General features: G+C 40.3%; 3 protein-coding genes across 6 annotated transcripts in view; all 3 read right to left on the bottom strand.

The window, feature by feature from the left end:
* The window catches only part of LOC125243697 (CUB domain-containing protein 1-like), a 12,893-nt gene extending 3,824 nt beyond the window's left edge, over positions 1-9,069 (bottom strand). Inside the window, exons 1-4 of one of the 3 annotated variants that reach the window (XM_048153501.1) lie at positions 8,924-9,059; positions 849-995; positions 621-759; positions 42-395 (exon numbers count right to left, since the gene is read on the bottom strand). In XM_048153501.1, the coding sequence (XP_048009458.1) occupies positions 42-395; positions 621-759; positions 849-890 (535 nt within the window). In that variant the 5' untranslated portion in view covers positions 891-995; positions 8,924-9,059. Of the gene's footprint in view, positions 1-41; positions 396-620; positions 1,018-8,923 lie in introns of those variants that run through there. The other 2 variants (XM_048153500.1, XM_048153502.1) reach the window with 2 other exon arrangements.
* Positions 9,070-28,682: 19,613 nt separating this feature from the next.
* Positions 28,683-60,454, bottom strand: LOC125243652 (CUB domain-containing protein 1-like). The gene is made up of 5 exons (XM_048153438.1): positions 60,109-60,454; positions 43,497-43,712; positions 35,187-35,510; positions 34,730-35,092; positions 28,683-28,702 (listed from the first exon to the last, which is right to left on the bottom strand). Exons 1-5 carry the CDS (start codon positions 60,179-60,181, stop codon positions 28,683-28,685), a joined length of 996 nt encoding a protein of 331 aa, XP_048009395.1. The 5' UTR covers positions 60,182-60,454.
* A 14,501-nt stretch (positions 60,455-74,955) lies between these two features.
* Positions 74,956-143,421, bottom strand: LOC125243610 (CUB domain-containing protein 1-like). Of its 2 annotated transcripts, XM_048153386.1 has the most exons (10): positions 143,091-143,145; positions 102,406-102,462; positions 102,247-102,314; positions 100,849-101,172; positions 100,394-100,756; positions 84,414-84,611; positions 81,713-82,090; positions 81,149-81,502; positions 80,958-81,039; positions 74,956-76,251 (listed from the first exon to the last, which is right to left on the bottom strand). In XM_048153386.1, coding segments are annotated over exons 3-10 (2,085 nt in total). In that variant the 5' UTR covers positions 102,248-102,314; positions 102,406-102,462; positions 143,091-143,145; the 3' UTR covers positions 74,956-75,866. The 2 variants fall into 2 exon arrangements, with proteins under 2 accessions (XP_048009343.1, XP_048009342.1); XM_048153385.1 differs by having other exon boundaries at positions 102,247-102,462; positions 143,091-143,421.
* Positions 143,422-144,179: the final 758 nt, after the last annotated feature.

Below are 144,179 nucleotides of genomic sequence, written 5' to 3'. Positions count from 1 at the left end.
ATTCTATGCAAAGTGGACAGAAGAAAGTAAGGCTCTCTCACTTGTGTTATTCTGCAGTGTGATCTCCATCATTGCCCTGAAGCTTCCTGTCGGGGACTTACAGTTAGTCATGTTAAGGTAAAAACTTTCTAGGACCAGGATATTATTAATATTCCCATCCTTTTTAGCACTGTAGACTATCATTTGAGGCACAATGGTCTGCACTGCAATGTTTGTTTGCACCTCCATACACTCGGGTTGGCTGACATTCATGAACTTCAGATTGCTCTTAAGCTGTGGCTCCATGTTAATGATCCAGGACACACTGCTGGAGGGTTTCATCCCAGACGGCCAGGCTGGGGTCGCCAACACTGTAGGATTATCCAATTTTGGTGCAACAGTGAATATATAGTCCTCTGTATGAGAAAGGCAGAAGAGCAAGACTCAATAACTGTTTTGATTTTTGATATCAAGTCATTCACACTGAATATATTTGAGCAGGTGCACTACTATTGAATGGTTTGAGGTCGGTTAGATTTTTTTAATGTCTTCGAACTTGCACTCGCTATATAGTTTCCTCAACATAAAAAGCAGTTTCCATTTGCAGTAATGTATAACAAATACATAATGAAACACTTTACCTGATATATCTTGTGTAAATAAATAAGTTAGAAAGGGTTTAGTTGCCAAATTCCAGTCATTGAAACTTGCAACGGAGGCAGTTACTGCAATCTTGGATTCACGGATCTGGATTTTCTCAATGGTTCCACTTGGAAAAAACTGCCCAACAGTGATGCCAGGGTTATCATGGGACACATTAAGGAGGAGGTTGCTATTGCAATTTTCCTCAGGCAGACAGTAACGCAGACCTGTAGGGGACTGTAGCTCGACTGAACTGTTCTGTGGGCCATGAAGGTGCCATGTGATCGTCTTCAGAACTACTGGGATACAGATCTCCTTGTAATCGAAGGCTATAGAGAATGGAATGGATGCACAGTTTTTCCATTCCTTACATTCTGTTGATAAAGGAACAATGTAAGGGATGAATACAGGAATGTTTAACATTATAGGCCAATAACTGAAAGAGCGTAAAGGCCCATTCACACCAAGAATGATAACTTTAAAGATATTCTATAACAATAACTATATTAGCCTCCACATAAATGGATGATAACATCCTGTTTACTGTATTATAAGCACAAGCTGCAGGTATGTCGTCTGCTGCTTTAAATGCTTGAGCTCTTTATGTCGTTGGATTTTGACTGTCAATGTTTTGATAATTTTATTGGCTGGAAAAATTCTGAAAGTGATTCTAAAGATATCATACCCTCGTAGGGCTGTGCAAATAATCATATTTTCAATTTCTGCTTCCAACGATTATGAAAACAATATAATCGAGGTAAAACGATTACTGTACCGCTGCCGCATTTTGGCCAGCGCACCTTTCTTTCCTTCACAGCGGTGCGCTTTCATTCTTCCCTAACCCAAACTTAACATCTAAATCAGCCGAATAAAGGCCCTTTAACACTAAACAGAAATTCAGTGCGAAATTCAGAAAGAAATATAATTTCTTCCCCTCTGTATTATGTAATCACTAGGGATGCACCCATTTTTAAGGGCTGAGTACGAGTACCGATACTTTTTTCTAGTACTCGCCGATACCGATACCAATGCCTATACATTAATTTCTCTCTCTCTCTCTCTCTCTCTTTTTTTTTGATGTTGCAGTTTTCCAAGCACAATACAGTGAGACTAATGTAGGACAGCTTGTTTATAATTACTCTAATAAAAAAAGTAATAATTTTTATGTGCTTGTCACAAACTTAAAGAACAAAAATTTCACACTGTCCAATAACCTTCAAAGGGCATAATTATCAATATATATAATTGTTGTTGTATAAAGACATTTACAAACAAATTACAAACAATACAACAAATATTATAGAGATACAAATTAAATAACCTTGTTTTTCAGATACAGTAGGTTTATTTACCATGTATACATTTATTTAACATATTTTGTTGTTTTATTAACATTAATGACAAATATAGGCTATGGATCAAACAGGATCAAACAGATCATTAGTTGATTAGTAGATGATTAGTAGATGATTTATCATTTATTAGTTAATACATTATTTATCACTTATAAATCGTTTAATTATTTGTCAATTGTTTTAGTATCATTATCTCAATAAACAATTGTTAATCATGAACAAATCATGAACAAACCATTAATAAATGATCAGTATATGATTTATTGATGAAGTTGTAAACTGGTCAGTGTTCAAAAGCAAAAACATGCAGGTATGATAAAGTTTTTTAGAAGAGTAATTTATTTGTTTTGAAGTGAATATACATTTATAAATCCCTCACAGTCAGGTGATTCCAGTGGGTTATGTTAAATCCTTTCACTCATCAGCACAGACTTGTGTTCTGTATGGATTGTGTGGGATCTAGTGATAAAGTGAACCTCTGAACTGGTTTTACCTTTCACTGAAGCTCACATCAGGTTCACAGAGTTAAAGACTCCATGTGTGTCAGAGAAGACAGCTGTCAGTCAGCACTTACACTGCATTACACACTACAGTGTTCAACACCTGTTATAGATGATGTGTAAATGCATGAATAAATCATTTACAAAATACTTGGTAGCTTTCTGCATCCCCTAATCTAAAGTGTAAACTATTCATTGCTTGTAAATGTGTTACATATCATCACTTTAGCCAAGCCTGAACTACATATAAAAATATAAACATATAAAAATATAAAAATAAAAAAAATTAATACTCTGCCACCGTTTAATCAGCACTTAATCATTTCATTTTTATTTTGTTTTTATGGGACAGCTGCTCACCATAACATGAAAACACACCATAAACTGATCATAAACTTCAGTCCATTATTTTGTGCATTTTATTCCAAGTCTTCAGACGATACCACAGTATGAGGAAAACTTTTTTTATTCTGTAATATAATCATTAAACAAAAATACTTGTAAATATCTGCCAACTCATCTATTTAAACTTTCAAAATTGGCTTTTCAAACTAAGCGGCAACCTCCCCCAGTTTTTCTTGAAGCCAATACGGAAGTGACTTAAACTGCAATTCATCAACTTGCCACTAGGGACAGGCTCCAAAAGAGAGCAGAATCAATGAGAGTCCCATGATAAAATGGCCAAATTTACAGCAGAAAGAAAATTTTTTGTCTTTTCTTTATACTGCTTTTTGTAATGTTTTAAATAAAGTATTGTGATTACATTTATCTGTTACACTTTGTATCTTGTCAAAATGGTTATGCTTAAGGCTATAGGGTGGAGTAAGGAGCTTAAAATTATTCTTTTTATACAATAGTATATTAACTAAGATAAAAGTCACTGTAAATATATCTATATTGCAATTTTATTCATGTGTTTACACATCATCTATAACAGGTGTTGATCACTTTGTAGTGTGTAGTGCAGTGTAAGTGCTGACTGGTGAGGGTATAGACCAGTGGCGAGCAGTGACTTTTTTAACCGGGTATGCTGGGTGGTGCGTTATGTAATGTGGCCGATGCAGTTACGTTGAATGGTATTTTTAGCTTAATAATAGGGACATTCTAAAATGCTTAACGTAAAAAACACTTAACGTGGTTTAATGTACTAAGACAGTGATATTAACAGACCAAACTCAACACACATCATACTAATAAACCATACTATGTACAGCAAAGCAGATGATCCCAGAATATGAACGCAGTTCATTTAATTACACATTGTGTTTTCCTCCCATAGAAAAACGTTATAAATATGTAGCCTACTAAGTGATATTAAAAGATAAAATTCTGCACAAACCATTTTTTCTGTATACTATGCTTTATTAGTATAGTGTTTACTAAGTTTGGTCTTTTAAACTGTCTTAATAATAGCCTACATTAAGCCACGTTAAGCGTTTTCTTAATGGGAGGAAAATGTTTAATTAAACGTGTTGCGGTCATATTATGGGCTCATCTGCTTTTCTGTACATAGTAAGTTTGGTTTGTTAATAACACTGTCTTAGTAAATTAAGCCACGTTAAGCTTTTTAATGTTAATCGTTTTAGAATGTCTCAGTTTAGGGATAATATGCAAGACGCACGCGTTCTCTGTGTTAGTTTACTCATTTGCTTGCTCGTGACAAATAGTAACACAGCAAAAAGTCTTTCTAATATGTTGGACCTTTTACTGAGAGTAGCCTACATTTACTTGTTGAGATATGCCTTTACAAGCACCTGTAAGAGCTTTTGTGATGTTTGAGTCGATGGAGGTGCGATATGCGAAAGGTGCGTTTGCAAAATATGCTGTATTTTTGTAATCTGCTAGGTGCCGCTAGTGTCACAGAAACTACATACTTCACCTTTAAATGTTTAGGACACAGATCTATCAGTTTAGGACACAGATCTAAATCAGACACCACAAATAAAAAAACACCATGTCAATTTAAATGTAAGCCAGAAGTATTTTTTAAACTAATAATTAAAAATAAGTATAACATAAAGTATTAGCAGCCTATTATAAATAAAAAAAATAAAACGTAATTATAATAAGAAGGCTATATTAAATAAAAAATATCATTATTCTTTAAAAAATAAGTTGAAATTTTTCAAACTGACTTTTAACAAATGCATAGACTATCGATTAACATCCTCTGATAGACCTAGTTATAGTAGGACTGTCTTAAACAAGTTTTCATTAAAAAAAAATCTCTGGAGAAAATGAAATACTATGAAAATAGTTTTAGTTATGATTTGTTTCCCCATTTGGTTAAGTCTATTTAGATTTGTATCAAATAAAAAGTATTTTTGGTGATCGAGATCTGGCAGCAGCTCATTTTTCCTCTTGTTCAAGCTCTTAGCTCATAGCTTACCCTGCCCATGCAATTTGCCATAGACCAGCAAACCAATGAGAACGCGGGACAATGATGACGCTCCATAACAAAAGCACGAATGCGCAAAAGCTGCTGTAGATCAGCTTACCCGGAAGTCTCCGTAACTGGCAGATTTCAAGAAAATTACCGTCATTGGGCAAATAAATAAACTAAATTACGGACAGTTACATACACATTTCCAATCATGTTCCAATCATGTAGGCTTTATGGTACACCTCAAACAAAGGATTTAATAGTAATTTATAATGTTATTATTGGTTGCTGAGTCCATGAATAGCTTGGGTATGCGGAGCATTCGCAGCTTATATGGACCGCACGCCACTGGTATAGATAGCTGTCTTCTCTGACACACATGGGGCCCTATAATACACCCGGCGCAATGCGACGCAAGGCGCAGCGCAAGTGTGTTTGCTAGTTTGCGTCCGGTGCCGTTCGCGTTTTCCCATTCAGCGCCACGTCCTTAAATTAGTAAATGCATTTGCGCCAGTTAGTGCGCCCATGGGCGTGCTGGTCTAAAAAAGAGGTGTGTTCAGGGCATTGCCGGCGCATTGCTATTTTAAGGAGCTGAAAATAGACTGTGCCATAGACCAACTCAAACCTGGTCTAAAGTCTAAAGTCAATGGCGCAATATTTTTTTGTTAGAGAGCGTTGGTAGAAACTGCGCCTCTGGGCGCGTCCACAGTGCGCGTTGACTTTGGTTATTACACACAGGGATGCGCATCACACAAACATGCCAAATATTAAAAACAAAAGGATTACAGTGTAAAAGAATATTATTGTGTAGGCTACATAAATATAAAAACGTAATGATGAATAGTCATTGCGTGTATTAGAATTAGGCTACCTATTTTCAATTCAGCCTATTACTACTTATAATGATGAACGAAATTGGCTAATTAATTGAACAATCGTGTCAATACACACACACATATATATTAACTGACTTTAACTTCGCGCACGAGCAGATCGGTTTCTTTGCTTGAAAAGCGTTCCGCTTTTTCGCCAACAAATTCCGCCATGTAAATAGCAATCCGCCATGGTGCGAGTGCATCTCGCTCTTAAAGGGAATGGGAGATGACACTCTGATTGGTTTATTGAACGTTACGCCCATTACTCATTAAGAGAATAGGGACAACCCATTTCAAAAATGCGCCCCGGCGCACGGACCGTTTTTCCGTCATTAAAATAGCAAAAGTGGATTTGGACACGCCCTGAGTCCACCTGCACCGTGCGCTTTACACTTTGCGTTTAGATCGTTAAAATAGGGCCCATGGAGTCTTTAACTTTGTGCACCTGATGTGAGCTTCAGTGAAAGGTAAAACCAGTTCAGAGGTTCACTTTATCACTAGATCCCACACACTCCACACAGAACACAAGTCTGTGCTGATGAGTGAAAGGATTTAACATAACCCACTGGAATCGCCTGACTGAGGCATTTATAAATGTATATCCACTTCAAAACAAATAAATTACTCTTCTTAAAAACAGTGCTTTATCATACATGTATGTTTGTGCTTTTGAACACTGACCAGCTTACAACTTCATCAATAAATCATATACTGATCATTTACTAATTGTGTGTTCATGATTTGTTCATGATTAACAATTGTTTATTGAGATTATGATACTAAAACAATTTTGACAAATAAACGATTTATAAGTGATAAATAATGAACTAATAAATTATAAACCATCTACTAATGATCTGTTCATTTATCATCATTTATAAGATAACTTAAAACACATTTGTAAATCGTTAGCATACCACTTAATAATCATTTATGTACCTTTTGTCATGTTTTGTAAATGATTCGTTCATCATTAACTAATAATTTATAAGTGACTTATAACTGAACGTTATTATAAAGTGTTATCACAAATGCATTGTTAGTCAGCGCCACCTAGCATGCAGGCGTGAATTAGCAGAAGATGATCAGTCGTTTTGCGTTTGGTGTGAAGGGTCCATTCTTCTGCGATTCGCCTTGCATTTTGCGTCAGGTTCAGTGTGAAAGGGTTGTAAGAGAGTGACGTAAAATGCAGTCTACTGTTGCTAAACTGCGGGACGTGCTTGATATTAAACAGTGTTATTAAAAGCGCATTAAGCGATGAAAGAGATGCTGTTCCCTAGGTGGCCACCTGTGTGGCCAAGGCGGAACATGCATAAGCAAAGTATACTATGGGCTTCGGATACACGCCTAAACGGTCAAATAGCCTACATGCAAATATGTCAAAATGCTGTTTTGGTAAGTAACCCCATAAACATATATTTTTTTTTTTTTGTTTGTAATTAGTTTCTTTGTTATTATTTTATTGTTGACTGTTTACTTGTCTTCTGTAGCTGTTATGAGGACTTTTTATTGACATTAGTTAACCTAGTATTAGTTTTTGCTGAAGTATGGTTAATTGTGAAAGTTCACTGACATTTAAAATTACTCATATCATAAAATAAGACTTTGATCATATCACCCACCAATAATCATGTTAAATAATCGTGATTTCAATATTGACCAAAATAAACATGATTATGATTTTTGCCATAATCGAGCAGCTCTATTCCTACGTTAGCGATACAGTTGTGGTGTGGACTTAAGAGTGAATCTTCCTTGATGTGGTCAGACCTTAAAGGATTAGTTCACTTTCAAATTAAAATTAGCCCAAGCTTTACTCACCCTCAAGCCATCCTAGGTGTTTTTGACTTTCTTCTTTCTGACGAAGGCAATCAGAGTAATAAAGAAAGTGTCTCCATCCACATCCATCCATCATAAACATATTCCACGCAGCTCCAGAGGGTTAATAAAGAACTTTTGAAGCGAAACGATGCATTTGTGTAAAAATAATATCAGTTTGTAACAAGTTATGAAGTAAAATATTTAGCTTCCGCCAGACTGCCTTCTGTACTCTGTACTCATAAAAATAAATAAATAAATAAATAAATATATATATTATTATATATATTATTTTATTTAATGAGCTGTTAACTCAGACATGGGCCGTAACAGTCATATACACCTAGGATGGCTTGAGGGTGAGTAAAGCTTGGGGTAATTTTCATTTGAAAGTGAACTAATCTTTACCCCTATTGTTTTCATTAGTTTTTTTTTTTTTTTTCTTCTTGTGGCACTTCCATTTGAATGAAAGTTGTGACATTTGGCACACTGATTGAGGAGGGTCAAACAAGTACCTAAATTTAAGTAAAAAAAGTCAAACTCTATAGCACCACCATATGGTCAAAATTCACTTTTGTGTTTATCATGATTATTCTTAGGCCTTTGGGTCTTGGAACATATTTAAATTAATTTCCCTCTGGTTCTTTTGGTATTGAAGAGCATAATTAACCCTTATTATTATTATTTATATTTGGCTTAGATAATCTCCACACTAAGCCAAAAAAACAAACAAAAAAACAAAACAAAAAAAAACAGACTGAAACAAAAGTTTGCAGGGGTTTTCACCACCATGTTCTGAAGGTAGCTGACAAGTTTTAGGGAATTCCTACTGACAATATTTTCACCCAAAGTCATGTACCTGACCTGCTTAAATAACAGAAGTTAAGGTATATATAGTGTGGCAAGGGGGGCGTGGTTCAGCGAAGTCTGCAGCGGGAGAGAGAGGCAGGAGACGCGCGGTGAGTGAGTGGGTTAAGCGCAAATAACAAACACCTGTCTCTTGTTTCTGTAATTGGCGTGGAGAGAGTATAAAACGCCAGGAGAAGCAGTAGCGAGGGAGAGAGAGAAGGACTACTGGCTGCCACACTCCTGGATTTCTGTTGTGTTTGTTGGAGTGAATTTGATGTTGATTTTTGACCGTTTTGTGCCTGTCTGCACACCTCTTGTTTTGTGAAATAAATAAAAGCAGCCAGTAGTCAAAGCCGACCCTGTCATCTTCCTTCCTACATTACGAACTCTGTTACATATAGATTTTACCGGTGAACCTTCTGTTCTAATAGTGACCAGAACATTTTACACAGTGAAACAAAGCTCAAAACATTTAGGATATTGTCTTATTTAAGGCATGGATCATTCCACACAGTTGAGTACCTATGGTCTGGTTGACAGTCAACTCGAGTTCATCCTTGTTACAGTCAAGGGATTCAATGTCATAATACTCCCCTGAAGCTATGGTGACTGTGTCCATTATGACCGAATCCAGTTTCAACACACAGGCAGACTTGGGATCCTTTTTCATCACAATTCCTTTTGCACTGCTCTGCAACAGTGACAAGAATAAGAAAAAATAGATATCAAATAAACATTATATGAAATAAGTAAAGCATGATGAACAATGAGCCAGTCATTTTTGCAAAATAAAACATTTTGAGTGATCAAAAGATTTTATTATGAGAAAAGAGATGAAGTGTCAAGGAACTCTGAACTCATCCAGCCCTGACCGACCTGTCTGTGTGTTATCCCAATTAATACACATCCATTTAACACTCTGGAGTCGGCAGTAGCGCCGGCAATACCACCTTGTTTTTTTTCTTACCAGTGTGAAAGTGACTAAAAATACTCTGTCAATTTTTAACTTATCAATTAAGAGTTATATACCAGTCTAATCTGTGAAATGTCTTCTTTTATTTGTGTACACTCAGAGTAAAAACAAAATGTTGTGCTTTTTGCAAAATAAAGAAAACTAACATGATGCGTGATCTGTCGTCTCTCTCTAAATGAAGTCCAATCTGATACTCCCTCAGAAAATGAACTGTAACTTAGTGAATACTAATGACACAAAAATGAGACATATGTCTAAAGAAATGTTGAAATGTCAGGTTTTAAATCATGTTAGTCAAATCAAAAACAAATATTGTTTTCTACTGTTTATGTAAGTATGAAAATTGAGACATGTCAGTAGTTCATTATCCACTAATTTGTCCACGCCCACGGAGCGAGCGCTATTCAGATGCAAATTCTGAGGAGATACATGCAACAGAGTGAACGCCCACGTCAACTCGGAAAAACACATTAAGTTTAGTCAGTTTCATGTACTTTTCATTGTTTTGAGATGCGGTGAGGAATGATTTTAAAAGGATTTGCCTCAATGAAGAGTGTGACTGGTTTCACTTTCATTTTAAGGATCAACTAGATCAAGCTGATGATTGTGAAAGGTAAGTTGTTTTTTTATTCTTAAAGGGATAGTTCACCCAAAAATGAAAATGATATAATCATTTACTTACTCTCAAGTTGTTCTAAACCTGTATACATTTCTTTGTTCTTTGTTTCACAAAGAAAAATATTTTGAAGGAAGTTTGTAACCAGGCCGCTTTGGGGCACCGTTGACTTCCATAGTAGGGAAAAAAAATTCTATGGAAGTCAAAGGTTCCCCAGAACTGTTCAGTTTCCCACATTCTTTAAAACATCTTCCTTTGTGTTCAACATTACAAAAAAAAATTATACGAGTTTGGAACAACCTGAGGGTGAGTAAATGATGACAGAATTTTCATTTTTGGGTGAACTATCCCTTTAAGTTCTTTATTCTAATCGCAATATAGTGTCTATATTAAACCAAAAAAAAAAAATAATAATTATAAAAAATTACTATAAATAGTAATGTGTCCAATCTTTTGACTGGTTATGTAATTTTACATGTATGCCTATACAAACTTTTCTTCACATGATGTGCAAAAATACATACATGCATAACATCACAAAAATTGTGTTTTCTGTTAAGAGTGGACATTATATTAACAATAGCTGATATGATCCTGTTATCAGCATGCTCACTGAGGGATTTTTCTTTTATCTCACAGATTTGAGAATCATAGTGACAAGATATTTTGCCACACCAGACTTTCTGAATATGAATATAATGGTGAGATCACTGACTGGAAGCAGGAAAGTATTTATTTATTTTTTATTTTTTTCTCCAGTGCAGAAAAATCAAAGACCTTGGAATGCCAGGTAAGTGATGTTCACTTATATCTTTGAACAGGATTTATTTCCAGGTAAAACTCTATATTCAAAATGTCTCTCATTTATATTGTTAACTATATTCTGAATAAACTACCAAAAAAACTACTTTGATTTTTTTTTTAGTTTAGTTTCTCTCACATAGCCTACCTGACTGAAAGGGCTCATTATGCGGGTCATTACGCGGGTCTTTGTCTTCTCAGGTGTGAATCACAGCACTATGCATGAAGATTCACGCCACCCGCATACTGTCTTTCTTGACAAAAAGTGTCTTACAAAATTTAAATCAATGTTTTATACGAAGGAATAGGCAGGATAATTTTTACATAATTTTGAAGCAAAAATTCTAGTCTACAACCTCCAATCCCCAGAAGTCTTGTGAACACATATTTAGTATTTGTTTTGTGGCCGTATTTCAGTGACTTAAGTTTTTTGTTTTTTCAATAACCACGCAAAAAGGTTATTCTCTCAAAAATACATACATGTACATACATGTTCCTCACATATTATAGTAGCCTAGTTTGTGCTGAATACAGTGTAATGACACTTTTTCCATTAATATGTTTATAAGCAACTGAAAAAAGCACAAATGTCAGGGCATGTCAAAACTTCTCCAGGGCCCCAAAACAGCCTCAGCCTGCCAGAGGGTTAATAAATAGATAAATAACAGACATGAATTAATGTTTTAAGTTAAAATTATTTGTGGTTGACCAGCAACATTTTTGAATGGTAAATACTAATATCTAGAAGACTGGGTAGTTGCAAGGCGATTTATTGGTGATACGGTACAACAAAATTCAATGATAACAAACAAGGTACAAAAAAACAGCTAAATTTTACTTCAGTAAAATGCACTTAATTTAGATCCCCCCAGGAAACAAAACTAAATATCTTATATAATTTTTGTATATGCAAAATTCATCTTGATTTAATTTTTTTTAGTACGAAAAGCATTTTGCAGCATGAATGAATGAGTGAACTATTTAAACATCACTTGCACTTTAAAAAGGGGAAGGAGACCGAAAGAAACTCTAGGTTTACTGAAGAAAACCTGCTCCTGACCAGGTTAGATTAACAGAGTAAGTTTTCATGGTAACTGACTCTGAGTATAAGTTACCTCTCTTTCAGAAACAGGCTTGACTTAACCTACTTTCTCGGGTTTGACATACCTTCCATTCTGAAACAGAAAACCCAGAGTTTCCCTCATTTCAGGGTTAACCCTCTGGAGTCTGAGGCTGATTTGGGGCCTGGAGAAGTTTTGACATGCTCTGACATTTGTCTTTTTTCAGTTGTTCATAAACATATAAATAAAAGTGTCATTACACTGTATTCAGCACAAACTAGGCTACAATAATATGTGAGGAACATGTATGTACATGTTTGTGTTTTTGAAGGAATAATGTTTATGCGTGGTTACTGAAAAAACAAAAAACTTAAGTCACTGAAATAAGGCCAAAATAAGTATATTAAATCTGTGTTCACAAGACTTTTGGGTATTGGAGGTTGTAGACTAGAGTTTTTGCTTCAAAATTATGTAAAAAATATGCTGCCTACTCCTTCATATAAAACAATATATTGATTTAGTTTTTGTAAGACACTTTTTGCCAAGAAACACAGTATGCATGGAGGCGTGAATCACCACTGAAAAATGGGCCATTCTCACCTGAGAAGACAAAAGAATTGGATAGTAATGAGCTGAAATGACTTGCATATTAATGAGGCATTTCAGTCAGGTAGGCTGTGAAAAAAAACCTTCTGTGATGTCTCAAGCTCATCATGATATATGAAACATACAGAAAAATATTATTACAATATAAAGTAATGGTTTTATATTATACTTTAAAATATAATGTATTTCTGTGATGCAAAGAGTCTGAATATAGGCTTTTAGTATAAAAGCATGCACATTTGGAGAAATATTGGATTCTCATATGCTTATGTCAATTTTCTATACAGAGAAGTTATATTTATTTAATATTCATTGTCATTACTATGAGCGCTGGTGTTTTCAATTCATCCTTGAAGTCGGAGGGCGCTCTCTGTGCATTTTTAGTCCACAAATTCATCTAAAAGAAGAAGAGGCTATTCCATGAATGGAGTTTCCAATTCATACTGCAGCCGGAGGGCGCTAAAGAAACAAAAACTCATCTAAAATTCATCTGTAGAAGAAAAGAAAACAGGAACTAACTGCATGTCTTCTAGAGCTCCCTAACCATGACTTTTACATCCAGATAAACACTTTTCAAGACAATAAATACATGATTGAGACGATGAATGCATGTATTGCCTCTGAATTTGCGTCTGAATAGCGCTGGCTCCGTGGGCGTGGCCGCATTAGCAGATAATGAGCTGAATCACAGACTTCTGACATGGCTCTCTTTTCATACAGATTACATAAACACAGAAGGTTTGTTTTCGATTTGACTTAAATGATTTAAAACCTGACATCTTAACGTTTTTTTAGACATAAGTTTAACTTTTCTGTGATTAGTATTTACTAAGTTACAGTTCATTTTCTGAGAACTATCAGATTGGACTTCGTTCAGAGGGAGAGGAGAAATCACGCATCATGTTAGTTTTCTTTATTTTACAAAAAGCACAACATTGTGTTTTTACTCTGAGTGTATACAAATAAAAGAAGATATTCTATAGTTTCAATTGATATATTACTTATGTCTCTGACAAAAAATGACGGAGTATTTTAAGTCTGTTTTGCTGCAATGTGAAAAAAAACCTGCAAAATGCGCCTGCGCGTTTTCAGACCTCAGAGTGTTAACATACTCAGAGTTTTTACTTAACCTCCTTTCTGAAACAGGTCCCTGTTAACAGGCCAAAAGCGAACATTGTAATTGAACAATCCCAATAATGATTTTATCGGTTAATCAAAGTCAAGTCAAAGTTTATTTATAAAGCACTTTTTTAAAACAGCAAGTGTTAAAAGAAATAAAAGAAAGCAGCTCTCACCTAGCGTCAAATGCCATAATTTAAAAATAAGCTTTTAGGACAGATTTAAAAACAGCAAGTGTTTGAGCCTGTCTAATGTAGAGGGGCAAACTATTCTAAAGTTTCGGGGCCGCCGCTGCAAAGGCTCGGTCACCCCTGCTCTTCAGCTTTACCCATGGTACAGTTAAAAGCAAATGGTCAGCAGACCTAAGTGCTCTTAACTGTAATGGTTTGAGTTGTGTTTTGTTCTGTTTAGTTATATATGTCTAGAGTTTGTTTTTCTTTAGTCACATGTTCTCTTTGTTCTCAGTTTCCCACAACTTGTTTGTCTCCTTGGTTACAGATTGATTAGTGTTTGTGTTCAGGTGTGTCTAGTTAATTAGTTTTGTTTGGTCCTCTGTTCTCCTTGTACTTAAGCCCTGTGTTTGTTCAATTCCATTGTCAGTTCTCTGTTGCATATGTTCTGTTTGTTTTGAAGAGTGTTTTTGTTTTAGAGTTATTTGTAACACAGTTCGTAAATACGTGAAGAAGGAGGCGGGAACCGGCGAACGTTCAAACAAACTTTAATATAAAATAAACAAAGAACAAAACAAAAGTAATGCCGACAGACCCTCGCGGACGTCTGCCGGCCACACAAACATAAAATCCGCGCTCCCTCCTTGACGGCAGCCACCCCACCTTGTCCCAGGAGCACGGCATCGAGCTCTCCGTCCCACCTGTCACTAGGCTCCAGCACCACAGCCTCGGACAGCGCGGGAGTGAGGACCGCGAGAGGCTGCCCGAGGCGGTGGTGCTGGAACCTCCGCAGCACCGCGATCCCCCTCAGCAGCGAGGGCTCTTCGACAGCATGTCCCTCCTTCCTCCCGGGTTTCGACACCAATGTAACACAGTTTGTAAATATGGGAAGGAGGAGGCGGGAACCGGCGAATGTTCAAACAAACTTTAATATAAAATAAACAAAGAACAAAACGAAAGTAATGCCGACAGACCCTCGCGGACATCTGCCAGCCACACAAATATAATAAAACATAAAATAAAGTCCAGGCCTGGTCCTCTCTCGTCCTTCACTGTCGTCGCTCCTCCTTTTATGCATCCGGAGCTCCTCTGTGAGAGACTCAAGGCTGGTGCGCCTCGCAGGTGAAGCTCATTATCTCTCGCGTCACCGGCCTCGTGCCGTTCCCTCACGGCTCTCGCCTGCCCTGCTCGCCACATTATTGCTAATAAATGTCTGCTGCACCTAGATCCAGCATCCTCTACTATTTGATCTCAACCACGTGTTACAGAAGAACTGGCTGATAACATGGACCTAGCAGCAGTACAAATTCTCCTCCTCTCCCAGGGGATCTGTCCCTCGAGGTCCACACATAGAGGTATTTGGATTTTGTTCCTTTCGTGCACTATGATGACACCAGTCTCTGTGTGTTTTACCGGAAATGGGCCCCGGGGGAGCTTCTAGGATTTTGTTGAGTGGGTACTTGTCCACAACGGATCCCCCTTTACCACCGTGGAGAGTGAGGAGGAAACCAAAGCTCCAGCCCGTGACTATCATCGCAAGATGGCCGCCACTACAGAACCTTGTCGTAAGGTGGCTGCCGCCACGCCTGAGCCCTCGGTCAAGATGGCCACCGCCACAGCTCTCTATCTCTTCCTTACCCAGGATCCAGTCCCTGACCTCAGTCCCCCAAGTCCAGAGAGGGCTCCCGTCTCCACCCCAGCCCAGAGGGGGCTCCTGTCTCTGTCCAGAGTCCAGCCCAAAAGCCCATTCCAGAGACCGGAGTGGCCAAGCTAAGCCCCCGGGTGAAGGCCACAGAGGCAGCACTGCCATGGTCCCCTGAGCTGCCCGCGCAGCCATGGCCGCCTGAGCTGCCGGTGCCACTCTGACCCCCTGAACTGCCGGAGCTAGTGATAGGCAAAGCACTTAGGCTTTCCCCCCATTGTCTCGGGAAAAGATTCAAAGCATTGAGTGTCAAACAGCGCCATCTGGAGTTTAGTAAAAAATAAAGCAGCCAAAACCTTGTGAAAGAACGTCTAGGTTACTAGTGTAACCCCCGTTCCCAGAAGGAGGGAACGGAGACGTTACGTCGATACTGATGTAATGGGGTCTCGCTAGGGAGCCCAATCACCTCCAAGGATACAAAACAAGCCAATGGGAATTAGCCTGTGAGATTTACATGCCGGGCCCCTCCCCCGGCATCCGGGTATAAATAGGGCCGGCATACTCACCTTCATTCATATTTTTGCTGAGGAGCCGAGACAGATAGCTGGCCGCTCAGCGGTGACTCAAAGCTATGGCAGGGGAACGTAACGTCTCCGTTCCCTCCTTCTGGGAACGGGGGTTACACTAGTAACCTAGACGTTCCCATTCAGTCAGTCATGTTCGACGTTACGTCGATACTGACGTAATGGGGTCCCGTGGAAAGCGCCATAGCAACTGAACCACGTTACGAGTGTTAGGGAGGCAGGTGCTGGCAGGCTGAGGCGTGCCAAATGCAAATGCGGCCCATACTCGCAACCCTCCAGCGCCCAGAGCAAGCCCAGGAATGTCTTCCATACCGGTGGGATGGAGAGGACAGGGCGTTACCGTGGAGAAGTCGAAGCTGCTGTTCCTACCCCACGGGGAAGAGTGCTTCGGAACTCAATCCCTCGTTTTTCAGCAACGACAAAAACGCCAGGAAAGCGTTCCCCGAGGAGGGGAAAGCTACGGAGACCACACCCTGCCCGAAGGGAGGTAACGTGTGGAAGACACATATGGACTGGTCAGAGAACAGTAACGCATATGGAAGATCTCTGATGTAGGTCCTACCTTCCGGGAGGAACGACTAGCAATCAGAGACGGGGCAAAGCGAAGCCGCCCAGGGAAAGACACGGGTTTACCATCAGGGAAACCTTACCGTGGACAAACACATATGGGATTACCCGAGGGGAATCACAGCATATGGCCATCTAGCCCAGTACAAGGGCAGACCAACCGGGCATACACACGAGTACTGGACCTAGCGCCGGACGCCTCCGCCACGTCTGGCCGCCGCAGGATGCAGGAGGAACTCCACAGGGTTCACCGTTACGGGGAACTGAACTGAGGAGCGGGAAAAGTGCTCGCATTCCCTCTCCCGAGGGAAATGGCACAGCAAGCGAACACCCACGGCTATCTACGAGTAGAAAGCACACGGGTGGACACCGGTTCCACTCGGAGATTATAATACCTCGCGAATGTATTCGGTGTCGCCCAGCCTGCAGCTCTGCAAATGTCTGCAACAGAGGTGCCGTGCGCCAACGCCCAGGAAGAAGCAACACCCCAAGTGGAGTGAGCTCGCAACCCGAGGGGGCACGGCTCGCCTTGGGACTGGTACGCCAAGGCAATGGCATCCACTATCCAGTGGGCCAACCTCTGTTTGGAGACAGCCTTTCCCTTCTGCTGACCTCCAAAACAGACAAAGAGCTGCTCAGAGCTTCTGAAGCTCTGCGTGCGGTCCACGTAAACGCGCAGAGCACGAACGGGACACAGCAACGCAAGGGCTGGGTCTGCCTCCTCCGGGGGCAGTGCTTGCAGGTTCACCACCTGGTCCCTGAAGGGAGTGGTGGGAACCTTGGGCACATATCCAGGCCGGGGTCTCAAGATCACGTGAGAGTAGTCCGGCCCGAATTCCAGGCACGAATCGCTGACCGAAAATGCTTGCAGGTCCCCAACCCTCTTGAAGGAGGCGAGCGCGGTCAGGAGCACTGTCTTGAGAGACAGATGTTTCAGCTCGGCTGACTCAAGGGGCTCGAAGGGAGCTCTCTGGAGGCCCGAGAGGGCAACAGAGAGGTCCCAGGAGGGAATGAGGCGAGGCCTAGGAGGATTTAACCTCCTGGCGCCTCTGAGGAACCTGATGATCAGGTCGTGCTTTCCTAGTGACTTGCCATCAAGCACATCGTGATGCGCTGCGATGGCGGCCACATAGACCTTCAGGGTGGAAGGGGACAGCCTCCGTTCCAAACCCTCTTGAAGGAAGGAAAGCACAACACCGACCGGGCATTTCCGGGGGTCCTCCCGGCGGGAGAAACACCACTCAATGAACAGACTCCACTTCATGGCATAGGCGCGCCTCGTAGAGGGGGCTCTGGCCGAAGTGATGGTGTCGACTACCGCGGACGGTAGGCCACTCAAGTCTGCCGCGTCCCGTCCAGGAACCACACGTGGAGGTTCCACAGATCGGGACGCGGGTGCCATATGGTGCCCTGCCCCTGAGAAAGGAGGTCCTTCCTCAGGGGGATGCGCCAAGGATGGGCTGTCGCGAGGAGCATGAGTTCCGGGAACCAGGTCCGGTTGGGCCAGTATGGCGCAACTAGCAAGACCTGCTCCTCGTCCTCCCTGACCTTGCACAGTGTCTGTCTAGAAGTGTCTGTGCAAGGAGGCTCACTGGGGGAAACGCATATTTGCGTAGGCCCCGGGGCCAGCTGTGTGCCAGTGCATCCGTGCCGAGGGTCCCCTCGGTCAGCGAATAGAACAACTGGCAATGGGCGGATTCCCGAGAAGCGAACAGGTCCACCTGTGCTTCCCCGAACCGGCTCCATACCAGCTGGACTGCCTGGGGGTGGAGTCTCCATTCCCCTGGGAGCGTGAGCTGTCGTGAGAGCGCGTCGGCCGCACGATTGAGCTCGCCCGGGATGTAGGAGGCGCGCAGCGACCTGAGTCGGCGCTGACTCCACAGGAGGAGATGGCGGGCGAGTTGCGACATGCGACGGGAGCGTAGACCACCCTGGTGGTTGATGTACGCTACCGTCGATGTGTTGTCCGTCCGGACCAGTACATGCTTGCCCTGCAGCAGCGGTCGAAACCGGCGCAGCGCAAGGAGGGAACAGAAAGAAAACACAACACAGGATTCTCCCCTGGGCCCTCTCCCGGGAGAAGGAGCGGTGCGGTCACCGTCTCCCGAGCAGCTTCCAAAACCTCCGGGTCTCCCGTCTCAGGGCCGCTTCTTGGCCTTCTTCCTTTTCTTGGAAGGAGGCTTGGCGGGCTGGAAGGGTGGCGTGGCCTTCCTGCGGGTGGCTCGAGGAGGATGGGAAGATTCCGATCTCGCGGGAGCCTGAGCCACAGGAGGACGCCCTCGGCGAGGAGCAGATGGAGGCGCAGCCCGTGGCGGATGGGTGGCATCATCACGCCGGGGCAAGATGTGTTTGATGGCCTCCGTCTGCTTTTGCACTGCCGAGAACTGCTGAGCGAAGTCCTCGACAGTGTCGCCGAAGAGGCCGGCCTGGGAGATGGGGGCGTCAAGAAAGCGAGCTTTGTCGACATCCCTCATCTCAGCCAGGTCCAACCAAAGATGCCGTTCCTGGACCACCAGGGTGGACATCGTTTGACCCAGGGCGCGCGCCATGACCTTCGTCGCCCGGAGGGCGAGGTCGGTTGCCGTGCATAGCTCTTGCAGCAACCCTGGTTCAGCACTACCCTCGTGCAGCTCCTTCAGAGCTTTCGCCTGATGGACCTGCAAGATGGCCATGGCGTACAGGGCGGAAGCCGCCTGTCCAGCAGCGGAGTAAGCCTTGGCCGCGAGAGCGGCCGTGGTCTTACCCGCCTTGGACGGGAGACGCGGACGGTTCCGCCAGGTGGCCGCAGACTGCGGGCACAAGTGCACCGCAATCGCACGTTCCACCTGCCGGACGTCCACGTACCTCTTGGCGGCTCCCCCATCGAGGGTAGTGAGAGTGGAGGAGGCAGAAGACCGCAGTCTGGCAGTGTGAGGTGCCGACCAGGTCTTCTGGAGCTCCTCATGCACCTCCGGGAAGAATGGCACTGGGGCAGGACGCGGCTGGGAGCCGCGCCCCGACCCCAGAAACCAGTCATCCAACCGCGAGCGCTCGGGACACGGTGGAGGGTTCCACTCGAGACCGATGCCCGCGGCGGCCCGGGCAAGCATGGCTGTTAGTTCAGAGTCCGCCTCCGACTGAGCAGCCACCCCGGAGGGCGGGAGCTCAGAGTCGTCGTCGCTCCCTGAACCGTTCAGCCCACTCCCCGATGCTTCGATCGACATCCGATCCTCCTCCGGAGCGCCGAAAGTGACGTGGGGCACCCCCGAGGAGGGCCCCGCGACAGCAGGCGGCAGCTCGATGGCACATGGTGTTGTGGAGGAGTGGGAGGTTCGTGGGGACGGACCCGACGAAGTGGCTCCCACCGTGATCCTCAGATCTCCCAGAGCACTAACCGGACCGGCGGCCGCTACAGCTGCCGGCGCTGGGGTAGTGGCAGAGGGGACCCTCGCTTCTGTGTTAAAGAAGGAGAGTCGCGACCTCAACACCAACATGGACATGCCCTCGCAGTGAGGGCATGTACCATCCACGAGCGCTGACTCAGCGTGCGGTCTACCCAGACACGTGAGACAGTGGTCGTGGCCGTCAGAGGAGGTCAGGAAACGACCGAATCCAGAAACACACGGACGAAAAGACATCTTGAAAAAGACGCTGATCGCCCGTGCTTGCTCTTTCAGAAAACCTCACCAGCCGAAGCACCCAGGGATGGGCGTAGCACCGTCCTGTGGGCAGCGCGTCGTCACCCCCACCGCTGAACGTGCCTTCCCACCAGCTAGAGAGAGACTCGAGCAGGCCACCGGAATGAGCGAACAATAGCAATAAAAATAGCTGTTTGCAGGAGAAACCTGTAGCAATTATAATTGCTGTTGCTCTCTTTTAGAGAAATTCACTCTTTCTTTCCTTTTTCTTGAAGTGAAGGACGATCGATCTGATCGGCTCCGAAGCAAAAGTATGAATGAAGGTGAGTATGCCGGCCCTATTTATACCCGGATGCCGGGGGAGGGGCCCGGCATGTAAATCTCACAGGCCAATTCCCATTGGCTTGTTTTGTATCCTTGGAGGTGATTGGGCTCCCTAGCGAGACCCCATTACGTCAGTATCGACGTAACGTCGAACGTGACTGACTGAATGGGAAGCTGTGTTTGTTCAGCTCCATTGTCAGTTCTCTGTAATTTACTCTCTCTTTCTCTCTCTCTCTCTCTCTCTCTCTCACTGAGCAAATGTTGGAAGTAAGTGCGCAGAGTTAGTGTGTGTTAGTGGAAGAGAACGTCGTTGTATGAGTGTGTTTTCACATCGTCATCGCCGATGTAGTTTTCAGTCAGAACACTTTTCACACTGCAGGATTTTGAATCGCCGACAGGTCCAGATATTTAGCATGCCAAATATCTCACGGGCGTCGGCGACTCGTCGGTGATTCTCTCAGATCGCGTCTTTGCTCATTCACACTGCGTGATTATCACTCGCGTGAACGAGCACCGATTTGCCTGTGATTTCGGGCATTTGTCAGCGATTTCTCAAAACCTGTCGGCGAGCCAGAATCGGGGCTAAAATCGTGCAGTCTGAACTCGGCATTATCTGCTGAGGTTCACAGAAAGCAGAGAAGTTACGATGCAGTTCATCAAAAATTACGTGACAAGGGAATTAGTCGACACAGAATCATTTTCCCAGCTCGACTGTTGCTTATGCATGGAGACTGTACTGTGACACTAAATAGCCCAGAAGAAGTGGAAAATTACAGCTGAATTGCTTTCTAAGATCATAGATTGTCAATATCATAGTATTGTAAGTTCTGTCCATGCAGCAGTGTCATTAATATATACAGATACAAAATTGTCTAGGGACCCTCCAAAATGGTGGTTTCAACTCGGATGGTTGGGGGACCCAGAGTTTGTTGATTATTTAGGTAAACAAATTGATATATATTTTGAAACAAATTTACCCAAAACCTCTGCTGGGGTTCGATGGGAGGCATTTAAAGCTTTTCTACAGGGACAGATCATTAGTTTTTGTAGTTCAAAAAGCAAGCAAGAGTTGATAGCATTAGAGATGAAGATTAAGAAGCTGAAGAGTGAGATTTATCAGAATGATTCTGTGAGTAAAGATCTGCATAAGCAACGTTTGCTGCTTCGATCCAAGTATAACACACTGTGAGCAAATAAAATGGTGATGAAATTACTGAAATTGAAACAAATGATCAAGGAGAGAAGACAGGAAAGGTGTTTGCATGGCAGATAAAAAGTAGACAAGCTAAGATAGCTATTGCTTATATTAAAAATACTGATGGTAGTAGTTTTGTTGACCCACAGCAAATTAATGAATCATTCAGGTCTTATTATATGCATTTATATAGTTCAGAATGTTTACAAGGTTCTGATGTAAGTTTGCAAGAAGTAGTAGAAGTGATAAATGATAAAAGCAGGGAAAGCAGCGGGGCCAGATGCAGGCCCGGCGGCAGGTTGAAATGACTGAGGGGGCATGTGAAATTGTTAAGGGGGCTTAACTTTACACCAACAATACACACTGACTCGCGTTGGTACGACAGATTTTTAAATGCAGCGCTTCCTAAACCACTCCATATGCAACTGCACAGTTAACCAGAAAACTGACTAGCAAAGTTTAAACAGCATAATGATAATGATAGATCATGTCTTACTTTTTAGAAGAGCTGCAGTCTCCTTGTTTTGACACTGAATCTTCTCAGTAACCTGTCATGCCATTCTTTTTCTTTGAATTTTGCAGTTAGATCACGTTCAAATGCAAGTTGGATGAGTTGCGCTTTCCTCTGGTGTGACATGCTCCGTCTGTGCTGAGTGAACACATTAGTGAGGATGGAAAATGAGTTTTCACAGGTGGCAGTGGATGCCCCAAAAGTTATTCCGAGTCTAAGCGCATTGTAAACCGTTGGCATTGCAGATAGAACCCCAGAAAAACTTTGCAGTACATCCAGAGTGGTCCATTTATCCCTGTTAGAAAGAGTGATTTCAGTCCGTATAAACTGTCGAGCGACAGTGAATTCAGCATCCACAGTTTCGGTTTTGGTCAGGTCCAAAAGTGGTTTAACTGTTGAACTGTCCAGAAAGTCATTGCTTCCAGGGTCGAGAGAACACAGTGCTTTGACTAACTGACTGTTACGCTCACTGAAACGTGCTGACATTTCTCCGATGACAGTATCCAAAGTACTGAAGAAAAGTCTTTTGCATTCTGTTTCATCTGCTTCGTCACTCTGTCCAACGTTACTTTCTACTACAAACTGCTCCAGACCCTTAGTGATGTATTTTCGCCGTTTGGAAGAATTCGCTTGCCCACCATTGCATTGTGCCCACAATGCATCAAACTCACTGTCACACCTAAGATTCTTGATGCACTCGCACACACTATGCACAAGTTTTAGGCCAGTGTACAGATCGGTTTCTTTGGCCTGAAGTATCTTGTTAGCGGGGTCTAAGAGAAGGAGGATCTTGTGTACCATCAAAGCAATGAACTTGAAATCCGCTTCAGATACCGACTTCACCAGACCTGCAGCTTCCAGCTTTATGTCAGTGCTGTACGCTCTGCTTGCGCGTCGCAGGCCTATGTCAGACAAAAAATTCAAAATGTTGTCATAGCATCTTACAATGACAGACCCTGTTGCCAGGTGGCCTGTCCACCTTTGATCGAGAAGTCTTTTCAACATTTCGCCATCGTATTGGGCAGCCACTGTTGGTTTCTTCACAAATTTATACAGGTTGTCACACACATTAAAAAAATCCTCCAGTGCATTCTCCGATGACATTGCGCGCACCACCACCAAATGCAGCTGATGGTTAAAACAGTGAATGTATGGCACTTCTCTGTTTAGTTTATCCTGTAGAATCTTTTGCATCCCCCCTTTCTTTCCCGACATCACGCTCGCCCCATCATAGCACTGACTAAGAATTTTTTCAGTGCTCAGACCAGCACCTGTTACCTCTGTTAAGACGCGATTAGTTAACGACAATGCGTCAAATTGTTCAGTTGTTGCCACACACAACAGCCGCTCGAGAACTTCGTTTTTTTCGTTTAGGTAACGAATGACGATGTAAATGTTTTCACAGCCTTTGGCATCTTGGGTCCCATCTACTTTTAACGTGTACCATGAATCTCCTACATCTTTCACAATTTCCTCAGTTAAAAGTTCACTCATAAGTCCAATAATTTCATTTTGAATGTCATGCGATGTGTATCTGGCATTGGAAGGTATAGTGCTATACACTTCAGCAAGTTCTTTATCTTTTCGTAGAGGATAATCCATCATGGACAAAAAAAGGCCACTGCCCCCCTCTCCCATTGTGTCAAAAGCATCCAACGAACCCCTCAGAGGAAGCGTGTTTGAAACAAGAAACTCAATTATATCAACAATTGCAGAGAAATACTTGCCATTTCTTTCTAGTTGTCTCGAATAAACAAGAGTTGAAACCTCTGTTCCTGCAGCGCTGCGTGATTCCTTTTCCTTCCACATCGCCATGCATTTTAAGTGCTCTTTTACAGACGCATGCCTGGAAAATCCCTTTGAAGAATCCATTGCATGTCTCCAGTTAGAGTAGCCACTTAGCATGAAGGCCCTGTCAGCATTAGCTCCCGAACTGAACTTTCTACATGGAAAACAGAAGACTGAATCGGAGGAACGTGAATATTCCAGCCATTCCCTTCCTTTAAACCAACTACTGCAGAATGAACGTTTTCTGCCATTGAACACACAACCTGGGTACGACTGCAGGCAGACCTGGACCGGGCTCTCTGTTCCGAGGTCATCGGGGAGCAGGGGAGGGGGTTGGGCTTGAGACGGGGTTTGGGCCTGGCTGTTCAGGCCAACACTCGTGCTGGGTGTTGGCTCTGATTGTCGGCGCTCATCAAAAAATGCAGCTTCATTTTGATGGCTGTCATCTTCGTCACGCTTACTCTCAATCCCACTTTTAGTGTCCTCCTTCACGTCTGAAATACGCTGCATATACCTTCTTATGTCCATTGTCGAATATTGATGATTAGGGCTTTTCACATTTTAGCTGAAACTGATTAGCTGATATCATAACTGAATGATATGTGCGCGGCGGAAACGGTCGAATAAAACCAAGCCCCTTTAAATTTTACAGGCTGTGTATTTTTCACACGTGTTTTGTTCTCACCCACCCCGATAAATAAGAACGCAGACAGTTGACAAAAGAAAAACGTTATTTATTATACAAATATAGTAAACATTTTGTTTGTAACCATGAATACAAAAATTAAACTGAGGGGGCACAAATCAGATCTGAGGGGGCAATGCCCCCTTTTGCCCCCTCGTGGTGCCGGGCCTGGCCAGATGGCATCCCCATAGACATGTATAAAAAATTTAAAGATAAACTAATAAGACTTATTTTAGATATGTCATTGGAAGCCTTAGAGAAGAATATGCTGCCTGTCTCTATGAGCGAGGCTTTAATTACTTTGCTGCCTAAACCAGGAAAACCTAATAATAAATGTGAAATATGCGCCCTATAAGTCTACTAAATTCGGATACAAAAATTTTGTGTAAAATTTTGGCAGACGTGTACCAATCCAGTTGTCACACCTATCACAGCTGTTCATTTAAATCCCCATTCATTCTGCCTCTCTCTATTGCTTAGCTGCACGTTGCATTTAACTCCCTTCTCCATCCCCAACTCCACCTGTCTGGATTCTTTAACTCCCTCGGGTCGGCGGTCACGCCGGCGTGATCACCGCGGTTTTTTTCTTACCAGTGTGAAAGAGACTCAAAATACTCTGTCAATGTTGCACATACAATTAAGAGCTATACACCATTTTAATCTGTGGAATATCTTCTTTTATTTGTGTACACTCAGAGTAAAAACAAAATGTTGTGCTTTTTGTAAAATAAAGAAAACTAACATGATGCGTGATCTCTCGTCTCCCTCTGAATGAAGTCCAATCTGATAGTTCTCAGAAAATGAACTGTAACTTAGTGAATACTAATCACAAAAAAATGAGACTTCTGTCTAAAAAAAACGTTGAGATGTCAGGTTTTAAATCATGTAAGTCAAATCGAAAACAAACCTTCTGTGTTTATGTAATCTGTATGAAAAGAGAGCCATGTCTGAAGTCCGTGAGTCCAAGTCTTTTCAGGTCATTATTATGTGATTCTTTTGTCTTCTCAGGTGAGAATCATCCATTGTACATGATGATTCACGCCTCCACGCATACTGTGTTTCTTGACAAAAAGTGTCTTACAAAAACTAAATCAATATATTGTTTTATATGAAGGAGTAGGCAGAATAATTTTTACATTATTCTGAAGCAAAAACTCTAGTCTACAACCTCCAATACCCAGAAGTCTTGTGAACACAGATTTAATATATATTTTTTGGCTTTATTTCAGTGACTTAAGTTTTTTGTTTTTTCAATAACCACGCATAAACATTATTCCTTCAAAAACACAAACATGTACATACATGTTCCTCACATATTATGGTAGCCTAGTTTGTGCTGAATACAGTGTAATGACACTTTTGTCATTTATATGTTTATGAACAACTGAAAAAAGCACAAATGTCAGGGCATGTCAAAACTTCTCCAGGGCCCCAAAAATCCTCAGACCCCAGAGGGTTAATCTAATCTGTTGTCTATTTACGACTGTCTTTTGCATACAGTAATTTTATTTATCATCCTTCCCTGTGTATTTAGCTGTTTACAACACTAATGTAATTGTGACTGTAATTATGTATGTATGCATTTATGTATGATACTGGATCTGTTCCATACACTAAGGAGGGTTTGACTTGCTGCTCTCCCCGCTCTGTCCAAGCAGGGCTGCATGGACGACGTGTGGAGTTTGCCCAGAACAGATCCATACCACCAACACTAACTGTATGCATTTATCATTATAATAAATATACATTTGACGAAAGTGGCCTGACTGAAATGGGTTTATGTTGCATAGACAAGGATGCCATAACGTTAGAAGAGTACTGAATATTTTGCATGACCAGAGGAGAAGAATAGATACTGCTCTGCTATCACTAGATGCAGAGAAAGCTTTCGACAGAGTCGAATGGTATTTTCTGTTTGTGTTGAAACGTTATGGACTCGGAGAGAATTATTGTAAATGGGTTGGATTATTATACAAGAATTCCATAGCTGAGGTCCTGACTAATAATATGGTATCAAAGCCATTTAATATTTCTAGAGAGGATAAATATATTAAAAATGAATATATTGCCAAAACTTTTATATCTTTTTCAGAATATCCCTCTAGCACCTCCAAGCAACTTATTTTCTAGACTGAAGAGGATTGTTACTAAATTCATATGGAATAATAGAAGACCAAGACTTAGACTATCTCTTTTATATCTGCCTTATGATAGAGGTGGGCTTCAGTGCCCTAATTTCCAATGGTATTATCTGGCATTTCAATTAAGATTTATTATGTATTTTTCTCTCCTTCTCATGATCTACCAAAATGGCTAGAATTGGAAAAAAAAATTAAATTAAATCAGGACCTCTCCTCCTCCGCCGCCCCCGGTCTTCGAGGTCTCGACGCGGAACCGCTTCTCCCCTCTTCGCGAGGCGGAACGCGACGCCGTGGTCATCGGAGACTCCATCGTCCGCCACGTCCACGCTACCACAGCCAAAGGTAAGGTGCGCAGTCACTGTTTTCCTGGTGCTCGTGTTCTCGATGTCGCTGCGCAAGTTCCCGCGATCCTTAACGGTGCTGAGACCATCGGAGCTGTAGTGCTGCACGGGGGGGTGAACGACACCAGGCTGCGGCAGACGGAGGTGCTGAAGCAGGACTTCAGGAGCCTGATCGAGACGGTACGAGCCACATCGCCTGCGACGAGGATCATCGTGTCCGGACCGCTTCTGACGTACCGACGAGGACATGAAGGGTTCAGTAGATTATTTGCTTTAAATGAATGGTTGATGTCTTGGTGTAATGAACAGAAGGTGCTCTTTATAAATAACTGGAATCTTTTCTGGGAGCGTCCTAGGCTCTTCTGTGCTGATGGCCTGCACCCCAGCAGAATCGGAGCCGATCTTCTGTCGGAGAACATCTCCAAGATGCTTCGCACCGTATGACTAGTAAGTCAAACCTCAAATCACAGTCTGTGTTCTTCCCACTTAATTGATAGAAGTGTGAGTGTAGTACAGTCTATAGAAACTGTGTCTATTCGCCGAATAGTGAGGTTTAACAATAAAAATAAAGGATCTAGAAAAAATCTGATCGTGATCAAACCAGAAATTTGCAAAATTACTGAACAAAAACAATTTCTAAAGCTAGGGCTACTAAACATTAGATCACTGACACCTAAGGCGGTTATTATAAATGAAATGATCACAGATAATAGTCTTGATGTAATTTGCCTTACTGAAACCTTAATGATTATTTCGGTCTTAATGAGTCTTGTCCACCTGGCTACTGTTACAAAAATAAATGCCGTCCGATTGGCCGTGGCGGTGGTGTAGCAACAATCTATAGAGATAATCTTAACTCAGAAAACAAACTACAGGTTTAATTCATTTGAAATTCTTATGCTAAATGTTACACTCTCAGATATAAGTAAAAAGTCGCTACTATCTCTTGCTTTAGCTACCATTTATAGACCTCCAGGGCCTTATGCTGATTTCCTAAAAGAGTTTGCAGACTTTCTCTCAGATCTATTGGTCAACGTCGATAAAGCGCTGATTGTTGGAGATTTTAACATTCATGTAGACGATACAAATGATACGTTAGGGGCTGCGTTTACAGATTTACTAAACTCCTTTGGGGTCAAACAAAACGTCACTGGACCCACTCACCGTTTTAATCATACACTAGATTTAATTATATCACATGGAATCAATCCAACCGATATAGAAATTCTACCGCAAAGTGATGATGTCACTGATCACTACCTTGTAACTTGCGTACTGCATACTGATGATATTTGTCAAATTGTGCCGCGATATCGACTAGGCAGAACAATTCTCCCGACAACTATAGATAAATTCACAAATAAACTGCCTGATCTGTCTCAGCTGCTCATCATACCTAAACACGCAAATGATCTCGAGAAAATGACTAGCAGCATGTGTACCATTTTCACTAGTACATTAGATACTGTTGCACCGATGAGATTTAAAAAGGTTAAAGAGAAAAATACTGTACCATGGTACAACAGTACTACTCATGCTATCAAAAGAGAAACTCGTAATCTAGAACGCAAATGGAGACAAACTGTTTAGAGTGACATCACCAGAACAAAACATTTCATTACAGTTTAGTAGTGATGACTTTATGAATTGCTTTACTGAGAAAATCGAAAGTATCAGAAATACAATTGTAAATGTACAACCTTTGACAGAGTTTTATGATTCAGCCTCAATTATCGCCCCTCAAGAACAGTTGCAGTGCTTTACAACTATAGGACAGGAAGAGCTAAATAAACTTATCACTGCGTCTAAACCAACAACATGTTTATTAGATCCAATACCCACTAAACTACTGAAAGAATTGTTACCTGTAGCAGAAGAGCCTCTTCTCAATATTATCAACTCGTCTTTATCTCTAGGTCACGTCCCAAGACCGTTCAAGCTAGCAGTTATTAAGCCTCTCATTAAGAAACCACAATTAGATCCAAATGTATTAGCAAATTACAGACCCATTTCAAATCTTCCATTTATGTCTAAAATACTAGAAAAAGTGGTGTCTGCCCAATTTTGCTCCTTCTTGCAAAAAAACGCTATCTATAAAAAATTTCAGTCAGGATTCAGATCAAAACAATGGGGATATATCTGATGGGATGTTAGAAGATATTTAAGAATAGTATTGTTTTATATTGTATTAGGAGGCCTTAATTCTATTTTATTTATTTATTTATTTTTTTTTATTTTTTGGGGGGGGGGGTGTCTTGTGTATGTATTTGTGTGTGTAAATATGTGTATATATTGTTTTCCTTTATGTTGATTAATTGTATGTGAATATGTGAGTTTATGTCAAAGTTTGTGTTGTTATAACATGTTGTCTTTGTTTTGTAATCTAAGAAAAGCAATAAAAATATTTTAAAAAAATAAAAATAAATAAATAACCTGTTTATATTTTACCTACCTGTCTGCCCTCTTCTGTTGTGTGACAGACATATTAGACATAATAAGAAAATATTTCAAAATGGATGAAATTAAACTAAAGCAAAGTCATAATGCATTTAGAAAATAACCAAACATGTCTGTTGTGACTTTGTGCTCAGTGTCTGAATTCAGTCACTGTTGCTGCAGTTTGAATCAGTGACTGTTGCTCAATAGTTTCCCCACTCTAATCAAACAAGTAAAAAAAAAAGCAAGGTTGACTAAAAGAAGCTACAACTCATGTGAGGCCTGAGACTCTTCAAAATCTACTGAATAGAAAGAAAGCGCGCTTCTCACATCCTGTATCCATGAGTCATGACCTGGAACTGCTTTGGTTTATCATAATGACACAGCAGATCTTAGCCATGTGTAATCAAAGTAAATCAATAATGAAACAATCAATCCATAACAATAAAAGTGTCTTGAAAATTATCACAATGCACAGGATGAAGTCAAATATAGTGGCTTAATTTTTCTTTTCATTTTAGAGTATAATAATACCTGTTTACATGACATTCACTCTACTAGTGATAGAGAACACTACAGTAAAGAGATGGTTACACTATTATTCACCCAAACTACAGTTATACTCATATGTTCACATACCCCTTGTGTATATGCATTCAGTGGGTGTAAACTTTTTAAATTGGATAGTCTGAGTACTTATTTTCTCTTCAGGAAAACATGTAAATATCTCATGTAGTTTCTAAAAGGTAGAATAAAAACAAAATAAAGCCCTATTTAGATGGGATCATTATTATTATTATAATTTTCTTTCTTAGTCTTACTTTTTTAAATGTTCTTCCTATTCGTGTCATTTATGTATGTATGTATGTATGTACTCAGAGCTCATGAAAAACCAAAACAAATTCCTTGTGTTTGTGCAGGGATTCTGATTCTTTTGACTATTTTCCTCAATGATGTTTGAGTTACAATTCTTATCTTGAGGTCTGTGATTTCATGTACCGTTTCAAACAGGACTAACATCTCTGTGTTTATTACAGAGGTGGGAGTGTGCGTTTTCTAAATGTGGGTGTTACAGAAGTTTAAATTTATTATCAAAAACCCAGATGAAGTCAGCAAAAATAGGACAAATAATCATTTAGGTGTAGTGCTGTTTAAAAAAAAAAAATTGTGATAATGGTGGGTGGTCTTTAAATGTTGTAATACCAGTACTTAATTTGAATATCAACATTTGATTGGTCAAATGTAAATCATGTGGGTGTGGTACTATTCAAGTGCTGGAATGTCTATAATTTTCTGTTCTGATCTCAACAAGTCTGAGCAAACTACTGAGTGGGTTCCAGTCAGAGGTTGGATTTTTATGATGTCATCATGTAGACTTTTTACAAAGTATTTTACAGTACTTTAAAACTACAAAAATAAAGCCAATTTCTTCAACCCTATCAAAAACAAATTACAAAATACTATTTTATATTTGAAATACATGTATCAAAAATACTGCCCATCCCTGACTATAGGCAGAGATGGGGGAAAAAATGGAAAAAACATGTCAACCTAACAAAAGAGAAAGGGTATAATCAGTGGAGTAAAGAAAGAATGAAAGGGCTTCAATGAGTACAGGGGAAGAGTTGAGGCAGGACAAGAACCTATACTTTGTTTTTTGCCCAGGGCATGGAATGTTTCAAAATCCACCATTGAAAAAGAGTGAAAGGAGCGGTTGAGTGACAAAAATGGTTTTCTGCCTGAGGCATGACTACATCCAGAGTCATCTGAAAAAGAACTGGCAAAAATGTTAAAGCTTCTTTCGTAGAGATGTGCGAAATATAGCTTTTGAATATGCAAAAACTAATGGAATTAAAGGGTTTTCTGAAACAAACAAGAAAAGGAACCCAGAGCTGAACATGAAACATCATCAACACAATCCGCTAGTGCTTCTGTATTTATAAAGATATTCTTTTTCGTTTTGAAAAAAATCTTTATTTAAAAAAAAATAAATAAAAAAATTGGGGAAGGATTCCCATTTTACCAATTGCACTGTCCCAATTTACCCCGAAAAGGGCTGTAGAATAAAAATAGGTTATATCACTTTCTGTATATTTAAAAAAAAAAAAAAAAACACCCATACAAGAGACCTTGAGCATTTGTTTAAAATATTAATAATACAGGGTTAGCAAAAAAGTGCTTCATCCATCATCCATCATTGACTTTGTCAACTTCACGAGTTTGGCTGGATTTATTTGTTTTATACATGTTGTTTTTTTTATTAAAATGAAAGCTTGCCAAAGATTGGTATGAAAACGGTGGCTCAGGTAGGTCAAAAACACACGAGGAGAAGCGTTAGGTTAAAGGATTAGTTCACTTTCAAATAAAATTTTCCTGATAATTTACTCACCCCCATGTCATCCAAGATATCTATGTCCTTCTTTCTTCAGTCAAAAAGAAATTAAGGTTTTTGATGAAAACATTCCAGGATTATTCTCCTTACAGTGGACTTCAATGGACTTCACTGTTGAAGGTCAAAATTACAGTTTCAGTGCAGCTTCAAAGGGCTTTAAATGATACCAGATGAAGAAAAAGGGTCTTATCTAGAGGAACGATAAGATATGTAAATGTATATGCTTTATATAAACAAATGATCACCTTCCAAGTGCTTCTGCCAAAACCGTACTTTCGTATTCTTCAAAAAAAGCTTACGTTGTATGTCCTACGCCTTCCCTGTTCTACTTACGGAAAAAATGGAACTGGCGCTGCGTTCGTTCTGTAAGTAGAATAGGGAAGGTGTAGGACATGCAGCGTAAACTTTCTGAAGAATACAAAAGTGTGGTTTTGGCGGAAGTACTTGGAAGGCGATCATCAGTTTATATAAAGCATATACATTTACATTTTTTTTTAAATGACTGATGGTTTCTCTAGATAAGACCCTTATTCCTCGTCTGGTATCGTTTAAAGCCCTTTGAAGCTGCACTGAAACTGTCATTTTGACCTTCAACCGTTTGGAGGCCATTGAAGTCCACTATAAGGAGAATAATCCTGGAATGTTTTCATCAAAAACTTTAATTTCTTTTCGACTGAAGAAAGAAAGACATGAACATCTTGGATGACATGGGGGTGAGTAAATTATCAGGAAAATTTTATTTGAATGTGAACTAATCCTTTAATACAACATCAGCAATCACAGACATTCACATTCGGAGGGGAATTAATTTCTCAAAGGACCATTGAGCCAAAAAACAGTAGGACATTTGTGCTGGAATTTTCACAGAAGTTGTGTTGCGGTCTGGAGCATCATTGAATGTTTTCACCTTTTTAAAATAGTTGTGTATGAAAGTCCTGTTAGAAAGGGTTCAAAAATGCAGAAGATGCTGAAAAACCAAAGAATGTGTAGGATCTGGTGTATTTATTTTTTTTTTAAGAACAGTCAGCTGTTCAGGACAAACAAGAGACTCATGAACAACTATGACAAACAAAGCTAGTAGTTGATCACTTAGGGTGTACTCACACTTGACTTTTGCCATCATAATGATGACAGTAGCACACACAAAAGTAGTAGCTGTTCCATGCTCCGGCAAGGTTAGCGCTCACACTGCATGCGTACAGCACCTGAGCCCTACTGAACCGTGCTCTGGCCCACCTCCGGGCCAGGGACGGCTAAACAAACCATGCCGGGGCAAGGTACGGAGCGATCACACTAGTCAAACGAACTGGGCTTTGAGAGTCAAACACGCTCGGGCACGGTTCAGAGCACCTATTGTGAATACACCCTTAAAAACACCCTGTGGTGAAAATCAAGTTTTTAAAGTTGTTTATATGTCTAAAGGCCAACTCACACTGCACAGACAAACGTCAACTAACACGCCTGTTGGGTTTTGTTGGATCAGAGTGTTACTCCTGACGGCGTCTGTTGGCATTGGTCTGGGTTTTTTTCACCCAAGTGAACATGTTCAATCAGTGTTTGTTGATGTCTGTTCGGGCAGTGTGAACATGACAGTTATTTTAAATAAAATTATAAATACAACAAACAACTTGTATTTGGACTCAAAATGTGGACTCTAAGTAAACATCTGTTATGTAAAACAGCTTATTCAGGACAGACTATTTACTACATAAAAATAGCATGCAATTTTTATGATCCCTTTTATTTTGTTAAAGGTGCCCTAGAACTTTTTTATAAAAGATGTAATATAAGTCTAAGGTGTCCCCTGAATGTGTCTGTGAGGTTTCAGCTCAAAATACCCCATAGATTTTTTTTTAATTAATTTTTTTAACTGCCTATTTTGGGGCATAATTAGAAATGAGCTGATTCAGGGTGTGTGGCCCTTTAAATCTGGTGCTCCACGCCCCAAGAGCTCGCGCTTGCCTTAAACAACATAAAAAAAAGTTCAAACAGCTAATATAACCCTCAAAATGGATCTTTACAAAGTGTTCATCATGCAGCATGTCTAATCGCGTAAGTACAGTGTTTATTTTGATGTTTACATTGATTCTGAATGAGTTTGAGGCTATGCTCTGTGGCTAACGGCTAATGCTACACTGTTGGAGAGATTTATAAAGAATGAAGTTGTGTTTATGAATTATACAGACTGCAAGTGTTTAAAAATGAAAATAGCGACGGCTCTTGTCTCCGTGAATACAGTAAGAAACGATGGTAACTTTAACCACATTTAACAGTACATTAGCAACATGCTAACGAAACATTTAGAAAGACAATTTACAAATATCACTAAAAATATCATGTTATCATGGATCATGTCAGTTATTATTGCTCCATCTGCCATTTTTTGCTATTGTCCTTGCTTGCTTACCTAGTCTGATGATTCAGCTCTGCACAGATCCAGACGTTAACTGGCTGCCCTTGTCTAATGCCTTTCATAATGTTGGGAACATGGGCTGGCATATGCAAATATTGGGGGCGTACAGCTCGACTGTTACATAACAGTCTGTGTTATGTTGAGATTCGCCTGTTCTTCGGAGGTCTTTTAAACAAATGAGATTTATATAAGAAGGAGGAAACAATGGAGTTTGAGACTCACTGTATGTCATTTCCATGTACTGAACTATTGTTATTTAACTATGCCGAGGTAAATTCAATTTTTGAATCTAGGGCACCTTTAATATTATTTATTAACATCTTGCATAAAAAAAAATGTCACATACCGTGTGTTCTCTCCATGGCAGAGATTTGAAAGTGAACCATTAGGCCTTCTGATAGAGGATCTGTCTTGGACATTTCACAGTTCTTTAAGACGAGGGTAAAGAATCCAGTCTCCACCAATGGCTGGGTTTCATTCAGTGGTTTTAACAAAGATTTCTTGCCCACCCAATAGTAGCTCAGTTTTGGGATGTTTTCAGGTTGGAGGCATGTTGGAACAGTGTAGCTTATAATGCGCACATCTGTGTAGTATGCATGGGACATGTTGAAACGCCACGTTGTCCCTGCATTTTCAGGAAAAGGGTTTAGGGTAAAGAAATCCTGGGTTGAACTCATCTCTGGGAGAACAACTTCAAAAACAGCCACCGCTGTAAAACAGTGAAAGTTCAACAATTCACATATGACTATTTTTTTTTAAGACAATTTGTGCTTATATATGTAAGCCTTACCATTGCTACTTACCACCAATGGCACGTCCCAGTAATACATCAATATCTTTCATGTCCAGAGGTTGACCTCCAGACACTTCCAAAGACAGTTTTCCAACATTACGCACTTGGATTTCTGTAATGGCTCCATTCTGACAAAAACTCCCAACACTGACATTCTCCGATGAGATCGTGTAAACGTGTTTGTCTGGGCAGCTGTCTGTAGGCTGAATCTGCCGTAAACCAGTACTGAATTTAAAATAGGTTGTCCTTTCAGCCGGAGGATTCAGATTCCAGGTGAAGGTCCGACTGAACTTTTGAAAGACATGGTGTTCTTTGGGTTCAATGTTTGATTTTGCTGTTGAACAAATGTGTTATGTCAGAGAAAGACCCAGTAGATTTATTAAGTTAACAACAAGCACAGAGTGTTAATTTAACTCTCTGGTGCCCCTCATTTAGGGGTCACACTCATACTCCCCCTGGTCAAAAGTTCACCAAATCAGACTAAATCGTTCTAAATGATGTTTGGGAGGAACACATTCAAATGATCTAATCATCAGATCACTGTCAGCAATCAGAAATCAACATGTCTACCCAATCAGCATGAGTGGAGGCCTATATATATGAGCAGGGGCTCATTGCGTTCATTACTAAAAAAGTAGACTACCGTTGGATTTACTTTCCAAATTGACACTGGACAGTAGTGAAAATGTGAAAATTGTAGCATTTTATTTGAAGTGTAAGATAAAAACTCCCATATCATGGAGAGACATGATATAAAATCTTCAGTATAAATATAGTTATTAAGAATAGGCCTATCTATCTACCAGTGGCGTGCAGTGGTGTTCTGAAATGTGGAGGCACATTTTATATTTATTTGTGAATCAATGTAAATTCATATGCATTACTCTTAAGGTTGACACATCTTCCTTGTTAAATGAACATTACTTTACATTACATCAAAAAAGAAAAAAAGAAACCAAATACAATTCTATTTTGTATTTTTACATTAACAATGCATTGTAATAAATGTTCTATTTATAAAAACCAAGTCAATCTCATCAAGTTAGTGTTTTAAGCATTTCTACATTCATTCCAAAATAATAACTCAAAGCAATAATAATGTAAACAATATATTTTATTTGTGTATTGATGTTTTTCTTTTTAATTGTCAACTTAGGCTATTTTGGATCATCAGTCATGCTCCGTAAACACCGTCTGTCACAGACACGAAGATGTATTTTTAACTTCACCAAGCTGATTGCACTAAAATAAAAACCTGCAGTCATCATGATTTCAGTCCATTTCAAGTTTAATTTTGACGTGACATAAAGCGGTGATATCTGGGTGATCTGTTTACTTACTTTTCAATTAGTCTTCCCATTGACGCCATCATTTCTTCATTCAAACTGACGCGTGCACATCAACAAGGTGGGATTTATCACACAAACCAATCATATCCAATCATAACCAATTACATCCAATCATAGCGCGATGGAGACATTGCCTCCTCTCACGTGACTTTCCCCCATTTATTCTCAATTACCCCCCACAAAACCCACCGCATGCCGGGGGTCTAATGGTTTTCTATGAGAGCAAAGGGAGACATGACTCCTGCTGTAACTTTACCTGCGGGTGTCGCTGTTGGGCAGTGTTCCTTAAGAAATTAGAGTGACTTGCGCTCTTTTTAATGTCAAAATTTGTAATATTTTTTGAGGATATATGAGGAATATTTTATTTCCCTTGCCTCCTCAGAGGAAACGCCCCTGCTATCTACATATCTACAGTGCTGGTCAGAATTATCTGAACCACTTCTTTAGGACACGTGTGACATACTGAGAACCGATGAGCTGGAGATACTGAGCATGTGTGTCTTTTTTTCAGGTCAGGAGGACGAAATGTTTCTTAAGTATTTAGAAACATCAGAAGTATAACGAAATAAATCATATTGGAAATATGTTTATGTCTTATCACTGTATTTTTTTAAAGATTGGAAAAGCAATAAATGGTTTGTAAAACTGTCAAACTAAACAGTTATTTGTTTTATTCAATATTGCAGTATATTTTCAGGATCAGCTTGTTTAATTTCTAAATAAGTTGATATAAAGCTAAAAAAAAAAGGGGGGGCAAAGTAAATGTATTAAAAAAATAATTTAAAAAATCATACTGGAAACAGTTTTTTCTGTTTCCACTTTTGCACATCAGTGCCTGTATTAGGGTGCTTTATTTGCAAAACGTAATGTTATAAACCCAAGATGGTGATGATGATGATTATTTAACTTAAGTTATAATTACAAATAACTTTATTTGAATATGTCTGAGTGTATTTTCATCTACTGGGATGATAGAACTGACATAATTACGTGAGGACGTAAAGAACTGGTGAACCGTTTTTTTTTTTTTTTTTTCTACCTGTTCATTGAATTGAACTGTCAGAAAGAACCATTTTGCGGAAAAGAACCGGACTTCCCATCGTTACCTCAAATTAATTTTTTCCCCAGTTAAATCAATGCAATATATTTTGTTTCAATAATACTTTTTATTTGATATTTACTATTTTGAGGTAATCTTATGATGGTACTAAGTAGAGATCATCTTGTATATTGAATTATATTCTGCATTTTTTAATTTTTAAAAAAAAAAATTCTGTTTGGCTTATGTGTATTTTGACGTTGCTGAGAATGCCAGGACCTGAGAGGCCATTAACACAAGACCGTTTTCAACTAAAAATTTGGCCATTAATTTACATAACAGCATTTTGGTGGCCCGGTTTCAAAGTGCACATTTTTGAAAACGATACTATTATCTTCCATTAGTGATGGCCAGATCGAGGCTTTGTGAAACACTGAAGCAGTGAAGCAAATGTGCTGTAATGTGTGAAGGCTTCTAAAAAATCTGACACCCGTCTTCACGGTGAACCCTATGGTCAGAACAGTGTAAAGGCAACCAAACTCAGGCCAAACATGCATAAAAACACCTTTTACAAATGTATTGCAAAAGTTTTATTGAAAGTAAAATCTATCAAATGCAATTAATCATCTAATAAGAATAAATATAGAGTGTCTGTATAATATGTGTTCTTTTATCAATTTTCAGGGCTTGTTTTTCTTTGTTCTATGGCTCAAGCTAAACAGGAAAAATAATAGATTCATTATTAATTATTCTTTTATTAATGTTAATTATTCTAATGTCTAATTAAAACATCTACAAATGTATAAAACTGATCAGAGATCAGGTAAAACCATAGGGTAAAGCCCATAGACACTTACGGTGCATTCCAAACGGGATATATCGCCCTCTGAAGGGCCCTTCGGAGTGAAAACAATCATGGCCTCCATATTGAAGGGTCGTTCCAAACCGAAGTGCTCAAAACTAGCCACTTCAAAGGGCCCTTCGGAATGAAGGATTTCGAAGTTTACAACTGATGGACACTTCGGGACCCCATGATCCTTTGCACAGGGAAGTTGTTTGTTTGACACAGAATAGGTACAGGAGGTTAGAAGTTCGATTTTACCTATAAATGTATATATAGTATTTTTTAGGGGTGCAACGGTTCTCGGTAAAAAATCGAACCGTACGGTTCTCCACTTACGGTTCGGTACGCACTTGCACCGCGGTCCATCTCGAATGACGACGCATCTATTGGTTAATATGGTTTGTTTAAAATAGCAACGTGGAAAACAGACAGACAGAGTTCAGATAATGTATGTTTCAGTCGATGGATGCGCAAAACGTTACAACAAGGATAATCAAAAAGCGTGGACAAAACAGTCACTCTTTGTAAACTGTTAACTGCGAGTGCCGTATGCTCTGATGTCCAGTCATTTACGCCGTCATCACCCGGGTGTTGATAGCGCGCGAGTGCAGGTGAGACCTGAACAGCACACGTTGCCATCTGTGTTTAAACTAAACTCATTTAAGCCTTGCTGATTTAAACCTTCAAGAACAAGACGCGAAAGAGAACTCGCGCGCGCTGTGAGAAGATTTGTGTGCGCTAATCCGAAGCGCGCACACGCTTATTTCAGTCAGCGCGCAAATACTGAGTTCTCTTTCAAGTCTTGCGCTTCAGCGGACAAATTCATACAAAAGCTATGTCAACATGCCTTGGCGAGTATCCTAGCAAACATAGTCGGTTATGTCTTAAGTGAACGTATATTAGTCGAGAAAGACAGTGCATGTGTAACAGTACTGGATCGTGCATGTCTTAAAGTGAAAAAACTATTCCTGCTGCCTGTTTTTAATGTTAAATCAAACAACAAATAACAAAAAAATTACTCACTGCTCTTGACTGAATAGTTTTTGTAACTTCAATAATGATTAATCTTTATTTATTTTATACAGTAAAGATAATATGCAGTGATATTTTATATTTGATTACTTTATCCATTTTCTGTACGTGAAAACTTCTGTTAGATACCTGAAAAACCTGAAAAGCACTGTTTATTTTATTTGAATATTTGCTTTATTGTACTTATTTGTGATGTTGCTTGTAGTTTGATTGTTTGTTCTTATTTTCTTTATTTTTATTTGACAGTAGTCCTATTTTCCCTAAACATAGCACATACCGAACCGTACCGAAACCGTGACCCTAAAACCGTGATACGAACCGAACCGTGAGCAATTTGAACCGTTGCACCCCTAGTATTTTTCTATACTGCAATATTTATACGAGTTAAATTTAGTGCATTATTATGGTCAAAATACTTCAACAAAAATACTTTACAACTCCCTTTATCAGTCCATTCAAATGTTTCAAATACATAGACACAATATACATTTATAATATACATTATATTTAAGTAAAAGACTGGAAGTAGCTTATAATGTTATTACAGTAAATGAATGCGTATTAATACAAAGAGTAAACCAGGGAAAAAAGACGAAGGCACCTCCTTGACTGTCTCGTTAAGATGACGCTGAATGCCTTCCAAAAAAATAGCTTTTTTGACCCCTACACCCTTCATCCCTTCGAAGCTCTCACTCCGGAGGGTAAACCCTTTGAAGGGATTAGGGCATAGGGATGAGCCCTTCTGAATGGAACACAGGGTTAGTTCTCAGTGAATCTGCATGATTCATGGGTTCACGTTATCATCGCCCTCTACCGGTGAACCACTGAAATGTTGAACTGTTTCAAAACGTTTCGAAACAGGGATGACGTAACGAAGCCTCGTTTACTGAAATCACGTGACTTTGGCAGTTTGATACACGCTCTGAACCACTGATTCGAAACAAAAGATTCGTAAAGCTTCGGAGCTTCATGAAGCAGTGTTTTGAAATTGGCCATCACTATCTTCCATGTAAACTACAAATATGCAAATGTGTGAAAACGGTGACATCATGCACATGCCTATTAGGCATATGTCAACACCGGTAAGATCAGGGGCCCGTTTCAGAAAGGAGGTTAAGTGAAAACTCTGAGTATGTTAACCCTGAAATGAGGGAAACGCTGGGTTTTCCGTTTCAGAATGAGAGGTATGTCAAACCCGAGAAAGCAGGGTAAGTCAAGCCCGTTTCTGAAAGAGAGGTAACTTATACTCAGAGTCAGTTACCATGGTAACTTACTCTGTGAACCTAACCTGGTCAGGAGCAGGTTTTCTTTGGTAAACCCAGAGTTTCTTTCGGTCTCCTCCCTCTTTTTAAAGTGCAAGTGATGTTTAAATAGTTCATTCATTCGTTCACGCTCTAAAAATGTATGTATAGTATTTTTCATCCCATTTCAAGTCCCATCCCATCCCATATCTAAAAATTCTTAAATCAAGATGGAATTTGCATATAAGAAAATGATATAAGATATTTAGTCTAAATTAAGTGCATTTTACTTAAGTAAAATGATAAATATCTACCAGTGTGGTAATAAAAATAATCTTAATGCAAACGGAAAACAAGATTATTCAGAGTGTCTATTACCAAGTGCAAATTTACAGTAGCTCCACCCACCAATGTCACACAAGGTTAAAAAAACAGTATATCTGAATAATGACTGCAGTGGTGTAGGCAGTAGCGTGTTGGGTGCGGAAAATTACTTTGTGATGCGATTGACCGGGTTCGAATCCACCTTCTGCCGAGTTCTTTATTTTCCCTTTTCCCATCACATCAGAAAGGCATTTATTTTCAATAAAAATGAAGAAAATGTTCTAAAAGTGGAAGTAAATTGCCTAACGAGTGTTTAATAATGATAAAATCATTTACACTCTTATTATTGCATCCTGTTAATTTACAATACTGTGGTGCAAATAGTATGTATCTGCCAGTATAAAATATAAATAGCATCTAATTACTATTTACACTTATTGCAAAGAACTGCTACTTTTAGCCTACATGGTAAATAGAAAATTATTTGCACAATGATAAAAAAATGCACTTAAATTATTATTTTTTTCTTCTTTTTTTGCATGTGGGATACCATGAAAATGAATATTAGTTCAATAACTTACCATTCTGCCAGCTTTCACCTTTGATATTATAACAGTGATAAGAATTAAACATGCATTGACACAGAAGTATGTGGACGTCATTTTGTCACGTGCTGTTGCCATGGTGAATCGTAATATCGGAGCTCCATTGATGATGGCTTTTCATAGTCGTGGTGCATGCGCTTAACTCAGAGTCAACCTACTCAGAGTCGATTGAACTAACTCGATTCAGCTGTTCTGAAACTGAAAACTCAGAGTTTCCCATTTCAGGGTAAGTCAACTCAGAGTTCAACTTTGAACTCAGAGTTGGTTGAACCTCCTTACTGAAACGGGCCCAAGAACATTCACTGCTAAATTGAAACATGCTTTTGCGGTTTGGCTGTGGGGGCAGCACTCATCGCGTGTTATAGATCAACTGACATGATTTGACAATCAAATATTTGACAATAGGCGCCGATTTATGTTTCTGCCCACACTCCATAACCGAGCGTGCACACGTAATATATGAGCCAGAGTAGATCCTTGAGGACACTATATTTGAAAGCGTGCGAGTTTTGTGGAGAGATTCGTGCTGCACATTACACTGAAGTACTCTTGCGTTAATGTAAGACACTGATGCGCACTCGACATGCGTCGTTAAAAAATGCCTTAGTAACTGCCTCAAGTGAACTATCAAAATGAAAAGAATGTTGCGTCTTAAAGCTGCAGTCTTTTTTATTGGTTTAAAATGAATGGAAAATATCTTATATTTTTCCATGGGTGCTCAGCGCCTATATAGTCTAGTTCATGATAGACTATAGTTAAAGGATTAGTTCACTTTCAAATGAAAATTAGCCCAAGCTTTACTCCACATGGCTCCGGGGGGTTAATAAAGGCCTTCTGAAGCGAAGCGATGCGTTTGTCTAAACAAATAAGTAAAATAAGTAAAATATATAGCTTCTGCCAGACCGCCTTTTGTATTATTATACGTTTTAATATTACATTTATACGTTTAAATATGGATTTTTTTTACACTAATGCATCACTTCACTTCAGAAGGCCTTTATTAACCCCCATGAGCCGTGTGGAGAACATATTTATGATGTATGGATGTGGATGGAAGCACTTTCTTCAGCTCACACTCATTGATCCCATTCACTGCCACTATAAAGCTCGGATATGTCAAGGTATTAATATTTCTTTGATTGTGCTCATCAGAAAGAAGAAAGTCATATACACCTGGGATGTCTTGAGGGTGAGTAAAGCTTGGGCTAATTTTCATTTGAAAGTGAACTAATCCTTTAACAAGTTTGTGAATATTTTGAATAAAAAAGGAAAAACTAAATAAAAGTGATACTGTATATATCTGTCATAGAGCACTGTTGTGTCTGCACAACGCGCCGCCCCCCACATTAATAATAAATGTGCACATATTAATTAAAAAAAAAACAGTAACCTAGCTTTCTTGGTAGCCTTCAGTAAATTAAGTTCTCTACGAAAATGATTCATAAAACATCAGTTGACCATATGTTTACTTTCATATTTCTATATTGATATAGATAAATAAAGTTATAGTTCACCCCAAAATTAAAATTCAGTCATCATTTATCATCATTTACTCACCCTCATGGTCCAAAGGTTTGTGTAATAAAATCTCTGCTGAATCAAGTAAAATATTTCTTTCTGAATCTACTTTTTGTAATATCTGTTTGATGCTTTACACAATAATGACTTCATATTTTCTTTTGAGGATAATTCCTCAGTCAAATTTGATGTACAATAAATTTGCGATTAATCAGATTACCACATCGTTAGATCGCCACATTAGATTACAAAATTTAATCTCTTCCCAGCCCTAATTTAAACAAATCTTTGAATATTTTTTTTTTTTGTCTTAATGACCAGCGAAATATGATTGTCTAAATGAAAAATGTAAGGAGTAAAAGGATTACTTTTATCTGACAGCTCTCCAATATCTCTGATGATCTGCACGGTGAACACATCCTCTGGCTGTGAACAGCTGAAATTCAAACTCGTATCATTTCTGAGGATCACAGAAGATTGGCACACCTGACTTATACAAACTTCACACTGTGTGTTTATGCCAGCACTTGTGTTAATGTGGATGATTGTGCCCTCTTCAACAGTAATGTTGAGCTCTGCACCACCTGAAATGATAAAAAGACAAAAAAATTTTAAGCAAACATTAAGATTTTAGGTATAACAGGGAGAAAAAACAATATATATATATATATATATATATATACAAATGTGGACAAAAATTGTTGGTACCCTTGATAAATATGATCAAAGATGACTGTAAAAATAAATCTGCATTGTTTATCCTTTTGATCTTTAATTCATAAAATTAGCAAAAATCTAACCTTTCATTAAAGGAAAAAAGTGAGGAAAAAAGTGAGGAGGAGAGTTTGAGTGGCCAAAGACTCTCCAAGGATCACAGCTGGAGTATTGCAGAGATTAGTTGAGTCTTGAGTCTCAGAAAGTCTAAAAAAACGATCAAACAGCACCTGCATCACCACAAGATGTTCAGGAGGGTTTCAAGAAAAACCCTCTGCTCTCATCCAGAAACAATCTCCAGCATATTCAGTTGTCAGACAAGACTGGAACTCCGGCTTATATGGTCAGATGAAACTAAAAAAAAAAGAGCTTTTTGGCAGCAAACCCACCAGATGGGTTTGGTGCACACATGGATAAAAAGTACCCCACGTCCATGGTTAAATATACTGCTGGATCTTTAATGTTGTGGGCCTATTTTTCTGCTGGAAGTCCTGGACATCTTGTTCAGATACATGGTATCATGGATTCTATCAAATACCAACAGATGAAAAATCAAAACCTGACCGCTTCTGCTAGAAATGTTATAATGGGCCGTGGTTGGATCTTCCATCAGGACAATGATCCAAAACAAACATCAAAACCAACACAAAAATGTGTCACTGAGCACAAAATGAAGCTTCTGCCATGACCATCCCAGTCCCCTGACCTGAACCCTAAAGAAAATGAGTGGAGTGAACTGAAGAGAAGAAGCACCAACATGGAGCTGGAATCTGAAGGATCTGGAGAGAATCTGCATGAAGGAATGGTCTCTGATCTCTCCTCAGGTGTTCTCCAAACTCATCAGGCATTATAGGTGAAGACTCAGAGCTGTTATCTTGGCAAAAGGAGGTTGCAAAAAATATTGAATAAAAGGGTGCCAATAATTGTGGCCAATGTGTTTTGGAGAAAAACATTTATTTCATAATGTGATTTTCCCCCCACTTTCAATTATTTTCCTTCAATGAAAGGTTAGATGTGATGAGCAGGGGATAGCTATGAGGCAACGGCGCGAGGCCGCTGACGTGAGTGATAATGAGCATCAGCTACGCGTTGCACCGGTCTCGAATCTCTCACGGAGGAGCCCTGGAAGCATAAAAGGGGAGCGACGACAGTGAAGGACGAGAGAGGACCAGGCCTGGACTTTATTTTATGTTTTTTTTATGTTTGTGTTCCTCACGGACAACTGCTGGCATTTTACTTTCGTTTTGTATTTGTTTATTTTATATATTAAAGTTGGGTTTAATGTTCGCCGGTTCCCACCTCCTTCTTCCCCTACATACAAACTGTGTTACATTAGATTTTTGCTAATTTTATGAATTAAAGATCAAAAGGATAAACAATGCAGATTTATTTTTACAATCACCTTTGATCATATTTATCAAGGGTACCAACAATTTTATCCACGTCTGAATATACATATATATATATATATATATATGTTAGGGGTGTCGCAATATACCGGTATTGACGATAACCGTGATATTCAAATCATGAAATATCGATATCGTGTTAATTTAGGGTGTGACGATATACCGTAATGACGATAACCACAATATTTAAAATGAATAGGATGCTTATGATATCATGACATGTAAATTCTCCAGTGCCAGTACCTGGTTGAGCTCTCAGGTGGCAGTATTGCACCTTAACAGTGACGCCTGTCAAACAAGAAGAAGACGCAGCGCGCAGCTATTCTGAGCGGGAGAGTGAGAGGCTCTGTCTGCACCCGAAAAAAGTAAAGTAAGCTCGACAGTATGGGAGTTTTTCGGCTCCTTAGACAGCCCAATCCGCAGGATTTGCCTAGCTACAGTCAGCGCGAAGGGTGCCAACACCACCAACCTTTTTACCCACCTCCGTGTCCATCACCCTGCGGATTAACGTTACGCCATTTTACAGAGAGTAAATTGCGATTATTTTACTAGTCATGGAATGGGAAATGTTATATTTACCTGTTAACAGTGATTTTCAGTGTTCACGTATTTAAATAAAGGGTGATTATTTTAAGTACCGCGTTTTCTTTACTCGTCTTATTCACCGTGATGTAGCGATGCATAGTTATATGCCCTCAAAAATCAAGATACATGGGCATTTTTTGCCCCGACAAATTTTTTGTCATTATATCATATTATAAGATGTAGTTGTTTTACAATATCACACGACCAAAAGTGCCGTTTTCCCCAAATCAGCACAAATGGAATGTTCCTTCAACTTATTTTTAAATGAACAATGTGAGTTACATTTTAGACACAGTCACACAGTAATATTGTTTTTTTCTTTATTTCGCCAACAAAAATTTCAAAATGATGAACAGCAGAACAGAGTCCCCGTGCACCAGAAATGTTTTTGTTATACTGACTGAATCCGCGTTTAGAATCCGAGCTTCGTTCCTGAATGAATCAGTCATTTGAACAAATAGGTTGACTCACTCAATCATTAAGACAGTGACTTGCTGCCACCTACTGGCAGTTTAGTTTACTTTCATATTTAGGAGACATTTTAATTAAAAAGTTAAAATTAGAAAAATATATTTAAATATTTAAATATTGAATTAAATTTATGTAGACAAATTGTAAATGCTGTGTAAATATATTAATGCCACTTCTCATTCTGTGTCACGTCTGTATTGCAAAGATGGATTTTGTTGATAATGATTTAATTTGATTGATAACAGCCATAATGTATAGGCTACTATGCTAGTATTAATTTTTATTTCTTCAGGTCTTAAAAAGCCTTAAATTTGACTTTAAAAAAATGTGCAGCAACCCTGAAAGAGAAAAACTAAATAAACAAAGTAAAAATTATTTAGACTGATAAATCCCCCCCCCCCCAAGGATTCTATAAATATCGCGATATATCCATACCGTGATATTTTTTGGCCACAATAACCGTGGTGTGAAAAATCTAATATCGTGACAGCCCTTATATATATATATATATATATATATATATACACACAATATCTCACAGAAGTGAGTACACCCCTCACATTTTTGCAAATATTTTAATATATTTTTTCATGTGACAACACTGAGGAAATGACACTTTTCTACAATGTAAAGTAGTGAGTGTACAGCTTGTATAACAGTGTAAATTTGCTGTCCCCTCAAAATAACTCAACAAACAGCCATTAATGTCTAAACCGTTGGCAACAAAAGTGAGTACACCCCTAAGTGAAAATGTCCAAATTGGGCCCAAAGTGTCAATATTTTGTGTGGCCACCATTATTTTCCAGCACTGCCTTAACCCTCTTGGGCATCATGGAGTTCACCAGAGCTTCACAGGTTGCCACTGGAGTCCTCTTCCACTCCTCCATGACGACATCACGGAGCTGGTGGATGTTAGAGACCTTGCGGTCCTCCACCTTCCGTTAGAGGATGCCCCACAGATGCTCAATAGGGTTTAGGTCTGGAGACATGCTTGGCCAGTCCATCACCTTTACTCTCAGCTTCTTTAGCAAGGCAGTGGTCATCTTGGAGGTGTGTTTGGGGTCATTATCATGCTGGAATACTGCCCTGCAGCCCAGTCTCCGAAGGGAGGGGATCATGCCCTGCTCATTCATGGTTCCCTCAATGAACTGTAGCTCCCCAGTGCCGGCAGCACTCATGCAGCCCCAGACCATGACACTCCCACCACCATGCTTGACTGTAGGCAAGACACACTTGTCTTTGTACTCCTCACCTGGTCACCGCCACACATGCTTGAAATCATCTGAACCAAATAAGTTTATCTTGGTTCCAGTATTCCATGTCCTTAGTCTGCTTGTCTTCAGCAAACTGTTTGCGGGCTTTCTTGTGCATCATTTTTAGAAGAGGCTTCCTCCTGGGATGACAGCCATGCAGACCAATTTGATGCAGCGTGCTGCGTATGGTCTGAGCACTGACAGGCTGACCCCCCACCCCTTCAACCTCTGCAGCAATGCTGGCAGCACTCATACATCTATTTCCCAAACACAACCTCTGGATATGACGCTGAGCACTTGCACTCAACTTCTTTGGTCAACCATGGCAAGGCCTGTTCTGAGAGGAACCTGTCCTGTTAAACCGCTGTATGGTCTTTGCCACCGTGCTGCAGCTCAGTTTCAAGGTCTTGGCAATCTTCTTATAGCCTACGCCATCTTTATGTAGAGAAACATTTTTTTTTTCAGATCCTCAGAGAGTTCTTTGCCATGAGGTGCCATGAGGTGCCATGAGGTGCCATGTTGAACTTCCAGTGACCAGTATGAGAGAGTGAGAGCGATAACACCAAATTTAACACACCGGCTCCCCATTCACACCTGAGATCTTGTAACACTAACGAGTCACATGACACCGGGGAGAGAAAATGGCTAATTGGGCCTAATTTGGACATTTTCACTTAAGGATGTACTCACTTTTGTGGCCAGAGGTTTAGACTTTAATGGCTGTGTGTTGAGCAGAGATGGGCGTAAATACATGGAAATGTATTTGAAATACAAATACAAAATACTGTGTAGAAAAAAGTATTTAAATACAAATACAAAATACTGTGTGGAAAAATGTATTTAAATACAAATACAGTATTTTGTATTTTGAAAATACACAAAATACATGTGAAATTGAAGATTCAGTGCAGGTATCCCTATTAGGCTGAAATCTATCTGGGCCTATTCTGAATGCCAAAAAGCATTTAGATGTGTGCAACTACTTAAAAACTTTCGTTTTAATTTTATATACCTCTTCCCTTCCCCTGCCCAGTAGGAAATAAAAAACTACAAAAAAACTGAATGTTTAGACACTGAATGTTATATATAATTTGTTAAGCTAATTATAAATAGTCACAGTGAATTAAGAAACTACATAGGCCTACTGACTTTTAATTCCTTACCTCATTTCTGCACTCTCTGTCATTCTCTCTCTCTCTCTTTCTTAAGTGCTTGCTTCCTTGCTGGTAATTACAAATAAACTTATGTAGTGCAAAATAGCAGCCATTTATATACTTACTTCTGACAAGGTTACAATGTAGTCTATTACTTATGGTGAACACTATTAAAAAAAAACTGTAAAACTGTGGGAACCTTTTCTGCTATATAGCAAAGAATAGGGATGGGTGATATGACCAAAATCTTAATTTTACTTCACAGTAACAATATATGACATGGTTTCAAAATTATCAATATCAGTTTTGATACCACAGCAAAAACTGAATTTCAAACTCTTTTGATGCTTTTTTTTACGCAAGTAGTATAGTAACTTTTAAATTTATTTAATGTAAAGTTTATATGTTTCTATATACATAATTAGAAAATATAAAGTTTATCTAAAATAAAATACAAATTAAATTAATTGATGGAGACAGACAATGATTAACCTAATTATTTCGTCTCTACATAAACAAACATTTGCATAGATGGGTAAACACAATCACAATTTGGAAATGTGTCCAGTTACATTTTCATAAAGCACCATGTTTGTAAAATTTATAATGATTACATTTACAAAATGAGCCTGCATAGTCGAAATAATGAATAAAGTAATGGTTGGTGTTTAATACAATCGTTAATTGAAATAAAATAATTAATGAATTAAAAAACATATATAACAGTATTGATCAATTTAGTGTTATACATATGTTATCATATTAAAATGTTTTGTTCTAATGTCACAAGTCACAATTTCAAGTTTACTTGGTTTAACTTGATTATTTGGTTAGGGTTTAAGAAGTGTACTAAAAAACTTTTTCACGTGTCGTAGGGGTGTGACGAGACAAGACAAGATTTTTACACACTATTTTTAAGAAATCCTCAATGGTGAAATACATGACTAGGAAAAATATTCTGCAGGTGTATTTGAAATGTTTTAACTAATCATCTTGTAATGCATGTCATTTCAGTTCTTTCAGAGTATGAATCATCATATGCAGTAAAAGACAACAATACTCAAGCACTGTAAAAGGTTTTGCCACAAACTCAACTAACTTACTTCTCTTCTGTATGATTTCAGTCTCTTCAGACCTCAGAACTGTACATGATTTTTGAGCTTCTACAACTTTTGACCTCCTAACTGAACTCCTTTCCACACACTGATCATAGAAATAGAAAACAGTAAAAATAAAAATCGTAACACTTTACAATAAGGTCTCATTTATTAACATTAATGTATTAACCAACATCAACTAACAATGTGCAATATATTTGCTCCAGTATTTATTAATCTTTGTTTATGTTAGTTAATAAAAATAGTCATTCATTGTTAGTTGATGATAGTTCACAGTGCATTAACTAATGTTAACAAATGAAACTATTGTTTGTGCTTAATAAGATTAAGAGAAAACTGTTATTCACTTTTATAGTAACACTTTACAATAAGTGCAACCATAATCACACTCTCTCAATATTCAAAGTGCAAATAAGACCAAATTTTTCTTTGATACAGAGCTAAGAGATGGTTACAACTACACTGCCCAGCCTAAAATAGCTTTCATATTGGGAGATATTTTCATTCATCAGGGAGCAGCTTTCAAAATGCGGGGTATTGAAATCGCGTAACTCTGTGAATATGGAGCAGCGGCGACCGTTATCCAACTGAATTCAATGTTTTTTTATTTAAATACAAAGCAAAACGACAGTGGAGGCGTAATGTAAACGTAGCGGTGGCATATTCTTTCCTAATCATCCTAACACTCTGTCATGGCAACATCACGAGACTACTTTTTGCCTCGACGAGAAATCTCGTCACAGTTTAGTCTCGCGAGATCTCATCACACCCCTAATGTGTCGTCAAAATGACCCACAACCTAATCAGTTTACATGTGAAGAAATCCATTTATTCACCAACTTCTCACGAGACGAGTGTTTGACATAGTATAAGAGGTGTTTGACAAATTATTCGGCAAACTACTTCCTCTCATCGCTGCTTTTTGGTGGTTTGGAAAACAATTACTCAGAGTCGCCCTCTGTCGTTTCACAGAATTATACAACGGAGAGCACGTCAAGCATAAAAGCCTCGTAGGTTTATTGAGGAGCGTGCGCAGTAAGCAGGTTCATGGCGTAGAGCCATGCGAATTGCGAAAGTATAAACAAGGCTTCAACTGCACAAAGCTAAAGAGAAAGCGCAAAGTCCTATCTATGAAAATGATTTAGAAAAAGTTCCATTGAATAAACGAATAAACGATATTGTCATATGATATCACCCATCCCTAACATGCAGTAACGTTAATGCTTCAAACACATTTGACAAGCTACTTTAATCAACAAGTAGCACATCCTCACTATTCCAGAAAAGTTGCCGGCTCATGTGCATGAATGTTGGGGTTGGGGGGGAGAGGTGTGTCTGGTCTGAACTAGTTGATGCATGAAAACAACACCCTGATAAAGAGGTTGACTGTCGGTCTCAAAGTATTTTGAGTATTTTGAAAATACAAAAATACTCATCTTAAATGTATTTAAATACAAATTACATTTGATTTTTTCCAAAGGCTTTAAAATACAAAATACAAAATAGTATTTTGTATTTCAAATACGTATTTTAAATACATGTATCTGAAATACTGCCCATCCCTGGTGTTGAGTTATTTTGAGGCTGTACACTCACTACTTTACATTGTAGCAAAGTGTAATTTCTTTTGTGACAAAAGAAGGGGTGTACTCACTTCTGTGAGATACTGTATACACACACACACACACACACACACATATGTATATATATATATATATATATATATGTATATATATATATATATATATATATATATATATATATATATATATATATATATATATATATATATGTGTGTGTGTGTGTAAAAAGAAAAGTGCACACAAATGTTGTGTGTAACTTTAGAGACGGTCCCTAAATTTACGAATATGGACCATCCAATGTCAAGCCAACTTAATGCCAGTATTTCACTAGGAAACGCTTAGCATCAAACTGCACATTACATCCATAATTCTGAGTCAACCTGCTTGCCTGTAGCCTATATAGTATAGTATAGGTGTGAGTTTGGTGGACTTTTATATCACTGTATTTATTATATAAAGATAAGTTAAAGGTTCTATATGAATCCTAGAGTATGACGTATTGAGGGAAACCCCTGGACTGCAGCACAGCCGCAATATAAAGTTAAGGAAAGTTACATGTCTACCTCAGATTTACCGTTTGAACTGTACATCAGCATCGGGGAATAACGTTATAATCTTGTTCACTGTAGAGAAAGCTGCTTACATGTAGGCTGCACAGGGAAAGTAAGTGAAGACATTGAATTAAATGTAAAGACAACTTTTGTGTCTTTATCAGCTTTTCTGCATATATACTGTCCCTGATAATCATCACATGCACTTACAGCTTGCTCCGTTAATGTAAATCCGTTTTAAAGAATAAAGGCATTTGCACACTGAGTCTGAAATTCGCATGCGAAACTTTCGCACATTAAAAAATAAATTCGACCTCACGTTGTGTCAATCACGTTTACACACTGCCTCCGAAACTTTCGTCCGTCATAAAAATATTCGGATCAGGTTAAATTTTCTGCGTTTTTCGCATCCGTGGCAAGCATTTTGAGAGACGTTTTGACAATTCAGAGCCACCGTACAAGCGAATGCAAAAATCCAGAATGCCATCTGACAAGTTGATCCACTTCGTCTACAGCACAAAGCAGCAGCACTGTATGACAAACAAAGTGCAGAATACAAAGAGACAGAATATAAAGACAGATTGTGCCAGTAGCAAAGCATCAAACTGAGCCACTGACATCCTGAAGAAAACTTTGAAACACTCGGGCCTCGGGATAATCACACAGCTCCTTGAGGTAGAATTTTCCTTTCTCTCTATGCAATCTCGGGATTGGATGGACCCATTATTTCCTTTTTCTTTTTCTCCTTTTAAAAAATCGTGCTCACTGCTTGAAGACTTCATTTTGTATTGTTTTGCGATTTTTTTTTTTTTTTTTTTTTTTTTTTTTAGGATTACAAATACGAAAAAACGCATGCGAAAATTTCGGACTCAAGCCTTGTCCAAATACCCACACTTGCGGTCTTTGCATTTGACCACTTGTCTACTTACATAACGTATTTCCTGTATTTGGCCCAAGTGTGCGTGAAGACCACAAGTGTGTGTAGAACTTTTGATTGCCTGATGGGACACACTTATAGTCTTGCAAAAAAAATGCAAGCGTTAACAGCTTTTTTTATTATTATTATTATTATTTTCAATACTCTGCATTTTAAAATACACTTCTAAATGTCTGTTCAATGGTCGCTATGTAACTAACAGAAGACACTATTTTAAAATTGTGGTGCTTCTTTAAGTGATAAAAATCATTTGCAAATGTAGTACAAAATACACATAGCCCACTTATCTTTGCATCAATAAAATGTGCAACACTTTATATTTTACTACCAAATTATATGTAGGCCTATTGTATAATTAATTTAACTTACAGTCATATGTTTTGCTCTGAAGCGGTATTCAAGGCTAAGTGTATCCCATCATGCATTATGTTCGTGACCTCACATGCCCCGAAATTGCGAGATGTCAAGGAAAACATATGACTGTAAGTAAAAGTAGTGTGGGTTTAGTGTGCATTTAGTGTGCATTAAAGGTTCTCTAAGCGATCCTGGGTGGAGTAACTTTCTGTTGACGTTCGAAGTGTTGTCAAACAAAACAGAGGCTAGCTAGACCCTCCTTCCTCCTCCTCCTCCTCCTCCTCCTGCCCCTCCCCTCCGTGCTTCCTGAAACAGTCATGAACGCATATTTAAAATGTAAGTAGCTTGCGTATTGATGCTGCTTGTCGGTTATTGGCTGGAGCATGTTTATTATGTTTCGTGGTCCAGGCTGCACCAGTTTGTTTTTGTGTCCATTTTTGGAGCTTGTGGCGACTACAGAGACCGCATTTTTTTACAGTGTGTTCAGGGGACAGGCAGCTAGCGGATAGTGAGGAGATGTTTGCTGTATGTGACAAAAAATGTTTTGGCCTAAAAACGCGTGACTTCGCTTAGAGCACCTTTAAGGGCACTGCACTTGGGCATTTTTAAAGGTGCCCAAGAACACTATTTAACAAGATGTACTATAGGTCTAAGGTGCCCCTAGAATGGGTCTATGAAGTTTCAGCTCAAAATACTCCGTAGAGTTTTTAATATACAATGTTTTAACTGCCTATTTTGGGGCGTAATTAAATATGCGCAGATTCAGTGCGTGTCCCCTTTAAATGCTCGCGCTCCCCGCCCCCAAGCTCGCAACTACATAATACATTGTATAAACAATAGAATAAGTTCACACAGCTCTCTCAAAATGGATCTTTACAAAGTGTTCGTGATGCTGCATAAAAGATCACGTAAGTATGGTAATTATTTTTATGGATGTTTACATTTGATTCTGAATAAGTTTGATAATGCTGCGTGGCTAAAGCTACACTGTTGGAGAGATTTATAAAGAATGAAGATGCGTTTATACAGAATGCAAACGTTTAAAAATGAACATAACGACATGACTCTGATCTCCGTGAATACAGTAATAAACGATGGTAACTTTAACCACATTTAACAGTACATTAGCAACATGCTAATGAAATATTTAGAAAGACAACTTACAAATATAACTAAAAATATCATGATATCATGGATCATGCCAGTTATTATCAATCCATCTGCCATTTTCGCTATTGTCCTTGCTTGATTACCTGCAGAACGTCTGATGATTCGGCTGTGCAGCTCTAGACATTAATGCTGGCTTGTCTAATTGTGACACTGTCACATAAAATACATGTTTTACCGCTCTATTTATTAAGCTGCGTTCACACCAAACGCGAATAGAGCGTCAAATTCGCGTCTACCGCGTCTAGTTTGCCGCTTGAACATTTTGAATGCATTCGCGCGTCTAGAGCGAAATAGACGCGCGTAAAAAACAAGCGTTTGAAGCGAAATTGACGCGCGTCCGAGGCGAAATCCGCTTCTTGTGGGAGGGGCAAGTGCTAGGCGGTTGTCTGTTTGCAAGATGGCTGATGTTGATCGTGCGTTCATCGAGAGAGCTATCGCTTTGTATTTGCTCTGGAGAGCAGAACAGCGGCGTAGGGGTCAGCGTCGCGGGAAGGCCGCGGGTCGATAAACGTGTACGTGACTCAAAAGTAAAATGTGTATTTACAACTTACCAGGTAGCCCAATCTCCTCACCGACACTCTTCCAAACGAGGTCCTTTTATATTCCTGTCTGAAGTATGAACTTGTGTCATAAATCTCTGGGTGACTGCTCACTGATAATATCAGTCGTTCCTCCATTTTGAATGAGTGACTCCGGGCGGGCCTGCCGCCACAGCAGCAAGCAGGCTCCTGATTGGTTAACGCGGCGCGAATTTACGCCAAAGTTCAAATTTTTCAACTCGGGCGTCAGACGCGAATTCGCGTCAAACGCTAAATGCACAAAAAGCACCATTCGCGCGTAACGCGCGTATCGCGCGAAACGCTCAATTCGCGTCATTCGCGCGAACTAGACGCGCGAATGAGGCGAATTCGCGTCTTCCGCGCCGCGCTAAACGCCTCATTCGCGCCGCAAGACCTCCAGACGCGCGTAAACGCGTCTTTACATTGACTTAACATTGAAATCATTCGCGCCAGACGCTCTATTCGCGTTTGGTGTGAACACAGCATTACAATGATTTTATGTATAATAGATTTTTAATTGGTTTACATGTTTTTTAGTCCATTTTATTCCTCTCATCTATTTAATGTGTGTATGTCTTTAAATGTGTATGGGTCTGCCTGTCATGTGACTGATCACATGACAGGAACCAGGAAGTAAGCCAGCATAAAGGAGGCAGCATGGCAAACAATCAAACCCTCATTGCAAACACACTAGCTGGACTGTGGAGTTATTTTTATGGACTTGCCTTTCCAGCAAATCACATCACTTTCCGTGGACTTTGTATATACACCAGTGGACACTTTCACATTAGGACTTTCAGCACGCTACTAGGACTCTTAAGGACTGTTTTAGAGTATGGTGCAAATGGACTCCCTGCTTTTAAACGGCCTAAGTTTTTCTAGTTTTATTGTATTGTTTTAAGTTCCTTGTGATTATTGTAAATACACTTTATTTATTCATTTTTGTTGTCTGTCTCATCTTTTTAAACACTCATAACATCTCACACAGTTTAATCTGACCCCATTTTAATCCATGTAAAATCGACCTATTGGGCCGATCGTTACATAATGCCTTGAACATGAGCTGGCATATGCAAAAGTTGGGGGCGTACATATTAATAATCCCGACTGTTGCGTCACAGTCTGTGTTATGTTGAGAGTCGCCTGTTTTTCCGTGGTGTTTTTCACGCATTAGATTTACATAAGAAGGAGGAAATAATGGTGTTTGAAACTCACTGTATGTCATTTCCATGTACAGAACTCCAATTATTTAACTATGCCAAGGTAAATTCAATTTTCAATTCTAGGGCACCTTTAAGACATGGGACAGTCTTGTGCACTTACTTCCTGTCGTGTGCACGAGCTCTCAAGTGGCCAAGACCGCAAGTGTGGGTATTTGGACAAGGCATCAGTGTGCAAAGGCCTTAACTGTTGCTTTGTTCTTCTTCAACACACGCTTGCACCACCTGCTGGTGAGATCGACTAACAGCAGATGGAGATTATGCTCAGTACTCTACTGTTTTTCCTGCAGTTCCCGGATGTGAAATGTTGAAATTTGAACCTCTGACTTTGTGTACATGAAATAAAATGGACCGAAAATTGCTTGCTGAATATTATAGGTTGTATTTTTAAACAGAATGAATATTTTGGAAGTGAAATCTTAAAGGTGAATATGGATTATTGAATTTTTACCAATGAAAATGTGTGTGAACTGTTTTGAATTGAAATAATCACAGCTTAAATATACGACCATGTTGAATTTCAGCCCATAAAAATGCAAGCCCTAAAAATACAATGCATTAAATGTAAGTACGGTTAATGCAATGCATATGTTTAGTGCAAAGTAGTGCAATTCAACATGCTTTTTATTTTTTATTTTACTTCCATATAAATGCTTCAGATTAATGAGGTTTTGAGATGCAAATTATCTTTACATTCATTTGAAATTGTCCTGTGACATCCTGTGATGTGATTCAAAAGGAAAAGCTAAAATGCCGTATTGCAGCAACAGTCCAAAGTGGCCAATAGGGCGTCTATGTATTTATTATGTCTATGCATTCACAGACATTGCTGTGAGCATGTAAGACATGCTGCTGCTGCTGCTGCTGCTGCACATGTCACATACATTAAATAACACCCACAGCAGATCTTTACAGGTGGAGCTGGGGAAGGTGGAGGGTTTCTGAAAGCACGCTGCACTGCTAACATCAACACTACCAGAATTAGTTTGAATGTTGAGCCGCAGCTCATTTGCTGCTGACGAAACAACAACAAATCAGCTGTGCTATGTAGATAATGATGTGATCGCAACCAAATGAGTTAAAGACCTATCAGCCTGTAACTACTTTACAACTGTAAATCTGTATTAAATGATTACGGGATTTCCTTCAGTGTTTTCAGAATTGTAACTTTTTAAATAATTGTTTCTATACTTTTAAAATATATTTCTATATTAACATTTTAATGACAGAATATGTATTGAACAAAAAATTAATTATTTTCTTTATCAAAATAACAGAAAATAGTACAAACTTTGCTAAAGTGATTGTTTTGAACAAGTATTAAGTTATTAAAAACATTAATTTAGCTAAAGTACTTGTATCAATACTGTGTGTCTGTGGGGTATCCATTTCGATGCCCAGTAAGTCGGGGTTAATCTTTTCCTCTTCACACTTGTGTTCATCTCATGTATAAAATGTATAAAACTGTTTTTTATAAACTCGCCCTGACTACAGGTTTACACCGTTTTAAAGGGTCTGATGATCACATTTAAGTGGGTCTAGTTTTTACAGTGTGGTTTAGTCAGTTAGTATTTTGTTAATTTTTGGCCCACATTGCCAACTCAAACATTTATAAAATTTTTAAACAAAATAAACTACTTTTATGATTTATTTTCACACAAAATCTGTTGCTCCATAAATGTTCAATACAAACATATATTTTTTTCTGCAATTATACACTATGGGAGTTATGAAAAGCACATTTTATTCATTTATTCACTTCATATCTTAATTTGTGTCAACTCCATCAGACGCATTAAAAAACATATTTTTGCAAAGTCTTCAATTATTTAATATTAGTGTTCAGTAAAGGAGTTAAGTGAAAACAAATTAATTCTCTATTTTTTTTTCTTGGGTTACAGTTAGTATGAAGAATCCAGTTCCTACATTTCTTAATTCTCTAAACTCCTTTTAAATATTAAACATATATAACCAATTTCATGATTAACTGATATTTAAAACGTCATGGTTAATTAATCGTAAAGGCTCTGCTACACTGAGTGTTTCTGTTGCATGGAACACAAAATGAAAACAAAGTTATGTTCTCTACAATCTGAAGTCTGCCCTTCAGATAAACACTAAAGCTGAGGCTGACATCGGTCAATTTTTCACACATTTACTAGTTTGTACATGGTAAATGGTATGGCTGGGTATTGACACAATTTTCACAATTTGATTCGATTACTATTCACATGCTTTCGATTCGATTAGATATCTATTATTTTGGATGTAGTATTTCAGTTACAGTACATGGCAAATTTTCTAGAGGAAAAAAATCTCAACTAATGCTGTAAACTACACATTCGAGTCAGTTGGTACTACATTACTATAACATTGAAGGTAAAAATTTACTTATTTATATACAAACATTTAAATTACACTCAATGATGTTTTTATTATAAATAAAGTTTAGAATTACATAATCATATTTCTACTCCAATTCGTTTATTTTTTTATTTTTTTAAATATAATCATTTAAATCGCGGCTGTCATAACTGATTTATTCAAACATGCATTAAATATTGAAGAACATTAAAAATGATAATGAATATGTAATGGTGCATAGCTATATTTATCAGAATGCTGCTTTCTAGAGTTCACTTTTCTAGCTGACTAAGGAGTTTATGGTCACTGAACATGTTTTTTTGAGGTAAATGTGACGTTACGTGACATTGTTTACAAGCTGTTTTATTGACGTCTTTCTGAGGTTGAAACACTGATTGAGCGATTACACGAGACATGATACGGATTTTGGTAAGTTGTACTGTATATTTTAACATACCTTCAGATGTTCATGCATGTTTATTTCACGCTGTAACTGGTATTAAAGCGGAGGAGAGGATGTTCACATGAGCTTGTGCTGCCGCTTCTCTTTAACTGAGGCGCTAAAGCGATCTGTCACGTCACATTAAACAGCGCCAAAATGGTATTTATTTTTTGAATCTTGTAATAAGATGGACGTCATTTGAAATCTGAGACTTTGCTTCATATCAAAAGTAACAAAGCACAAAGATTATTGCGATTTATTGGACGGGAGACGCTACATATTCTGCTCATTCATCAACTTAAAACAGACTAGACTAATCGATTCTTGGGATTTAAGAATCGATATCGGTTCGTAAAAATGAGAATCAATTAAAATCGAGAAATCTATATTTTTTTCCCAGCCCAAGTGAATGGCACATAGTGCACTATATAGAGGATAGGGAACGAATGTAAATATGCTTTCCGTTGACGCGAATGAAGTCAGTTTTCGCGTTAGTGTCATGTGAACTGCCGCAGCGCGAGCTCAGTCTGCTCCAGTCCAGAGATACGAGGGCATTTTCTTTCTTTTCTTTCTTTTAAAGAAAGAAAGAAAAGGGAAAAAAAAATTGCTAGTCACCGCTTCTGGTCATTTTTACAAAAATTAAATGGTCCCCACAATATTTTGTTTTATGAATATCTGAATACCTATCATGCAATATATCAAAAGAAAGAACAGAGCCTCTGCTTTAAAAAAAAAAAAAAAAATCTGTTTTATTCTTTTATTCGTTTGTTCACGTGACAGCTTTCACATTAGCTTTTTTTCATGCGAACCGTGGCCCGTTTTGAACTAAACTGCACAATTAATGTGAATTTGAACAATGAATGTCCTGAGTATCCAGATTTCCTTTAGATGTACATTTTTAAGTATTATTATTTCGATTAATTCATTTACTTGTAACATAAAGACGGCTTTTGTGTGCAGGACATGTTTTGCCCCTTATCTCAAGTGTGAACAGATAAAGATTAACCCTGACTTAATGAGCATCGAAATGGATAGACTACTGTGTGTCTGTAAGTGTTGAATGTGTAGATTGAGTTTGTTTGGATGTGATGTTACCTGTGAGCTCCGAGAAAGACGACTGGAAAAACCCCAAAAGAAGCAAAAAGCACGTGAACCTCCAGATACCCATGACTTTAATATCCAATAAACTCCTTACAGTGGACTAGAAATGTAAGAGTGCGCCATGGACCGCAGACATTAGTTTCACTGTTAGAAAAAAGAGGGGCGGGGGGGAGAAAAAGCGGCATCCTGGTTTGCGACAGACTTCCAGGTTGGTCATCCATGTGAATCCCTGGAGTACTGTAACATACACTAAAACCAGACATCGGCTGCCGTTTACAGCCAGAAGTAGGAGTTAACCAACCTGTCACTTGTAGCCTGAGGGAGCAAGACAAATAATGACATGAGAGGCACCGTGTGAATAATAGCTACTCATAATTGTGCTTTTGAATTTAAATGATTAAATCATTTCATATGGGTAAAAGGCTTTGATTTTATTTCCCTCTAAACCACTAGATGGCACAAAAACTCGCCGCATCACTTTCCTAAACATCCGCTTCTCAAGAAGTTTGGAAGTTTGGCTGATCCTGGCGCCATCGAGAACAGCAGGGCAAAGTTGATTCTGCGCTAATTTGATCTAATATTTGATGTTTTTTTTTTTTTTTTAAATCTTGTAGACGTAAGTAGCAAATAACAATCGCTAAAATTATTAAATATATTTTGAGACAAAGGTGTTCTTAATGATTTTCAGTTTTGTTCAAGGTAATCAAAGCAACAGTTTTTCAATAACGGAAGAATATGTAAAAGTGTGGTATTTGAAGTAAAAGGCATTTGTATGGCATTTATATGGTGATTATCTCTAAGGCGGACACACAACTTGATATATGACATGTCATGTCAACAAATGGAACAGTCAGCTGTTTATCATGTTAAATATGGTAGGGTAGAGTGGGGGAAAACGCCCCCCTTAAGGAAAATGTGACATTACAGTGAAACAAAACATAAATGTGACTAGAATTGCCATCCCAGTTTTGAGTGACTATGGCAGGAGTTATTCACCAAATATTAAAATTGCTCAGCCTTCATAATTAATTAGTATTTTGACTGAAAATATTTTTGTACAAAGGGGGCGTTTTGCCCCAACGGTGGGGTAAAACGCCCCCCAAGGTGGGGTAAAATGCCCCCTTTTCTTTACCAACCAGTTTGCTTCATAGATCAACAGTAAAATGAACAGACTAGTTTTTAATCTCTAAAAGTAAAAGGCAAGTAATGTATCAACATGTATAGGCCTATATATTTAATATTTTTAATATTTATTTGAGGAATATCCAACATATCCAAATTTTTAACATTTGATAATTTATGTATTTGTTCACCACTATCACCAAGACAAACAGAAAACCCTAAATAAATATTAAACTTATAAATTTGTATATTTATGTAGTAAAATATATCCAATAAATGCATTAAAAGCCACCCAATTTCATTGGGTCACCTAACCACCTTCCATCAGTGAGCCAACTGTGCTATCAAGCTAGCCTAATGCTCACTTGAGGTAATTTTTATTTTATTTTCTTTAATTTTGTTTAAATATTTTGATTTTACCATCTACTTATACTGCATTAAGTGTAAAACAAAGGATTTGATAGACAGAAATATGTTATTATAGTAATTATGATAGAGAGAAACTATGCCCTCTGGGGGCGTTTTACCCCTCAGCGTAGGGGGCGTTTTACCCCACAAGCTACGACTTTTTTAAAAAAAGTTTAATTTTTAAAATATAATTATATTCCTTATAAATAACATATTCTCTTAAACTACAGACTTCACTATGCATCTATCATACATCACTGTGATATCCTGCAGAACAATATTCTCTTAAACACTTGTTTACTAATATCTGAAAATTATAGTGCTTATCATGTAATCCTCTTCTCTTCAAATACGTCGCTGGTGTCAGCTTCTCCAAGAAGATTTGTTTATCCCCGTTGTCAAACGTAGTGCATAGCAACAGTGAAAATGTATATTGACTACCTCTAGTGCTTATTTTGAGAAAAACAGGTGGGGGGCGTTTTACCCCAGGGGGGCGTTTTCCCCCACTCTACCCTAAATATTATATATCGAGTTGGGTGTTCTCCCTAGATTTAATCACCAAATTTATAATGAAACCATCATATTTAAAAATATGATATTAATCCTATCATGTAAATATCATTTATTTTTATTACTGTAGGCTATATTAAATTATTACGGGATCTCCTTCAGTGCTTCCAGAATCTTTACCTTTTAAAATGATTTTGTTTCTATATTTTTAAAATATATTTCTATATAAACATATTTTAATGACAACATATTTATTGAACAAAAATTAATTCTAAACAGAAAATTCTCCATGCTGGTTTTACCCTGTGTGTCTGTGGGGTAAAAGGCCCCCCTCCCACCCCATACATTCATAAGATTTTTAAACAAAATAAACCACTTTTATGATTTATTTTCATACAAAATCTGTTGCTCCATAAATGATCAATACACACATATATATTTTTTCTGCAATCATACACTATGGGAGTAGTGAGAAGCTCATTTTTCTAAAGGTGTGCCTTTAGGCCCGTTGTACCCTTATATACACCGATCAGGCATAACATTATGACCACCTTCCCAATATTGTGTTGGTCCCCCTTTGCAGCCAAAACAGCCCTGACCTGTCGAGGCATGGACTCCATTAGACCCCTGAAGGTGTGCTGTGGTATCTGACACTAAGATGTTAGCAGCAGATCCTTTAAGTCCTGTAAGTTGTGAGGTGGAGCCTCCATGGATCGGACTTGTTTGTGCAGCACATCCCACAGATGCTTGATTGGATTGAGATCTGGGGAATCTATCCTCCTTGACTGTCTCGTTAAGATGACGCAGAAGTGCGTTCCAAAAAAGGAGTATTTTTGACCCTTACACCCTTCATCCCTTCGAAGCTCTCACTCCGGAGGGTAAACCCTTTGAAGGGATTAGGGCATAGGGATGAGCCCTTCCGAATGGAACGCAGGGTTAAGCACAACACTCACCTCCCTCAATTGTCCAGTCACTGTTATTGGTGTGTTTGCTTACTGTCATTTCTTGGATGTATAGCCTATGTTTTGAGTTATCATTAAAACCTTTTGAGTTCTTTGAAGACCTGCTTCTCCTGCATACTTCCTCCTGAGTCGCATACCAATACAGAAATAAAGTATACTACTGCAAAAATATATAGAGTTTTATTAGTGTATAAAAGTGTGCTTTCAATGCTTTAAAATGAATTTAAATCTTAGTAGACTTTTACATAGTAATTCTAAGTTTAAACGGCATTGATATTATCACAAATATATTACTAATGTTATAAGTACATTTTCCCAACTGTGGTACTTAAGTACACTTTATATAAATGCACCAATTAGAACGAACACTTCAAATGATTTTAAGTGTAGTCAGATAAAGTAAACCAAATATACAGTATTTCACTTAAAAGTGTGTTATGAATGCTTTAAATAAAATTTTACTGGATTTTTATATATACTGTCACTAAGTTCAGTTCATTTTAATAGATTTTCATGAAAAATACAGTACAAATGAATTAATTACAAGTAAACCCAGGTGAAAAAGACGTAGGCCTAGTATTAAATGTATTAAAAATATACTTGAAATGCAAGTTGTTAATAATACATTTGTATTCCCAACATGCTTATTAAAAGTGCATCAAAAATATTTTGAATTGCATTTTAATATATTTCTAAACAGTATACTAGAAGTACTTTCGTAATAAATATATGCTTATATGCTGCAATGTAGCCTATTTTAAATATTTATATATTTAGAATTTTAATATTTTCAAAATAAAGATATATCCGGCAGCGTCTGTGTACAAAGTTGCCCTGACACACCAAACCAACACTGCGGTCAATCCAGCTGCCGCCGCGAAATGCACGGTCAATCTATATTTTGCGGTTCGCGCATATACACTGGCTATTATGGTAAGACCGTCAGAGAACTGATCTGAAAACAAATATTCTTCTGTCAAAGCGATTTCACATTCATTTATTCAGTCAGTCTGTCTGAATAAATGAAAATGACTAAATAAATACATACACAGCCCAATTTCACCTGAAAATGATAGTAGTACACCTCACAGCCTGTCACTGTATGATATGCTGAAATCCAAAATGAATGTCTGCCTGAATAATAATAATAATAATAATAATAATAATAATAATAATAATAATAAAACAGGCCTAAATAAATAAATATAAATGAAAAATATATATATTTTCCACAGGTGTACTGTCCATCTGAGGTGAATTTGGTTTGTGGAAACTAGCACTTTTATTTTTGTGATTTTTCTGAATGTATAGACAAAACCACATATATATATGAAGTTTGGGGGGCTCTTATTTTGGAATACAACATAAGAATGTCCTGAAATGGTGTAGTTGACACTGTGAGAAGGTGTACTGTCCATCTGAGGTGAAATTGTTTTGTGGAAACTAGGCCTTTTCTTAGTTTTAGAATGTATGGACAAAACATTGTATATATGAGTGTTGGAGGGCTTTTATTTTGGAATTTAGCAGTGAGGTGTAGCCTACTGTCATTTTCAGGAGACTTTGGACTAGGGGTGGGAATCGGAGGGTACCTCACGATACGATCCGATCACGATAAATGGATCACGATAACGATAATATCGCGAGTCAGCGATTCTGCGATAATCGATATATCGCTAGACAATCCTATAATGATACATCACGATATCGGTCTTAATATGAAAACAAAATGCAAGTGAAAAGGTTAAGTGCAGGTTAACGGATAAATCCGATCTTCATTTCCCGCGCTATATGCAGATTTAATAAGTCACCTTATTAAATCTTAAATCTTAGTGACTTTCACGTCACCGAAAGCAAGAAAGAGTAAGAGTTCACGTCACCGAAAGCAGGAAATTTGAGGTGCATTTTATTGACCATCAGTTAATTTTAAAATCAAAGACCACAATAGGAGAGAGCGGCAACAGCACTGGTAAGGTCTCCTTACTTTTAATGAAGATAATTGTGCGTTACACGTCTGCGACTTAAGGCCTGCACACACCGGGACGAATATCGCACGCGTTTATCGCCAGCGTTTTTCGAGACATTTTTTGTGTTCATACCCAAGCGATTTTCACTGGCGATGCGCAGAGTGAACGTGCAATTTAACTCCCTGACAGTATGTGGCGCTTGTGCTTAACGGTAGTGCAAATAGACATATTTATGATATTAATAAAGTTAAAGAAGATAAAAATGCAGATATAAAATGGCACACACACACACATATATATATATATATATATATATATATATATGACATGACATATGAGAGATAGTCAGAAACGGTAGTGCAAATAAGTCACAATGACAGTAGTGCAAGTGAACGGTAGTGCAAATAAACATATTTACAAACCCGATTCCAAAAAAGTTTGGACACTGTACAAATTGTGAATAAAAAAGGAATGCAATAATTTACAAATTTCATAAACTTATATTTTATTCACAATAGAGTATAGATAACATATCAAATGTTGAAAGTGAGACATTTTGAAATGTCATGCCAAATATTGGCTCATTTTGGATTTCATGAGAACTACACATTCCAAAAAAGTTGGGACAGGTAGCAATAAGAGGCCGGAAAAGTTAAATGTACATATAAGGAACAGCTGGAGGACCAATTTGCAACTTATTATGTCAATTGGCAACATGATTGGGTATAAAAGAGCCTCTCAGAGTGGCAGTGTCTCTCAGAAGTCAAGATGGGCAGAGGATCACCAATTCCCCCAATGCTGCGGTGAAAAATAGTGGAGCTATATCAGAAAGGAGTTTCTCAGAGAAAAATTGCAAAGAGTTTGAAGTTATCATCATCTACAGTGCATAATATCATCCAAAGATTCAGAGAATCTGGAACAATCTCTGTGCATAAGGGTCAAGGCCAGAAACCATACTGGACACCCGTGATCTTCTGGGCCCTTAGACGGCACTGCATCACATACAGGAATGCTACTGTAATGGAAATCACAACATGGGCTCAGGAATACTTCCAGAAGTACTTTCTTGTCGGTGAACACAATCCACCGTGCCATTTGCCGTTGCCGGCTAAAACTCTATAGGTCAAAAAAGAAGCCATATCTAAACATGATCCAGAAGCGCAGACGTTTTCTCTGGGCCAAGGCTCATTTAAAATGGACTGTGGCAAAGTGGAAAACATCTCAGGTTACGCATGTAACCATGGTTCCCTCAGAACAGGGAACGAGACTGCGAAAAGGCAGTAAGCAACTCAAACCCACACGCAGAGATGGGCAATCCCGGAGAGCGGAATCAGCTGAGCATTATAAACCCTCGCATTGAGGGGAGTAAAACCACTCATCCTAGGATCTACTCAGCTTCTGATTAAAGTGCTGAGGAGGCTGTGCGCTAGAAAAACCCTGGTACAGGGGAGCACAAACCAGCCTGGGGCCAGTCTGAACGGGAGACTTCACAGAAGTCTACAACTAATGACCAGCTTAGGGAGCTAAGCACAATTACGCAGTGAACCCAAAGGGAAGTACGAAGCTCAACCTAACGGACAGACCATACTGCAGGCACATAGCCATGAAGGCCGACCAGAAGGGGCCTACAACATAACTAAGAGTTCTTACAATGAACTAATATCACAACATGAACCCAACACACATGGTGGAATTCAGGATGGCCCATAAGGCATTTAGACTGAAAACATAGCATGCTGAGCGCATGACCAACCAAGTAATTAGGTAGCTGTGAGTGCCCACAAGACAGCCCATCCAACACAATCCGACGAGCAGTGTACTCGGTAAAAGCACCCTTTTACTCTTTAAGCAAGAGGAGTACAACGTATGCCATCACACGCTAAAGAAGGCCCCATGGGCCTATAACCTCAGCAGACACGTGGCATCAGCTCATGGCAGTGTTATCGAGGTTCAGGCTAGACAGACCGACTACAAAGGGAGGTCATTAGCCAGCCCAAGCCCCGGCCAGCCAGCAACACAAGACCCTTTTTACTGAAAGTAAAAAGAAACTTAAAGGAAAAAAGCCAGCATGCTCCCAAAGGAGGCCCTTAAAGCCTACCTGTCACACGCAGCATCAGATAGCGGCCACTAAAGTTCTAAGGAGCAAAATAGAACCGAGTAACAGACAGGGTAGCTATTTAGCTCGACTAGAGCTAAAGGAAATCAAGCTCAAGGAAGCAAATGCATAAAACCAGACAAACAGTTGGTTTTAATACAGGAGCTCATCTCGAGAGGCAAGCCACTCAGAAACGTACTCCGTAAAAGCACCTTTTACTCTCTAAGCAAGAGTAGTACAAAGCCAAACTCCAGCGTGATACCTAGGAGGCCTGCGAAAGCCTACGACTCGTAAAACATGCAGCGTCAGCTAGTGGCAATCACGACTCATCCATGGTGATGAGTTATACAGAAACCCACACAAAGCTGTGCCAACATGCAGACTGAAAGGAGGCCCTGATGGGGGCCTACAACCTCCATGAACACATGGCAACAACCAGTGGTAGCTTCATGACTAAGGCCAGCCAACAGGCCAAGTACTTGAGAAACCCTTAGGTAGGAGAAGTACACACTACGCCACAGAACTCAACGAGAGGCCTGACCTAGGGCCTATTCATACGGAGGTGGGCGTGACCGATGGCGGCATGAGTCATAAGACACGACTCAACCATGGAATGAGTCTAGATATAACCAACCCAGCTGGGCCAACACAGAGGCTACAAAGGAGCACCATGCACCATGTGGCGCCAGCCCGTGGTCATAACAGGGCCCAAGCTCAAAGGGGACCAGCTCTAGACCCTACACGATAACTGTGGGTAACTAGCTACACAACCTGAGCTTAAGCCTACACATTCCAACAGGCAATGTATCCAGTACACATAAATATGCTATCACGGTCTAAGGAAGGCCTACAAGGCCTACCACCTCAAACAACGTGAGCATAAGCCTGAGGCAGTGCTAAAATACTTGAGCAAACTCTTTATCGTAAACCAACAGCGCCCAAAAAACAAGCTGTATTAAGAGAGAGGCTACAATAAAGAGCCAACAATCTAACAGCAAATGCAAAACAGCTGCTGTGGTCATGTTCAACTGGGAGCTAGCAGAGATCATATTATTCTAAACAGAATAAGACTCTCTACACTCAACCTGAGTGTGCAATCCAACAGGTGATGCACTCAGTGAAACATAAACCCTAACCAGGGAGTACAACAAAACACCACGTTCATAGATAGAGGCTAATCACAGCCTGCTATCACAGAAACAGGCGTTAACCTGTGGCAGCACTAGAGTAAGCTCACATATGTATGTAGGGCTAAAGCTTAGAACCTCAAAGCAAACGCGAATGCTTCGTAATACATGTCATCCAAACAGGATAAATGTTTCACAGAACAGATCTGAGATCTGTAATGAACCCTTAGAGAACGAAAGCTGGAATATTTAGCATCGTAATCTCAAACTTGAATATAATTCAAGGGGCTCATGTGAAGACATTATAAGCATGACAAAAGTTCTAAAACAGCAAAACAGCACCAGGAAGGTTAATAACAGCCTATAACCTTAGCTGTTAACCTCAGCCATAGCACCTACATGTTCACATCGAAGGGGAAATGGGCATACGGCCCGCAACTCCCTCAGGAGGAGGCCAGAACTAGGAACTATACAACCTCACAAGGATAGAAGTAATAAGGTTGATGTAACAAACACCTAAACCTAGCTCTAGCCTAGCCGCTAGCTAAGGCCTACTGGGCCAAGCACAGCTTGGGCTTCATTTTGAAACCTTCAAATATGAGGAGAAAATGAAGCACTGCAAGCAAACAGTGTCAGGTGGCCGATAAGCCGTCCTGTACACAAATAACTGAAGCGACGAGTGCTAACTCAAACCAAACTAAAGTATTAGCTGAGAAGCTACTCTAACATAGGAGGCTACAAAATAGCGGCCATGAAGCGGCCTGCATGTTTTGAAAACTAGCCAACCTAATGCTACAGTTATTTTGCTCAAAAGAACCCCTTCTAACTTTACTGACTACATGCTCAGGAAAGCTATACAGGAAAAACAAGGTCTACACTTTTTATAAACATAAAAATATAGACCCAGTTTACCTTCCTGCGGCTCGCAGAACGAAGATTTTCCCTCCTTATTTTAATGCATGAAGAAGGATGAAATCAAAAGTTCTTTTAAGCCTAAAAGCACTTTCACTATCAAGCCAGAAGGCGGCCTTAAGAAAAAATATTATCAAAAGGCCAGCCGACAGCCTAACTGTAAAAGAAGCGCCTGAGCAAGTATAAAGAACTCAAACTCAGGAGGCGGAGGAAGAAGGGGCGAGGGCAGATGCAATGTTGCCCTCGCAACGAGAGGGAATCGATCACAGACGCAATCGGTGTACGTGATCAATCACCTCCTCAAAACTGCTTCTTCCTCCTCGAGTCCAGCCGTCTCTGCGCCTGCTCTGAAAAGAGGAGGTGCCTGAGCGGCCATACTGGACCTCTGGCCCTGTCTCAGAGCCTCAGCTCAAGATGGGCCAGCCTCCTGATAAACTACATGCTCAGAAAAACTATACAGGAAAACAAGGTCTTATTTTAAAGACATAAAATAGACCCATCTCATATTCCTGTGGCTAAAAGACTGAAGATCCCAAACTCTTTTTTACATAAAAAAGGAAAGAATCTAGGGTTCTTTTAAGCCTAAAAGATCCTCTCATTATCAAACTGAAAAAGCGGGCCAACAAAAATAATTACTATGGGCCCAGCCATCAGTCTGATCATAAGAAGTATCTGAGCATGATATAAAATATATATACACACACATATAAATATATATATATAAATGGGAGGTGAAAGAAGAAGAGGAGGAGAGGGTAGATATAAATCGCCCTTTAAATAGCTGGGGGATCGATTATAAACACAATGGTATAAAAGTGCGTCAAGACTTTGAACTTAAACATGGCTGGGGCATCTATTTTACTCACACTGCTGTCCGCCATCCTGTTAAAAACCTGCTTTTTCTTAGGCTAGTTAACTTATGTTCATGTTTCCCTCATTCATGTGTTGAGCACCGCCTTGAAGTAGTGACGCTTTGAGCAGAGAAATTTATTTATAGCGCTTTATTTTTTTTTAAATTAAAATATCGATTCTCGTATCGCACAGAGAAGGATGACGATATATCGCCTATCGATATTTTGCCCCACCCCTACTTTGGACTGTTACATTTATATTTATTTATTTATTTAGGCCTTTTTTTCCCATTTACTCGGGAAGACTTTTGTTTTGGAATTCAGCATATCATACAGTGACAGGGTCCGAGGTGTACTATCATTTTCAGGTGAAATTGGGCTGTGAAATATATATATATATTCATTTATATTTATTTATTTAGGCCTGTTTTATTATTATTATTCAGGCAGACATTCATTTTGGATTTCGGCATATCATACAGTGACAGGCTGTGAGGTGTACTACTATCATTTTCAGGTGAAATTGGGCTGTAAAATATGTATTTATTTAGTTATTTTCGTTTATTCAGACAGACTGACTGAATAAATTAATGTGAAATCTTACCATAATGTATGTGTGAACCGCAAAATATAGTGGCGGCTAGATTGACCATGCATTTCGTGGTGGTGGCTGGCTTGACCACAGTAAACCAACACTCGACAGCCGACAGCCAAGTAGCACGTCCATTCTGCGCCTGCGTAAGATGAAATGTCTTTCCGAACCAGCAGGTGGCAGTAGCTGAACAGCCAATCAGAATGATCAGATGGCCCGACGGACTGACGAGCTCCGACACCGGTTCAACATGTCGAATCGGCCGAAAAAAGCCGACGAGGACCAACGAGGACCGATTTCAGTCAACGGTGCAGAACACACTGAGAAAACTTAGTTTTTGTCAGCTTGGTGTGTTCCTGCCTTAAAAGGCTGTTGTCCATTACATGATATTTTAATTGTAATAGAGTACTACTGGAAGTCCCACAAGGATTTCAACATCATATTATTTGAAATGCATCATAAATCATAGCCTATAAATCTTATATTTTCAATAATTCTTAAGTGTATTTCCTATGTCTGATGAGTACATTTAAAAGTGTGTGAAAGATGGGTTCAAGTGTACTACAAGAGGTTACTAAATACATTTTTTTTTTTTAAATACAGAGATAGTATGTTAAAAGCACATTTTAGTTCAAATTCATGGTGTCTCAAAATAGCACAGTTGATTACACTTAGATGTTCTTAAGATTATCTTAAGTACTAAAGAAGTGCTTTTAGTAACCTCTGCAGCACAGTGTTGCCCTCAGGCAATGGAAAGTTTTCTTAAGACCTGTGTTTTGACCATTTTTCTTTAAATGATTACGACCAATTAGAAAGGTCGAGAAAGTACCAAAGAACAGTCCAGTAAGGTGTGGGAGTCACTATCAAGCACCATTTAAAGGTGGGACGTCCTGTTCTGACACATGGTCACAGGAGCACATGGTGTGAGGAGAAGGCAAGATTATTTGCTTTAGTAATCTTATTTAAAATTACATGAACTGTACATAAAGAATATGTGTGTGTGTGTGTGTGTGTGTGTGTGTGTGTGTGTGTGTGTGAGAGAGAGAAGGTATAGAAAAGCCTTTTGTCAAGTTTTATGTTTTTTTTTTAAATTATTTTGTTAATGTTCAGAAATTCAGTTTCTCTTTTTGTTGCCTCAGAGCAACGTTGTGCGATAAGGGGTACTTTTCCAGGATGTTCTGGACAATACCTCACATTGGCCATAATGTATTATAAGAAGGGAAGATGCAAGGTTCCTGGGTGTGCAGGAACGCCCAAAGTGATGTGCAAAACTTGTAACATACACCACTATTTCACAGCAGAGAAGAACTGCTTTTTGAAGTTGAGTGAAATCTTATTACATGAAGTACATTATATGGCATAGCACACTACATGATACAGACCTATGTATGTATCAAATTCAATATATCAATGTCTTTCAAGTGTTTTTCCCTTTTTGATTTCTTCTACATCTAACATCTAAAACTTTTTCTTTTACATATCAATAAAATGTTCCCAAATGAACCAAAAAATGATGTGGAATATTTATTTTTTTTTTTTTCATGTGCCATCAACATGTGTGCAGTAGAGGGTTAAGTACAAAATAAGTGCACGAAAATAGAGCACTTTAAGTACATTATGGAAGTTTACTAAGTGTACTAAAATAAAATGTATTTTACTGCACTTTTTTTTTTTTTTACCTGGGCTTGTCAACATGAATTTTCGCTGGGGAACCTGTCCATGTCCCTAATCTCTCTTTAAACACAGCTTCATGTCTGGTCAATACCTCCTGAAGTGTCATAGTTTCTGCGTTCACTTGATTCACCACACTCCAGCATATGTCAACTCTTTAATCCATCCCTGTCACAGCAGATTTGGTACTTTGGAGGACACCACCACCACAGGAAGATCTCTCACCTGATTTCAATGTCGAACGATCAAATCTGTGGCCCCCAGTATCTTTACTGACACACCGGCATGGGCGGATTGGCCATCGGGCAATTCTGGCAAATGCCAGAGGGGCTGGACCATTTTTTAAATGTGGGCCGGTCTGTTTTATTTTTAATATATAATTAAATAGTTTTTACAATCCGACAGCGCATAGGACAGGTTTTTATTGTTAGCATGATTTCACTATGATTATAATAATATTATTAATAATAAATGTTAAGCATTTGGCCCAGTCGGCAACGGCTGGCCCGGTCTCGAGATGGGCCGACCGCCCCATCCCCTTTAGTTACTGTTGCTATGTATATCCGACAAGCCATGGTGCTCTAATGCCAAATATCATACTCTCTCAGAGTGAAAAATACATTGTAGCAAAGAGGACACTGACAATGCGTCGACAGACAAGAGAAATTTAAACAATAAATACCGTTTTGTGGCTACACATTTTTCACGACGTTAAGTCCACGACGTTATTGTCACAGACACGCCAGGCTCTACCATCACCCAACCACAGCGCACGTCATCACCCGAGTTCTAATCTCGCACACCTGCATCCCATCAGCACAGTCATCAGCGGCAGCACAAAAGGCACACGCACTCACACAGTCACTGTCCAGTCTCGTTTGCACATGGTCTTACATGTATGCTTACCTCAAGGACTCCTTCCAAGATACTTACCTGTCTCCAGCGTGTTCCCAAGTCTCCTTCATTGTTCCTCATCTCATGTGAGTTCCTCAGTGTCTTCTCAGCTCCAGTCCATCATCTGCCTGCGTTATCTGCAAGAGAAAAGACAAGTATCAATCCAGTATCCATATCTGGCACCTGTCATGTCTGCCATCACTCACCTGCACTCCATTATAGCTCCTGGTTGTTCAATAAACTATATTACCTGCATTCCAGTGTCTCTGTCCCCTTCTGCATTGTAACAGTTATGCTGCGTTCACGCCACCTTGTATTTACCGGAATCTTGAGATGACAACACGTGACGTTATATTCGGAGCTGTTCACGTCCTTGGACTGGGAATTATGTGTTTCCATGGCACCACTATCAATGCCTATGAATCTACAGCGGTCAGGTGGTACAGCGGCCACGTGGAACATCTGGGAGCTTTCAGAAAACTCCCAGCTTACAAGCTGTAATTACGAGCTCTACGAGGACGTGAACACTTTTTACAAGCTAGAATCTTGTAACTACAGGAATTACGAGGCCGCGTGAACACACCTTTAATCTAACTGCTTTGTCGGATATAAATGTGGATACGGCGTTATGATTGGTTAGATCGCCTGTCAATCAAACTCAGTCAAAATCAAGCAAATCATCAGTGAGCTCAACGAGCAAATTGTCAAAAAAGTTAGAAAAAAGGAAAGGCGGTGCAGAAAAGGTTCGAGAAAGCAAACGGACTCTTAAGTACGACGCTGTCAAATGCCTAAAATTAACCTAACTCTTTTTAAAGGGTTTAAATTTGGCTGCTGCATCGCAGGACAGTGCCGTAGAAGTAAGAAAAATACAGCTAGCTCAAGTCATTTTCACGCAATTCACGCTACTTCTGTCAGTTTGCCCCAGTGTTTTTTTTTTTATTTTTTTATTTTTTTATTGTATTAAACAGTTGTAAGCGTAGCATACAACATTTTTAAATGTCATTGCTTCGTGATAATTGGTTACAAGTGTTAGTTAGCCTGTTACTAAATTACATGACTGAAATATCAGCAGATAAGGTGGGGTTTAGGGTAAACATACATTACTTGCAATATAGTCTGGTAATGTGGGCTGGTGTGGCTACAGTGCCAGGGCTGAATTTTTATCCCAGTCCGCCCCTGCTCACCGGTATAAGTTTTCAGGTTAAGAGAACAATCTTTCAAATCTAGGACTTGGCCCACACTCCATAACTTGGCATATTCTGTATTTGACATAATAGTGACACTGCAGCCCGTGTCTACATCAAAATTTACCTCAGTGTCATTCACTTTTCAAAGCATTGTGATTGGAGAAACTCTTGGAATTTGAGTTTCTACCACACTGTATATAGTGAAGATTTCTTGCCTGTCATTGGCAGTGGTTTCCGCATTGACTGTTTAGCGTACACGTCCGCGGACACCTTGTTTTGATATTGTAAATCCAGCACTTCTTTATTTGTGGTCTCTATGGCTCGCGCCAGCTTCAGTGCTTTTTCAAAAGTCAGCTCCAGTTCCGCCAACAACCAAATACAAGAATTGTCAATAAATGTAATATTCTCAAAAGTGGTCCTGACTGAAATATACTTTATGTGGGTTATTTAATGTACATGATATGATTTTTGAGTAAGCCACTTTTGAGCTGCATTAAACAGTAGGTGTAAATAAACATCAATACAGCTTCTGTTTCACCTTTGCAGAGTAAAGATGCTTTTGTTGCTGTTGATAAAATTTTTATTGGTAATATAGCTATAGAATTCTGAATGACATAAAACACAACACAGATATATTTAATAAGGTAATTATTAAAAATGCCCTTAAAAAGTAAGAAATATTGCCCCTTAATGTTAATTTCTGACCCTGATGGAAACCAAGAAGAGTATTTTCCTACATGATTCCTAAGCTTGTCAGTAGCATCCCTGGCACTGCACAGTTCACACTTAGTTTAAAGTCTAGATGGAACAACCATCAGTTTACACAACTGATAGCAGAAGCCCCCTGTTTTAAGTAGCTCAGCAGATTCACAAGAGCCATAAAACAAGAGTAGTTTTGATGGGTTTGCAGTTGAGCCTCCAGCATCTGTCCTCTTTCAGATCATCTATATTGAAATCTAGACAGCAGAAACAGAATCGTTAACACGCCCTCATGGCAATTCGTAACTAGCCTATGTTTTGGCAAATTTAGTGGCTAATTCATTTGAATTGGAATGAATTTATTCATATGTTTTCATACGATCAATATTGCCCCAGTGAACGGTATGTTTAGGGGTGGACCTTTCTGCTTTACTTTTAAATCATATGTTTTCATACAGTTCAAATCGTACAAATTCATATGAAATCACCAACTAGCCAGATTGAGTTGGCACTCACATATTCAGTTTACACCAGTGAGATAAACAGAGAACACTTTGCAATATAATAAAATTTCTGAATGCAAACAGGTTTCTTTTTCTAGAAAATGTATCTCCTAAGTTTACATGGTGCAAATGAAAGTAGACATCAAAAACATACAATCTTTAAAATATGCAGCATATTCAAACATAAAATCACTACATATACAAATGTCATAGACACCTAAAAAAAATTATTTTACAGTACAAAATTCAATTCCTTCAAGGACTCTCTTCTCTCTCACACAGTTTGGTTTCACAGGCCTCGTCCTCAGAGGTTTTGATGGGAGACTTTGGTGAGCCAGATGTAGTTGACTGTCCCTGAGTATAACCATAGAGCTCACCGTAAACCAACGCATTGCCTTTAGTGACTAGGCTTTCACCTTTGCTGACTGGTCTGTCAGGTAAAGGTGGGCCGCTCTCATCTTTACATTGTTCATTTTCAGCTTCTTTATCAAGCAGATGGGAATATACTAGAGTATCATCTATGTACACATAAGAGTGAGGATCTTCCTCCTCCTGTGATTTGGGGATGCCATGGAGGCCTGGAAGGAAAGCATTGGGATTGTAGACGGACACTGGGGGAGCCTTATTCCTCTTCTTTTTCCTGTGCAATATTAAGATACTTTGTTAAGAATCAAATATTACAGCACAATACTTGTTAGGGTTTCAAAAGCAAAGCTCAGATCGTAAACAGAACCTAACCAGTGCAGAAAAATTATCTGGAGACCATATATCAATAATTGTCAAAAAATAAAAAAATAAAATCTTGCCAAATGTTTGAAGAGAGCATGGCCACTTTCACGTAAATGGCTATAACTCTTAAATGGAATGAGATCATTTTACCAAATGTGGCGCACATGTGTATTGGTTCATTTACATGTAACATGAACAGAATTGCAGCATTTGTCCACTTGGTTTTGCTATAACCAGAACAAAACTTGAAAATGGCTATAATTATGCAACAGCTGGTCCATCTATCTTGAAAATTGTCTATGAAGACATTGATTTTAAAAATATGGCTACTATCAGCCAATCAACATTCAGAAGCTATTAGACAAGGTTATCAGAGGCCGATCAAAATGAAATGAGGCCCATTTGACTCATGCCTCAAAAGACCATGAGTCAAGAAAATATATTTTTTTGGAAAGAAATTGTGATTAGATGGGCGCTATTAGGTTTTACATGTGTGAAACTTGTACACTGATTATATATTATGAGATATTTCACATACACACATTATTCAAGTCATATGTTCAATCTCATCATTCTGAACAACTTCACCTCAAGAAAAAAACTACTTCTGCGAACTAGTCCATGTTTTTTTTGTACAACCTCAACAAAACCAGTGTTGTACAAATCTCATGACTCCCTAGATGAATAATTATCAAAAATATGTTGAACTATAGTATTTGGATGGTTATATATCACAGTCATTCCAAAATGGTCTTGAGTTTTTCCTAAACAAAACAAGCATGTAAACACTTATGGAGATCAGGCAATAGATGGTGCTATAAAACTTAAAATTTAATTTTTCATCTCTGATTTAGGTGGTTACAGTTCCCTTTCAGTTGGTCACGTTCAATGTACGTCAGTAGTGACCGATGAATTGGGATATCGCCAGAAAGCGCTATCAGCTTAGAGTGAACTGAAACAAGTCAATGGAATTGGCGTGCAATATTTGCATGATGTGCACCGTCCCTGCCAGGTGGGTATAAACAGGGAAGCTTTTTGCTTCAAAATTATGTCAAAATTATCCTGCCTACTCCTTCATATAAAACAATAGAGAGATTTAAATTTTGTAATACACTTTTTGTCAAGAAACACAGTATGCATGGAGGTGTGAATCATCATGAATAATGGGTTATTTACACCTGAGAAGACAAAAGATTAGCATAATGAGCTCTAATGACTTACATATTAATGAGGCCTTTCAGTCAGGTAGGCTGTGAAAAAACCCTCTGTGATCATGTTTCAAGCTCATCATGGTGTATATCAAACATACAGAAAAAAACAACAATACTGTGAAATATTATTACAATTTAAAATAATGGTATTCTATTATATACTTTAAAATATAATGTATTTCTGTGATGCAAAGTGTCTGAACAATTGTGTTACCTCTGTGCCATTTCATATAGCCTTTTAGCTTAAAAGCATGCACATTTGGAGAAATATTGATGGATTCTCATATGTTTATGTCAATTTTCTATACAGAGGAGTAATATTTATTCAATATTTATTGTCATCACTATGAAAGCTGGATACTGTGTTTTCAATTCATACTTGCAGCCGGAGGGCGCTGTACACCTTTAGTCCACAAATTCATCTAAAGAAGAACAGGCCATGTGACAATCCAGGAACTAACCGAACTAACAGAGGCTTCCAGAGATCGCTAACTATGGCTATGCAAAACACTTTTGAAGACAATAAATACACAATTGAGACGATGTATGCATGTATTGCCTCAGAATTTGCGTCTGAATAGCGCTGGCTCCGTGGGCGTGGCCGCATTAGCGGATAGTGAGCTGAATCACGGACTTCTGACATGGCTCTTTTTTCATACAGATTACATAAACACAGAATATTTGTTTTCGATTTGACTTACACGATTTAAAACCTGACATTTCAATGTTTCTTTAGACATAAGTCTAATTTTTTTGTGATTAGTATTCACTAAGTTACAGTTCATTTTCTGAGAACTATCAGATTGGACTTCATCCAGAGGGAGACGAGAGATCACGCATAATGTTAGTTTTCTTTATTTTACAAAAAGCACAACATTTTGTTTTTACTCATTCAGAAATTAAAATTTTTTGTTTTACTTTTATTTGTACACAAATAAAAGAAGATATTCAACAGATTAAAATGGTGTATAACTCTTAATTGTATGTGCAACATTGACGGAGTATTTTGAGTCTCTTTCACACTGGTAAGAAAAAAACCGAGGTGGTATCACCGGCGATACCTCAGACTCCAGAGTGTTAAAGAGCCTTTGTTTCCAGTGCTGGTGTTAAGGTACCCTACAGCGAAGCCGCAAGCTTTTCAAAGAGTGAGCTTCTCGAGCTATTATACAGCTCTCAACTGCTGTTTTCACAGCATTGTGTTTGCCACCGTTTGGTTTGCGATTTGGGCCGGTTCCTCTGTGCGTGACTCGGGGAGTGGTGTACCTGCAGTCACATTGCGGATGTTCCCTGTGTGCTTCAGCACAAAGAACAAGAGCTGAATTTCCCCCTTCTATAAGAGCTTCACAGGCGAACCCTGCGTCTTTTTCAAGACGTCATTCTGTCTGTGCGTTGCTGGATGCGGTCGTTCCCTGGTCCCCGCTGACGGTCACAATCGCTGCGTCACATGCCTGGGCGTTCAGCATGCTGAAGCAGCTTTTGTGGATAGCTCATGTTCTCACTGCGGGAACATGACTATCTCAGTGTTGAGGTCTAGACTCTCGTTCCTTGGTTCTCAGGGAGCGGGGGTCCCCTCCCCTATGCCCCGTTTGGCCGTTTTCTCTGACTCCGGTCAGGGGAGCGGCGCATCGGCGTGTAGGAAGGGTGACCTGAGGATCACAGTTAGGGCTTCCCCGCCAAGCACCGCTCCACGGGCACCACGGGCACCATGGGCCCCTGTCCCCTCTACAACACTGCAGCCTGTGGTGTTGCCGGAAGATTGCGCTGGTCAAAGTCCCCAGTAGACACTATCACTTCCGCTATAGCTCCTTCTATGAGGAACCTCTATGCGTTGAAGTAGAACCTGTTCGTCGAATGGTGTTCCTCTCACCGAGAGGACCCCCGATCATGTTCGGTCAGGTCAGTGCTTCCTTTCTGCAAGAGGGCTTGGAGCAAAGGCTGTCTCCCTCCACCCTCAAGGTGTATGTTCGGAGGAGGCAGACCCAGCACTGGCTTTGCTCTGTCCCGTCCGCGCTCTGTGCCTGTATGTGGATAGAACGCAAAGCTTTAGGACATCAGATCAGCTCTTTCTCTGTTTCCGTAACAGGAAACTTTGTCCTCCGTGGCCAGCAGAAGGGAAAGGCTGTCTCCAAGCAGAGGATGGCCCACTGGATAGTGGATGCCATCACCTTGGTTTATCAGTCCCAAGGCGTGCCTTGCCCGCTCGGGTTAAAAGCTCACTCCACTAGAGGAGTTGCCGCTGGCGCACGGCACCTCACTGAGAGATATCTGTAGAGCTGCAGGCTGGGCGACACCCAACACATTCGCTAGGTTCTATAGCCTTTGTGTGGAACCAATATCTTCCCGTGTACTCGCTTCCAGTAGCCGGTAAATGCAAAGAACCTGTTCTAGTGTTGGCTTGCAATGCCATTCCCGCCCCCTGGGCCGGATACGTGCATTCATTGCTCCAGTAGACTTCCCCACTTGACGAACCCTGTCAAGTTCCTCCACCTCCCCATGCGGCTCGGACATTGCGGAGTGTCTGATGCCAGGCCAAATCTCTGTATCTTACGTTGAGGTTTGGCTGGGTGCCATATGCTGTGACCCCTCCACGTGAGTGGTCCCATATGTGTATTGTCCACGGTCAAACTCCCCATGGTGAGCCTGTGTCTTTCCCTTAGCAGAGCTGGCTCTGCTGTCACCTGTCAGATGAGTCTCCCCCTATCTCTAGGCTGGAGCCATCCTAGGGACTCCATATGCGTACTGCCCACGGCCAGTCCATATGTGTATTTCCATGTAATTCCTCCCCTGCAGGGTAGGTTGTGGCCTCCGCAGCGTCCCCTACGGGTTCACTTCCTCAGTGTTGTCCAAGTCTTACTGTAGTGGGTCTTGCGGAACAGCAGTAGACTCTCTCAGAGTAAGCTCACCCCCCAGGTGCGCCGGGTGGCTGGAGCTTATACTGGGCGCTGGAAGGGGTCAGTAACTGTGGCGTTTTACTTGGGATCCCAATTCGTCGGTCACTACTGATGTACGTCAAACGTGACCAACTGAAAGGGAACGTCTCGCTTACGTATGTAAGAAGGTTGTCTCCTCAGCGAAAAACAGAGTGCGACAGCATCCACTTCCCTATTTATACCCACCTGGTGGGGGCAGTGCGCATTATGCAAATATCGCATGCAAATTTCATTGGCTTGTTTTAGTTTACTCAAAGCTGATAGGGCTTTCTGGTGATATCCCAATTTGTCGGTCACTACTGACGTACGTCTCCGTTCCCTCCTTCAGGGAACAAGGGTTACATACGTAACCGAGATAGCTTATTAAATAACAAATAATATATTTTTAGACATGCGCCTAAAGGCCTTAAAGTGCTTGAGCCCCTGAAATTGATGTTTTCAGCTATATTTTAAATATGTTTTTGAAAAACTCTCACCTGAGAACAATCCAGATCACCACGGCTGTTATGATCATTAACATAATTCCCACAATACTCAGAATGATGCCCAGAAGCTTGTCTGAAAACATGATGATACATTTCACTTTATCTTTCCCCTACTGAAATATTACATGGAAATTCTAGTGGGAATCTACAGTAGTGGATAGAAGAAAGTAAGGCTCTCTCACTTTTGTTGCTCTGCAGTCTGATCTCCATCATTGCCCTGAAGTTTCCTGTCGGGGACTTACAGTTAGTCATGTTAAGGTAAAAACTTTCTGGGACCAGGACATCATTAATATTCTCATCCTTTTTAGTGCTGTACACCATTGTTTGAGGCAGAATTGTCTGCACTGCAATGTTTGTGTAAACCTCAATACACTCGGGTTGGCTGACATTCATGAACTTCAGATTGCTCTTAAGCTGTGGCTCCATGTTAATGATCCAGGACACATTGCTGGAGGGTTTCATCCCAGACGGCCAGGCTGGGGTCGCCAACACGGTAGGATTATCCATTTTTGGTGCAACAGTGAATATATAGTGCTCTGTACGAGAAAGGCAGAAGAGCAAGATTCAATAACTGTTTTGATTTTTGATATCAAGTCACTCGCACTGAATATATTTGAGCAGGTACACTACTATTGAATGGTCTTGAGGTCGGTTTTTGAACTTGCACGTGCTATATAGTTTCCTCAAGATAAAAAGCAGCTTCCATTTGCAGTAATCTATAGTGAATGTTTAATTAAACACTTTACCTGATATGTCTTCTGTAAATGAATAAGTTAAAAAGAGTTCAGTTGCCAAATTCTGGTCATTTAAACTTGTAACGGAGGCAGTTACTGCAATCTTGGATTCACAGATCTGGATTTTCTCAATGGTTCCCTTTGGACAAAACTGCCCAACAGTAATGGCAGGGTTATCATGGGACACATTAAGGAGGAGGATGCTATTGTATTTGTCCTCAGGCAGACAGTAACGCAGACCGCCTGTAGGGGACTGTAGCTCCACTGAACTGTTCTGTGGGCCATGAAGATGCCATGTCATCGTCTTCAGAGCTACTGGGATACAGATCTCCTTGTAATTGAAGGTTATATTGAATGGAGTGGATACACAGTTTCTCCATTCTTCACATTCTGTTGATAAAGAAACAATGTAAGGGATGAATAGAACTGAAAGAGTGTAAAGGACCATACACAAAGAATGATAACTTTAAAGTTATCTATAACAATAACTATATTAGCATCCACACCAATGGACAATAACATTATGTGTACTGAATAATAAGCACAAGCTGCAGTTATGTCGTCTGCTGCTTTAAATACTTGATCTCTTTTAAATATTCTTATTGGCTGGAAAAATTCTGAAAGTGATTCCAAAGATATCATTCCCTCGTTATTGATATATCTGTGGTGTGGACTTAGAATAAGAATGATTATTGAAACTTTATAGTTATCTTTACATTTACCTTCCCTGATATGGTCAGGCCCTATTGTTTTTATTAGTTTTTTCTTCTTCTTGTGCCACTTCCATTTGAAGGAATTTGCTCAAAATTCATGTTTATGTTTATCATTATTATTCTTAGGCCTTTGAGTCTTGGAACATATTTATATCTCCCTCTGGTTCTTAGAATTAACTGTAGAATTAATCCATTAGTTTGTATCTTCCTCGCTATTTTGGTTGCCATCTTGGATTTTTACCAAACACACCACCACCACCAAAAATTTGGCTTAGATAATCTCTGCAATAAGCCACAAAAAACTAACCAAACAGACTGAAACACAAGTTTGCAAGGGTTTCCACCACCATGTTCTAAAGGTAGCTGAGAAATTTTAGGGAATTATTACTAACAATATTTTCGGCCAAAATCATGTACCTGACCTGCTTAAATAATAGAAGTTATGGTAAATATAGATTTAACTTGTGAACCTTCTGTTCTAATAGTGACTGGGTACGGTGGCTCAATGCGCTGCAAATGAAGAAAACACATGCAAATAGAAAAAACACCAGCAAATAAAGAAAATAGCTATAACCTAACATTTTTGTTGTGGTCTGTGCCAGTATTATTTTGTGTTAAAAAATATTATTAATAAATTGTTTTTTTAAATGAGGAGTTAGCTAATCTTATTTCAGAGCGTCGGTTATGCGTGATGCACTATTATTGCGGGAAAAATTAAAACATTAATTTAATTCTAAAAGTAGCCTAATCATCGTCATCATCATCATCATCATCATCCAGATCATCGCAGAAGGGCTTGAGATCGCTGGGCCTGGTATGTGCTATTTGCAGCGCGTTGGTGTCAGGTTTGGTGGGTGGTAGAAGCGAGGACTCAATAATGCAGGAAGAGAGGGCTTTTATTAAACAATAAAAATAAAACAAAACACAACAAAAACTACCCCGTGGGGGAAAACAGACTTGACAAACTTGACTAGACTTGACTTGGCTTCTTGAATACAGGAACACACATGAGGTAAAATACGACAACGAACCAGCACAGGACTGCAAACACAAGGAGAATAAATAGGAGAGCAAACAAGGCAGGTAATGAGGGAGGACAGGTGGGGCAAATCAACCAATAATGAGGTAACAAGATGGGCGGGGTCAAGACAATAGACATGAGAGCACATGGCACAAAGAAACACCACAAGCCATGTGCTCACACCAAACAAAACAAAACATGGCCAATGAAGACAAATCACAAGCCATGTGCTTACACAAGACGAGACACGAACACATGACTATGAAAACTCATAAGCCACGTGTTCACACAAAACAAGACAACATGAGAGCACGCAGCCCGTGAAACACTGACTGTGTGCTACACAACACAAGACAAAAACACAACACGAAAGCACGCGGCAGGTGGAAATAACCGCGTGCTACACAAAACATGAGACAAGAGCGCACGGCAAGTGAAAGTACACACAAACCGTGCGCTCACAATAAAGACAGGACTGGGAGCGCGAGTGTCCGAATCCTGACACGAAACCGAAACCAAACTAGACACGAGTGCCGGGATCCGAACGCCACGCTCCCAACATGAAACAAGGCACGCAGACAAGAGAGCGCACGGCTCGAGAACACTCGAGACCGTACGCTCACACAAAAACAGGACAAGAATGGGAGTGTCAGAGCTCTGTCACAAAACCAAGAAATAAACTAGACAGAAGTGACAGAACCCTGACAGTTGGTCTATTTGTTGTGGACTTTTGCAGCGCGTTTGTCTATTTGCATGTGTTGTGGACTTTTGCAGTGCATGTGTTGTCAAACTGATAAAGATGTTTTCTTTATTTGCTGGTGTTTTTTCTATTTGCAAGTGTTTTCTTCATTTGCAGCGCAAAGTTCTCTCGGCCACCGTAACCGGGAGACACCAGAGCATTTTACACAGTGAAACGAAGCTCAAAACATCTAGGATATTGTCTTATTTAAGGCGTGGATCATACCACACAGTTGAGTACCTATAATCTTGTTGACAGTCAACTCTAGTTCATCCTTGCTACAGTCAAAGGATTCAATGTCATAATAGTCTCCTGAAGCTATGGTGACTGTGTCCATTGCATCCGAATCCAGTTTCAACACACAGGGGGACTTGGGATCCTTTTTCACCACACGTATTTGTAGCGTTTCATTCTCAGGCAGTTTCCTTTTGCACTGCCCTGCAACAGTGACAAGAATAATAAACATATTAAATACATAAGGCTTAATGAACAATGAGCAAGTCCTTTTTGCAAAGTCAGAGTGATCATAAGATTTTATTATGAGAAAAGAGACGGTAGAGTGACAAGGAACACTGAACTCTTCCAGCCCTGTTCGAACTGTCTGTGTGTTATCCCGATTATTATACATCCACTTAATAAATAGATAAATAATTATACATGAATTATATGAAAATACATTAATTATTGGGACCCACTTTATATTAAGTGGCCTTAACTACTATGTACTTACATTTAAATTAATCATTTGTTACAATGCACTTATTGTGTTCATACATGTTTTTACATTGTACTTATATTTTAAAAGCACCTGCATATAATTACATCTGTAATTAATTTCTGTAATTACATTTATAATTACACTGTTGACCCATCCCTTACACCTTACCCCCACCCTTAAACCTACCCATACCATCAAAGCTTCCCCTAACCTTACCCTTATCCCACCTCAATAGCTGCAAAAGTGTTTTGCAATTCAATATGAACCCAATAAGTACATTGTACTTATTTTGTGATGTAAGTACATAGTAGTTAAGGCCACTTAATATAAAGTGGGACCAATTATTGTTTTAAGTTTAAATTACTTGTGGTTGACCATCAATATTTTTCAAAGGTAAATATAGATATCTAGAAGACCGGGTGGCTGCAGGGCGATTTATTGGTGATACACTATACAACAAAATTCAATGTTAGCAAACAAGGTACAAAAAAACCTGCTGAAAAGAAAACTTGTTTTACAAAGCATTTCTCAGAATTACCCAAAAGAAGAAAAAGATGGTCTACTATCCACTGAGAAAGCTGAGGAAAATTAGGATCTGACAAACTAGGGTAAACACTCCCGTTAACCGGCCAAAAGTGAATGTTATTGTTATTGGCCAATCCGATAGCTCACAATATCCAAAAATATCGGCCATTTTTGGCAGAAATGATTTTATCTGTCTTCTCTCCAGCAATAAGCTGGTGTGTGGTGGAAGTTTTGGTGCAATATGGCTGCCGTCGCATCAGTGGTGGTGGTTGAGGAGATTCCCCCTTCCTCTTAAAGCGCTTTGAGTGCCAAGAAAAGCGCTATATAAATGTAACAAATTATTTTTCCCCACCTTGTTACACTCTTGTGAACTGTCACATATAAGTGATAGATCATGCAATCTGATTACTTTCTGGTATAGTAATGAGCAATTTGAACGTTTCATTTTAATTTTGTACCTCAATGGCCGAGTTTCAAATTATATCTATTTTTAGTTCAGTCATTAGGATTAAAAAATCCAGAACTCAAGCACATGATCCTGAACGCTGAATTTCAATCTTCAAATACTTAAGTGAAAACCACTTTGGTGAATAAAGAATATACCATTTATATCAGTACTGAATCAATGAGGCATTTTACTTGTGGAAAGTATTTTCATACAAAACTGGTATGTTCAATAAACGATGAGGCTAGTACTAATGTGACTGAACTTAATCCTTCTAGGAAACAATTGCCTTCTGCTCCAGTAAATAATGAAGGTGAAAAAGATCACAGTGATGGGATTGATCAGAAAACTGAAACACCTTCTCCCTCTAAAGATGCTGAGAGTGCCAGTGAGCCTGTAATGAACAAATACCGTTGTGAATACCGTTTTAAGTATAAATGATATTACAGTGCATGATGAAGTAGAGAGTGCTGACGCAGATCCCGGTGAAATCAGTGAATTGGTATGAGCTGTAGAGAGTGCTGAGCTTGAGAAGCCTGGTAGTGAGTCAATAGATTCGCAGACATCAGAACTTAGCCTGTCACAGGGTGACGCTGGTATGCTGATAGAAGGGATCGAAGTTCAGTCTATGGATTCTGACAGTGACACTTCTGATATAGCAGAAAATCTTACTAACACAAATTCTCAGTGAGGTCCTTCAGAGAATTGTCATAATCTTAAATTAAAGCATCCCTATGATTAGAGGTCAACCCGATATGGGTTTTTCTCTGGCCAATGCCGATATTTAGAAACCAGGGCAGCCGATGGCCGATATATGATGCCGATTATGTTTGGCCGATTTTCTTTTTTTCCCCCTTCATCTCATAAAATCTAACAGTTAAGTAATAAGTTATACAGAAAATTGCTTAAATTAAACATTTATTGAACAACACAAGCCTCTCCAATCAGTGCACTAAAAATAATTTATATGTTAAATATTAAATACACAAAACAGGTAATCAAACATCTAGACTGTCAAATTAACTAGTAGCCTAATTCATAGTAATAATAATACATGGCTCAACTTTTTAAGCACCTTCTCAAAACTATTCTGAAGCATGCTTCTATACTGTAAGTCAAACAGCCATTATCTAAGTGATAACAAAAATAAGAGTTCACCCATTTTACACAGCCTGCTGCTCATATCTGCATAGAGTGCACTGGCCACGAGCGATGACGTCGTGGAGGCTATGTGTCGGACCCACAGACACATTTAATGAGGAAAGTTAAAATGCACTACTTTCACATGCAAATGACTTGCACTTATGATAAACATGGTCGGCATCAATTCTAGTAGGCTACACCATAATTACGCTTTTTTTTTTTTTAAACGGTCTGTTTTCCCCTGCCATTGTTAGTTGAAGCTGTGTCAACAAGGCACGGCTGCCCCAGGTGAGAAAAAGTAGACTTCTATAGTACTTCTTAAGATCATCTTAAGAACATCTAAGTGTACTCGACTGTGCTATTTTGAGACAGCATTAAATATGAACTAAAATGTGCTTTTAATATACTATTTCTGTATTTAAAAAATATATTTAGTTACCACTTGTAGTACATTATGGGTTCAAATGTACTATAACTATAATCTAAATACATTTTTTTAATACAGAGATAGTATATTAAAAGCTCTGGAAGATCAGCGGTGACTTGACTTGGCTCAGGGAGATCAGCGGTGACTTTACTTGGTGTTGTTGTGGCCGCCATTTTGAGAGTGTTTTCTAGCATGGCAGCCATTACATGAGTGGACGAGGTGTCACATTCCCCTGCGACACCCACAGTAAAGGGAGAGCCAACAGTCAAAAAGCAACTAAATGATGAATGCGGACCCTCTATCAGTATAAGTCTATCAGCACACAGTCCGGCAGATCAGAACAATAAGCAATGTCCAAATATTCCTTAATATAATCCTGTGTGCCCTGCGTGAGCCATAATAATAGTTGTGCAAGGGAGGATTATGGGAACTGGAGTCCGGGAAAGACTGGAACTGTGACATAATGTCCCCCTCCCGGAAGGCACGTCCTCATGCCGTGAATGGAACAACCGGGGAGGGGGGTGGGTGCCCTGAAGACCTACTGGCAGGTGATGGTGGATGTACAAATGGGTAAGGAGGTCTCCAGGGCAGGTCCAGGGACTCTAGGCGCCATGGCGGGTCAGGTGCTTCGGGCAGCCACGGCGGGTCAGGTGCCTCGGCCAGCCACGGCAGTTCGGGAGCCCTGGGATGCCAAGGAGGGTCAGGAGTGTCAGGTAGCCCTGGCAGTGCGGGAGCCTTGGGACGCCAAGGCGGGTCAGGAGCGTCAGGCAGCCATGGCAGTTCAGGAACCTTGGGACGCCAAGGTGGGTCAGGAGCGTCAGGCAGCCATGGTAGTTCGGGAGCTCTGGGACGCCGCTGATTGTGTGCCCTGCGTGAGCCATAATAATAGTTGTGCAACATTCCTACCGGGCCAGTGTTCTCCAGAAAAGCTGCTGGATCCTCCTGGATCCTCCTTCTGTAACAAGACGGGACACGACATGGGATCCATCTGCAGGCTTTTATTAACAGAACTCGTATTCAAACAGGCAGGAGTCAAACAGTGGCAAACAGGAATCATAGTCGTGGAACAGGCAGTAGATCAGGGCAGGCAGATATCAATCACAAGTCCAGTAAACAAACAACAATCCAAAGGCAGGCAGCAAGGAATCGTAGATGGGGAACAGACTGGGTCAAAACAGGCAGACAAACAGAATAAACGCTCAGAAATGCAACCGTAGTATACAAGACCTCGCCCTATGTGTGAGGATGTGAATGGTGGTGATTACTGATTGGTGGAGTGAGTGCAGGTGATTGACATGGAGGATTATGGGAACTGGAGTCCGGGAAAGACTGGAACTGTGACAAGCATGAAGAACAAATATAGACACAGACTGCATATAGATTTAAGATTAAAACTCTCTTTGATACAAAAACATACCCTTCTGTGAGTTATTGTTTTTAATGTTGATCATATCTATACAAGCACAAATGCAATGTTTCCCGAATATCCAAACGATTTCAAATGTGACATTGATTTTATACAACAGTTAAACAAACAAAAGGGTAATATTAAGTGATGTACATTTTAAACAGTATTGTCAGTATTTTTGCTCTATTTTGCAACGAAAGCCACAGAAGAACTGCAGCACACAAGCTGTGTTTCATGAACAAATCTGCGGCTTGAACGAATCATCAATGATTCAATGAAATGATTCAATGATACTGAAAAAAATTAATGACTCGATGATTCACTCATAAAAACAGTGACTTACTGCCACCTAAAAGTATCATTTAGTTTTTATCATCATTGTATTTATTGATTTTTTTCTTTATTTAAAGCATTATTTATTTTATTAAGATATTATAAAGGTAAGGAAAAGGATGGAAAAGGTGTAACTGCAGTCTTAATAGAAAGAGAGAGTATGCAGAAGGCAGTATTGGGAGTAACGCGTTACAAAAGTAATGCAGTAGTGTTAGGCATTACTAATCAATTTTCAATAATATTTTACTCAGTACATGTTCAGTAACGTTTGTGTTACAACACACTTTTAGCCCAAGATTTAACTGCTCAAAAAAAAAAAAAAACAGCGAGACATTAAAGGATTAATCCACTTTCTATTAAAAGTGTCCTGATAATTTACTCACCCCCATGTCATCCAAGATGTCCATGTCCTTCTTTCTTCAGTCGAAAAGAAATTAAGATTTTTGATGAAAACATTCCAGGATTATTCTCCTTATAATGGACTTCAATGGACTCCAGATGGTTGAAGGTCAAAATGACAGTTTCAGTGCAGCTTCAAAAGGCTTTAAACGATACCAGACGAGGAATAAGGGTCTTATCTAACGAAACGATCGGCCATTTTCTTTAAAAAATGAAAATGTATATGCTTTATAGACACAAATGATCACATCACAAGTGCTTCCACCAGACCGCGATTCCGTATTCTTCAAAAAGCTTACGCTTAATGTCCTACACCTTCCCTATTCACGAGTTCACACTTGCAAATAAGTCAGATAGATAAATAGAATGCATATTTGGCGTGCTGTCCGAGGAGAGGTTCTGGTTTAGGAAGATAACCAGGCGAGTGTGAGATTCAGTTAGCAAGATAATGCACTCGGTTACGAACGTAACCTCGGTTCCCTGAGATACGGAACGAGTACTGCGTATGGGGAAAAGCTCCATTTTCCTCCATGCTGAAGCCTTTTTCAATAGCGCAGTGTAACTGCACGGCCATTGGTTCAATCATGAAAACTTTTTGAACCAATGACGGCGCGGGGCTTATGGCTATATAAGCGGGCATTTCGCTGTAGGATTTCAGGTCATTCGACTGAAGCGACGACACTGAAGCCGCAGCCTCGTGGCACGGCATAGAATGCAGTACTCGTTCCGTATCTCAGGGAACCGAGGTTACGTTCATAACCGAGTATGTTCCCTTTCGATACTTCACTCGTACTGCATATGGGGAACGAATTCAACCGCACCGTGCCACGGCAGGGAATGACTAGATTCATCTTGGACGCCTAGGGGCCCAGCGGATAAGTGAGAGGGCCGAAGCCGTCGAACCCTTAGTTACACTGGAAGAGGGAGATATCTCCCTGGCAGTTGCATGATGACAGAGCTCAACAGAGGCCGTCGTATCATACCGAGAGGACCCGAGCATGCAAGGTCGGGATGTCCAAGTTATAAAATCTGACAAAAGTGGATGGCACATGCTCACTTTGGAGAGGTGTTCACGGATGAATCCCGGTTTTCACTGTACAGGGCAGATGTCAGACAGCGTGTATGGCGTCGTGTGGGTGAGCGGTTTGCTGATATCAACGTTGTGGATCGAGTAGCCCATGGTGGCGATGGGGTTATGGTATGGGCAGGCGTATGTTATAGACAACGAACACAGGTGCATTTTATTGATGGCATGTTGAATACTGTGACGAGATCCTGAGGCCCATTGTTGTGCCATTCATCCACGACCATCACCTCATGTTGCAGCATGATAATGCACAGCGCCATGTTGCAAGGATCTGTACACAATTCCTGGAAGCTGAAAACATCCCAGTTCTTGCATGGCCAGCATACTCACCGGACATGTCACCCATTGAGCATGTTTTGGATGCTCTGGATCGGCGTATACGACAGCGTGTTCCAGTTCCTGCCAATATGAAGCAACTTCGCACAACCATTGAAGAGGAGTGGACCAACATTCCACAGGCCACAATCAACAACCTGATCAACTCTATGCGAAGGAGATTTGTTGCACTGCGTGAGGCAAATGGTGGTCACACCAGATACTGACTGGTTTTCGGACCCTCCCAGACCCCCCCAATACAGTAAAACTGCACATTTTAGAGTGGCCTTTTATTGTGGCCAGCCTAAGGCACATCTGTGCAATGGTGGATGGATTATCTCGGCAAAGGAGAAGTGGTCAATAACACAGATTTAGACAGATTTGTGAACAATATTTGAGAGAAATAGGCCTTTTGTGTACATAGAAAAAGTCTTAGATCTTTGAGTTCAGCTCAAGAAAAATGGGGGCAAAAACTAAAGTGTTGCGTTTATAATTTTGTTTAGTGTATGTGACTATTATGTTTAGATCACACATAATTCATGCAATTGTTATAATTGGAATTGTGTCTAGTTTACTATGTGACAATGATTTCTAATTACTAAAATTGTGGCATGATTTAAATCTGTGTAAAATGTATTGTACTCTGCTAAGAGTAGGAAAGTTAAGAGCCTATGTGACTAGTCAGAAAACATGTAATTTATGTGAGAGGAGGATAAATAGTCACATCCCAAGCTAAAGACAAGGTCTAATAGGTCAGTACTTGCACAAACGTTTGAGCTAAAAACTCAGGAAACGAACAAAGCATTGATGACAGATTTGGGAGATGAAAATGGGTTAAGACAGAGCAGTTTCATTCAATCTAACTACTCTTGTCTCATTTACTTTTCTTTGTTAATTTAGGTCCTTACACACTTAGCGCAATTAAATGTATGTCATGATGATGCTCTTGAATCAAAACAATAGATCCCTGTGGTGCTATTTATGCTGGACGCAATCAATCGCAGCACGACAAAGCGAGAATTTTTTTTTTTCAACCATTAAAGGTGTGGTCACACTGCACTTTTCGTTCCATTGACTTCCATTCAAGCGCATGTGAATGCGTCAGACCAGAAACGCAAACTTTGTAGTAATTTTTGCAGTAAAGTCAAGTAGGTTCTATATTTTTACATTTTGAATGTATTACTTTAAGTTATATGTTGAATTCATGTTTATAAAAAAGATGCTGTAGACCATGACGTCATATCACGACCGTTACAGCATCCGAAGAAATTTCGCACATTCAAAGTCTAGTTTGACCGCGGCTTAAAGGTGTTACAGAGGATGTTTTCGACGACTGAGAAACCAAAGACTGTTAGTGAGTTTTTGAAATGAGCGCATGCGTAAGAACAACCCCCCTCCTTCACAGCTCAATTCGAGGGAACGCCTCCCAAAACTCGTGCACGAGTATTGGAACACGAGTGTTTGTTTATCACCGGCATTCGCTGTGTCGTGTTAGTGGATTCATTATGTCGGACTCACCGCAGGTTGCCGACGCCCGTGAGATATTTGGCATGCTAAATATCTGAACCTGTCGGCGATTCAAAATCCTGCTGTGTGAAAAGTGTTCTGACTGAAAACTACATCTGCAATGACCGACAGCCAATGAGAGCAAGATACTGAGCAACAGGGAGTTCGGGGAGGAGTTATAGACCACAATATCAGCAATATCAATATCACAATATCTCCCCAACCATTTCCTACTCCAAATTCTTCTTTTCTTTTTCTTGTTTTCGCTGCAAATCAGCGCACAGGCAATTCGTATTGCAAGCTTCTTGCGGGCTACCATTTTTAACCCTAAAAATGGCAAGACCATAAAGAGACATCAGAAAATTAATTTATTGCTATTTTCCATCTTATTGGGACATAAGTAATACAACTTAATAATTTTTTTCAAAATATGACTTTTAATTTTGAATTTAATGTTTGTATCCCACAGGATACGTTGCCAGTTTAGGGGTATAAATTGACTGAAAACAGAATTCTTGTATGGCAATGCCTTTTACAACATTTTAAACAATTTCAAAACATTTGATTCTCTAATAACTTATAATAAACATTCTTTGTAACATATTCTGATGAACAATAAGTGATAAACAATATTTATGAATAAGTTATAAACAATATTTCCGAATACATTTATATTGAAAAACCCATTTAAGTTAATGCAACAAATATACATTTCATACTAGCCCTAACAAGGGCAAAGAGAAATCAGAAAAATTAATGTATTGCTATTTTCCATCTAATTAGGACATAAATAATACATTTTCATGATTTCTTTAAAAAAAAAAGACTTTTATTTGTTTATTTTAATATTTGTATCTCCAAGATACGTCACCCCTTTGGCAGTATAAATTAATTGAAAAAATAATGCTTATTTGGCAATGCAAATTTTAAAACATTTATTTTCTAATAACTTAAAGCAAATATTCTTCGTAAAATTCTGTTGAACAATAAGTATAATGCCTATTTATTAATATATTTATCTACTGTATCATATTTAATACGCAAAATTCTAGGGCAAATAAATTATCTATATGAACAAAACTTTGCTGATGTAACGATCACCGTCTGTTCCTGTCACTCCCCGGACTACATCTCCCATCATCCTCTCTGCCACTCACCTGCACACACTTCACACTAATCACTAATCACTACACCCAGCTGCAGCTCATTATCAGGACTATATAAGACTCTCACACACACCACCCATTTGCGAAGTCTTGATTCACCCTGTGACAATTCCGAGCGTTATTTCCCTGTCTGCCTGTCTGTTATCGTTCCTGCCTGTTTCTTGTTTTTGACCCGTTGCTGCCTGTCCTGATCTTTGCCTGTCCCTTGACTACGACTCTGCCTGTTCCTCACTGTTCCTGTTTGTTCCTGTTTTGACCCTGCCTGTACGACCACTCTCACTTCTAATAAATGCTGCACTTGGATCTCCCGCCTGAGTCTCCATTCGTAACAGAAGACTTCGCCAACTACGATCCAGCAGCTTCTACAAGCGTTTCCAGCCTCAGAATGGACCCAGCTATATGTCTCATCCACCTTCGTCAAGGTAATAGTTCCCTGGAGGACCACATTCAGAAGTTTCTGGATATTGCCCATTATGCAGACTGGCCTGACTGTGCTCTTATAGACTTCTTCTGTGATGGCGTCAACCAACCTCTCCAGGATAAACTAAGACGAGAGGGACCGCGTTCATCACTCAGCAGCTTTTTGGACTTTGCTTTGTTGTCGGTTGGTTCTCTGCTTACTGTGGGGGTCGTTGAGGAATGTGACACCATGGTAGATCACGTAATGGCCGCCGCGCCAGGTAACACGCACAAAATGGCGGCTACCATCACAACAGCAACAGTTCATGTCCCCACTGATCGCCCAGAGCAACGTCACGCCTTCGCTGATCGCCCAGAGCAACGTCACGTCTTCGCTGATCACCCAGAGCAACGCTACGTCTCCGCTGATCGCCCAGAGCAACGTCACGCCTTCGCTGATCGCCCAGAGCAACGTCATGCCTTCGCTGATCGCCCAGAGCAACGTCACGCCTTCGCTGATCGCCCAGAGCAACGTCACGCCTTCGCTGATCACCCAGAGCAACGTCACGTCGCCGCTGATCGCTCAGAGCAAAGTCACGTCGCTGCTGATCACCCAGAGTCACGTCACGTCTCTAGATCAGTCCGGGAGCGGAGAGGGTTGCGTTCCAGTATGGCTGATCCCCCACTGACTACGGTCCGAGCAGCTGGCATCCCCAAGTCCTCGCCGGCCGCTTCGCTCTCAAACCAGTCGGCCGCTACGCTCTCAAGCCCGCCGGCCGCTACGCTCTCAGGCCCGCCGGCCGCTACGCTCTCAAGCCCGCCGGCCGCTACGCTCTCAAGCCCGGCGGCCGCTTCGCTTTCAAGTTCATCAGTTTCAACGCTCTCAAGTTCATCAGTTTCAACGCTCTCAAGTCCGTCAGTTTCAACGCTCTCAAGTCCGCCAGTTTCAACGCTCTCAAGTCCGGCAGTTTCAACGCTCTCAAGTCCGTCAGTTTCAACGCTCTCAAGTCCGTCAGTTTCAACGCTCTCAAGTCCGTCAGTTTCAACACTCTCAAGTTCACCGGTTGCTATGGACTCAAGCGCTCTGGACGCGATGGACAAAATGGCTGCTTTGCCAGTGCCCACGGGCAAGATGGCCGCCCCTGCGGTGCTGAAGGTTGTAGGGGGCGTTCCAGCCACTGAGTCCGCTCCAGAGACCGCTCCAGCTGGTGAACCATCGCCTCACTCTCAGAGGAGGAGGAGGAGGAGGAAGAAGAAGACGTCCTCCTCTCCTCAAGACGCAGACGCCCTTCAAGAGGCCGCTGTGGGCCTGGAGACCACTCCAGAGGTCTCTCCTGCTCCGCCCAAGCGTCATGCTCTACCAGCACCGCCTAAGCGTCTTGCCCTGCTGGCGCCTACTGAGCTCCTCGCTCTGCCGGTGCCACCTGTGCTTCTTGCCCTGCCGGCGCCACCTGTGCTTCTTGCCCTGCCGGCGCCACCTGTGCTTCTCGCCCTGCCGGCGCCACCTGGGCTCCTCGCCCTGCCGGCGCCACCTGGGCTCCTCGCCTTGCCGGCGCCACCTGAGCTCCTCGCCCTGCCGGCTTCACCCACACGCCTGGCCCTGCCAGCGCCACCCAAGCTCCCTGCGCTGCCAGCACCACTCAGGCGTCTTGCCCTGCCGGCTTCACCCACACGCCTGGCCCTGCCGGCGCCACATGAACTCCTTGCCCACGAACCTGCGACGGGCCCCGCTAAAATCCCCAAGAACTTTTTGGGGGGGGCAGTGTGCCTGAGGGTGGGGAGCTTGTGGGTGGGGACCCTGCCCGGCCACTGCCTGCCCGGCCACTGCCGTCATCGGCCTTTGTACCGTCATGGCCACCCATGGACTGGGGTCCACTATGGACATTTATTGACTCTGACCCGCCGTGGTCATCTATGGACTCTGTCCCGCAGTGGCTGCCCAAGCCACCTGACCTGCCGTGGCCGCCCAAGCCACCTGACCTGCCGTGGCCGCCCGAGCCACCTGACCTGCCGTGGCCGCCCGAGCCACCTGACCTGCCGTGGCCGCCCGAGCCACCTGACCTGCCGTGGCCGCCCGAGCCACCTGACCTGCCGTGGTCGCCTGAGCCACCTGACCCGCCGTGGCTGGCCGAGCCACCTGACCCGCCGTGGCTGCCCAAAGCCCCGGACCCGCCGTGGCTGCCCGAGGCTCCTGACCCGCCGTGGCTGCCCGAGGCTCCTGACCCGCCGTGGCTGCCCGAGGCTCCTGACCCGCCGTGGCTGCCCGAGGCTCCTGACCCGCCGTGGCTGCCCGAGGCTCCTGACCCGCCGTGGCTGCCCGAGGCACCTGACCCGCCGTGGCTGCCTGAGTCCCTGGGGCTGCATTGGAGATTCCGTCCCCATCTGCCGTTAGATCTCCAATGCACCCACCCCCCCTCCCTAGCTGTTCCTTTTACGGCGCGAGGACGCGCCTTCCGGGAGGGGGGCGTTATGTAACGATCACCGTCTGTTCCTGTCACTCCCCGGACTACATCTCCCATCATCCTCTCTGCCACTCACCTGCACACACTTCACACTAATCACTAATCACCACACCCAGCTGCAGCTCATTATCAGGACTATATAAGACTCTCACACACACCACCCATTTGCGAAGTCTTGATTCACCCTGTGACAATTCCGAGCGTTATTTCCCTGTCTGCCTGTCTGTTATCGTTCCTGCCTGTTTCTTGTTTTTGACCCGTTGCTGCCTGTCCTGATCTTTGCCTGTCCCTTGACTACGACTCTGCCTGTTCCTCACTGTTCCTGTTTGTTCCTGTTTTGACCCTGCCTGTACGACCACTCTCACTTCTAATAAATGCTGCACTTGGATCTCCCGCCTGAGTCTCCATTCGTAACAGCTGAAAACCCTGTCATACACAATCTCCTTCATGCCTTCTGTACTCTGATTGATAGTTCATGTAAAGTAAATGTAAGACAAAAATTTACTGTACTGAAGCAATTTGATTATTTATATTCATACACCATTTTTTAATGTTAAAAATTACTATTTACTATTATTATTTATATACTAATAAACTACATTTTACATTGTTACATGTTAATGTAAATGCCAAATATGACACAACAGGCTTTTGGGTAACATTTATTTGTCCATCTCCCAATTATCATTGATTTGCAAAAAATTGCATATAGGCCTATGAGCTATAAAAGCATGATGTATAAATATGATGCTCAACAACAACGACACAACAAAAAAACATGCACATATATTTATACACAAGTTTTTTTTTTTTTTTTTTTTTTTTTTTTTTGTATGATACACACACACACACACACACACACACACACCTGGATCGCTATATTTGTGGGGACTCTCCATAGGTGTAGACATAATGATTTTTATACTGTACAAACTGTATATTCTATCCTCTCACACTGGTATAGATAGATATATGTAAACCAATGATAGTTGAGAGATGGACAAACAAATGTTACCCAGAAGCCTGTTGTGTCATATTTGATATTTACATTAACATGAAAACAATGTAAAACTATATATTTTTATTTTTAACATAAAGAAATGAGGCATGAAAAATCAAGTAAAGCCAAGTTGCTTCATTCCAGAAAATGTTTATCTTACATTTACTTTATAAAAAAATATTACAGATTTATGAGTAAAAAAGGGGTTACTTGAAAAAAAATTATGAACTACTAATCAGAGGACAGAAGGCATGAAGTAGATTGTGTACAACAGGTTTTTTAGCAAAGTTTTGGTGATATTGATAAATTATAGACCCTAGAAATTTGCATATGAATTATGATAAAGTAGGCTAATATATTCATAAATAGGTCTTATTCTTATTGTTCAATAGAATTTTACAAAGAATGCTTGCTTTAAGTTATGAGAGAATAAATGTTTTAAAAATCTGGCTATAATGTTGTAATATGCATTGCCAAACAAGCATTCTGTTTTCAGCTGATTTATACCCCTAAACTGGCAACGTATCCTGTGGGATACAAACATTTACAGGCAGATTATATAAAATGTATAAATTAAATTAATAACATTTCAACATAAACGTAATAAGTTAACACTCAACAACAACTTTTTATACACGTAAGTCCCCTCCAAATATTGTAAATATGTGAAATATATCAAGTTTTATCAGAAGGTTAGTAGATTTCCCACTACAGGGGGTCATGCTGTTTTTAAATGCTGCCTGTAAGGTAAACAAAAAATGTATGAACAAAGTCAATATATCTAAATATTCACAACAAACACCCTTTCAACATGAAACCAAGAAATGAGACCTAAACTTTCCCTGACTCGCTCCACAGCCTCTCAAATGTTTGTATCCCACAGGATACGTTGCCAGTTTTAGGGTTAATAATAATCCCAGTCTCACGTGAGAACTCCGGTCTTGCACGCGTGATATCGCATTGTTTTCTTGTCACATCTCGCGTGTGTTTGGTTGTGAAATGTAGTTTGCGTGCCAGACAGAGTTGTCGGCGACTCTTCCTATTGTAAAGTCGTGCAGTGTGAACACAGCAGCGACTGAATGCTGGCCAAGATAGTAATGCAGTGTGAAAAGAACAGTGACCCGACTACTTTGAAAATCGTGCAGTCTGAACTCAGCTTTAGTCGCTCGGCAACCTTACAGCCTGAACCCCTGTAGGAGCCTTTGACGTGGACAGCTTGTGACGTGGACACGGTGTAGATTTTAAACCCAGAATATGAAAATAGCGGAAAAAATCTCAAAGTTAACCACTTTCCCTCTACAATTAAATCTAACAGATGCTAACATGGTATCCAATGATCTTCAACACACATACCTCTGTTAAAATCTCAGAAAATTTTGTTTAGGGTTTCATGACCCTTTAAATGTGCTTCCTGTTTGTGTCAAATATGTATGTATGTTTGTATGTATGTACTCAGAGCTCCTGCAAAACCACAACAAATTCATTGTGTTTGCACTGATTCTGATTCTTTTGACTATTTTTCAAAATGATGTTTGAGTAACAATTTTTATCTCGACATCTGTGATTTCATGCACCGATTCAGACAGGACTAACATCTCTGTTTATTACAGAGGTGAGAGTGTGCGTTTTCTAAATGTGAGCGTTACAGAAGGTCATCTGCTGTGCATCACATGTGACGTACATGTCTTTTAATTTATTATTTGTTGATATAATTTAACTTTATCATACAAACCCAAGTGAAGTCAGCAAAAGTGGGACATAAGCTAAAATAGGACAAATACGCTTTTTGGTGTAGTGCTCTTTAAAAAAAAAAAAAAAAAGCGATAATGGTGGGTGCTCTCAAAATATTCTAATACCAGTACTTCATTTGAATATCAACATTTGATTGATCAAATGTAAATCAAGTGAGCGTTGTTACCACTCATGTGTTGGAATGTCAATGAAAGCACATATTAAGTAAATTGTTAAGGTTGTAAATTCAATGTAAACTGTAAATTCTAATACGAACAGTATTTCAATATACAATATAAATTTTTATTGTATCTGTTCGTGTGATAATTCAATTTTATGCAATGATGTGCAAGTATCTTCATTTGATTTTTTTCAAAATCAAGTTTAGTTACTGTCCTAATTTGCCTTAAAATGTTAGATAAAATGGGACAGTAGTATTCAGTGGTACATCATATTAAACAAATTATAATGCATTGCTTAATGTGTGAAAACATTTTGTTTTAAAGAAACAAAGCAATAGGCAGAAAGGAAAAAAATGGGAAAACCATGTCAGGCTAACAGAAGAGAAAGGTATAATCAGTGGAGTGAAGAAAGAATGTAAGGGTCATCAATAAGTACAGGGGAAGAGTTGAGGCAGGACAGGAACCTATACAAATCCACCCTTGTAAAATGAGTGAAAGGAGCTGTTGAGTGACAAAAATGGTTTTCTGCCAGAGGCATGATTACATCCAGTCATCTAAGAAAGAACTGGCAAAAATATTAAAGCTTCTTTTGCAGGGATTTGCAAAAATAATATAGCTTTTGATTATGCAAAAACTAATGGAATTAAAAAACAGGCTATTAGTGGTTCCAAAACATTTAAAAAAAAACAAGAGACATTATACAAGAGACATTGAGCACTTGTTTAAAACATTAAGGGTGCGTTCACACTTGTAGTTTGGTTTGTTTGGTTCATTTGGTCCGGACCAGCGGGAATCTCTCCATCACAAACGAACTGTTCATCAGTTCATATTTTGAAATGTGGACTATAAACATCTGTTGTGTGAAACAGCCTATTCAGGACAGACTATTCATTACATAAAAATAGCATGCAATTTTTATGATCCCTTTTATTTTGTTAATATCATTAACATCTTGCATAAAAAATGTCACATACCCGTTTTTCTCTTGATGGAAGAGATTTGAAAGTGCACCATTAGGTCTTCCGATGGAGGATCTGACCTGGAGATTTCGCAGTTCTTTATGAGGAGCATAATGTCTCCAGTCTCCGCCAATGGCTGGGTTACATTCAGTGGTTTTACCAGTTGTTTCTTGTTCTTCCGATTGTACCTCATTTTTGGGATTCTTTCAGGTTGGAGGCATGTTGGAACAGTGTAGCTTATAATGTGGAAATCTATGTAGTACACTTTGGGCATGGTGAAACGCCATATTGTCTCTGTATTTTCAGGAAAAGTGTTTGGGGTAAATAAATCCTGGATTGAACTCTTCTCTGGGAGAACAACTTCAAAAACAGCCAGGCCTGTAAAAACAGAGAAAGTTCAATAATTTACATATGACAACTTTGTTTAGACAATTTGTGCTTAAATGTATAAGCTTTACCATTGCACTTACAGTAAATGGCAAATCCCAGTGATACAACGATATCTTTCATGTCCAGAGGTTGACCTCCAGACACTTCCAAAGACAGTTTTCCAACATTATTCACTTCGACTCCTGTAATGGCTCCATTATGACAAAAACTCCCAACACTTACATTCTTTGATGTGATTGTGTAAACGTGTTTGTCTGGGCAGCTGTCTGTAGGCTGAATCTGCCGTAAACCAGTACTGAATTTAAAATAGGCTGTCCACATAGCTGGAGACTTCAGATTCCAGGTGAAGGTCCGATTGAACTTTTGAAAGGCATGGTGTTCTTTGGGTTCAATGTTTGATTTCACTGTTGAACAAATGTGTTATGTCAGAGAAAGAATCAGTAGATTTATTAAGTTAACAACAAGCGCACAGTGTTAATTTAACCTTCTGGTGCCCCTCATTTAGGGGTCACACTCATACTCCCCCTGGACTGAATCGTTCTAAATGATGTTTTATTAAGTTCGGGAGGAACACATTTAAATGATCTAACTAATCATCACATCACTCCAACTAGCAGTCAGCAATCAGAAATCAACATGTCTATTATAGTGCCTGTATATTGGGTGATTAATGATATTGTTATCTTCCATGTAAGACACAATGTGAATGCGTGAAAACGGTGTTCAGTCTATAGACGTGTGACATCACTTTACTAAGTAAAGTCGCCAACTACTGGCCTGGCATGAATAACAGGGTTTTTAGTTGTTTTCGCAGATTTGTATGAACAGGGATTGTTTTGACAATGTTGTCATTCTGTATGCAAAAAAAAATAATAATAATAATGATAAATAAATAAATAAATGGTTTGTAGTACATCATTATCATGTAAACATACCCTCAGAACACTGAGCTCTTCATTACTTTACGTGCTGCATCCGAAATCGAATACTTCCCTACTATATCATATGCAAAAAAAAAAAAAAAAAAAATAGTAAAATAGTAGTATGTACGAATGTATAGTAGGCGAAAAGTAACCAGATGTAGTACCCTGATGCCCTACTACTTCCTTCAAGAAAGACCCAGTGTGTGAAGAATGTGCTTTTGCTGGACACTTTACTATCCCATGAGGCCCTAGGAATGGATTTATGAATGGCAGTGAAGTGACACAACTGATGCTGGTAGGTCACGTGACAGTAACAACTGAATTTCATTCATACTACCCATTTTCATATACTTTTTTTAACAGCCACAAAGTAAATTCAAATGTAGTACCAGTATGCGATTTCAGACTGTTAAACAAAGAAAGTAAACTGTATACAAAAAAGTTTTATAGTGTTTGCTGTTATATTATTAATTGTAATTAATAATAGAATGGCAAACGTTATAATACTTTTTCATTTTCATTCTAAATTAAAAACGTAAGGAGTAAAAGTATTACTTTTAACTGACAGCTCTCCAATATCTGTGATGATCTGCACGATGAACACATCCTCTGGCTGTGAACAGCTGAAATTCAAACTTGTATTATTTCTGAGGATCACAGAAGACTGGCACACTTGACTTATACAAACTTCACACTGTGTGTTTATGCCAGCACCAGTATTAATGTGGATGATTGTGCCCTCTTCAACAGCAACGTTGAGCTCTGCACCACCTGAAATGATGAAAAGACAAACTTTTCTAAAGCAAACATCAAGATTTTAGGTATATATATATATATATATATATATATATATATATATATATATATATATCAAAGGTCACATTGTTTTTTTGTTAACTCACTATGTCAGTATCATTAAATTAGTTGTTTGCTACTGCAAGTTTAATCTTCTGGATCAGCAGAATTCACAATTGAATCATTTAATGTTATTTATTCGGTCACGAAATCTGTCGAGATCTCGAGTTATATACTTCATATAGTGAATCACAATATTTCTGTAAGCCATCAATAACCTAATAAGATTTTTTGAGTATGTTTTAAGTATAGTACACAGAATAAATTATTACACACCATCTGAAGATAACATATCTTTAAAAAAACAAAATGTGTCCTAAATGTAAAGACAAATTTCTGAATTTGTTGGGTTTCAGAGGGGTGTAATTATTCATGCTGTGTACTGTATCTTGAGAAGGCAGAACCCTGTATACATTTAATAGAAAGTAAAATGAACCACTCAAAATAGATAATAGTAATACACTGGATGATAAAAAAAAAGCTTACACTATTTAATTATTTAATGGACACTTCTCACATTTCAGAGGTTCTCAGACACTATGGTTGGGCAAACGCATAAAAGTGAACAGGAGTAGGCTATAGCTGTAATATAGATAATATAGTGGTGAACTGCAGCAAATATGACTTTGCGTTCCCACTTTGCTCCAATAGCTACATCTCCAATTTTGTAAAAAAAAAAAAAAAAAAAAAAAATAATAATAATAATAATAACAATAATAAATAAATAATAATGCCAATAACAGAAAACGTCTCGGTTATGTATATAACCTTAGTTCCCTGATAGGGAATGAGACGCTGCGTAAAAACGCTATGGGAACGCCTCCGCGTGATGTCGTCTGAAGCACGTGTGCAATCTGTCCAGTCAGGAGACGGAACGTCATAGGCGGGGTGACGTCACTGACCAGGAACCATAAAGCCAGCCCGAAAACACTATCATTCAGCTTCTCAAAGTCTGAAGCAAGTCACTCTCGGGCATGCAGGGAGTATGGCAGAGTTACGCAGCGTCTCGTTCCCTATCAGGGAACTAAGGTTATATACATAACCGAGACGTTCCCTTTCAAGGGAACTCGCGCTGCGTAAAAACGCTATGGGAACGCCATACCAACGTCGCCATAGTAACAAGTGCCCGATCGTGTGTAGCCGAAGCGCACAACTCACAGTAACACCTGTGCCCCTGGAGCGGAGCTGAGATCTAGCTCGTAGAATCTCACAAATGTGTGCGGTGAGGACCAGCCTGCTGCATCACAGATATCAGAAAGGGAGACCCCCGAAATAAATGCCTTGGAGGCAGCCATACTCCTTGTAGAGTGCGCTCGGACAGCCAATGGTGAAGGCTGACCAACCGCCTCATAAGCAAGTGAGATGGCCTCAACCACCCACTTGCTCATTCTCTGCTTGGATGCCGGTAGACCTTTTCTTGGTGCACCGAAACAAACAAACAGTTGTTCATCCTTTCTCCAGTTGGCAGCTCTATGAACATAAGCATCCAACGCCCGTACTGGACATAGCAGATTAAGCTTTTCCTGGTCCGATGACGTAAATGGAGGAGGACAGAAGGCCTGCAGCATGATAGGTCTCGCAGTATTAGTGAGGACCTTAGGGATGTATCCCGGTCTGGGATGTAGAAATGCCTTTACGTTGCCAGGCGCAAATTCCAGACACGATGGAGCAACCGACAGAGCTTGAATGTCTCCAATTCTCTTGAGAGACGAAATGGTGATGAGAAACACGGTCTTAAGTGTCAGAAATTTCTCAGCAACCTCTTCAATGGGTTCGAAGGGTGAAATAGATAGGCCCTGAAGCACAGTGGCCAGATCCCATGTCGGTACTCTATTTTGTACTGCAGGTCTTATCCTCAAGGTGCCACGGAGGAAACGTGTGATATGCGGGTGTCTCCCCAAAGAGACTCCACTGAAAGGAGCGTGGTAAGCAGCTAAGGCCGCCACGTATACCTTTAGTGTGGAGGGGGATAGCCCTGTGGAGAACCTCTCCTGCAGGAAGTCCAGCACCACGCTAACCGGGCAGTTAACTGGATCCCACTCATGATTCTCACACCAAGAAGTGAATAATCTCCACTTCAAAGCATAGAGTTTCCTCGTGGAGGGAGCTCTGGATTGGAGAATGGTCTCAACAACCTTAGTTGAAAGACCAGAATCTCAAAGCATAGAGTTTCCTCGTGGAGGGAGCTCTGGATTGGAGAATGGTCTCAACAACCTTAGTTGAAAGACCGGAATCTAGAGTGCCCCCTCAGAGGCCACGCCCACAAGTTCCACAACTCCGGTCGGGGGTGCAGTATTAGACCGCCCGCTTGTGAGAGAAGGTCCTCCCTGAGTGGTATCTCCATCTGAGATCCGTCCAGGAGAGATACCAGGTCCGAGAACCATACTCTGGCCGGCCAGTACGGGGCTACCAATAATAGCTGAGCCCCTTCCCGGCGAACTCTCTCCAGAACCCCCGGGAGCAGAACGATCGGGGGAAATGCGTACAGCAGTAGCCTCGGCCACGGCTGTACCATAGCATCCAGCCCAAGAGGTGCTGGGTTGGTCATGGAGAACCACAGTGGACAGTGAGTCGTCTCTCGAGACGCAAACAAATCCACTTGGGCTTCGCCGTAGTTCTCCCAAAGGAGCTTCACCACCTCGGGATGAAGTCTCCATTCCCCGGGCCTCGGCAGGATGTCTGCTCCCACATTCAGGTACCCTGGGATGTAAACTGCTCTGAGGGATAGCAGTTTCCCTTGGGCCCACAGGAGAATCTGATTCGCCAGCTTGTAAGGCGGGCGTGATCTCAGACCCCCCTGGTGATTGATGTATGAGACTACTGATGTATTGTCTGTTCTGACTAACACATGTTTGTCTCTGAGGTCTGGGAAGAAGTATCTCAGTGCTAGAAATACCGCCATCATTTCTAGACAATTTATGTGCCAAGAGAGATGATGGTCTTGCCATAGACCCCGTGTCGAGCGACCACTCATGATCGCCCCCCAGCCCGTGAGGGATGCATCTGTCGTTAGCGTGACGCGACGACTGAGAGCTCCCAACACGGGTCCCTGGGACAGGAACCAAGGTTGTTTCCATACGTCCAGAGCACGTAAGCATCGCCGCGTGACTCTGATCGTACGAAACGGATTCCCCCTCGGTGAGAACCCCTTGGTTTTGAGCCACCACTGCAGCGGTCTCATGTACAGCAGGCCGCAAGGTATAACGTTGGACGCTGCTGCCATCAGACCCAACAGTCTCTGGAACTGTTTCACAGTGAGTGACTGGCCTTGCCTTATGTCCGAGACGGTATTGAGGATTGATGTTATTCGAGCCGGAGATAAACGGGCTCTCATAATCACAGAATCCCATACCACGCCCAGATAAGTGGTTCTCTGTGCAGGAGAAAGCACACTTTTCTTTGCGTTTAGTCTCAACCCCAACTTTTCCATGTGAGCGAGAACAACACCTCGATGTTGAACCGCTATCTCCTCTGATTGGGCGAGGATCAACCAATCGTCTATGTAGTTCAGTATGCGGATGCCCTGCATGCGCAAGGGCGCCAGCGCCGCATCTACACATTTGGTAAAAGTTCAGGGCGACAGGGCTAGGCCGAAGGGGAGAACCCGATATTGGTATGCTTCGCCCCCGAAAGCTGCAGACTGTTTCTTAGCCTCTAGGAACCTGTCGGTGACGGTTGTGATAGCATCACCAAACAGGTTGGAAGGATTCAGTGGGGCATCCAGAAGGAATGACTTGTCCTTGTCCTTAATCTCGGTGAGATTAAGCCACAAGTGCCACTCCGTAGCCACCATGGCTGCCATGGAACGACCAACAGACTTGGCTGTTTCCTTGGTGGCACGGAGAGCGAGATCGGAATTCGCAAACGCAATTCTTGGATGAGGTCAGCCCCCACTTCCTCACTTTCCCCCAAATCCTTTAGCAGGTCAGCCTGGTATGCTTGCATGATAGCCATCGTGTGCAAGCATGCCGCAGCCTGACCCGCAGCCGAGTATGCTTTGCCCACTAGCGCTGAAGTGGTCTTGAGCGGCTTAGTGGGCAACGTCGGGGCTTTTAGGGACGATGCCGCGTGCTGAGAGAGATGGCTCGCAAGCGTCTCTTCCGCCCTTGGCATCGCCCCATACCCTGTTTCCTCATCCCCGCAACATTGCTGTATACGGAGGTTTGTGGCGTGAAAACACGGGTGGATACCGGTCTTTTCCACGACCTCGACACCTCAGTGTGGAGGTCGGGAAAGAACGGTAATGCCCGAAGTGGAGGCTGAGCAGACCTGGATGGCAAGAAGCGTTCGTCGAGCTTGCTTCTCACCGTCTGCTCCTGCTTCTCGGCTGGCCAGTCAATGCTCAACTTAGCGACAGCACGAGAAAGCACCTCCATAAGCTCCTCGCTGGCAGGAGTCTGAAGTGGCGGATCTTCAGACTCCCCCGTGGCCACACTAACCACGTCTAATTCCTCAGAACTAGACGCCATTAATGTGACCGTGTCACCCGGAGCGGAAGAAACCGCAAAGCGTGCTTCCTGCCTCCGAATAGACACACTGCCGGATGTACCGGGTGAAGGCAGAGATAAGGCATGGCCCGTCTCTAACCCCTCCGATACATCCATTTGCGAACCCCAGGACATAAGGCGCCGCCCTGCCTCGACAGAAGCGGGACCCGAGCCCTGGGGAGCGCGAACCGAGCCACTCTCCTCGAAGAGGGCTCGTCGGGAGCGCAGCGTCTTCAGCGGGAGCTTAAGACAAAACTCGCAAGCAGTTCCCTCGAGAGCTGCTTGGGCATGCTGCACTCCCATACAAACAACGCACAGTACATGCGTGTCCCCGTCCGGGATGAATCGCGGACAAGGGTGCACGCATTTCCTGAACAATTGTTCGCTCACCATTTCAAAATGCAGACAGTAGACAACAAAAGACAAGGTACAGACCACACGATGAGTGCTTGCTGAAGACACAGAAGCTGAATGATAGTGTTTTCGGGCTGGCTTTATGGTTCCTGGTCAGTGACGTCACCCCGCCTATGACTTTCCCTCTCCTGACTGGACAGATTGCACACGTGCTTCAGACGACATCACGCGGAGGCGTTCCCATAGCGTTTTTACGCAGCGCGAGTTCCCTTGAAAGGGAACATAGAGTTATAAATAAAATATAAAATTTCTAAACATTTTGATAGATTTACAATGCCAATAACCATGGAAATGTGTCATTACAGTTAAAATATGTGTTTTATCTCTTTAACATCACAAGAATGCAATCACTAGTAAACAGAAGACTTCCTGTTAGTAAAGTTTCAGGTAAGGATCTATTCTGTATTAACAATGCATTAACTTATATTAAACATTAATTAACAATAAATAAAATACAACGAAATTAACACATTTATGGATCATCATAACAGGCATCCAATCACATCTGACTTCAGGAAAAGGGAACTAACCAATGATATTTGAGGTTACAACAGCAAGTCCCGCCCCACTACTGCCAAAAATAAAAGTGTTCGCACAAGCAAAAGCAGCAGGTGAGAAAAGATCGAGTGCGAGAGTGTAGGAAATTACTTCCGCGAGAGGATAAAGGCCCCGGTATACTTCAAACGAAGTTCTTTTTCGTTCTTCGTTTAGGGATAAAACGAAGTTCGAAATGCGTGACCAGCGATATACTGTAAACGAACATCCGACACCACCCACACTGCTGAGAGCGATGGTTAGATGAATATGTAAATATGTGCCATGCACTTTCTTCTCAGTAACAAAACAAACACAACAAAAATGAGAAAACAGCAAGCATTTATTATAGAAAGCATAAGAAAAGCGTCTGATCATAACAACATGGGAATGTTAGCACGAGCTCTGCAAATTAGCACTCCAGTCATGTCATGTCTTCATATAGCACTTTATTTAATAGATTGCTTAAAATCAAGCAGCTTTGCAGTATCAAACATGAAAAACAGTGTTAGTGCCTCATTTTTTTACAGGCACAATTTATAATCAGAAATTCATTTTGTACTAAAGCGGCTATCCAGTGTATTCATGTTTTCACCCATGGAGCTCTTACCTCGACAAACTCAAACACACGAAAAGAATCAAAGACGCGTCCCACGCGAGTGAAGGTGGAGCCTCAGCGCACACCTCCTATAACGTTATCATCACTGACCAATGGTAGTACGAAGGTGTTTTGCAGCTGGAGCAAACTTTTCCTGAAAGTTTGCTTTGGCAAGCCATTTCGAACTTCCAAAAAGAACACAAAACGAACTTCATTTTGGCCTGATTTTGTTCAAAATGACGTCACATCAGTTCGTTCTTCGATTTCGTTTGAAGTATACCGGGGCCTTAACAGATCAAACCCTCGCGCGTGCATGACATCTCCTCTACACCAAAGAATAGGCTTGTTTGAGATGTGCCTAGCCTCGCCTGAAGTTCAGCCGAGAGTAGGCGGCTGCAGTGAGGGGAGTAGTGAAAAAAGTGCAGGCAAGACGGACAGTTCTCTGTTCTCTTAGTGGATCAGACACCTGCAAGATCAAAGGTGGATATCACAGGATTCACACTCGTGCTTTTTTGCTGATAAACTGGATGTAATTTAAGTTCTGTTGCTTTTATATGAAAATAAACATAATGAACAATACACCCAAATTACTTGTTATTTATTTCCATTCGAAAGATGTGTGTATCAATCATTTTTATTTTAATTACAAACATGTTTTTATATATTTTTATAAATAGGCTATATCAATCACATAACCAATAGAGAGATCGCACTGTCAGAGACTTTAGGAATATCCATCCATCCATCCATCCATTTTCTTCCGCTTATCCGGGGCCGGGTCACGGGGGCAGCAGTCTAAGCAGAGATGCCCAGACTTCCCTCTCCCCAGACACTTCCTCCAGCTCTTCCGGGGGAATTCCGAGGCGTTCCCAGGCCAGCCGAGAGACATAGTCCCTCCAGCGTGTCCTAGGTCTTCCCCGGGGCCTCCTCCCGGTGGGACATGTCCGGAACACCTCCCCAGGGAGATGTCCAGGAGGCATCCGGAACAGATGTCCGAGCCACCTCAGCTGTGGAGGAGCAGCGGCTCTACTCATTTCGACCGCCTGTATTCGGGATCTCGTTCTTTCAGTCATGACCCAAAGCTCATGACCATAGGTGAGAGTTGGAACGTAGATTGACCGGTAAATCGACAGCTTTGCCTCACAGCTCAGCTCCCTCTTCACCACGATGGACCGGTAAATCGACCGCATTACTGCAGAATCCACCGATCCACCTGTCAATCTCCCGCTCCATCCTTCCCTCACTCGTGAACAAGACCCCAAGATACTTAAACTCCTCAACTTGGGGCAGGACTACTCCACCAACCTGAAGGGGACAAGCCACCCTTTTCCAGCTGAGAACCATGGCCTTGGACTTGGAGGTGCTGATTCTCATCCCAGCCGCTTCACACTCGGCTGCAAACCGTCCCAGTGCACGCTGAAGGTCCTGGTTTGATGGAGCCAACAGGACAACGTCATCTGCAAAAAGCAGCGACGAGATCCTATGGTCCCCAAACCGGACTCCCTCCGGCCCCTGGCTGCGCCTAGAAATCCTGTCCATAAAGATAATTAACAGGACCGGTGACAAAGGGCAGCCTTGCTGGAGTCCAACACGCACCGGGAACAGGTCTGACTTACTGCCGGTAATGCGAACCAACCTCCTGCTCTGGTCGTAGAGGGACCGGACAGCCCTTACTTTAGGAATATTCACATAATAAATATATCACATAATAACTTTAGGAATATTCACACATAATTTATACACATAAAATCATGGTATTAGAGTTTTATAAACAAACATTTTAAAACAGATCAATACATCATGGTTGTTTAAACCAATTAGCTTTAAGCTGTGTCGTCAGCAAGTCCTTTCCCATCATGCTTTTGGTCAGTGCAGTTGGTGGAGAGCTGAGCTCGACTGCAGAATCCGATGAGGCCACCTCACCCTCGCAAGAGGTTTTTGACACACATCAGCATGACATCAGAGCAAGGCGGCCCACCCTCGGACACATTTCTAACCGGCATGCATCTCACGGTGATCACCGGTGATTGGTTCTGCGCAGAATTTGCTCATCTCAAACAAGCCTACTATCCACAAGTTTCCTACGCCCCATGAGGCCTTGCGTCAAACGTGGGAGTGTCTTCCAGTTCGAAGTAAACAAGCTGGACGTGACACTCATTCATTCAACAGTTGACAGTCATTCAAGATATATGACTGCAAACTTTTGTTTTTTACTTAAAGATTTAAGATTCCAGCATCAATATTTGAACAATGTTTTACAATAAAAAATGTTACAGTAATAGTAATTTATTAATTTATGTCAGGAGTGCACATCAATCATGCTAAATCTAACTGATATTTATATTGACATAAAAAGAAAACACATACCTGTTCAGTTGTGCCTGCTTCCATTTATTTACGATCACAAGAATGCACAGAACAACTCCACTAAGGCTTTTAAGTCCAAAGGCTTACACATTTAGAAATATATTGATAACATACCCTATGTTTACGTAACTTTTCTGAGCATTTCTATTGATTTTCCTCTAAATTATGTGATGATTGCAATCCGAGGACGTTTGCGCGATCTTTCCTGCAGGGTCAGGATGCTCTTGTAGTTGATGCAGCAGCACTTTTGTGGAAGGTCAGTAAAGTAAAGGGCAATTAAGGGCACGAAAACTGTTTATTGTATTGTGATATTATTAACTAATAAATGTAGTAAACTAAAATGTTGTCCCTGAGCGCCGTAACGACATCTCTCATAAAGATTTGCAACTTTACAAGGTAAACAATGATCCAAAAAACACTTAGCCTCTTCGCTAATTAGCACACAAAATACCATTGGTATGCTACTTCTGCCGCCTCACCGGAAGTTGTACCCATGTTCTTTTTTACAGTAGAGCCCCGCGGAAACAGGTGGATAAACTAACAAGACGCGACACTCAATAAAACGCTCTATTGCAACACCGGCGGCCAGCAGCGGCCCTGCGTTTCCGCCATTTTGGGGTGAAAGCGACTCGGCAGTCCACTAGTTTCTATGGCAATATCAGCTGCTTTGTTAAAACAAAATGTACATTAAAGCTGAAATGTAACCTGAATGATGACAACACAGAATAAAATACTATCACTAGTGATCATCAAATCCTTTTTACAGTTTATTTTACATACTTTGTGTTTAAGTCTTCCACTTTTTTCACAAAACCTTTGCTCTGTAGAAACCCAGTCAGTTTGGGTTAAAATTCTTTAAATTACTTATAAACACTGAATTATTACCCAGATATGAAATTAAATTAAGGACATGCATCAGAAAAATTGGGAATGTTGGACAATAAATATATGAATATAACAGCTTGATTTTGCAGTGTTGTCTAATGTCCGTTGAAGGAAAAGTGTCCAAAAGTGGGAATTATGCGATAACGGACACAGCAATGCATCATGTATTATAAGATCATTATGTTTGTAGCGTACAATATCATTAAAAATATCAATAAATTCATTAAAACGTACAATATAGCCTATTTCAATTCAGACCTAGATATTATTACTATTACTCCACTAGGTCTGAAATATATTGTTCGCTGCAAAGATGATCTTAAATTTATTAATTATGAATTTACTATTAATAAATGTGTAAAGTTGCATAAAATGGAAATACTCAAAGTAGGCTAACTACGTTACCTTAGATGGTTGAATGGTTGGATTCCACAAGTGGTAAAATAAAACATATGTGACCAGTCACGGAAAGTAGGGACACAAGTCGGTTCTGGGGCATTTTGAGTTATTCACAAATTCTGAAAGTGTAGTCTCCAAGTTTTCCAACGATGTGTAACGTGGAAATCTGATAATATTTGGAGAAGTTGTGGCCATTTGAAGGTAGGCACTCAAAAAAGCTCAAAGGGCAGAAAATGACCTAAAGATTTTGCAGTTCTCGCCTGTTCTCACCTGCTGGGAGTGACAATAGGGCTAATTTACATCTCATTTAGATAAGCCATACCCCCTGTAAAGCTGCATGGTTGCATAGCAACGACAGACGCAACGGGAAAAATCGGACCGCATACTATTAATAATAAAGGATAATGTGCATTGTAAATGTCAGTAATTTATCTTTTTTGACATTAGAACTTTTTGAACAGGATTCTGTGATAACCGTATAGTCCTGGTTTAGACCTCAGTTAGTGGTTAGACCTAGTTTGAGTCAAAGGATTAAAAAAATCCTGTACATTAAACTCTTCAATACTTTTACTTTTGACTTATAACGCACATTTTACGGCTACGGATACTTTATACTTTTACTTATGTAGGAATTTAATCTGATACATTTACTATTGCATTAGTAAATCCTTGTTAAGAAGTAGTAACTGGCTGAAATTATTAGCGTCACATTCAATTCAAGAATAGTAAGGTTTAAATGAGCTAAGTGCTTCCTGCTTCCTGCTTCGCTACTGTTCGGACGCTCTTGCTTACAGCTCCGCGCTTTGCTCTATTGCTTTTATATTTTATCTCCTAATTTTAACTACAGCAAATCAGCACAGTGCTCAAACGACAAATCTTGGCACCAACAATCTTTTTAACTGGAAGAATTGCTACAAAAAAGGGGAATTTTTATCCAACCAGCCTCCTGTGAGGCAGTTTCTGATGTAAACAGGGAACTTAAGAGCATTCTGATGAAATATAAGACTGCAAATCGACTAATCATCCATGTGGGGAAGAATGATATTCGGAAGGAGCAATCAGAACTCCTTAAAAGGGATTTCAATGAACTTTTTGAAATGCTTAGAAGACTAAAAGTTCAGTCGTTCATCAGTGGACCACTCCCAGCAAGAGGAACAAATAGATTTACACGGTTGCTTGGGCTTAACACATGGCTGCAAAAAACCTGCAACTTAAAAGGACTGAATTTCATCGACAACTTCAATCTGTTCTGGAGTCAGAGACAACTGTTCACTCATGATGGCCTGCACCCAAACAAACTGGGCTCAAGAGTGCTAAAGGACAATATCTACTTCTTCCTCCATCATCCTTCAGCAGTGTGTGCCAATCTGAATGGCACAAACACACCTGGACAACTGACCACAGGACTTCATTTCAGCACCTGAATGGACATGCGGTTGACACATCCCACAAGGTCAATGATAACACCACGCAGCCACAACAACCACTGCTCACGGACACAATCCTGACTGAGCCTTGCCCACAGAGCTCACCGAGAGACAGTGACGTGTTAGAACTGCTCCAAGATTCAGCACCCAAGGACGACTTTTGGGAAAACAGCCAGGGAAGCCAGGACAACATATTACAGCCTCCGGTAACACCAGAGCAACAGCCCCTCTCTCCGGACACGTTATCCCTCTCTCCAGCATCCCCTCTTCTGTGCTTCTCAGAGAAAATGGAGGAACTGGTGTATGCTGGAACCAAACTCTCCCACTCTTTTGCTGCGAGCCCCCAGATATCAACAAAAAAGCGTCAAGCCCCGAAACCACCAAAGCCTGTGGGCCCAGCTCGCCCTCCTCCTCCTCCTGTGAGAGCTATTCGGCCCCTGCCACAACGCCAGGGCCCTCACCCTCCTCCATCTGTTCTAGATGAACCAAAAACAACCGATAACAGCTCTCAGTGATGTGTGTCGGGTCCCCGCTATGATAACAGTGACTTTATCAAATGTTTACAGAACATGCGGGAACCCAGTGTGCCTGTTGCTTTCTCTATTTCTGTTTTATTACGTGATAGAAAGCCTAAGGCCTTCTCAAACCGTTTGGCAAACCCATTTAATCTGCTGCCTATTACACGTCAAACTAAGATTACTGTAGAGACAGAAAGTAAGACTGTTAAGTTAGCACTTTTAAACATCCGCTAACTTAAAAATAAATCACTTCTAGTCAATGACTTAACACTCTGAGGTCTGAAAACGTGCCGGCACATTTTGCAGGTTTTTTTTCACATTGCAGCAAAACAGACTTAAAATACTCCGTCATTTTTTGTCATAGAGACATAAGTAATATATCAATTGAAACTATAGAATATCTTCTTTTATTTGTATACACTCAGAGTAAAAACACAATGTTGTGATTTTTGTAAAATAAAGAAAACTAACATGATGCGTGATTTCTCCTCTCCCTCTGAACGAAGTCCAATCTGATAGTTCTCAGAAAATGAACTGTAACTTAGTGAATACTAATCACAGAAAAGTTAAACTTATGTCTAAAAAAATGTTAAGATGTCAGGTTCTAAATCATTTAAGTCAAATCGAAAACAAACCTTCTGTGTTTATGTAATCTGTATGAAAAGAGAGCCATGTCAGAAGTCCGTGATTCAGCTCATTATCTGTTAATGCGGCCACGCCCACAGAGCCAGCTCTATTCAGACGCAAATTCAGAGGCAATACATGCATTCATCGTCTCAATCATGTATTTATTGTCTTGAAAAGTGTTTATCTGGATGTAAAAGTCATGGTTAGGGAGCTCTAGAAGACATGCAGTTAGTTCCTGTTTTCTTTTCTTCTACAGATGAATTTTAGATGAGTTTTTGTTTCTTTAGCGCCCTCCGGCTGCAGTATGAATTGGAAACTCCATTCATGGAATAGCCTCTTCTTCTTTTAGATGAATTTGTGGACTAAAAATGCACAGAGAGCGCCCTCCGACTTCAAGGATGAATTGAAAACACCAGCGCTCATAGTAATGACAATGAATATTAAATAAATATAACTTCTCTGTATAGAAAATTGACATAAGCATATGAGAATCCAATATTTCTCCAAATGTGCATGCTTTTAAACTAAAAGCCTATATTCAGACTCTTTGCATCACAGAAATACATTATATTTTAAAGTATAATATAAAACCATTACTTTATATTGTAATAATATTTTTCTGTATGTTTCATATATCATGATGAGCTTGAGACATCACAGAAGGTTTTTTTCACAGCCTACCTGACTGAAATGCCTCATTAATATGCAAGTCATTTCAGCTCATTACTATCCAATTCTTTTGTCTTCTCAGGTGAGAATGGCCCATTTTTCAGTGGTGATTCACGCCTCCATGCATACTGTGTTTCTTGGCAAAAAGTGTCTTACAAAAACTAAATCAATATATTGTTTTATATGAAGGAGTAGGCAGCATAATTTTTACATAATTTTGAAGCAAAAACTCTAGTCTACAACCTCCAATACCCAAAAGTCTTGTGAACACAGATTTAATATACTTTTTTGGCCTTATTTCAGTGACTTAAGTTTTTTGTTTTTTCAGTAACCACGCATAAACATTATTCCTTCAAAAACACAAACATGTACATACATGTTCCTCACATATTATTGTAGCCTAGTTTGTGCTGAATACAGTGTAATGACACTTTTGTCATTTATATGTTTATGAACAACTGAAAAAAGCACAAATGTCAGAGCATGTCAAAACTTCTCCAGGCCCCAAATCAGCCTCAGACTCCAGAGGGTTAATAACCACAAACAACCTAGATTTTATGCTTCTAAATGAAACATGGCTTGAAGAAAGTTGCAGTTCAACAATCCTGAATGAAACAGCCCCTCCTAACTTTACTTTTATGAGTGTCTGCAGAGCTGTTAGGAGAGGTGGAGGTGTTGCTGCTCTATTTAAAGATGTCTATCAATGCAAGCAAGTGTCATTTGGTGATTACTTGTCTTTCGAATACTTGGGTATTGTGTTAAAAGGTGCTCCTTGCATTCTACTTATAGTTATTTACAGGCCTCCAAAATACTCTCCAGCCTTTGTGGAGGACTTTACAGAACTGTTATCAGCAATTTCCTCTAGGTTTGACTGTTTTGCTATTACTGGGGACTTTAACATCCACATAGAAAATGCAGAATCCAATATGGCAAAAGAAATCATAACTGTTATGAATACTTTTGATCTGACTCAACATGTACATGGACCTACACACAATCGTGGACACACTCTAGATTTAATTATTAGTAAGGGTCTAAACATTTCATCCATTGTCATTAAGGATGTAGTGCTATCTGATCATTTCTGTATTTTCTTTGATATATTGATCTCTCCAACTGTTGAAGCTAGATCTGTCTCGGTCAAAAAGCGATGCTTAAATGAGAATACTAGTGCACTGTTTATGAAGGCTATATCTTTAACCCTCTGGAGTCTGAGGCTGATTTGGGGCCTGGAGAAGTTTTGACATGCCCTGACATTTGTGCTTTTTTCAGTTGTTCATAAACATATTAATGGAAAAAGTGTCATTACACTGTATTCAGCACAAACTAGGCTACAATAACATGTGAGGAACATGTATGTACATGTTTGTGTTTTTGAAGGAATAACATTTATGCGTGGTTATTGAAAAAACAAAAAACTTAAGTCACTGAAATAAGGCCAAAAAAAGTATAGTAAATCTGTGTTTACAATACTTTAGGGTATTGGAGGTTGTAAACTAGAGTTTTTGCTTCAAAATTATGTAAAAATTATGCTGCCTACTCCTTCATATAAAACAATATATTGATTTAGTTGTTGTAAGACACTTTTTGCCAAGAAACACAGTATGCGTGGAGGCGTGAATCACCACTGAATAATGGGCCATTCTCACCTGAGAAGACAAAATAATTGGATAGTAATGAGCTGAAATGACTTGCATATTAATGAGGCATTTCAGTCAGGTAGACTGTGAAAAAAACCTTCTGTGATGTCTCAAGCTCATCATGATATATGAAACATACAGAAAAATATTATTACAATATAAAGTAATGGTTTTATATTATACTTTAAAATATAATGTATTTCTGTGATGCAAAGAGTCTGAATATAGGCTTTTAGTTTAAAAGCATGCACATTTGGAGAAATATTGGATTCTCATATGCTTGTCAATTTTCTATACAGAGGAGTTATATTTATTTAATATTCATTGTCATTACTATGAGCGCTGGTGTTTTCAATTCATCCTTGAAGTCGGAGGGCGCTCTCTGTGCATTTTTAGTCCACAAATTCATCTAAAAGAAGAAGAGGCTATTCCATGAATGGAGTTTCCAATTCATACTGCAGCCGGAGGGCGCTAAAGAAACAAAAACTCATCTAAAATTCATCTATAGAAGAAAAGAAAACAGGAACTAACTGCATGTCTTCTAGAGCTCCCTAACCATGACTTTTACATCCAGATAAACACTTTTCAAGACAATAAATACACGATTGAGACGATGAATGCATGTATTGCCTCTGAATTTGCGTCTGAATAGCGCTGGCTCCGTGGGCGTGGCCGCATTAGCGGATAATGAGCTGAATCATGGACTTCTGACATGGCTCTCTTTTCATACAGATTACATAAACACAGAAGGTTTGTTTTCGATTTGACTTACATGATTTAAAACCTGACATCTTAACCCTTTTTTTAGACATAAGTTTAATTTTTCTGTGATTAGTATTTACTAAGTTACAGTTCATTTTCTGAGAACTATCAGATTGGACTTCGTTCAGAGGGAGAGGAGAAATCACGCATCATGTTAGTTTTCTTTATTTTACAAAAATCACAACATTGTGTTTTCTGAGCACATGTGGCGAAAGACAAAACTCGAAATCCATTATAACATCTATAAAGATATTCTTCATGCTTTCAATGTGGAACTAGGCAAAGCTAGACAGACCTTCTTCTCAAATATTATAAACAGAAACTTAAACAACACCCGCACTCTTTTTGCTACTGTAGAGAGACTAACAAACCCCCCAAGTCAGATTCCCAGTGAAATGCTCTCAGACAGCAAATGCTGTGAGTATGCTTCCTTCTTCTCTGAGAAAATTAATAATATCAGAAAGGCGATCAGCACATCCTTGAGCTGCACTGGGGTAAAACAGATCAGATCACAACCTCAGGAAGCAGCTATTATGTCTGTTTTCGAAGCAATTGATGGTAAAATTTTGGAAGAAACAGTACAGCACCTTAAAACATCAACCTGCGCCCTTGACACACTTCCCACATCTTTTTTCAAAAGCGTGTTTAACTGTTTAGAAGCAGATCTCCTAGAAGTGGTAAATGCCTCACTTCTCTCTGGGACTTTTCCAAAATCCCTGAAAACTGCAGTTGTTAAGCCCCTCCTGAAAAAGAGCAATCTGGATAACACCATATTGAGCAACTACAGACCAATCTCAAATCTTCCTTTCATAGGCAAGATCATTGAAAAAGTTGTTTTCAATCAGCTGAACAAGTTCTTAAGTTTGAATGGATATTTTGACAACTTTCAATCTGGTTTCCGACCGCATCACAGCACAGAGACAGCACTCATAAAGATAATAAATTATATTCGCCTAAACACAGATATAGGTAAATTATCAGTGCTGGTTCTACTCGACCTCAGTGCTGCATTTGACACTGTCGATCACAACATACTTCTTGACAGGCTGGAAAACTGGGTTGGGCTTTCTGGGATGGTCCTTAAATGGTTCAGGTCATACCTAGAAGGGAGAGGTTATTATGTGAGTATCGGTGACCATAAGTCTGAGTGGACATCCATGACATGCGGAGTCCCTCAAGGTTCAATACTCGCACCCCTCCTGTTCAACCTATATATGATGCCACTGAGCCAAATAATGAGAAAGAACCAAATTGCATATCACAGCTATGCAGATGACACCCAGATTTACCTAGCCCTATCACCTAACGACTATAGCCCCATTGACTCCCTGTGCCAATGCACTGATGAAATTAAAAATTGGATGTGCCTAAACTTCCTTCAGTTAAACAAAAGACAAAACTGAAGTCATTGCGCTTGGAAACAAAGATGAAGTTCTCAAAGTGAACACGTACCTTCACTCTAGGGGTCAAGCAACCAAAAATCAGGTCAGGAATCTTGGTGTGATTTTGGAGTCAGACCTGAGTTTCAGTAGCCATGTAAAGACAATAACTAAATCAGCATACTATCATCTCAAAAATATTGCAAGAATTAGATGCTTTGTCTCCAGTCAAGACTTAGAGAAACTTGTTCATGCTTTCATCACCAGCAGGGTGGATTATTGTAATGGGCTCCTCACTGGTCTTCCCAAAAAGACCATAAGACAGCTGCAGCTTGTACAGAACGCTGCTGCCAGGATTCTGAGCAGAACCAGAAAACATGAACACATCACACCAGTCCTCAAGTCCTTGCACTGGCTTCCAGTTGCATTTAGAATTGATTTTAAAGTACTGTTACTTGTTTATAAATCACTCAATGGCCTAGGACCTCAATACATTGCAGATATGCTCATAGAATATACACCTAACGGATCACTCAGATCATCAGGATCAAGTCATTTAGAAATACCAAGGGTTCACTCAAAGCAAGGAGAGTCTGCTTTTAGCTGTTACGCCAGCCGCAACTGGAACCAGCTTCCAGAAGAGATCAGATGTGCTCCAACAGTAGCCACATTCAAATCCAGACTCAAAACATATCTTTTTATCTATGCATTTGCTGATTGAGCACTGTGCTATGTCCGAACTGTTTGCATTTTATTTTATACTTTTATGTATCATCTTGTTATTCTGACTTTTAATGCATTTTAAATATTGCTGTCTGGTTGAAAGAGCTGGGAGAATTATGAAGAAAGCATTTGTGATTAGGTTAAAATTTGGTAAATTTGGATAAGGGGACAAACCATGGGGAAATTTGAGCTGTAGTGCATGGTTAAGATATCTCTGGATTACAGTCAGGACACTTTCCAAAGGGGGAAATTTCCAAAGGGGAAATTTGAACTGCGTTGCATAGATAAGATATCTCCGGAAGGGGGATTAGGGCTGTGTAGTGCAGTTTGAGGTGTCTTGGCAAAAGGAGAGATTGAAACTTTTTTTATCAGTTTGAAGTGCCTTAACAGGTAGCAGTCCTGTCGTGTGAGGAAGATCCATTCAGATCTGCTCTGATGGATAGATCCGTTTAGATCCACTCTGACGGACAACAACAACAACAACAAAAACTCCCTAATGGCTCGTTTCCACTGAGCGGTACGGTTCGGTTCGGTACAGTACGTTTCCATTGTCAAAAGTTGTGAATGGTACCCTAATTCCGAACCGTACCGTACGTCTTTTTTGGGACCTTATCGTTGGGGTATCAAGCACAACAGTACCGTACCAAAAGGGTGGAGCTACACTCTGCAGAACGTTGATTGGTTGACAGAGAATCGTCACTTGCGCGTGCTACAAGGGGAATGACAACACAAGAGGCGCCACACAAATGTTGTTCAGGCAACGCGTGCATTAATTATCTTCACTTCATGTAGGCTATATAACAAAACAAAATATAAAACATAACCCTGCCTCTTTTCGTTTTTATTTAAAAAATATGAAACCTATTAATGTGTGGTTCAGGCAATATGTGCATATGTACTCTGATTATCTTCACTGTATGTAGCCTATAATAAAATGAAATAAGACAAAACAACCTTCTCTTTTTGTTAAACGTCAGTTTTAATTATCAATAATAACCATTATAAATAAAATATGAGAAGCTATACAATAAGAAATAAAGACAAGCAAACAATTCAGTCAAACGTACAGCGCACTACAACGGTAAAGTTAAATAAATATATAAAGTAAAACTTCACTTTCCCCTCAGCCAAAACGATTTGCCCGGGAACAAATTATAAATTAATGAGACCAAAGATTGCCCGTTATACACAAGATGAATGATATCTTGTTTTTAACCACTACAGAGACATCAGAGCCAGCGGCGAATGTCAGAAGGACTAGCCGAGGTACAGCTGCTCTCGGCTGGGTACATGAGCACCGAGCGCCCGGTGATCGCCTGGATCTCACAACTCCGACAACGTCAGATAAAATTTTCAAATAGGCGCTATCTTTATAAATTAACCACAGATTTGAGATTTAAACAACTACATTCTCGCCTGAAAAACTTTTAAAACTACATTTCATGACACAGTAAAATAGTTTTTAAATTACGCAGGTTTTCTCCTCCGCTTGCTGGTAGGTGCTGCTGCATGGACGTCTGAACTTTGCGATCTTGGTATTCTGAAACGCCGAATGTTGGCGTGCAGCAAGCAAAGCTCGTCTTCTTCTTGTGACAGACAGCCTCAAGCCGATAAGCAAGAACAAGATTTGATGTAGTATGTCCTCCATTGTTGTTTACTATATCGTTTTCTTCTTCGCGCGAGAATGACGTCGATCACTATTTTCCGGCTACACCACGCCTATCAAGTAAGGGTACTGTTTGCGGTGGAAACGCAAGCCTGATCAAGGTGTACCGCTCCGAACCATACCGAACTGTACCGAACCGAACCGTTTCACTCAGTGGAAATGAGGCATAAGACTTCCTAGCTCATCCATCCAGATAGCAAAATTCTCTGTTTTTACTGTTATTTCTATTCCTTATGTTCTATTTTTATTATACTTCTTTATGTAAAGCACTTTGAATTACCATTGTGTATGAAATGTGCTATACAAATAAAATTGCCTTGCCTTGCCTTGCCTTGCCTAAGTCATTCACACCAGTCAATTCAAGCAGTTGAAGCGTTATTCAAATTAACATGCTAACATTACCATCTAAAAGCCCATTATAGTAATGGGGGTTTTTGGCAAGTGATACGATGCTAACAATTACAATTAAAACGACAGTCCTGAGCTAGCTAATAACAATAGACACATGAGATAACGTGTAGCCTACGTGTTCTTAAAATGAACACAAAACGACAAACTTTGATGTTTATGGAAACTCACCCCATAAGAAACAGAAAAGATCTTGTTGCCTCCAATGAAATAAGTTGTTCAGGCACACTTTCTCTTTGTCGGGGTCTTCTTTGTGGATGTAACCATCTCCGAAGTTTGCACTATGCGTCTGTTTGCCTCTAAATGTCCAATAATTTCCATGTCCTGTCACTCTTTTTCCGCAGCTAAAGAATCCAGCCGTATGTTGTACTTCAAAACATTTTCGGTGTAACGGCCACGGTTCAGCTTGTCTGCGATATTCTTTGCGGCGTCCATCTTCATTAAATTTTGATATCAGCTAGAGCTGGCCAGAGCGCTGCATACTAAGTAGCCACGCTTAGCTTGGAGGGCAGCGGCAATAACAAAAGAAACAAAAGCCGGCGTATCCGATTCCAGTATGGAAATACAAACAGACAATGACACGCCCCTACTGTGAGATAGAATCTCTGAAAAACAAGCCGATTTCAACCTCAAAATGTACGCTTTTAAATAAACCAATACTGCTATCTAAAACACGGAGATGCTTCTTCATGATCTCAACTAACAGATTCTGCAAAAAAACGAAAATCACCAATTTTGAAAAAAAACGCTTCTTTCTCAGTTTGCTCAATAGTTGTGCTGCCAACTTGTGTCCCTGGTTTCCGTGACGGGTCACATATAAGACAATATAACATTTACTGTGGGAGCCATACAATTTACAGGTGAATTTTAAAAACAGTTCTATTGCACTTCTGATTTGGCAGTGAAATTTGCCAATTTTGGGTGCGTAAGATGTGAAGGATTCTATGGTCCAGTTAGTATTTTCAGCCCATAATGGCAGCCGCGCTACCGGAGCGGCATCTAGTGGCTGTTGCACTAGTGGCTGTTTGTTGCCGATTTCCCACCGCGGTTGTAAAAAATTGCCACCGTCACAGCCCTACTGAAAGTGTGCTGCAGACTGCTAACATCAACGCTATCGGTATTTGTTTGAATGATGAGCCACAGCTCATTGGCCGCAGATGAAACAACAACTAATCAGCTGTGCTATGTATATAATGATGTGATCGATACCAAATGAGATAAAGACCTTTCAGCCTATGCCAGAACTAGGTAATTGTTTACACTCTTAAAATTTAAGGTTCTAACTTGGTATTTATGGTTATATGAATGAAGAATAACATTCATGGAACCTTTCTATTGTACAAAAGTATCTATATAGTGGAACAGCTTCTTTAGATGATTCAAACATTCTTCACACAAGAAAAGCTTACCCTTGCATGTCAGGGGTGCTGACTCGTTTTTAAAATACAACTTAAGACACACTTGTTTGCCATGGCGTATCCCTCTTGTTGATAATTTTTAATAATAATCCAGGAAACAGGAGAAACACCACCAACACAAATGTATAACATAAACGAGAACCGACAAAGACTGAGGGAGAACAAAGGGAATATATACAGGTCAACCAGAGGGGCAAACTAGGTTAATTAACAAGACACAGCTGGGACCAAGGAACTAAATCAGGGTAACCAAGGGAACAAACTAGTGGCGGGAAAACTGAGAATAAAGAACATGTGACAAAAGGAAACATAAACAGAGAACCCTGACATTACTCCCCACTCCCAGAAGGCGTGACCTCGCACCTCAAAAAGAGTCCAAACGGGGAGGGGGGGTGGGCACCTTGGAGGCAGTGGGCAGGAGCAGACTGGCTAGGATGCCTCCAGTGTGGCCCCGGCCATGCAGGTGTCCAGGGTGGAGCTGGCCACTTCGGACACCATGGCGAATCAGGCAGTTCATGGGACCATGGCGTTGTGGGTAACTCAGGGACCATGGCGTTGCGGGTAACTCAGGGACCATGGGGGCGCCGGTAACTCAGGGTGCCAGGGCGGCACTGACAGCTCAGGGGACCATGTTGGCACAGGCAGTTCCGGGGGCCATAGTGGCACAGGCAGTTCAAGGCGCCTTGGCGGTGTGGCCTCCGTGGCCTCAGTCCTGACCCCAAGCTCAGCTACTATGGCCAGGAGCATTGGAATGTTAGTCCTTGTATCAACGATTTTAGTCCTTCTATCAAAAATTTCTTTGGGAGGATCCGCACTTTGGGGGAGCTGGAGCGGATACTGTAGCAGGAATGTGGAATGGAGCTGGTTTGTGGAATGGAGCGGGCTTGTGTAATAGAGCGGGCTCGTGTAATGGAGCGCCCCCTTGGAGTGGAAAGGGCTCGTGGATTGTAACGGGCTCGTGGAGTGGAGCACCCTCTAGGAGTGGAGCAGGCTCGTGGAGTGGTGCACCCTCTTGGAGAGGAAAGGGCTCATGGAAAGGAACGGGCTCATGGAGTGGAGCGGAGTCTGGAGCGGGCTCGGTGACAGGAGCAGAGTCTGGAATGGATTCTGGCTTCCAGGTCATCCCCTCATATTCCACCAGTATGCCAAGGGGCACAAGCGTGGAAGCCAAAATCAGCCGAGAGCCCAGTTGAGGTGGCGTCCATCCTCACTGAGGGTTCAGGCGTGGCGGCGGCCATCTGGCACCGAGGCTCTGAAATGGCGGCGGCCATCTTGCAATGCGGCTCAGGTGTGGCGGCGGCCATCTTGCACCGAGGCTCCGACGCGGTGTCGGCCATCTTATGTCGAGGCTCTGGGACGGTGGCCATCTTGTAATTTCGGGGATATTCAGGCAGGCAGGAATGGATAAGTCGCTGGAGGGGTATGTGGAGGGGACCTGCGGAAGGTGAGCTGACCAGGCCACATGTGTTTCTGAGTCCAGAACAGATGGGAACTGTGACAGGTGTGAGTGACCCGATCGATTCTCATGAATAGAACTATAATACAATTGGAACAAAAAGTACACCTCCTAATATGCATCCACACTGAACAACAGTTATGTTTCGTACTGCAATCGGCTGCTTTTCATGCCTGCATTTAAAGGCTTTGCTTCAGTCAGCAGAGCAAGTGCAAAAGACGTACGCGACGGACTAACAGATTGTTTACAAGGTGAAACAGGTGATGCGCATTTACAAGACAGTCTCATGCTGCTGATGTTTCAGCCAAATTAACTGGAAATACTACATTTGGATTATCATAAGCAAGGTCAGAAATTAAAGGGTTTGAGGGCAAAAATGTCACCAAAAATTAATAGAAACACACGTAACGCTATGAATGCCCATGTTGTTTTACTTTCACTTTTGAAGTAGTGGCAATTTCAGAGGTGGCAATTGCTTGAATAGTGGGTGGGTTCATTTTTATTCTTAATCAAAAACACAACAAAACAGTATAATGACAAAGTGAGGTGAAATCTGTCACCTGCTGCTAATCTGCGCTGCAACTCTCATTCGGCTCACTGAATTGAGCAGACGCGTTCTGTTTTTAACTGTATCTGTTCTCTAACTAAACTAAATTATTTTTATTACTATAATCAAAACAACGGTGGGGGGCGGTGCCGCGGTCACGGTGGGCAAGTGAAGTGTTGAAGTGATGTAACCGGTGTTGCGGCTGAACACCGGTAACACCGTCGATCTCAACAAGTTAGTTAAGCAATATCACACGAGTATATTCCTGTTTCTCCAAGTATTGGCATGATTGCAAATGTGATACTTGCTGATCTTACTGAAGTCCAATAAACAAGTTGATATTAAGTGATTTAACATTAGACACAATAATGTCTGTTTTTGCTCTATTTCGTGAAAACAGTTTCAAACAAAGCCACGCCAGAACTACTGCGCATCTCCAAGCAATGGTGATTCCTGAATGAAAGTGCGTTTTGAATGACTGAATAAATGACTCGCACATTAAGATATACCATCACCTACTGGCGGTAAATGTAAATACATTTATTTTCATATTTACACTTAACATAGTGTAGCGATCTGTGCAGTTATTAATCAATTTATGGGTGGGGCATATGAATATAATAAGTCATAAAGCTTTATGACTCAATATATGCACATACCAACCCAAGGGGGAATTAAACATATATTGTGAATTAATTACAACGAATTATAATCAATTACCTATATGATTAGTTCTGGTTTAATAATTATTTAGAGAAACTATTAGTTTGTCCAGCAAACAGTAAGTTTTCCACAGACTATTATAACGGAAATGTTATCCTCTGGCCACGAGGATAAATTCCTATGATAGCATCAAACATAGAGCGATTGTATTAGAATTGAAACGTTAAAGTGACCTGGTTTTTGTTGAATGAGCAAAAGAACAAAAAGCATGGATATAATGTGTTTAATATATGCAAACTACGACTACAGTGGTTATACGGCTATACACAGGATATACACATATTTACAAAAGTGAAAGTAGAGAAAAGGAAAGAGAGAAGGCAAGCAGCAAAACTTACAAACAGTCCTTGAGGCCAGCACGGAAATCAGTTTCATTATCTAAGATTGAGAAACGGTGGTACTTGCATTAGTTTTGCGTGTCGAGTTTCGGTTTAGCGCTGGTGCAGTTCGTTGGCTTCTTCAGTTCCGCGGGAAGGTTTGAACTGAGGACTTGAAAGTTAGTTTCGCTGGAAGATGGTGGTCCCGAAGGATGAGCGCGATGGCGATGGATGATTCAGGGCAATTGGGAGAACACACAGAAAAATCCTGGTACTCCTCTTTTATGACAGATAAGCCGACACACCTCCTTGAGGTGGAATAGCCAATGACATAGGTGCAAAGTTGGCGGGCAAGCTTTTCCTTTGTCTTGTCTCCTAGCTGAATTTGCATAATTTATGACTATCAGATCGGATTTCGAGATGGAGTACTTTCTTCACAGCATCATTAAACAAATCGAACAATGCATTTGACAGCCATGTAATATACATAGGTGAATGAAACGTGGAAATAGCTTTAAAATGAATCTAAACTTGACATATAAGAAAAGCATGTAGAAGAAGTTATGGTTTACAGACAAAATTCCATCATTAAAACGAACACTAGCACAAATGCAGTCATTTAAACTAAGTCTAAACACTAGGAAGCATACATGCACTTGATATACGTGTCGGGTACACTTTGGCACAGTCATATTTTAAGAGTAGCTGTACATACAATCTCTAAGGATGTTTGTGTGTTTTTGTGTGTGTCTATGTGTGTGTGGCAGAGATGGGCACTCGAGTTAGAGACTCGGACTTGAGTCGCACTCGAGTCGCATTTTAACAGACTTCAGACTCGGACTCGGACTCGACCTGGAATGACTTCAGACTTGACTCGACTCGGCACAAAAGACTCGGATTATTTTAAAAACGACTCAAGTCTTTTACCCTTAACTACTGATATAATAAATAAAGAATTTGTGTTGTGTTTAAATGGTTTTATAATATCTGCGTCACATATATTTCCTTACTTGTCGTGGTAGATTGGACTCTTGCCATAGAATTGACCCTTCGCTAAGCCACGCCCGAAAACCGTAAAGACTTATGGATAAACTGTTTGATTTATAATTATTAGGTTATTTTCACAAATTTCACTTAACCTGCTGTGGATGAACAAAGCTTTTCCTCAATAAATTGTGTGTTTCCCATTTGAATAATCAGCGTATGAGGCCGCTGCTGCTCGCGCTGGGAGCTTTAGCTTAAATTTTGATCAAATTATTTTCTAATCGGTTGCATATTATGTCGTGGATATATCCCTCGAATGCATACTGCAGTCCCTTTTGTCTTGTTCTCTCAGATATTTCACCTGTTCGCCAAAAATGACTAATTATCCCCTTGAAAATGTCTGACACCGGTGCATACATACTGTAAATGACTTGCCAGACGCAAAAGCTTGACAGGCGTAGCAACAGTAACTAAGGAGGGCGGGGCTTAGCGAAGGGTCCATTTGATTACGTATGTCCGTGCGCATAAACTCCAAAATGTCATAATAAGAGTCCCATGCAACATGACGGGAGCCACCGTGCCATATGTTCTTTCGTTTGGGTTTATCACATCAGATCAGCTAGACGCATATAATGTGGGAAAACAATTACAGACACCGGAACAACATCATCAAATTTTATGAGACATCGCATCCAAAAAGGTTAGACACATAAACTCACACAACTATTTTACTGTGGTGTAGCTGCATGGCTCATTTGAATTGCCAGCCTGTTAAAATATTGTGGCAGGAGGGGCGTGGTTCAGCGGAGTCTGCAGCGGGAGAGAGAGGCAGGAGAGCCGCGGTGCGTGAGTGGGTTAAGCGCAAATAATGAACACCTGTCTCTTGTTTCAGTAATTGGCGTGGAGAGAGTATTTAACGCCAGGAGAAGCAGGAGTGTGTGAGAGAGAGAAGGACTACTGACTGCTGCACTCCCAGATGAAGACGGAGATTATTGTTTATGTCGTTTGATCACACTGTGCCTGTTTGCACACCTTTTTGTTGTTTTGAAGCATAATAAAGCAGTCAGTAGTCAAGCCGACCCTGTCCTCTTCCTTCCTTACATCGAACATTGTTACAAATATGAAAAAAAATCTAGACTTTAAACCTAGCACTACGTTTTATCAATCTTCGATCTTCGACTCACTGGCGCCATCTTGTGTCCACTTAGCGAGTGTATTGAAAATGACTACTCGTGTTGCTGGGACGACTGTTTTGTACATTGTAATGGATTATAAAGCAAAAAACTGGATGTACATTATCCCTTACATCATAGGACCTTAATTTCAAATAAAACAGATTATAGAAAGATCATATAATTTTTCTATATAATACAACTAGGATAAACTAGGATTTGATTATTAGGGGCCAAGCCCCAAAGGGGCTGTAGCCCCTATTGTAATTGTACGTTTTCCCTTTTATTATTATTATTCTTCCTCCCGAATGGGAGTCTATGGCAGCCCTATCAACGGAACATGAGAAAATGATGAAATTTGGCACACTTGTAGTGATGGTCATGTCTAGAAATCTGACCAATTTCGGAGTCTCTAGGACCAACTCTATAGCGCCACCACCAGTTCAAAAATTAAACATTCTAAAGTTTATAACTTTTGAACCATTTGCTCTAGAAAAATACAATTTAGTACATCTGATTCGTCTCTTCATGCTGATTCTATTCAAATTCTTACATTAAGTCTCCGCCCATTACAGTAGCGGCCATTTTGAAAAGTACAGTATTCCGTTTTTTCGCTACTCCTCCTTCAAAATTTGTCCAATTTTGTCCAAACTTTGATCAGGTGATCTTTGGTCTGAGCCGCACAGAAATGACTGAACAGATTTTTTTTATTCATCTTTGTTCAAAAGTTATGATGTCACGAAGTTAACGAGGTTGACCCAAAATTGCTATAGAGGCTGTATCTCGGCCAAACTTTGAGCAATCAAAACTAAAATTGGTACACTTGATCAAGACCATGATCTGAGGTTCCATGCCAAATTTGGGAACAGCGCCACCTACAGGTCATGAGATCTGAAAAATGGCTATTTTGGCCAATAACTTTTGAACACTTTATTAGAAAATCAAGATCTTGGTGTCTATGGATTCCCTGTGCCATGCCGAATCCGAGGATATCGAATTCGTCAACATCGGATGAACCACGTGTCCGCCATTTTGAATTTTGTCATAAATTGCAATAACTTTTAAACAATTTGACATATCTTCACACAAATTGGTATGTATGACCTTTAGAAGGTCCTGAAGGTACCTGAGAAGTTTCAACACAGCGCCACCTACTGTTCCACAGATGTAATGATTATTGCAAAACCACTTATAACTTTTGAAAACACTTTCCAAAATGTGTATGCTTTATGTCATTTTATTCCCTGGCTTATGCCGATTCCGACGATGTGTCATTTGTCATTTTCCTTAAATGTACCTGTCCGCCATATTGAAATAAATGGAAAACAGTTTTTTCGCTACTCCTCCTACAATTTTTGTCCAATTTTGTCCAAAATCAGCTCAGGTGATCTTTGGACCGAGCCGCACAGAAATGACTGAATGGATTTTTGATATTCGCTACCATTCCCAAGATATTCATCTCTGAATGTGACCTTGCTTGTGTTTGTTGTCTTAATGCTAGTTAGCTTAGCATGCTAATTGCTTAGCATGCTAACCAGTTGTCATTCTCTTTAATGTGGCTCTTCATTTATCAAGTTAACCATGAGCTTCATTAGCATTAAGTTAGCTTAGCATGCTAATATGGTTAGCATGCTAAGTAATGCTTTTTTTGTGAATTCTTTGTTAGACTAAAAGGTTTCTTCCACAGTCTGTTGAATGTGCATCCTCAAGTAGCTCAATGTGTAAAGCCAGTTATCTGAAGAGCCCTGTATCCGAAGTTAGTGGGTTCGAATCCCAGGTGGAGCGGTTTTATAAAATAGTGTGTTTTGATTCCTTTACTGCCTCTTGGATTAGAAATAAATGCTTTTTGTTTCATGCTGTGTTCATTTTCATCTAAGCTTATGTACATTCTGAGTTCATTCTTGCCCGTAATTCTGAACCAGCTGTTTCATGTTTGTTCATTTTCTGCTGTTTTTCCTCTTCCTGCTCTGTATTGCACTACAGCATGATGAGCTGCAGAATGATCTAAAGTGCAGCTTTATAAGAATTCTTCATTTTGAGTTCATTTTTACATGAACTAATAAACTTCGGCAGGTGTGGAAACATTCACTTGCACAGTGGTGCAATGAGATGAGAAATGGACCTTGGACCCGGAGGTCGTGGATTCGAATCTCGTGTGGGGTTCCTTTATACAATTGTGTGTAATGAGTCATTTTGATACCTTTTTTATCCAAATAAGGATTGTGCTAATCTTTATTCCTCTTCAATGAGATACAAGTATTTTAGTTCATTCCGTGTTCGTTCTCTGAACTTCTATTGATTTTCATTTCATTTCCACCTGTCCTTCTGAACCAGATGTTTTGCATGTACATTCAATTTCTGCTGTTTTTGCTCTTCCTGCTCCGTATTGCGCTACTGCCCCTACTGGGGCTTGGCCCCGAATTGCTGCTTGCAGCTATATTGAGAATTGTTTTTTTTTTTTTTTTCTTCTTTTTTTTTTTTTTTAATGACTCGAGACTCGACTCAGACTCGTGACAAAAGACTCCAGACTTGACTCGGACTCTAGCTTAAAGACTTCAGACTTGACTCGGACTCCAGCTTAAAGACTTCAGACTTGACTCGGACTCCAGATAAAAGACTTGTGAACATCTCTGGTGTGTGGTGTGTGTTGGAATGTGATCTGGCACTTAGTCCACATGAGGGCCCTTTGATGTCCCAAGAGCTAGGAAATGGAGCCCTCTGTTTTACCTCGGAGGGTAACAAAGGTGTCAGAGTGTCTGTTTTTTCTGGACCGGCCGGAGCCGAAGTCAGATTACAACACAGTCCGGCATGCGAGAAGCATTCTGAAGATTCCAGATTTTATTGACGATCCTGATAAGTGTGCATATGCTACAATAGTTTTTACTTAAAATATCAAACTTTTAAAGTTTAATTTTTTACATATTTATAAATTCAAAAAATTATATTTAAAAACATTCATACAACATTATTTACCAATGAGCTGCATTAAGCACAATTGTTCCTAAAGAAAAATGTTAGCGTAGGGCCCTGTAATGGTTTATATGTGTTCCCTAGGGATGGGTATCGTTAAGGTTTTAACAGTATTACTGCTCTTACCGATACTGCTTATCGATCCGGTGGTTTAACGGTATTCTTATCAGTACTTTTTGTTTTATATATAGAGCTGAATTAACATTGCTTTATATTATATAGTTTTCGGCATTTTTGGTGTTTTATATAAGATATAGCAAGGACATGAAGAAAGAAAGAAAGTAAAACAAACTGACAAATACAATAAAATAAAGATACAAATAAAATAAAGTGCTTTCATTTGTTCATGTGTTCAGGTAAGTAAAATAGGCCTAGCCTATAAAAGAAATCTAAGTAACCAAATGTAAAATAGTTTTCACAGTATAAATTAATAGATTAATGCTTATTAAATAAATGTACACTTACGATATAAACTGCGTTTAAGTAGCTAAACATCCAATCCAGTTCCGATCCGGTCATTTTAACATACTTTTGTGTGTATTTGATCGTTTGGACGTGCACCTGAAGCCCAAAGTGTAATTTGTTTGTCTATTTGCGATCCGTTTTGGAGCGCGCACACACAATTCAGCCTGAGGAACAGCGTCTCTTGCGCAGATTATTGTGCTTTCAACGTTTTCAACTGTCATGTATCCTGCGCCTGCTGTTTCCTGCTACTCCCCACCAGAGGTCACCGGTTCACCATTGTCACCTTTTCATGGCACACACGGTCACACATCACTCTGGACTACATTTCCCACAATTCCCCATCTAGGAACCAATCACACACTCACACCTGTTTCCCATCAGTGACACTTTATAAGCTGCACCCAAACACACACACACAGTATTGTTTAGTCCTGTATCCCACCTTGTCTCTGTGTTTCCTTGCCCTTGCCTTGCCTTGCCTTGCCTTGCCTAGCCTTTGTTTTTGATTAGTGATGGGAAACCGAGGCTTTCTGAAGCATTTGAGGCTTTCATCAAATTGTGCCGAAAAACGGTTCATTACTCGAAGCTTTTAACACAGTGCGCATTAGCGACATCTGGTGGTCAGATTTGTTTTCTCCACCATATCTAAATCATTGCAGAGCAGTTTGAAAAAGCACGTGACCAAAGCTTCGGAAGTCTGTGACATACGGAATCACTCTTGTCTTGAATCAGTTCTATCTAATCTGATCTAATGTCATCTAAAGTAATTTGTGACTATGAGACCACCACTCGTGTCATGTGTAGCCTGCAACGGATTCACATACTGATCAATAATATAAAATATACAATGATGTGATCATAACTGACATGAGCAGGCTAGTTGAAATATTTTGGATGAGCTGGTTAACCCTTATATTCTGTTCAGGGTCTCTTAGACCTATCATAAAACCAATATCATAAAACATGATTAAATGCATTTTCCTAAATGCATCAGCTGAAGCGCCAATTTTTTTCAAAACAGCCGTCTCGACTTTCCGATACTGCATGACGTTCGAAGCTTCAAACGTCATCAATCACGTGGTATTATCAATTCGATACAAGCATCGGTACAGTGTGTGATACAATAGTGCTTTGAAAACTGCATCGGAGCCCCGGTATCAACCGTCCCATCACTATTTTTGACCCTGGACTGTTTTTCTTGTTTGATGATCGTTCGCTGCCTACCTTGACCATTGCCTGCATTTTGGATTACTCTTTTGCCTTGCCCTCTTGTATCTGTTTGCTGGTGTTTGACCTCTGCCTGTACGACTACGCTCATTTTAATAAAAGCTTGCATTTGGATCTACCACACTGTCATCTCGATTCCAAACATTACAGAATAATCAGCCATCACCAAGATCCAGCAGCTTGTTGAGTGTTCCCAGTGCAACTATGGATCCGGTCAACCAGCTACTAGCTCTGCGTCAGGGAGAGCTATCAATTGAGGATTATATCCACCAATTCAGTGAGTTATCTTTTCTGGTTCCTTTTGATGAGGTGTTTTTGAAGGACATTTTTCGTTTGCGACTCAGTGAGCCATTAAGATCCTGGTTCCCTGAAGGAACATTAAATTCCTCTCTGTGAGACTTTATGGACTATGCGTTAATACTGTGTGGTTCACCGTTTACTGTGGAGGAAGCTCCGGCAGCAGCCGAGCTTGAACCATCACAGTTTTCCATGCCCTCCAGTCTAGTTATTGCAACCCCAAAACTCTCTGTACTTGCAAATCCAGTAACTCTCTCGACAGCTCCTAATCACATAATGGTGGCCGCATCAGATTCCATTTCTGCATTTAAGACCATTCCAGAGCCTCATTACATCTCAGCAGATATCCAAGAGCCTTGTCACGTCTCAGCAGCCATGCTAGAGCCTCATTACATTTAATCAAATCTTCCAGAGCCTCGTCTCATACCATCAGATCTTCGAGATCCTTGTCTCATCTAAACAGATCTTCGAGATCCTCGTCTCGTCTCAACAGATCTTCGAGATCCTCGTCTCGTCTCAAAAGATCTTCGAGATCCTCGTCTCATATTGGAAGACCTTCCAGAACCTCTCTACGTCTTGTCTATCATCCCTGAGTCACGTCCTATGGCAGTTGGCTTTCCAGAACTCTGCTCTGTTCTATCAGGGGAAACCAGCCTCAAGCGTCAGAGATTGGCATCCAGTGTGGAGGATCTACCACTGGTGTCAATATGTACTGCTGGTATCCCTAAACCAACTCATATTAGCCCTGTGCTTTATGCACCTTCCTGCTCTATAGTTCCCATACCTGAGCCAGTTCACAACATGGCTGCCACTTCAAGGACTGTTTACAATGTGGCTGCCATGTCAGAGGCTCCAATCAAGATGGCCGTCATTCCTGAGCCAAGTCAAGTCACAGTTGATCTTCGTGAGCCAAATCAAGTCATAGTGGATCTTCGTGAGCCAAGTCAAGTCCCAGCTGATCTCCCTGAGCCAAGTCAAGTCAGAGTTGATCTTTCTGAGCCAAGTCAAGTCACAGTTGATCTTCGTGAGCCAAATCAAGTCATAGTGGATCTTCGTGAGCCAAGTCAAGTCCCAGCTGATCTCCCAGAGCCTCGCCACGTCTCCGCAGACCTCCCAGAGCCACGCAACGTCTCCGCTGATCTTCCAGAGCCACTTCACATCTCTGCTGATCGTCCAGAGCCACTTCACGTCTCCGCTGATCGTCCAGAGCCACGTCACATCTCCGCTGATCGTCCAGAGCCACGTCACGTCTCCGCTGATCGTCCAGAGTTTCATCACGTCATGACCATTAAGCCAGTGTCTACAGACAAGATGGCCGCCCCGCCAGTGTCTACGGACAAGATGGCCGCTCCAGTGCCCGAGTCGTCTCCAGACTCCGCTCCAGTTCGCTGCCTACCTTGATCATTGCCCTGGGTCAATAAAAGCTTTTATTGGACTAACAAGGAAGTTTTCAGTTCTGAAACTTATAAGATATTCTTATAGTACGATGACCTCATATATATCAAAAGCTCAAGGAAAAGTTGATTTCTCAATTCATGAGCCCATTAAAGCTAAATATTGAATATATTTTGAGACAAAGATGTTATTAATGATTTTCAGTTTCGTTCAAGGTAATTAAAGCAACCGTTTTTCAATAAAGGAAGAATATGTAAAAGTATGGTATTCGGGGTAAAAGGCTTTCACCCTGCTGTTCGGGCGAAAGGCACAATAATTAACATGATGATAAACAGCTGGCTGACTTTTCCATTTGTTGATATGACATGCTTAGATTCAGATGGTGAATATCATATATTAAGTTGTGTGTCAACCTTAGAGATATTCACCACATTTATAATCAAAACATCATATTTAAAAATATGATATTTAATCTTATCATATAATAAAATATAATTTGTTATACTGTAGCCTAAATCTATATTAAATTATTACGGGATCTCCTTCAATGCTTTCAGAATGTTTACTTTTTAAAATAATTTTGGGTTAACACTTCATTTTACAGTGTCATTGTTGCATATGTGACATGTACTTACTATAGTAATAACTATAAATTATGCATAATTACATGCAAGTAAACCAAACCCTAATCCTAACCCAACAGTAAGTACATGTAGTTACTTAATACGCAGTACTTCAATGTATATTTACAGTGTAACAACGACACCTTAAAATAAAGTGTAACCTAATTTTGTTTCTATATTTTTAAATTATATTTCTATAATTAACATATTTTAATGATAGTATATTTATTGAACAGCTATGGAAATGTAGAAATTAAAGTTAAAGCTCCAGTCACCTCGCGAAGATCCAGAAAAAAGTCTGTTGGAGCCTCAGTGACTACTTCACTCAGAGAAAGCTGTCAACATCAGCTGTCAATCATGACGTCACACCTCATTTTTATAGCATCAAACAACTAACTAAAACCAAACTTATTTAAAGAACGAACACTTGAACTAACACCAGTGTGATTAAAACTGCCTAATTATATGACAGAAATTGTCATATAAAAAAATATATATATATATATTTCAAGCGTAATGTAATTGTTTAGTAGTTGTCTTACGTCCCTCTGGAATAGAGGGTATGCACGTGACATCACCGCCGGGCGTTATGACTGCGGTTATGCCCACTGAGTGGCAAAAAGACTCAGGCACCATCCACACGGAGATGTGTTTCTGTGTGTATACACAAATTTTGTATCGGATAGGCATTTCGTCCTCACAGATCCGGCGTTTTCGGAAGGTGAAATATTTATATTATATATATTAAAATAAAGCTTTATTTCGAAGCTTTATTAAAGTTTGTATACTAAGGTGTTACGGTCACCGTCATGTTCTGTTTGTTTTGGTTTGCATTTTGTCACATGTTCCTTTGTTCTGTTTCCCGCCACATTCAGTCACTATGGACACTCATTGAACCACACCCCCTTGTTAACCTGTTTAGCTTGTTTGTGTCAGTGTATTTAAGTTCCTGTCTGTGTTCAGTTGTTTGTCGGGTCTCGTTTATACTTGGATGTGTTGGTGTATGCTCTGCTCTGGATTCTGTGTTTCTCCCTGTGGATTATCAAGTAAAGATTTATTATACGTTACTCTTCCTCATCATGTGTTCGCTCTACCAGCATCTGTAACAGAAGACCTGGCCCAAACAGTTGCGGCGTGAATTGTCGTCTTTGTTTTGTTTGTTCAGTGTTTTTGGTGAGTTTGTGTTCTTTTTTGTTTTTCCTGCACTATGGACCCTTTTTTTTTCTGTACAACTGCTTTGCCTTTAGCAGAAGAAATGCTCCCTCGAGGCACACTTAGAGGATTTTATCTGTCTGGTACAATATACTACTTTCCCGGACAGCTGCCTCTGCAGCTTCCTATATGCCGGCCTCAACACTGCCACCAAAGCACTGCTGTCTGGGGAAGGCCCTCGAGGGAGCTTCATGGATTACGTCGGTGGGTGCTGGTGTCCTGTGATTCGCCGCTCACAGTTAACATCATCGATGACACCAGCCCCACCAGCTACCCAGTGCCCAGCCAACAACACCCCGACTGCGAGGATCGACAGCCCGAGCCCACCGCAGACAACGAGAGCCACTCCGCCGCGACGTACACGCCAGCGCACACAAGAGCGACCGAGCTGAACATCGCCATGGAGCCTGAGCAACGCGTGCCTGACCAGGTGTGTGAGCCGGCTGCCTCAACCATCGCTGAGGGAGTCTTAGTGGAGTTCGACGGGATGGAAGCGAGCCCCGCCCAACCCCCCCATCACTGAGAGTGAGTGTTTGGCCACCGCACTGGAGAAAATGTTTTTTGATGTTGGAGAGGTTGTTTTGTTTCCCCCTCTGTTATCTCCTGTCTGTCTGTCTATCTGTCCGTCTCCCCGCTGGTTCCGCCCAGCCCTGAACTGTCCATCTCCCCGCTGGTTCCGCCCAGCCCTGAACTGTTCGTCTCCCCGCTTTTTCCGCCCAGCCCTGAACTGTCCGTCTCCCCGCTGGTTCCGTCCAGCCCTATGTTCCCTCCAAACCTCCCTCATCCACCACCTCTCCAGCACACCTTGGACTCTGTTTTTTGTTTTGGACCTTCCTCTGCTCCACAGTTTTTGCCCCAGTCCCCAGCTATTCCTGTCGTCCCATCATCGATGCCTCCCATCAGTGGTGAGGCTACACCTCGGGCCCTCTGGGAGTCCTCTCGTCACTGCTGTGAGAAGCCCTTGGCTCCGCCCTCTGCCTCTGCACGCTCCAGTCCTCCTCGATCTGACGTCCCAGCTCCTGCGCCTACGCTTCTTCCTCCCTCGATGCCGGCAGAGACCGTCGGACTTTCAGCCTCGCAGGACTCCCTCAGTACATCGGCTCCACCTGGGTCCGGCATCGCTACACCTACGCCATGGACTTACGGGCCGGTCGCTACACTCCTAACCTCCTATGATCTTTGCTCCATGGCTTCTCCCTCCTACGCCGCCTCCATAGGACGCAGTCTCAGCTGTGGCCTGGGTCAGCTCACGACATCTGCCCCTGCTCAAGGCTCCACCCTGGATCACTCCACCGTCATCTCCACCCTGGTCTTTTGTTTCCCACCTCCTCCTGGCCAGCCGTCCACCTCCAGAATCCCCTCCAGCCCTCCCTTTTGATGTTGCTTTAAGGTGTGAGGACGCACCTACCGGGAGGGTAACCTGTTTAGCTTGTTTGTGTCAGTGTATTTAAGTTCCTGTCTGTGTTCAGTTGTTTGTCGGGTCTCGTTTATACTTGGATGTGTTGGTGTATGCTCTGCTCTGGATTCTGTGTTTCTCCCTGTGGATTATCAAGTAAAGATTTATTATACGTTACTCTTCCTCGTCGTGTGTTCGCTCTACCAGCATCCATAACATAAGGTGACCAGATTTCTGAAATGGAAACCAGGGACATTTCCTATTTGAGTGGTCAAAATATGACCGAAATCTTGTTATTATCTATTAATAAAAAAAAAATGGGGACAATACATTTTGTTTGTTTGCTGTTTTTGTTTTTTAAATTGTTGTGTAATAATATTAGGATTTTTGGTCTGGTTTTAATACAATTCACAAACTAACCAGTAGGCCTAACTACAAAAAACTATTACACTATTTTCAAAACTCACATTACAAAATAAAACAACATAAATATGAGATAAATAAAACAGCATTTAACAATTGTTTTTTTTTTTTTTTTTTAAACATTTATTATTGAATTTAATATATTAATTTTCACAAGCTGTTTATACTGTACAGAAATCAGTGTTGGGGAGTAGTTAACTACATGTAGCGGTGCTACTAGTTTAACTACATTTTTCAGTAGCTTGTATGTAGTTCAGCTACTTTTAAAACAGTGTAACTTTTCCAGTAGTTAATTACTTTTTCCAGCAAGTAGCGGTGTAGCACGACCAAAAGCTACAAGCTACATTCAGGTGAATAATATCCTTTGTAAATGGATTGTCCTGCTTTATTGCAGTCTATATCAAATGTATGCAAACCATTTTATTACAGTGGTGACCCGCCTTAGTCTAATCTGTCCCACCCATCTGTCCCACCAGTTTTATAATAAACATAAGATCACTAACGCGGTGTAATGCGTCATTACATAGGCAAAGCATCCGTCAATTGAACAGAAAACAAAATCGCGATATAGTTTAGTGCACTTATCACATGGCAAAGGCTGATCTAATAAAATCGGTTGCTCGGGTATAAGAATATTCATGTGAGAAGCGCATGAGTCGCGTCTCAAAGCTTTATCACTGCATGTGCTGTGAGTTTAACCTGCATTGAGTTCAGGTTTTAGCCGGCAACGGCAAATGGCATGGTGGATTGTGTTCACCGACAATGTTTTCTGGAAGTATTCCTGAGCCCATGTTGTGATTTCCATTACAGTAGCATTCCGTCTAAGGGCCCGAAGATCACAGGCATCCAGTATGGTTTTCCGGCCTTGACCCTTACGCAACAGAGATTGTTCCAGATTCTCTGAATCTTTGGATGATATTATGCACGTAGATGATGATAACTTCAAACTCTTTGCAATTTTTCTCTGAGAAACTCCTTTCTGATATTGCTCCACTATTTTTCGCCGCAGCATTAGGGGAATTGGTGATCCTCTGCCCATCTTGACTTCTGAGAGACACTGCCACTCTGAGAGGCTCTTTTTATACCCAATCATGTTGCCAATTGACCTAATAAGTTGTAAATTGGTCCTCCAGCTGTTCCTTATATGTACATTTAACTTTTCCGGCCTCTTATTGCTACCTGTCCCAACTTTTTTGGAATGTGTAGCTCTCATGACATTTCAAAATGTCTCACTTTCAACATTTGATATGTTATCTATATTCTATTGTGAATAAAATATAAGTTTATGAGATTTGTAAATTATTGCATTCCTTTTTTATTCACAATTTGTACAGTGTCCCAACTTTTTTGGAATCGGGTTTGTATAGGTAGATATCTCTTCAGAAAATGCAGAGTGCAATTGGTGGTCGGTCCTCTCATAGCATGAAAAACAAAACTTATATATATATCATATAAAATTCTGAATGTATTATATATAAAGCATGCAAAGAGAGTCAGTGTGAGATATAGGCTACATTTGAGTATTGTATCTTTTGATATAGTTTACAAAATAAAACAGTACGCTTTGAAATTATAATTGTAGTGCATTGCTTTGTTTTAAACCCCAGACATCTTACTTAAACATTCTTCAGTTATAGTTATTTGTAATAAGCTATGTCATTTTAAAAAAACAATAATAATAATTAAAAGTAGTTTCAATATAGCTAGCTACTTTTTGATAGTAACTTGTAGTGTAGCTAACTACTTTTTCAAAAGGGTAGCTTGACTGTAGTTTAACTACTTTATGAGTAGCTTGTAGCTTGTCAAACTACAGTTTCAGAGTAGCTTCCCCAACACTGACAGAAATTGTGTACAGAAAATTTATATTTTCTGTACAGAAACTTTTTAAACTTAACTATGTTTAACTTATTTTGCATTTAGACTCATTTCAAGCACTAAATAAGTTGCAAGTGTATTATTAATATTTTATTATCATTATTCTTTTTATTTATTCATATCACTGCACCTTCACCACGTGATAGTTAAGACGTGTGTGGAAATTGCTGCGTTGTGACTGGGGACGTTTAAAATTGTCCAAAACAATCCCGCACCCTGTTGAGGCCCTGTTATAAAACACATAACCGTATTGCTTTAATTTAACATGAATAGTTAGTATGTTACTACCTTGAAAGCTGAAAAAGATTATGTTTCTTTTGATAACTGATAATATTGCTCCGATAACCAGCAGGCTGATGCTGGTCGGATTTTTTGCAATGTAGGCTATTTGCGAACTATTTTGAACAAGCTATAAAACGGGGACATTTCCGGGGGCAGTCGGGGACAGAGCACCAAAAACCGGGACTGTCCCCGGAAAATGGGGACGTCTGCTCACCCTATTGTATACAGCGCAAATGGTTTATGAACATGCTCCAAGTCTTATTGTTTTTAGCGTATCTCTATTGCAGAATTATAGCGCCACATACTGATCTGGCATGTATACTGCAGTGTTTTGAGTTGTTTCAGTGGTTTCGTGTGTACGCAGATATTTCTTGAGATGAGGAAAAAAAAAAAAGATCGGATAGGGTAAGCCCTGGTTTCGTGTGGACGGGGCCTGAGTAGCAGCATTGGTTTCCAGCTTGAATGCCGGGAAAAAAGGCACAACACATTCAAAACGGACTGAACAAATACCTTTGACACAAAATCTGAGGTATATTTTTACAGACTGCCGAAAGCTACAGAAAAAAAAGCAAATGGATCACTGCAATTCACAGAAACAACTGGACTCCAGGCAGAGAAACGTGGATTTGCAGCTATCATTTTGTGTTATAATGTTGGATTTCGAGGTAAAATCATACTGTATTGCATTGTGATATATTGTGTTGACAACTCATCAATTAAATATTTACCATCTTATATTCAGCATAATTTGGCGTTTTTAAATAAACTAACAAAAACTATACAAGTTTGAGGTCTGGACGATATGACGAAAGTGATCACTCCAATTTAAACCTATTGTAGTTATCTAAAGAATGGACAGGCATGACCTATACTGCTTCCAGCCACATGGGGGCGATCGAGACGCTTTGGCTTCACTTTTCAGGACTGTTGTGGCACGCTTGGTATTAACTTAGAGATATTTTTAAAAAGATAATTTATTAGATAAAGTATTTATATCAGTACTGTGTGTCTTTTACCCCATCTGTCTGTAAATGGCCCACACTGCCAACTCATAGCCTACATATAAGATTTTTAATCCATAAACCACTTTTAAGATTTATTTTTACGCAAAATCTGTTGTCTAATAAATGTTCAATACAAACATTTTTTTTCTGCAATCAAACAATCATACACTATGGGAGTAGTGAAATTTTTTTAACATTAACAAAATACTAACTGACCAAACCACACTGTAAAACTAGACCTACTGATGGATCCGAAATGGTCAATATTCGTATTCATGCACTTTTATTGATATTCATTTTTAATCATTTATGGCTTATGATTTATCAGTTTTAATTTTGCTTTCATATATTTATGTACTAATACTTTATATATTAATTCTTATCATATTTTCAAGTATTTACTTGTTATTGTACCCTTATGGTTATTTTATATTTAAGAGTATGCTTGTTATGTTCAGTTGTTCTTCAAGTGCTCCAGTGTGACAGGTCACGCTGACACGTTTGTGGTTAGACATTGGACGCCTGCCAAGTACTGCAGAAGTGGTGTTTTTCAGAATTATTGCTCATTTGAATCTGATCAAAATATGTCTGCTGACATTTGCAAAATTCCCTATAGGGGATAAAAACAACTATTTTTGACACTGGACCAGTAGATGACGTAATGGGTGAAATTAACCTTTTCTTTTAGAACAAAAACATCAATTTGAGTGGGATGTAAATTTCCCTATATGCTCATGGTATAAAGCTGACCAAGTCATTGATAATTCAGCTTTTTCCCTCCTTTGCTCTCCTTGACTTTTACTTCTTGTCTCTTATCTGCAAATGTCTTAATTATTGCTCTTTTTGATCTTCATCTATTAGATACAATACTCTGGATTTTACAATACTCTAAATTTTATTATTAACTATTGACTAATACTTTATGATGGTTATTTTACCTTTTGGTTTTATTAAGTATTTTCATTATCGATTAAAGTTTGCGTGTGAGGCTAAATTTAATTGTAATGAATAAATAATTTTTCATCAACTTTATCTACTGCCTGGATCTCAATTTCACAAGTTTTTGCATCACCTACTTAAATGCGATTATCAGACCATGGTGTAAACCTGTAGTCAGGGTGAGTTTAGCCTAACCGGTTTTATATTTGAGAACACAAGTGTGAAGAGGAACAGATTAACACCGACTCTGCTGGGCATCAAAATACCTGTGTCTGTAAGTGTTGAATGTTAGAGAGTGTGAGTTTGGATATGTTACCTGTGAACTCCGAGAATGACGACAGGAAAAACCCAAAAAGAAGCGAAAAGCACGTGAACCGCCAGATACCCATGACTTTTTAATATCCAATAAACTCCTTACAGTGGACTAGAAATGTAAGAGTGCGCCACTGACTGCAGACATTAGTTTTCACTGTTCCTCAGAAGAAAAGAAGAAAAAAAAAGAAGCGGCATCCTGATTTGCGACAGACTTCCAGGTTAGTCATCCATTGGAATCCGTGGAGTACAGTAACATACCTGCCACTAAAACCCGGGCGTCGGCTGCTGAATGAGAGGAGCTAGAACTCTAATTCCCTCTCGCTGGAGCTCCAGCTCCTCCTCGCTGGATCTAGTGGGCGGGGCTTGAAGCGCTATCAAGCCTGTAGCAAAGACGCGACAGTCAATAGAACGTTCCATTGCAACACCGGCGCCCAGCAGCGTCCCTGCGTTTCCGCAATTTTGTGGTGAAAGCGAGTCGGCAGTCCACTAGTTTCTATTTTTTTTTTTCAATTTAAAAAAAATCTGTTTTATGTGTAGCGTTATTGGATAATTTATTTCTTCTCTATCTATCTATCTATCTATCTATCTATCTATCTATCTATCTATCTATCTATCTATCTATCTATCTATCTATCTGTGAAGATTCCAGGTTACCCCTAATTGCTCATAACTTGGGTGTATATCCTGTTTATTTTGGTTTATATATTTTTTTGGTTTATTTGTATAAATGTTTGTTTAAAAATTACTTTGGGTTATTTTTCCTAGTCTAAGGTGCACATTAGACGACAGAAAAAAGACACCAGGAGTTTTCTTTCTTTCTTTCTTTTATTTATAGTTTATCAACTTCCATTTTCTTACCTTTTTGTTTCTGGGATCATGGCTGCAGCATGGTTCCGGGGGTGGGGGTTTAAGAGGGAGTGTGGCCTTCCTGTTTCCTTTTTTATGCAACTCAAAGGAATTATGGGTAGTGTAGGCATAGTCTACTTAACAGTACCAGCAGGGGGTCATTGTTTCATTGTGTTTATTTGAATGCATGTATAAGTGTATTGTTTTATTTATTTTTTTTGTATTTATTTTGGTATTATTGATT

This window comes from Megalobrama amblycephala, linkage group LG13 (assembly GCF_018812025.1).
Source record: "Megalobrama amblycephala isolate DHTTF-2021 linkage group LG13, ASM1881202v1, whole genome shotgun sequence".
Taxonomy (NCBI): domain Eukaryota; kingdom Metazoa; phylum Chordata; class Actinopteri; order Cypriniformes; family Xenocyprididae; genus Megalobrama; species Megalobrama amblycephala.
This window is presented reverse-complemented; position numbering and strand designations above follow the sequence as displayed.

Excerpts from the sequence above, each read along its gene's own strand:
- LOC125243610 (XM_048153385.1), bottom strand. The coding sequence starts at position 143,163 with ATGGGTATCTGGCGGTTCACGTGCTTTTCGCTTCTTTTTGGGTTTTTC. Across the intron at positions 82,091-84,413 it reads GACTGTCAACAAGATTATAG|AATGTGAAGAATGGAGAAAC; the intron begins GTACTCAACTGT and ends CTTTATCAACAG. Across the intron at positions 81,503-81,712 it reads ATTTACAGAAGACATATCAG|AGCACTATATATTCACTGTT; the intron begins GTAAAGTGTTTA and ends TTTCTCGTACAG.
- LOC125243652 (XM_048153438.1), bottom strand. The coding sequence starts at position 60,181 with ATGGGTATCTGGAGGTTCACGTGCTTTTTGCTTCTTTTGGGGTTTTTC. Across the intron at positions 43,713-60,108 it reads GTCTTTCTCGGAGCTCACAG|GTGGTGCAGAGCTCAACATT; the intron begins GTAACATCACAT and ends TTATCATTTCAG. Across the intron at positions 35,511-43,496 it reads TGGAGAGCTGTCAGATAAAA|CAAAATCAAACATTGAACCC; the intron begins GTAATCCTTTTA and ends TTTGTTCAACAG.